Source organism: Astatotilapia calliptera, chromosome 10 (genome assembly GCF_900246225.1).
Source record: "Astatotilapia calliptera chromosome 10, fAstCal1.2, whole genome shotgun sequence".
Classification (NCBI taxonomy): Eukaryota; Metazoa; Chordata; class Actinopteri; order Cichliformes; family Cichlidae; genus Astatotilapia; species Astatotilapia calliptera.
This window is the reverse complement of record NC_039311.1, coordinates 24,388,545-24,530,461: the sequence shown is the minus strand read 5'-3', so window position 1 is coordinate 24,530,461 and position 141,917 is coordinate 24,388,545. Positions and strand designations below refer to the sequence as shown.

Genomic DNA, 141,917 nt, shown 5'->3' with positions numbered 1-141,917 from the left:
TTATGTTGACATCACTTCCTAATTTGACATCACTCTTTTCTTCTCCGTGGTAAATACTGTGATCTCTGCTACTGACAGTAGTTACAGAGCTCAGAAAGCATCTATCAGTCTCTACAGAGTTTGGACACTTGGGATAATTAATAACCTCACACTCTTAAAGAAAATTAGACTTTAACTAAACAGTACAAAAAAAGAAAATTATACTTTGTTTCAAAAGTCAGTGATGATGTTCAAACTTTGCATGATAACATTTGTATGCTTAAAGTCTAGAGAGATAATGTTTTATAAAACAATAATAATAATCAAATACTTTGAATACAATGGTTGTTGTTGTTGACACATTTGGATACCATTTGAAGTACTAAAATTATCTAATTGAGGCTCACCTACTCTTGTGTTTTTACAGTAAAAACTGCAGCTACCAAGACAAGGGGAATAAAAAAGAAAAACTGTGGGCCACTTGAACAATAATATCAGCTTTGTCCAGGACATTAAAACATCAGCTTTAGTCTGTTAAATCCAGACATAAAGCCTCAGTTTGACTAAGTTACTGTGTCTTGAGACATGAAAAAGGCGCGTGTCTCAATAAATGCATTTACAGGACCTACAAACCAAACCGAAGAGGTGACATGAGAAGTATGAAGCTGCTTTGCTTTGTAGAGTTCACTGCTTGCATGTGGCTCAGGTATGAGATGTTAATACGGGTTAGTTTAGGGATAAACATGGGATGACTGCTGCCAACCCTTAAGACAAAAATTTCAAAGCAGACTTTCCCCTGTTAGTGTTTGGTGTTTGTACACTAAGCCCGGATGTTGAACTACACTTCCTTTATCACGCACTGAAGGGTTAAATAACTTTCCACGAGTGAAAAGCTTCTTTTTTTTTCCATTTAAAGAGAAATAAATAAAAACAAACAAACAAAAAGAAAAAAAAAAACCTTTTCGGTGAGAAACTCAAAATGTTGTTCCAGTATCCAAAGCTACATTACTCTGTTCCAGGGAAACACCTACTCAGAAGAGACTGACAGGAGCTGAAGGTTCATAGAGGTTGATTTTTTGTTAATACGTTAAAGGGGCTGGTTGTTGTGTGTCATTCCAAGTCCTGACTGAAACCTCTTTAGTCCATCCCAGTCCAGCCTCAAGTGTACTGGTACTCCTCTGTGTACGCCGTGTCCTCTGGAGCATACTGGTTATTTCCGCCTACGTAGTTGTCGTCTCTGCCAAACTGCTCCTCCTCGGGCGGGTACTGGTCATCGGGGGCAGCATACTGGTTATCGCTGCTGTACGATTGATCTGCCGGGTGTTTGTTCTCTGTGATCTTCAGGCTCGATTTCTTCACTCTTTGAAATAAAAGAAAATTATTTTTAGGACATTTCTCTTTTTCCAGAGGATGTGTTGTCTACATGTTTTAGCTGTGCACCATCAACTTGGGTCTCAAAAATGCACTTCTTCATGTGGGTGTTGGTGCTTTAGCTTAGTCCCTGCCACAGAGAAGACAGGGTCCACAATATGTAAAGAACTTCTTTGTGGTCAAGTAAAGAATGGAGACTGTCCACTGTCTTCCATCTGTGGTTTGATGGTTTTGTATTTATTTTTATTTTTCAGTTTACTTTTAATTTCTGTGCCGGCTTTACTCGTTTCAGTTTTGTTACTATTGTTTCAAAGGGTCAGATGGCCAGCCTCAACAGCTGGATCAGGCTGCTATGGCATCCACCCTCGGCTGCCACCTGACACACACTGCACCCTACCCCTACAGCGCCCCCTGTGGGTGGTGGGGCTTCAAAAGGACGGGCCAGGCCACCAGATGCTGCTCCCTCCCCTGGCTGAAGGGTGGGGTGGGGGGCTGGTAACCCTATCCCAGGGAGGGTTACACTGGTAAATTTGAAAGGAGCCAGCTGAGATGGATTGGGCATCTAACAAGGATGCCTCCTGGGGGAGGCTCTGGGGTAGACCAAGGCCAGCCGAGAGCTGGAGGAGGTGGCTGGGGAGAGGAAGGTCTGGGCTCTTCTGCTTAGGCTTCGGACCCCACAAACCAGATAAGAAGAAGAAAATGAATGGATGCTATTATTAGGCAAGAGGCAGGGTACACCCTGAAAGGGTGTCAGTCTATTTCAGGGTTAACACAGAGACATATCAGATCTGGTAAGTTCGAACCAGAAACATTCTTGCTGTGAGGCTGCAGCGCCAAGTTAGTTTCCTATATTAATATTAGTCTCACCGGTGCCCTGATTCTATATCTGAAATTCCAATGCAAAATACAACGATATATATCATTTTGTATAATATGTTTCTATACGCCTGGTTTCGGGCTCAGTTTCAGTGTCTGTAACTTTAACTCAAACTGGAACAGCTGCTTGCCTTCAGGTCTGTTTGTAACCCTGAGATGCAGCCAACGGGAGCTACTCAGCTCTTTTAGTATATACTGCCACACTTAACTGCTATGGCTCCAGCTCCATGGTGTGTTAACTTTCTCTTTGAGCAATAACTTTAATTTTACATACAGCCCAGTTCTCAGCAGTCTTTGTTTTTAACACATGTGAGTGTAGGGTTTGTCTGATGTCACAGCAGAACAAAGTGGACTAGTCAGTGTTATGGCGCCCTGTAGTTTCTGGGCTGTGCTAAAATATAAATAAATAAAAGAAATCAATCAATCAGCATTTCATTGTCATCTTGTTTTCTGACAACAGGAACAGAAAATGTGTATGTGATAAAAGATTTATTGTGAATTCGACTATATCAAAATGCAGAATGAGTGAGAGTAGAGAGTAGGAGAGAAGCAAACATGTACACAGCCAACAGAAAAGTAGCTATGTTATGTTCTGTTTGCTCATTTGAGGACTCTGTGGACTCTTTGTGGTAACCACATGGTGCCAAAAAGTTCTGTTTTCAAAACAAAACTAACCCCAGTGTTGTACTTACTGATTCTTATGCTTGGCTCCGCTGATATGCGACTGATACTGCTCCACAGAGTTCAGTTCAATGTTGCAGATGGTGCATGGATAGCCATTTATTGTGGAAGCTGTAGATCAATGAAAAGTAGGGAATAATTTCAAACAATGTGCTCTTATTGCATATTGAAAGTTTAGTTGTTGTTTTTTTTAAAAAACAAAACAGAACTGCACAAACTCATGCTTCTGCAATCGGACCTGGTGCTGTGGATGGCCCGTACGTCTCCATCAGTTTAAGCTTTGTCATCTGTTTTCTATGCTTCTTGCCTACATAGTGCTGCTGGGCCATGAGCGGGTTGTTGAATGAGGCCTGACATATGGAGCAGAAACGGTCTGGATTGTTGTTGTTTCCTGTCACTGGAGTGCCGCTTGAATCATCTGCAGGTTTCTTCTTTAGTTGAGGAGTTGGCGCTATTTGGGAGTTTACTGCAGAAGAAGACATAGAATTTAAAAAAAGACTTCATAAAGGGTAACATAAAGGATACACACAGGAAATAAAACCAAAAGCTAAATACCTAGAGCTTGAGGTCCAACTGCTTTCAACCTCAGGTTCTTGGCGTGAACTTTGCCCTGATAGTGAGACTCAGCCACTACTGGAGCAGAGAAGGTCATGTTACATACATGACACACCTTAAACCGGTCTGTGTCTCCATTGTTACAGTCCTGCACAGGAACATAAATCAATCAAATATTACTGCAAAAAAAAAGCCTCAACCTTCAGTAGATTATCAGCAAGTTTAATTTCCACAACTTGTATGACTTAATAATTGATCTCTGAATAAAAGATCCACCTATCTACCCATCAACCCTTATACAGATTCAGGTTGTAGAGGCAGCAATTTAGGCAGAGATACTCAGATCCTGTACCCCAGCAACCTGAGCATTCCCAAACCAGCCGAGAGACATAATCTCTATAGAGTGTCCTGTCCTGGGCCTCCTACCGGTGGGACATGGCTGTAACTATTCCCCCAGTTCATGAGGACATCCTAGTCTAGTCCTAGTTTAGGCATCCTGATGGTGAATGAAGCAATCATGAAATAATTCTCAGTGTGTTCCACGACTGCTGGGGAGCTTTTCAGGATAAACTATTTAGACTGTGTTAAATTCATCTGAATAATTTCATCACAATTTTTGAAAACCTGACAGCCCCAGCTAGCTGATGTGAGCAGGTTTTATATAAACTGAAGAGCAGGCAGATATGACTGGAACATTCACTGATGGTCTTAAAATACACAAACCTCCCGCTGAAAAAGTGCAAGACACACTGGGAGAGCCAACTGCTCAAGATCAAAGATATCTCTAAAAGTACTTTGTTTCAGATTTATCGTTGTCGAGGTAATAGTGACTCATAAAAAGTTTTCTTCGTGCTGGTTTGAGTTCTCTACTTTTTACTCACGCTGTCAGACGTTAAGGGCTTCAGCTTTTTGAGTGCTGGCTCTTTTTCATTTTGGATGGAAAGATAGCGCCGCACTTTGTTGGCATGCTTCTTGCTCTGAAAGGACAAGCACAATGTTTATTCCACAGTGGACACAAACATTCACTGCACATTTCTAACACATTTATGTCTCCAAACTTTAACATATCAATATTTCAACTAAAATATAACTGTATTTAATATAACCATTTCAGTGTTGCATTTATGGATCGACATCAATCTACTACTGCTAATTTACTACACAATAAATGCCAAACACTGCAACTACACGGTTTTAGATGTAAGTATTTCCTTCTTTTCTTCAGTTTGGTTCTTTGCAATGAGAGCCAGCAATCACAAATGAACGTATAAATCAAACAATGTCCAACCATTTTACTTAAACTAAATATTAGTATTTGAAAAGCTGTTTACATCTGCAGGTTTGTCAAAATTTAGAATAACTTAGAATTGTCTCCTCTTCATCATCCACTTTACAGCAGGGAAAAAAAGAGAAGTGCATCACAGTAAACATCTGGTCAACAGTGTGGCCAAAGGTCCACTTACTCTCAGCTGGTTGGACAGCCCTTCTGCCCTCTTTTGCTATATTTGTGATTTACTGGACAGCCTTATGATGATGTGCTATTACAGCTTAAATAAACTTTTAATGTAGTGCCAAGTCTATTCAATAATAACACCTTAAAAAGTGATAAGTGTGCACTTTTTCTCTCGTTCCTGAAAACTGTAGCACCATCTAATGAAAGCTAAGTCCCCTGACACCAACACAGCAGCACGCAGCAGACCGTGGGCTCACTGACCTGATAATGAGTCAACTTCTGAGATTCAGAAATTAGGACAGCACTGCAGACTTTACACTGGGAGTCAGAAAACAGGTCGCCATGCTCCTTTATCATCTTATTTACTGCAAAGGAGAGGAAAGGGAGAGAGAGAAACTTCAAATCAGGTTACATCATCTGGGAAAATGCAATTATAACACAACGTGAAGAGACTATTTGTGGCAGCAGTTCAAACAACATATCTGCTCGAGCTACTCCTTTTACTTACCAAGGATGTAGGAGCTTAAATGCACTATTTTGTGTTGGTTTTATTTAATAGTGTTATGGAAAATACAAACAATTTTCTGGATTAACTATTATCTTGCCTATGGGTTTATGGCAATGCCTGTGCAAACATCTGTGAACAACATTTTTAGTCTTAGTCATTCTTGGCTCATACCAAGCAGATCACTAATTCACATTGATATCTCAAAAGTAAAATATATATGTATAAATAATTTTTTTTAAACAGGTGGTGTATTATCGTGACAGGCAGCCGAATTGGTTGGTTACAGCTCTGTAGGAGGATGGCATGACATGTCACGTCGTCTTTACACATGTAGGAGCACAGTGTATTTTTAAGCATTTACAATCTGAATGTGTCACATTAGAGGATTCGGAATCCTGTTAAAGTCACAGCTTTTTGTTATTCAGACTTGGGCGTCTTGTTATGCAAACACTCCTCACAGCTTTGAACATGACAGGACCTCAACAGAAGACGCTGCAATGCTCATGTGGAATTTGGAACCAAAATGGAAAAAGGATCAGAAGGGGAAAAAATGCAGTTTTTTTTTATTATCATTTCATAACCAAACTGTGGAAAGGTTTTAGGAATTACAAAGCCAGTCTTTTTCGAGGCATCAAAATTAAATGGACAATTGAATCTGTGGTTGGATCGCAGTCACAATTTCCATTTAGGCTGCAAAGAGTGTATAGTGGGAAGATAAGTCGCCCAATCAACGATTTGATGTATTCCGAGACTGAAAGAACATACTGGAGAAAAAAATCTGTATGTCCACCAAAGAAAACACACTGGATGGTCGTGGCATCCTTTCCAAAGTAGAGGGGGGGAAACAAACAAAACAGACTCTCCAAGACTAACATAAAGAGTATGTACACTAAGGTCTACACCCTGGATAACTATCTGGAAATACATCGAATCGGATATTGACACGCATAAATTTAAAACAAATACTTTTACATAATTCATACACTTGCGGTTATGACACTGTCCCGAGCTGAAATCTCACATGTATCTTGCTTGCATTACTAAACACACAAGCAAGACCAGCAGAAGTGCAATCCGCATGGCGTGAAAGACGCATTTCAGTTGATGCCAAGCCAAAGATGCCTCCCTCTGTCCATATTAGTAACCATTCAGGCGAAATGTTTCACAGTCACTGAAAAGCAACATCGGATGCAGACGTGCTCTTGTCGACCTTGGAGCCGAAACGGCTACAGCTAGCATAGCACATTTTAGCAACTCGATGCGCTTATTGCTTAAGTACCGGCTAACGTTAGCTTTGCGAAGGTAACAACAGCGCCGGTATTTTAAGCTATAACAGGGAGGGCTTTTACACAGTGCAACCGCGCCCTTTTCTTCTAAAACACACGTCAAACTGTTAAATAAACAGCACATACTCTCTGCTGGTCCCGAAGGTAAGTAAGGAAAATCGTCGGTCTGCATCGCGACGGCCATAGATTCTACTCACAGCCAGCGGCGTCCTACTACGCATGCGCAACTCGCAGGCAGAGGAAAAGGACTTCCCACTGTGGTCTGTTCTCTATTTTTTTTTCTTTTTTTGCCTGTCCCGTTTGGCTCTTTTACCATCAGAATTATTGTCTAAAGGCGAAGAAAGATGCCCAACGGATTTACTTTACCAAATTGACCATCCCAGCCTTGCCGTAATGGTCCATTTGATTCACCTTTTATTGTTTATGTTATTTTCACTTGCTGAATACGGGACAGACTTGACTGAGGGAAAGAAAAACAGCAAAAGAGGGCAAAAAACAAAAACCAACAGAATAAGCAGAGAAAAAAATGCATATATAGATCACCTGGATCACCTGTTGAGAAAGAAAAAAGAAAACAAGCAGAAGAAAACGAGAGTAATAGAATAAACAACATCACAATGATATATGGCAATATGACAGTAAATACTAAATATTAAACATTATTGTGCAGCACGTAAGATCGACAGCACACAGTGTGCTTTGAGGTAGGAGCCAAAAAGGGTGTAGTTTGTATGTGTGAGCACCCGTGTGTACACCTGTGAGCATGGACGCGCTTGGTTTTTTTAAAAAGGTTCCTTCATGTAATGATCTGCTAGAGGGTGTGGGGGAGCCACTGCCCCGTCCTCCAGGGCCATGAAGCAGGTATGGAGGAGATCAAAACTCCAGACATCCAGAGGCCCCCAGAACACAAGAGACCAAGGAAGAACAACAGAGGGGCAGCCACGCCACTGTCCCAGAAAGAGCTGAGGAGAGCCACAGATGAGGGGTCACTCAGCAGCCACGGAGCAGAAGCCAGGGGGGGGGTTGCAGTGACGTGCCCGTGAGTTCCGCCGGCAGCCAGCTGTGCCTGAGTGACCGAGCCCCAGGCCGAGAGGCCGGGGACACCCCACCTCCGAAGTGGCCCGAGCGAGCCCCAGGCTCCAGGCCCCGACAAGCAGCCACCAGGAGTGAGCCGGTGTGTACCTGGACGCCCATCCCCGGACACAAAGAACAACCAACGCACCGATGTCTGAGGGAGTCCGCCACCAGCAGGGGAAGTGGTGGTAGGGGGAGATAGGCCTCCAAACCTTGGAGGGCCAAAGATGTCCCCAGAGAGGTGGCGTCTGATACCCAACCTGACATATAGACACAGACATACAGGCACACACAGATGCAAACATCCATTCCCACCCTCATGCTCTCATATGCACTTACTCTACACTCAACCAACGTGGAGACAGACATAGAGAGACACTGTACACACAATCACACTCCCCAAGCGTACTCTACGAACCGGGTCTAGGTACCCTTGCCCCTGGAGGGGGGAACTGCACCCAGACCCAGGTGGTGTTACCCTTTTCCCTGCGGTGGGGAGAGAAGCAGACCGACCCGACTCCGCAGCAGCAGGGAGGCCCCACATTCCAGACCCCAGTCGGACGGCCAACTCCTCCTCCTAGCCCCCCACTCCAGCAGGCCGCAGAGAACGGGGGTGAGAGTAGACTCCAAATCTCCCTCCACCCGCTCATTGTAGTGTTGATGCATGTGTGTTCTAAGGTGCATTTAAAACCCAGGAGGGCATGGAGCTACCTGCCAGAGAGCAGCAGGTAAGCGCATAGCCCCTCCTGCTAGCCCTCAATGTCTACGTGTATTTAAAATTGAGAGGTGGGCAACGACGCCAGGGGTGAGGTGTACACCCTGATGGTAATTTGAATTCCGTGTAGCATGTCTACCCCCAAGATCCTATATGTATGTGTAATGAGAGTGGGAGTAATGTGAATGTCTAAGTTGTGGGATAAAATTGAGGCAGAGGCAGCCAGAAGGGGACAGAGGGGGGGGTTGCCTCCTCTTCAACCTGGTGACACACCCCTACTCCAAGGCCCTGCATGTGTGGATGGTTGTGGTGGAGCAGGAAGAGGGAGGCAGCTGGAGATGGGGAGGGAAGGAAGGAAGGGAGGGGCAAGTGACCCCTCCCTGGGGCCAGCTCCCCCGCTGACCCCAGTAGGCATCCCCATACTCCGCGACCCGCCAGGGAAAGGGGGCCCAGGCCCATCCGGACCGGGGCCCAGTGCAGCAGCGCCGCCCGGCCCCACATAGCCCGGGACAGTCCACCCAACACCACCACAGAGAAAACTTCACCCACCCCATCATCCACTCATCTTCCAGACTACATAAGACACATAAGTGGTCTGTTCTCTAACAGGCAGCCAGCACAGACAGTTTTCAGTGCATTTGAGCCTGTTTCTTAGCTGTCACACTCAGTTTAGACTTGCGTATATCCGTACTGGAGTACCACTTGTAGAAATACCTTTTATTCACATCTCATGTGGGAATATTTCCCCGGTAGCATACAGACCAGGCAGTGGTCTCCACAATGGAGAATGATTTGTTACAAATGACAAGGCATTCGATGCTTTTTCGGGCCATTAAAAAACAAATTTTCTGTATGTAGTATTCGTTTTTGTGTGTTTGTTCAATGGCTACGTAGTAGAGGTTTCCGTAGTGTAGTGGTTATCACGTTCGCCTAACACGCGAAAGGTCCCCGGTTCGAAACCGGGCGGAAACATGTCAGGTCTATTTTTTTTTTTGTGTGTGTGTTGTATCGTTTCTACGCAAGAGGATTAGGGTCCCAGGGAAAAGAAGGAGTGGGAATGTCTTTTTTTTCTTACCAGAATTCTGAGATTAAAGTCAGAATTCCGACTTTTTCTCCCAGTATTCTTCTCAGAATTTCTCTCAGTATTCTTCTCAGAATACCAAAAGTCAGAATTTTGACTGTGAACCGACAGTTCTGACTTTAATCTGAGAATTCTGACTTTTTTTCCTCAGAATTCTGCGAAAAAAAAGTCTGAATTCTGAGATTAAAGTTAAAGTTCTAACTTTAGGATTCTGGCTTTTTTCTCAGAATTCTGGAAAAGAAAAAAGAGGTGCCCACCTTTTTTTCCAGTGGACCTAATCCTCTTCTGTAACGACTTGTATGACTTGAATGACTTTCCGGTTCGAAAATGTCTATATAACATGTCTTTTGGACTGTATTTTCGCAACAGCAGGCCTGTAACTTTATAAAAGTGAGTATTTTTGCTTGTCGCCAAATCATGTGTGACAATATTAGATCGTGACATGTATATATATTATTGTAAAATGACAAATTCGTATCATAGCGAGTTTCCGTAGTGTAGTGGTTATCACGTTCGCCTCACACGCGAAAGGTCCCCGGTTCGAAACCGGGCGGAAACAGTACTGCTTTTTCTTTATAATAATTCTTCACATTATCAAGAAAACACAAAAATACTAAACAGCCACCTGACAATTTATTAGGTACATATTGCCTTCAGATCTCCCTTGGTTCTTCATGACATCAACAAGTTGCTGGAAACACACCTCGCAGATATTGGGTCCACACTGGTCCTAAATTGTTGCTAGGACAGATCCATGCTTTCCATCTGTGTCACAGCAAATACTGAGACTACACAGTAAGCACTGTTTATATCATATCTTATTGTCTGATTTTCTCCAACATTCAACCATTTATACGATTTGTTCTTAATGATCGCAGTCACACGTGTTTCTGTTGAATCTGAGTCAGTCACTAGGTGGAGACAAATAACTATTAACAAAAAACTCAGCGGAGACGGAAGGAGAGTTGCTGTAGAAATATACTGGTTAATGGAAACTGCATTTGGAAGTTTCCGTTGCATAATTTCTGCAGCATCGTGCAGCTTTACGGTGATATGAGTTTTAGCAGTATACAGTAGTGTATTAACTCTGCGAGAAATAAAGTCAATTTGAGCAGTCCGTATGTGCCGACGAGATGAAGAATGAATGCTACAGACAGGGTATGACTATGTAATACACAGGTTTAGTAGATAATACTTTAACTGTGAGCTTTTATTTTTATACTGACCTGTTCCCGGTGACCTCTTGTAGCTTTTACGAGTGGTTTCCGTAGTGTAGTGGTTATCACGTTCGCCTAACACGCGAAAGGTCCCCGGTTCGAAACCGGGCGGAAACATATTTATTTGGTTTCCCTGAGTCACACTTTTCATAAACATTACGTTATTAACTGAAGTAACAAGCCATATTTGACCCACGGTCACCCAGTGGGGATTTACTGAATTCAATTCCCTCATGGAAGCCTTTTAAAATATCCTCGATATTAATATAGCACCCAACGCCTGGCTATGAGAAACTAAACATTAATCTTTAAACACATGCAATACAGCACAATCCAGTATACTCCAAGCACACCCCCAATCTTGCATAAATAGGAAGGGTTGTGTCAAAAAATCATATCCAAAAATCTTAGCCAAATCAGACATGCAAATCATAAAGAAAGATGCAATCTTGAACAACAATAGCCACTATTGCTGGCTAACAGGGTGTTGTAGAAACTATACTGCTGGTTAAAAATAGGTAAGAGGAGAGGAGGAAGGTATGCTAGGAGATGGTAAGAAAGAAGGAAAGGCAGGAGTGTGAGGTGCGATTAGGGACTCTAAATTTAGGGATACAGTCCCGAACAAAAGTTCAAGACCATTTGAAACCCATGGTTGGATCATAACGAGGTTCGAAGTAGAGCTTCAACATGCAACAAGAAGAAGTGGAAGTGAGACTAAACATTTTTTGAGCATGCAATTTATTGAAAATGACGCTTAAAATGAAACGGGTTGTTTGACAGCTGATCAAAAGTTTAGGATCGCATGCATTTGAAAGGTCAAATCTGTTCAAAAATGTGGATTCATTGTCATTTTCTTTCAGGTAGTCACACTGTCATGACATTCTGATGGCAAGGCAAATAAACCTTTCCTTTTTGAACGTACGTTGTTGAACACCATATAGTCTGAGTGCTTTTTCCTTCAGTAGAGCCTCAAGAGGTGCAGGGGCGTAAAACGGCCGCTGGCTGTGTCCAGATGTTGCAGAGAGCATCACTCATGACTGAGGGCCCTCGCCTGTGTGGTAACGACTGGGTTTTTAAACAGGACAATTCTACAGTACACAAGGAACTTCTTTGAAGTGAATAACATCACTCTTTTGGACCACCCTACGTGTTCCCCTGATCTAAATCCAATTGAGAACCTTTGGGGGTGGATGGCAAGGGACGTTTACAAAACTGGACAACAGTTCCAGACAGTAGATGCCCCATCTTTAACACGAATTGTATTCCCTCTCACGTCATGGGAACGCAGATACTCAGGCTATCACAGCACATCACAGTTCGCAGTCACACGTGTTTCTGCTGAATCTGAGTAAGCCACTAGGTGGAGACAAATAACTATTAACCAAACACTCAACGGAGACCGAAGGAGAGTTGCTGCGGCAATATACTGGATAATGGAAATGCTTTTGGAAGTTTCTGTTGCATAATATTTTCTGCAGCATAGTGCAACTTTACGAGGCTATACAGAGTTTTTATAGTGAGGTGATTATTATGGCCTCCTACTATGATATGCAGTGTATTAACAGAGCGATAACTAAGGCAAATCTGCGCAGTCCGTGTGTGAGACGAGATGAAAAATGGAAAATGAATACAGCAGACAGGGTATGACTATATAACATACAACTGATCAATTTTCTTTAAACGTTATTCATTTTCTCAAAATATCCCTTCACGAGAGATAAGCTGGTTTCCGTAGTGTAGTGGTTATCACGTTCGCCTAACACGCGAAAGGTCCCCGGTTCGAAACCGGGCGGAAACATATTTATTTGGTTTACTTGAAAGAACTACAGTAAAGTTTCAGTCTTCATAAGTATTCCATGACGTGAAATGGTAAATCTCCTAAGATGTTGTATAGTTATTAGCCCCTAAGATAAGGCTTAGAGTTTTCACAAGATTGTTGGAAACCTAAGGTATCAATCTGGTAACTCTCCTAACAAAAACTTGTCTCAACCCCTCACTGAAGTCAGGCCAGTTTCTTCCACCTCTTATTCTCTTCCTCTTTTCAATTTCCAAAGTCATCCTACAGCTGCCTACATACATTCTCACCCATCTCTTTCACATTGCACCTTCTGCATACGATATCCTCCTGTGTACACCTTCAATCACTCTTCTGTGTCACCTTGTGTTCCTTCTTCTTCATAAAGGGCATGTTCACCACAGTAATTTCCATCCTTTCTGCAAAATACAACTGGCCCAGCTTGACTTCTCCACTGAAGGAAGAGCGTTCACCCCTTCAGAGATCAAGACCTCAAGACCCTCACGGCCCCCCTCCTGGACCCCTGCAGTTTGCATACAGAGCCAACAAGTCTGTAGATGATGCTATCAACATGACTCTACACTTCATCCTGCAGCATCTGGACTCCCCGGGAACCTACGCCAGGAGCCTGTTTGTGCCTATTTGTTTCAAAACCATGCTTCCAGACCATCTCCAAGACAAGCTTTCCCAGATGAATGTGTCTGATCCCATCTGCCGGTGGATCATTGACTTCCTGACAGACAGGAAGCAGCATGTGAGGCTGAGGAAGAATGTCTCGGACTCCTGGACCATCAGCACTGGCTCCCCCCGGGTCTGTGTTCTTTCTCCTCTGATCTTCTCCCTGTACACCAACTGCTGCACCTCCAACCACCAGTCTGTCATTAAGTTTTCAGATGACACCACTGTTATCGGACTCATCTCGGACGGGGATGAGTCTGTCTACAGGAGGGAGGTTAAACGTCTGGTGTCCTGGTGCAGCCACAACAACCTGGTGCTGAATGCCCAGAAGACAGTGGAGATTACTGTGGACTTTAGGAAGCACACAGCCCCACTCTCCCCCATCATCCTGACTGACACCCTCATCACCACTGTGGACTCATTCCGCTTCCTGGGTACCACCATCACCCAGTACCTTAAGTGAGAGCCCACCATCACCTCCGTCATAAAGAAGGTCCAGCAGAGGATGTACTTCCTGAGATAGCTGAAGAAATGCAACAAGCCAACACGGACGATGATGCAATTCTACTCTACAATCATCAAGTCCATCGACATCTTCTCCATTACCATGTGGTCGCTGGAGGGACAAACAGAGACTGCAGCGTGTTGTGTGTTCTGCTGAGAAGGTGATTGGCTGCAGAATCCCATTTCTGCAGGACCTGTACACCTCCAGGACACTGGGGCATGCAGCTCGGATCACAGCTGACCCTTCTCACCCTGGACACAGTCTGTTTTACCTGCTCCCTTCAGGCAGGAGGTTTGGTCCATTCGGACCAGAAACTCTTGCCATAAGAACAGTTTCTTCTCCTCTGCTGTTGGACTAATGAACAATAACCATATGACTCTTCCCACCACAAGCACACAACCCTATACTGTGTTCCCTGCATCTGTTCCATTTTTGCACTGATCATTACCTGCGTACATGTATATATCAATCTGCTTAGCACTTTTAATTTTTATTTTTATGAGTTATTTAAGTGTTTGTCTTACAGTATGTTTTGCACTAAGTACCGCAGCAATTTCCTAATGTTGTAAACCTGCCCAACATTTGGCAATAAAACCTTTTCTGATTCTGATTCTGAGCGATTCAAAAGTAATAAATCAAAAAGCTGAAAATTGCATTTCTGGTTGACAGAAAAAAAATGTTTTTCTTTTTTTCTGTGATGCAAAACTCCATTCTGCTTTTTAAAAATGTATTTTTATTGGGAGATCTGTCTTCCTCTCCCTCTCTAGATCTCTCTATTCAAGAACAGAAGCCACAAGAAGATTAAATGGAGCATAAATAGAGTAGTGGTTTTCATGCTTGCCTGACATGTTAAAGGTCAAAGTTGAAACACACTTTTCCTTTTCTTCATGCTAGGATTAAACGGTGCGGGTTTCCCAGAGCTCAAGCAACATGTTCAAACTTGATCATGCACACAATATACCAACACCCACAGATGTAATGCCTGAGTAGACTTGTAGTCAAGACCGCCTAATCCGAGACCAAGACCAAGACCAAGTTGAGGCGAGACCAAGACCGAGACCAAGACCGGGACAAAAAAGACTAACTTTTGTGTGCTTTTGAGGGCTGACATGATGGTACTGACTGGCCCCAAAGTCATCTGACAAAACAGCGATCACCTCCAACAACTGTCTAAAGAATGGGAAATATGTAACTGGTTTCAGTTATACTTTATATATAGATAAAATTGCAACATCAAACTGAAGATTATAATCCACAATGTGGAGGGATTTGAGCATGGCTGAGCCACTGTGTGTCGCTGCGTGACAGCTGAGCAGCGCAAGGAAATTAAGTGAGGAGCCGGCTCTCGCTCAATGGGAGTCGACTATTCTGATTCACTACAAAGCACTCTCTAAGCACGGCTCTTAGAGCTAAAGCTTTTGCGCATGATGCATTATCGAACGTTACGCTGTGTGTCATGGATACTGTTGACTCCAAATCTCCTGACCACTATGTTGATCTGAGACAGCAAGACCGAGACAGCGAGACCAAGACAAGACCGAGACCAAAGTCCGTCGAGACCAAGACGAGACCAAGACCATGTAAAAGTGGTCTCGAGACCCGTCTTGAGACCAAGGCGGGTCTCGAGACATCCAACTCTATGCCTGAGTAACGTAATACATCAAGATTCTTTATTACAGGATGGTTTCTATTTACACTCCGGACACTTTTTTTTATCTGCACCCTGCTACCTGAACCTCCTCTTGCATTCAGAACTGCATTAATTAACCAGACTTGTAAGGCGAACATGATACCACACTACAGACACTGGTGGAGTGTCACTCTGGGGTCAGTTTCTGCCACAGACATGGGTTATAGTTAGACTGGTTTTGATGTTGTAATGTTTTTGTAGCAGTCCTTTAAGCACAGTTTGAAGATAAAAGACATTTTATGAAAATTTGGCCTTATTTGACCTTGAAAGAGGGGTCAGAGGTAAAATGTGACATGATATTAAAAATCTTTATGGGGTACTTTCTATAAGTGTTTACATACAGAATAATGAGACACAATACCAAAAACATAACCTTTTTGGCAAAGAAGGCAAAACCAAAAGAAAACATGATTTGAGGAATTTTTTGTTTGTTTTATTTGTTTGAGTTTTTTGTTGCTGTTTTTTTTTTCCAAGCATCTGCCAAATACCTAAATAATGATATCAGATATTGACATGAGGCTTAGCTGTCCCACTCCCATCTCCCCATACTCACACTCCAGACACTGAACCAGTCCCACTGATATCTGAAGAAGCAGGTGAGTTTATTTATGTCAAAAAATGTGTCTAATTGCAGGAGGATGCTTGGGAATTTAATATGTTTTTCTACACACTATTTATTTTGTAGTACTAATACCCATTGTCACTAAAACTTAGATAAAGAGAGAATTTTTGGAGAAGTATGTATTGCTGTCTATCACTGTTGTACACTGTATCAGACTTGCAGGTGATGAGAGTAAAATCAGATTAAAACCTAAACAGAATAAAAAAAAAAACAATGGTTTTTGTAAATCTCAACACTGAAACAAAGTTTACAATATTTATACACTGCATTCTCGCTGTACATGTGAAGCCATGTTTGAAGAAGAAGAAAGAAAAAGAAAAAAAGAAAAAAAAACATGTTTCCGCCCGGTTTCGAACCGGGGACCTTTCGCGTGTTAGGCGAACGTGATAACCACTACACTACGGAAACTACGCATGCGCCACTAAAGGGTCAATCGGAATACAAATGCAGCACATGTAAAGAAACAAGCGAATATGATGCATGTTTTAATTGTACAATATTATATTATATTAATGATATGCAAAATTGTCATATGTTCTAAAATAAATATGATTTATGACAGCATCCGAAGAAGAAAATGATTAGATAACATTAAAAATGTCATGTGTTCTAAAATATAAGAATAGAAGTCGCAAAAATGTTCTCCCAACAATGACAGATAATATTTTATTGAAAATGAGTCAAAAGAATCTAGTCTTGGCTGTTTGTTTGTATAACTTACATTATTTTCCCATGATACTTAATAGTGTATTAGTAGAGGATTTTTTTTCTGCCTGTCCCATTTGGTTCTTTAGCCGTCAGAATTGTTGTCTGGAGACCAACAAGGATACCCAATGGATTTATTTTGTGTGTGTGTGTTTTAACTTCAAGTATACTTAAAGAATGATATCAGATACTGACATGATGATTTTATGGTTTGTCACTGCTCTTATCCAGTGTTGGGAAAGTCACATAAAATTTTGAGTCCTTTACGACCACGAGGGCCTCTCCATTTTTGGTCTCATCTGTTACCAGCTCAAGGATGCACTCTGCTACCTCGGTTGCACTGCGTCAAAAAGATACAATATGCATTTTAAGATGATTTTAAATCCAGTTGTAGAGGGGGAAACCCCCCAAAATGTTGATGTTGTAGGGGTTACTACAAACAAAGACTTACGTTAACACCCCAAGATTCTCTCGCATCTGAAGTCTTGCATCTACGTTTGAGATTTCATTTCAGAGATCAGGTTTGTTTGAACAAAACCTGGGCAAATAGCATTGACCCGTATACCATAGTCTGATGCTGCAAAGGCAGCCTATTGGAAAAAACAACAACACATAGTTAGGCTTTTTAAGTTACATTTCATCTACATAGAAAGCGTAGTGTGAGGATAAACAACAAGTGCTCTTTGTTTCAACATTTGCATTTTTGAAGTTCAGTGTCCAAAGATTCCAAATTTAAAGATGAAGTCTGAAAGATTCTGCACATATCGTGCACGTGCACAATGTTTGCACATTTTTCTAATTTTGCCTCTTACACCTCCACACTGGATTACAAATTTAACCATCCAAAGAATTGTAGTAACCGTTTAGGAACATTTTCAGACAAAAGTAATTAAACAAACTACCACAAACTGTTTGCCAGTGTAGACGTAAAACCAGAGTCAAATTTCAGGCTGTCTGTCCAGAACCAGTACAGGTTTGTTTAAAATGTGTTCATGGAACGGGACAATGCTCCCAAGCAGCAAATCTACAACAGAATGGCCCAAACAGAAAGTAATGAAGGACTTGCAGTCAAAGAGATCAGTGCATAGACAAATACCTGCAAACTTCCATAAACCTGAAAAAATGTTGTAAAGAAGAGTGAGTTAAAATTTCTCCCCAACAATGGGAGTCATACGTGGATGGTTACTGGATATTATTGCTGCTACACGGTGGCTCTACAAGCTGTTGAATAATGTGGTGTTTTTCACTGCAGAGTCCTGTGAACGCTTTCTTTTTCACTTGATGTTATGTGCGAGCGCTGCCTCAGACTGAACTGTGAGGTCAATGTGCAGGAAATGCCAAACAATAAAGTTAAAAATGAAAAAGTAAGGCAAACATTTTATTAGTATTAAATTTGCTCTAGTTTCAATTAATTTCTGCAGAAATTTGATAGATTTTTTTTAAATCTTCTTAAACAATCTCATGGGAGAATCGTGGCTCAAGAGTTGGGAGTTCGCCTTGTAATCGGAAGGTTGCTGGTTCGAGCCCCGGCTTGGACAGTCTCGGTCGTTGTGTCCTTGGGCAAGACACCTCACCCGTTGCCTACTGGTGGTGGTCAGAGGGCCCGGTGGCGCCAGTGTCCGGCAGCCTCGCCTCTGTCAGTGCGCCCCAGGGTGGCTGTGGCTACAATGTAGCTGCCATCACCAGTGTGTGAATGTGTGCGTGAATGGGTGGATGACTGGATATGTAAAGCGCTTTGGGGTCCTTAGGGACTAGTAAAGCGCTATATAAATACAGGCCATTTACCATTTACCATCTCTTACTGCAATGGATCGAGTGAATCCGACCAGCCCGTGTTTAGTAGCCGAGTAGACAGGAGCTGTAAGCAAAGGTCCAAGACCTGTAGGATGGGTTATATCAATCATTGTACAGGGTTTAAGTTTAGTGTTATTAATGTAATGACATTTACAATCCTAGTCTGGTATGTCTCCAATTTGTCTCCAATTTGAATTTACAGTATTTACCTGCCAAGGATGAAACATTGATGATGACCCCTCCTTGACCTCCCTTCAATTTGTTCATGTGCTCCAGAGCCAAATAAGTTCCCCTAATAGAGCCCACCTACAGGGGTAAAAAATCCCGTCATTTTGGCATCAGTTCATACAGTGAAAATCTGTTTTCTCTCTGTAAACACTTCAAACAGTCATCTGCATACAAAACATTGTGATGAATAACAGGAAGAATAATGTAACCCAAGCCTACTAAATTTGGACTTTCTCAGGTTGCCAATTGTTTATTTCAGACTAACTAATAAAAGGAACAACATCTTTCTGAATGAATCAGCAATTCACAAATTTGAGGTATTAGAAATATAATTAATTGTTGTGCTTTCTCTTTCTCACAAGGTTTGTGGAGACCATATTCTCCCACTCAGACTCATCGAACATGCCGGCATTGTTGCACAAGATGTCAATTCCTCCAAAGGTTTCTACGGCTTTCTGAAAGGCAGCTGAGAGAGGAGAAAACAGTGCTTTACAATTATGCTAACCTTTGTACCTCCAACATTTATAATCTGATTTCCAATGTCATGTGTTTTACCTTTGAACTCCTCATCTGATTGTATGTTGCATTCCCTGAACAGCATTCGATCTGGTTCGTACTCTTTGCTCAGGGCTTCGACCAAACTCTCCCCTGCGGCTTTATTCTTATCCAGAAGTACAACCTGTTGACAGAAAGGACAGATATGCTGTCAGTTTGTTAGGTACCCATCTAGGCTATTTGAAAACATATGAACTACTTTGACAGACTTGCAGTAATTAAAGGGTGTTGGTAAGTTCCGACACCGCCTTGTGAGGTCGACCATTTTTTATAAATCTTACTTTATTTTTGTGATTTTGCCTGTAGCTTGGTGAGCTGTGATGAAGCCCGGGTTGGGCATGCAGGCCACTGTTACTGTTGCTCGTAGTTTAATTCTGCACGTACACATAGTTAGATTTCACACCTACATCTCTGAATCTTATTGCACACATATATTTGGCCACGCTATGCCTGAGTATATTTAGAAGTTGTTTGTGCAGACCAGTGCGAGGCCGGTACAGAAATGGGGAACTATGGGCTGGGAGGTAAGTTAATATGCCAATTTTCATGACAATTGATCTTTCACTATGCAAATGTACTGTTTGTAGGATTGGGAAAAGATCAGACTGAAGAAGTCACTTGGATGAGTGACGAAACGTGTCTCCCACTGATACGCTACGTCCAGATGAACAGAATCAATTCTTACTTTCACATAAGACTTTAGACTTACGTGAAAGAAGCACAGTTCTATATATAATCCTGTGTAATAATAAGTAGGTTCATCTTTCAGGAAGTTGGCTACAGTGAACTGCTTGCAGACTGACTGGTTTTCTGATTGAAGGAGAATCCATGTATTTGTTTTGTTTGAACTGCTTGAGGCAAATAAAGATTTAAAGACTAGATTGAGGCCATGTCCCTCTTTTATCTCAGAAGTAAAGAATCACATTCAGCCTTTTAGCCTTTCTTTTAGCATGATATCATAAAAAAAACAAACTCTTGTTTGGTTGTTTTCTCTGGGAAAATCATTCAGTTTAATTTAACTGCACCACAACTCCACCACCCCCCACCCGCACCCTCGCAGGTTGACAACCACTAAATCAACTTTTTTACTTTTCACCTGGCTTTTGGCATGATGTCAACAACAACTTTCTTAGTTGTTTTTTCCAACTAAAGGGTGTTGGTAAGTTTTCTGTGGAAACGTACACCACCAATAAAGCTGCAGCATCTTCACGTACAGTTGAGATTAGTTTAATAAGATGATATCTTTATCTATGAAGAAAACTAATATTGATCCCCAATGCCCTTTTCCTGAGCTGATCATATGAGCTGTAACTTAGTGTAAAAATATCTGAATCTAGGCAACTTGCTTAGTTATCTTTAGTTATCTTATATATAATAAATATCTCTTCCTACACTGTTAAATGATGATGTGTCTACCTTTTCAGTCAATGCCTACAATGCCACACGTACCTTGGCACCATTTTTTAGAAGAATCTCCGTTATGGCTTTTCCTATTCCCATCGCAGCTCCAGTCACTACTGCAGTTTTACCGCTCAGAGCCATTTCAGTAGAAGAAGGGACTGAGAAGGTCAGCGTCCGTATGCCTGCAAAGAAATAAGAGAATGTGAAACAAAGAGAAGTTGCTGGCTTTTTATTTGTCACCACCCATCAGGAAGACTAGCAGGTTCTAACGTTTGACATGCAAGAGAGAGCAAGTGAATGTACAAGCAATAACAATGTGTCAATCAATCAATGGACCACAGTCAGCAGACTTGTCTTGTTCTGGAGAACACAGCTTGGCCAACTATAGTCTAACTGAGCCAAATATGGCTTGCACTCATTTTGGGGTGGACTTTCTTGGGCTGTTTAGAGCTGCCAGTGAAGAATGTGCTTTGTATTTTAATCCATTTATTCTAAAGCTGCAAGATTGCTAAATAAATTAGACTTCACAATTTCCACAGAAATTACGGTGGGAATGTTGCTTCTGCCACACTTGATCTGTGGCTTGCTGCTGAAAAGAGGAGGCAAACAGGCTGGCCAAACAAATCTGAATAGAGACAGCAGTTGATACTTTTATTGTCAGAGGTTCAATTAAATTTAAAAAAAAAAGTAGACCTTTAATTTCAAAAATCTGATACATTAAAGCATCTCCACTGGCAGAACACTTTTATCTTTAAAATTAGACGTTTCTGGGAATTGTGTTCATAAATTAACATGAGATTTTGGTTATATCGCACAGCCCTATCTGAAGGGTTGGGTGTTTTGAGAGTCAGTTCTGTTTTCATCCACATTCTTCGTTTGTCAGAGTACTGTAGCTCTGCTGGCTCGGTGCGGGTCATGATTTAGTTGAAACCGGACTGTGTTTAACACATTAAGCTTTAGAAAAAGGCATTACAGTCACGATATAAAGAAAGTGCACTCTCCTGAGTGAGAATGTATAATGTATATGTAACCGAGGACAAGGGATGAGTAAACGGGGCAAAGAAATAAATTGATCATTTATTTATTACATGAGTTAGACATACAAATTCCCAGTCATTTCCAGACAGGACTTACAACACATCCTGCTGATATCCCAGCTGTCCATGAGACTTACCACACAAACTGTGCGAAAATAACAACACTGCAACCCGTCACACCCCGCTTAGCGACACTGCAATCGTGGCACACACTGCAAACATGTGCCGCGCTGGAATGGGCTGCTGTGTTCGCTTCGGATTACTCCTCACCCACCCCTGTGGCTTGTCATGTCTTCACAATGTTGTGCTGTGGACATTTATGTGCTTTTTTGTGCAGAGGAGTTTTTTGTTTCCTGTTCTCGTGCTGTCCTACCATGGAAGCACAGCATGAGTAGGGGTCTCTTTTTTTCCTCTTGTACTTTCCCCACTGTAGTGTACATTTCAATGTTTTTTTCCCTCTGATTCTACCAATCTCCGACCTGTATCCCCATGTAATGTTTGTGCCATATGTGTAAGGGTGGGTAGGGGTCCCATTTCACTGCAGGGCAACCTGCATGTGACGAATAAAGCTTTGATTGATTGAAACAATTCGGGTCTCAGCGCAGCTGGGAATCAGTGCTATGCATGGCCTGCGATTGGGAAATAAAGGGAAGTGGCACAAACAATTAAACAAAAAAACAAAAACAAAAGGGAGGTTAGTCCGCCCTTACACAACTTACTCTCAATCAATAACCGCCTTTACGGCTGGACAGACTAACCAAAACAAAATTACAAATCAATCAAAAGAACGAAAAAAGGACAGCAGAGACAGCACAGCTGAAAAACAAACAACTTTATCAATTAAAATATTACCCAATAAAATATCAATTTTAGGAAACCATTCAAAATCATGAAGCTAAAACAAACACTCAATATACCTACAATATTGATCAGTTTCCCTGCGCGCAGTCGATCTAGGGCTTGATCAATTCTTCTATTAAAATTCGTGATCACACTAAAAAAGTCCAATGACACATTAAAAATAGGCACATGCAATAGCAAACGATCCAAACAAAAATGGCAAAAGTCTCTTACCGACAGTATACCCACTCGCACCTGAGTGAATTAATTGCCTCTGATTTTTTTTCCACACACCCACTACCTTTTCACAGCTCTTTTTTTTTTTTTTTTTTTTTTTTTTTTTTTTTTGCCTGTCCCGTTTGGCTCTTTTGCCATCAGAATTGTTGTCTAAAGGCAAAGAAAGATGCCCAACGGATTTACTTTACCAAATTGACCATCCCAGCCTTGCCGTAATGGTCCATTTGATTCACCTTTTATTGTTTATTTTATTTTCACTTACTGAATACGGGACAGACTTGACTGGGGGAAAGAAGGGGAGAAAGAAAGAGGGAAAGAGAAACAGCTGAGAAGAGGGACAGGGGAGAAGGGCAAAAAACAAAAACCAACAGAACGGGCAGAGAAAAAAAATGCATATATCAATCACCTGGATCACCTGCTGAGAAAGAAAAAAGAAAGCAAGCAGAAGAGAACAAGAGTAATAGAATAAACAACATCACAATGATATATGGGAATATGACAGTAAATACTAAATGTTAAACATTATTGTGCAGCACATAAGATCAACAGAACACAGTGTGCTTTGAGGTAGGAGCCAAAAAGGGTGTAGTTTGTGGGTGTGATCACCCGTGTGTACACCTGTGAGCATGGACGCGCTTGTTTTTTGTTTTTTAAAAGGTTCCTTCATGTAATAATCTGCTAGAGGGTGTGGGGGGGCCACAGCCCCGTCCTTCAGGGCATGAAGCAGGTATGGAGGAGATCAAAACTCCAGACATCCAGAGGCCCCCAGAACACAAGAGACCAAGGAAGACCAACAGAGGGGCAGCTGCGCCACTGTCCCAGAAAGAGCTGAGGAGAGTCCCAGATGAGGGCTCGCCCAGCAGCCGCAGAGCAGAAGCCAGGGGGAGTTGCAGTGACGCGCCCGTGAGCTCCGCCGGCAGCCAGCCGCGCCTGAGTGACCGAGCCCCAGGCCGAGAGGCCGGGGGCACCCCACCTCCGAAGTGGCCCGAGCGAGCCCCAGGCTCCAGGCCCCGATAAGCGGCCGCCAAGGAGTGAGCCGGTGTGTACCTGGACGCCCACCCCCGGACACAAAGAGCCACCAACGCACCGATGTCCGAGGGGGACCGCCACTGGCAGGGGAAGTGGTGGTAGGGGGAGATAGGCCTCCAAACCTTGGAGGGCCTGAGATGTCCCCAGAGAGGTGGCGCCTGACACCCAACCTGACATATAGACACAGACATACAGGCACACACAGACACAAACATCCATTCCCACCCTCATGCTCTCATATGCACTCACTCCACACTCACCCAACGTGGAGACAGACATAAAGAGACGTTGTACACACGATCACACTCCCCAAGCGTACTCTACAAACCGGGTCTAGGTGCCCTTGCCCCTGGAGGGGGGAACTGCACCCAGACCCAGGTGGTGTTACCCTTTTCCCTACGGTGGGGGGAGGCAGACCGCCCCGACTCTGCAGCAGGAGGAAGGCACCTTTTCACAGCTCTTCAGCCAATCACCTGGCAGAGAGCAACAAACTGCCAGGTGACACTTGTTACATATAGAATAACAATAGAAGACAATGCTGAAAACTAGTGATGGCCAAATGAAGCTTTCTGAAGCACTGAAGCTTGTATTGAAAAACGGTTCATTACTCGAAGCTTTTCAACACAGTCCTGTTTGGTGACATCTGGTGGCCAAAAATACAAAGAGCAGCTTGAATCCACAAAATAAAACCAACTGCTTCATTACGATTGCCTACTCTACAGAGTGGAGTTTTGTCTGATATTGGGCCGCTGTTGTGTTGCTTTGAACGTGTATTTTTTGGTGGTTAAAAAAATGTGTTTTATTTGTTTAATAAATAGTTTTGACCAGTAAACTCTCAAGGTTCAAGGTTCAAGGTTCTTTATTTGTCACATGCATAGTTATACAAGTATAACACACAATGAAATGTAGCCTGACACGCTCCTCGACATGTGCTATATATATATATATATATATATATATATTTTTTTTTTTTTTTTTTTTTTTTCACCCAATATACATTGGGTGAATGTGCAGCAGTAGCAGCAAGCAGGTGAATTCTGTACATTAATATGAATAGACATCTGACTATTTTACAGGATAGACAATATAAACATATTTAAAATTAAAGGAATTGAAATGTACATTGTGCCTTGGTTTAGTGTCTGGAAGAGTCCTGACTCAGTCAATTATAGATGATGTGAGAGGGCGGGTGTGTGTGTTTAGGGCACGGATGGCTTGGGGATAGAAGCTCCTCTTGAGTCTCTCTGTCCTTTCCCGGAAGATGCGGAACCTTCTACCAGATTGCAGAAGTTGGAACAGTTTGTTGCCAGGATGGGACGGGTCCTTCAGTATCTGCGCTGCTCTAGTCCGGCATCTCCTGGTGTAGGTGTCCTGAAGCGGGTAGGTGTCCTTGTTTAAACATGCACCATGGTGTGGTCTTCCTTTGCTTGTGACTTCTTGGTGTTAGTAAATACAATAATTGAAAAATACCACGTTACATATTGTGGCATGCAGAGGAAACTTTACAAAGAAGCTCACAGAGAGAGATTGTTATTCAACCCCAAGCTGGTAGGGGGCGCTTTTTATTACAACACACACTGATGCTACACTGTGCTTCGAGGGTCATCAACAGCATAACAGAACTCACCCATGGTTTCATTCATTCTATAAAACAACAACTGTAAGTGCCTTTGAACCACAGTACAAACACAACATTCAGGATAACAGTTAAAAGTAGTGTAACCATAAACAACAAAACAAGAACATCCAAACAGCAGCACACGTCCCAAGGCATGATGGGAGAGAACTAGCCGCTCCCCCAACACGCCACAATATAATATATACATATAATAATGTACAACACATTATGGAGTATGCTTCTGCCCTGAGGTCCTGCCTCCATGCACTTATGCAATTAATCGCTAGACAGGTGTATTTATAAATAATATTATATTAGGGAAATTTTCCCAGACATATTTTTGACCTGTGGGTAGAATTGATTGTGAAATGGAAAGGAAAAATGCTTATGAAATTGCAAATTAAAAACATGATGCATTTAAGGTAACCCTTTTTCATTTTTATTTAAAAAGAGAATTTGTTCTAATGTGCGATGGCCGAACCTGTTCCTTTTGGTGGAGATCATTTATCCTGCCTTAAGGAAAATCCCTTCACATGGCCCAGAGGAGGCTGGAGTGCAGAGAAACTGGTAGAGATGCAGTTTTACAGTCTACCTGGGCCCCACAAACTATCAGCTAAAGAGAATAAATAAATTCAATTGCTGCACATTTGGCAGACTAACATTTTCAGATTAATTAAACAATAAAATATATATTTTTACAACATTACATGTAAAGAGTCAAGTGGAAGTTTTTCTAAAGTTATTTAATGATATTTATATTATGGAGGCAGATTTTTGACATTTTATCTTTTTCCCATTTTCAGATATAATAAACACGCACAAAACAAAAGTAAACGGCCAGAACACAAAGCTGTAAAACCCACCCGATTGACAAAAATCAACTCAAAATTCTCCCACACAACAGAACCTCCTCTATTCCTCGCTGGCTCCAAATCTCTCAGTGGAATGATCAGTGGTTCGCTATCTGTCACCATCAAAACACTCCACAAATCCCGTGAATGATTCGCCTCCTTATAAACCATTGAATCAGATACCGAAGCAGAGGTTCTAAATGAAGCTTCAGACGTCACCGATCACGTGACTCTGGCCAAACGAATCAAGCTTCGATACAGTGCTTCTGAAGCAGTGTGTTGATTTTTTTGACACACGCACCGGAGCTTCAGCTTCAAGCGGGCCATCACTACTGAAAACTACTTTCGCTCATTCGTCCTTGTCGTTGTAGGATGTCTTTGAGTTCAGTGATCTAGCTATAGTTCAGTTTTTGCAGAAAGGACCCTTTGACATCTCTCGAGTAGTTTCCGTAGTGTAGTGGTTATCACGTTCGCCTCACACGCGAAAGGTCCCTGGTTCGAAACCGGGCGGAAACACATTTATATTACATTTCAGTATATTCATTGTTATACCAATACATACAAAAGTCTTATGTGAAAATGTCCCCAAAATTTCATTCTGTTCATCTGGACGTAGCGTATCATTTGTAGACACGTTTCCTCACTCATCCAAGTGACTTCTTCATTCTTATCTTTCCCCGATCTTATAAACAGTACTTTTGCATAATGACTGACCACTGATCAATGGTCATGAGAATTTGCATATTAATGATCAAGGCACTGACCTCCCAGCCCATTGTTCCTTCAGTGGTGCTAGTTTCACTCATTATGCAAATATACTGTTTATAAGATTTTGGAAACCTGCTGAGACTGAAGAAATAACGTTGATGAGTGACGAAACGTATCTCCCACTGAAAACGCTACGTCCAGATGAACAGAATCAACTTTTGGGGATTTACTTACCGGGACCACTGAGCATGCATCAAGATGTGACGTGCAAGTACTATGAGTTACGTAATCACAATCAAAATATGTACTGTATATGTGTTATATACTACATATGTAACAGTCACTCCACAGAAAAAACAGTTTCTGCTGAATTTTCGTCAGCAGAAACTGGACACAATAATAATGAACATCTTAATGAACGTCTTCAAGCAACTTAAAGAAGTCCAGACGCTTTTCTTTGCAAGCTCCTTTGACTACGATGACCTGGATGACTGAGAACCTTCACAGACAAATAATGAACATCAGCTGAACCTGCAAACACATGAATGCAGCGATATTATTTTATTTAAATTATGCCAATTTCAGTGTAATGTGTTTGTGTTCAGAGGGGATTCAGTCAAACTTAACTGCAGCTTACCGTGCCAGTTTATCAGACGGTCTGTGCCACTCAAACTGTGTGCGTTGTTTCTTCAGAGATGCACTTCATAACTGTAAAATATCGCACACAGCGACTCTCGCACTTCTGAGTCTTCTAATGGTCAGGGATGAAAGCCATCACGACATGGTTTCCGTAGTGTAGTGGTTATCACGTTCGCCTCACACGCGAAAGGTCCCCGGTTCGAAACCGGGCGGAAACAGTTTTGGTCCGGGGTGAAAGAAATGTCTTGTCGATGGGCATGTGCAAAGGTCACTCAGGTTAATTACGGTAAAAGGAGCAACTTAACAAGGAAGATTTACTCAGAAGAAAAGCTGACCACAGAAACTGGGATCCACAGTTAAAGCCGGATAGAGATTGATTACACAAAAAAAATGTTCATTTTCATCGCTGACACTATTACCTAATCAAATCACTTAACGCCAACGGCCCCTCCCCTACCTTCGCTCTGCTCTCATGCAGCTTGTTGAAGAAGTTTAGAGCCATGACAGAAAAAAAAACTGAAAATAAATGCAGAATAAATGTGTGAATTTAACCGAAATGTTAGCTGCTAGGGATGCAGTGGCTCCATGGAGAAGTGCAGGAGGATGGACAGCAGTCCCAAGAAGACAGTGAGGACAAGACAGCGCGAGGTCACCTTAACAAGGTAAGAAAATAGATGGATTCAAGTACAATGAGTGAGTCACCATTAACAGCGTTAATTGTAGCTTTTAATTGTCACGTGCTGCACTGCTGCAGTGCATAAGCAGTGTTGGTCAAGTTACTTGAAAAAAGTAATCAGTAACTAATTACTGATTACTTCCCCAAAAAAGTAATCCCGTTACTTTACTGATTACTTATTTTCAAAAGTAATTAATTACTTAGCAGGGCTCTAGAGTGCGACCAATTTGGTCGCAAATGCGACCAAATTTTTCAGTGGTGCGACTAAAAAAAAAAATTTGGTTGCACCTGTGCGACCAAATGTTCGGGTAGCAAAAAAAGAAAAAAAAAAAAAAAAAAATCTGCAACCTTCCCTGTGGTCAACAGACACACATTTTGCCCCTATCGTGGACTAAACCAATCAGAGATAGTAAGGGGCGGGACCTCTCTGATTGGCCGTGGTCCAGTTGAAAGTGCAGGTAGAAGTGGGCGGTGAGTAGCTTGAATAAAGCCATATCAACTCATTAGATCCTGACTCGACTTTTAAATATAACTGTGTTTTGCCAGAAACGCCAGATTCTCAGATTAAAGCTCACAAAACCATTTCAACAACAACCTAACAGCAGATGAGAGCAGGTACACGGACTCCACACAAAGATGTAAACACAGAACGGACCCGACGCATCAGAATCAACTTTGTCTTTCTCGGCTTTCTCACCCGACGGCCCGCAGACGGACACGCTGTCGGAGCTCAGTGATCCTGATGCTTCCGGTCCGCGCTGTGATTACGTCTTTTTGCGCTGATTCTGAGCTGCAGGTTTTGTCTCTCCAGCCAAAATTCACCGAGCCAGCAGCAAAAGAAGCAGCAAACTGCGCTTCACATTTGATCAATGTCGTCATGAATTTTGCTGTTTTGCTTCCACGACTATTAAAATCACACTCCATGCACAGCTAGCTCTCTCTCTCTCTCTCTGTACTTCAAGAACAGTTTCCCGTCTCCAATCTCTGTTTTCTGTATTATTCATTCGCTTATTACCCACCAGTCTACTGTTGTTTACAGCGCTGTGGCTGCTGTCTTTTTCTTTTCTTTTTTTCACTTAAATGACCTCGGACAAGAAAGCCTGTTTTTTCTGTTGTTCAATACTGAAGAAATTTAAACTTTATATGCAGAACATTGTAGAATATTTTTAAGGTTATCTGCTATAAAAAGCCAGACCAGGAAAATCTCCTTCATGTTTTTCTGTGTTTTATTCTCAGTTACTTTCACACAAAGGCATCTGCTGTGATGCTCACAATTCTGATGAAGTCAGTACTGATAAGTGATCAGAATTATAATATTTCTGACTCTTCTGGCTAAGTTGAATCGAATCGGGACTTTGAAAACCAGAATCGAATGGATTATAGAAATCAGTGATGATACCCAGCCCTAGTGAGCCGCCTAGGCACGACAGAAGTGGATGTAGCTGTAATAGGAAAAGAACTATTGCTAACTTTTCTCTTAAGTTAAGGCCTGATCCTTCTGAAATTCATAGCCAGTGCTCTGACACGGTGTCATCAATCTTTGAATGCTGAAAAAGCACAGTGTATCCAGAAAAACACATTATATTACATAAATTATTATAAAATTTGTGTGCGCCTAACTTTTGTACGCCTAACTTTTTAAAGTTAGGCGTACCGGTACGCCCATGGCAAAAAGTTAGTCTAGAGCCCTGCTTAGTTACTTTTTATAAACACAATTTACAACCTGAAGAGGTGATAAAGCGATAGATCTTTCAGCCCAATTCTACTTTTTCTACATAATCCATCATACAAAATGTAATCAAATGGAAAAGTCCCTTTTTAAAACTTATTTTATTAGTTTTAATCTGTTAAAAAAAATTGATCTGTAAACTATAAACAATTCCAAATGTAGCAAGCCACAGGTGTTTATCTCTGCTCGCCTTCACCTGTTCAGGTAACCCTTTTGGATATAAATGAAACTGCAGGGAAGACTTTAGAGGAAGCCCTCAACAAACAGTATGGAGAAAAGAGATCTCTGTTCTTCAAGTGCAATGTTCAGTCTGAGGAGCAGATCAAAGGTAAAGTATACACAAAGAAAACAGTGGTGATTTTTTTTGTGGAAACATCACTGTGTTTAACAACATAACTATTAGAGAAACACATTACAGTCATGATACAAAGAAATTACAGCCCAAAATTATTTAAATGTAATGTCAGGTGTCCAACGGCACACAAAGTATTCTATTTTTTCCATTACCAACTTCGGCACACTGTAAACCCAAAGATGTTAGCACAACTTAAAGAAATTTGGGAAACGGGTTGTCTTAATGTTTTTATTAAAAGTTGAAGCTTATTGGAACTTCAATATATTTTGACGACAATAAAACTAAGATGTTTAGTCATTACATTCAAAAAATATTCAGTAACTGGTACTTAAAGTTTTCAGTCATGTCTCCCATGGAAATAAGTTGACATAACTTAAAAGGAATGAGTATAACAGGGGCACTTTTTCGGTTTAGCAAAACTCTTGTTCACTTTTGTAATCATTTTTAATTAAACAAAAAAAAAGTTAAAAATCTAGTGAAAACTCCAAAACATTTCAGGCAAAACTTAAAAAAAAAATGAAAGGAACTAAAAGCTACAATTGCGCTGAGTACTACTAATTTTAACGCCTTAAGTACATTTCTTTAGTTCAACGTTGTTTTCTTGGCGTCCACCAATAACACACTGCACTATCAATATTTGAGAAATATCAAAAAAGCAATATGTACTTTTGAATATATTACCTCCATGTGACTGAAATAAGTAAAATAAAATGGCATTTTTAGGTAGTAGCTACTTAATATGCAAAAAAGAAAAGTTGAAGTTGATCAAAAGTAATAAGTTAAACTCATATGGAAGAAATGTGGAACTTTTCTGTATGGCTTTCACTTTCCCATGGTGTTGTTGAGTAAATATTCACTTCATTTCCTTATTTGTGGATAGTTCTATATAGACAAGTCTTATAAGGTCCCTCCACAGCATTCCAATGAGGCTGAGGTCTGAACTTTGACTGGGCCATTGCAACCCCTTGATTATTTTCTTCTGGTGTAGATCTGCTGCTGTGCTTCACTCATTAACCTGTTTATCCAGTTTCAGGCCAGCTTTACCTGCCGGCCTCACATTTGACTCTAGAACACTTTGGTATACAGAGGAGTTAATGGTTGACTTAATGACTGCGACGTGTCAACTTTGTGTTGACTTGTTCTTTTTGGAGAGAAACCATTCCAACAACTCTATCAACCCTTCCAAAAAGGAATACTTGTTCAGTCTTTCGTGCTAACTGAGGCTGATCTGAGATCTACAGTCTGACTTTGGGGTGATGTCCACAAAGTCAAATGTCTTCATCTGAATGTTTCCTACTTGTGAATCATTTTGCAGTGAGACAGTAATTCACAAGTAGCAGACACCGGATGAGCTTCGCATACTTAACCTCTTAATTCCTATGGAAGCAGAAAGGACATACTTAGTTTTTTGTAGTAGTTACTTAGCTTTTCATTATAATCCTTCTGTATTTTGACTTTTACACAGGAAGATTTAAAAAAAATAAATAAATAAATAATGGCAAACACACCTTTCATGTGACGTCAAAGAAAACATGATTCATCATAGCAGGCCACATACCAGCCCCCTGACTGGTCTGCGAATATGTAACCCCGCACACAACAATGTTGCATCATGATGCAGAAAATATTTCTTATAAATTTAAGAAAAATGTTAATAAGCACTTCCATACTAACTTGCACTGACGAAAGAAAAGTATCTAACATAACAACAAAAACATGGTTTGCTCTGCTTGCTATAGTGTGCCCTACACGTTTAAGGAAACAAAAAAAATCCTCTATATTAATTAGAAATATGATTGTTACTGAAAAATGTTTAAAATTAGAAAATGAAATGTAAAATCCTCTGTGCTGCTTTATCGTGGGGCTAAACGTCACCTGTGATATGTTAAATGTTAAGAAATTTAGTGCAAAACATAACAGTTCTGTCCCACCTAAACAAATTGGTTACTTCTGTTAAACTATGGCTGACTGATCAGAAATGTGTCTTACCTGGTTTGCAGTTCTGTCCCAGTAAACACTAAATTGTCCAAATTACACAGACAACTTTTACATAAAGTACTTAAACACGTTGGGAACTATCTTGACTTTAAAATTCCTTACTTTTGATTCTAACCACTCTTCTTCTTCTACTGTCCTGTCTTTCTTACATCTTTCTCCATCTCAGAGTGAAGTTATCTCATACGAACCAGATTCATAAATGTGTAATCTAGCAGAGCAGGTGCAGTTTTGGTCTCCTGGATAACCTTTTTCTACTTTTGTCAGATTTCCAGTTGGTTACAGCAGTTTAAATAAAGACACAAGAAATTATGCTTGAAGGTTTTTGGTTTTTCTTTATTATTCACATATCTGTTACATACTTAAGGAATGATATCCGATGTCGACATGATGGTTTCAAGGTTTATTGGTGCTACTTAGTGATGGAAAAGGGACGTAACCTTTCATTTCTGTGCGCACCATGAAGGCCTCTCCATTTTTGGTCTCATCTGTCACCAGCTCAAGGATGCACTCTGCTACCTCAGGTGTACTGAATCAAAAAGGTACAGTGACATCAGTGAATATGCATGTACACATTATTATATCAAGTTATACAGATGGAGCAGAGAAACAAAATGTCGATGTTGTAAGGTTTATGACTGCTTTAACAAGAAACAGAAGAAAATTACTCACTTTAACACCCCAAGCTTTTCCACAAGCTGGTTGGCTACACCCTTCAGGTGAGCAAATTGTCCCAGTTTGTGTTCGATTGTCGTAAAAAGTTCGGTTCCAACAAAACTTGGACAAAGAGCGTTGACCCGTATTCCATAGTTTGATGCTGCAGAGGCAGCCTAGTTAAAAAAAAAAAAATTCACATAATTAGCCTTCTTGGTTTAAGTAAAGCATAGCACGGACATAAACATTAAGTTACTGTTTGTTTCTAATCGGAGGCATTAAAATGCAGGTTATATATATTTCTCAAGTGTTCGGAGATCAATAGATGACTATTTGGGCATTTTAAATTGGAAAAAAAACAGCAGTAGGTTGGAGTTACACATAGAGCGCATGTACATGTTGATTCATAACTCTGCACTGAATGAACATGAGCAGCAGATTTTTGGACAACCCATTGTTTTTGTCTCTAATACACCAACACAGTAGAGTTTAAACACAGCCTCCCACTTTCAGAGGCTCGAAAGTAGTAGGATAGAGTAACATTATTTTAAGTCTGAGGCTTGTTTTTAATACTTGAGTGAGAATCCACTGCAGTTAGTGACTACCGTATTTTCCGCACTATAAGGCGCACTTAAAATCCTCAAAAATGATGAGTATTTTGACCTCGAAATGATTTAACTGGCTTCTGGCAAACCCCAAGACATGTTGAGGGGGTGATTTAGCCATTTAAAGCAGCTGTGTTGGCTCAAGGACACATCTAAAACCTGCAGGAAACCGTCCCCTGAGGCCTGGAGTTTGACACCTGTTGCAGTAGATACATTGGCATCTTCATTAATATCACACTCAACTGACTGCGTTTCGTCTTCCCATTGCACTGATGGGTGGACAGTTCTCAGGTGCCTGTGCATGATATCCTTTTCATGCACACTCTACACTCTGCCTATGTATTGTCAGTAAAATTTAAATGGTTCCAGATTTTGCTTCTTTTCTTGGTGTCACTCATTTTCACTACTATAACTTTCTAATATGACAATGTTGAGCAGGAGGGAGAGAAAGAGAGCCAGGGGCAACAACAAGAGACAACATAATTTACACATAATTGTGTGTATAATTTTATATTGTTGTTGATAATATAGAATTATCAACTAAACAACCCGAAGAGCCGGTTGGGAGCCGAAAGAGCCAGTTCTCTAAAAAGAGCCAGAATTTCCATCGCTGTAATGTTGGCCTCCTTCACTTGTGTCAACATATAATTGGACGTCACATTGAGAGTTTGCAAGAAATGTTAAAATCCACTTTGTTGGTGTATAGAAGAAAAGCTCTTATTGTCCATACAGCTACAGATCAGATACTACACGACCATAGCATCTTTCAAAAACTGACATTTGTGGTCACTTTAATAATAAAAGCATAACTGTGTTCTATCAGATGAATGACTCAACAACATAGCTTTCTGTGGGGGGGGGGGGGGGGGTAGTATCTTGAGGAAGGATTTCAAAATAAAATAATGACACTGCCTTGACAATTCCTGGTACAACTAATTTGCAATGACACTTTTTTTTGTGTGGTTAGTCACTTATATGGTGATGGATGTCTTCATTTAGCTTATGCTTATTCTAATGAAGTACCATCTGGCAGCACACCAACACACCAGTGTACAACTGGTTTTACATATCACTAAATCAGCCAGTCTTCATAATATCACAGGAACACTAACAAAAAGTAGCTGTTATAAATGATTTCATTGCACATATCATAAATCTAATTTAATCTAATGTATTTTATTAAACCTACTGAACCAAGGCACTGCCATTTAATTCAATAGAAGAGGATAGCTTTATTGCCACTGAAAGCAGAACAAATAACAACAAATTAAGAGTGCAGCTTCTAATATCAGTTGTGTGTGTTTTATTCGATATCCTTGTTATCCAACAGAAAAAAACAGTAATCATGGATAACTACTTTTCATTTTTGTTTACTAAGACACATTACACAATATCCTAATATGATAATAGTGCACATTTTCTGAGAGGGCAAGTTGGTACTTGCCCTGCAAAAATGTAGCTTTGCAAGTACTACCAGTAAAGATTAGCTTGTAACTTTATCATCAGACCAGCAGCTTCTTAATGACTAAAGGAGCATTCACACATGCTGTCATGGTCCTGGGTGCTGGACCTTGAGTTTTTGCTAAATTTTAAATTCTTGTTTATTATTTGATGCTGTTTCATTCTTAGTTTGTTTTTTTGTTTATATCTGATTTTCAGCACCGTTTGTAGTTTGCATCCCCGAGTTAGTTGGACTTGACTAGTTCCAGCTGTTTCTTGTTACCCAGCTGTTTCAACTCATCAGTTATGCTCAGTTCTAAACAGTTATGTCCTTTTATTACATTTTTGCTAAGTTGCACTGTGTTTTGCCTGCTTTATGTGTTTCTTAGGTTTTGGTTCTAGTTTTTCTGAACTTTTGTAGGACTTTTTGTTTTGGGGGTTTTGTGTGTGCGTGTACAAGTATACGTCTCACCTCTTCTCAATTAATTCTGCCTGATGATGCATACGAGTTGTGTCCATGTGTAGTTGAAGGCTGTTTAACTATCAACTATGCTGCGACAGAAACAACCACAACACACAAGGCTAGCTACCTTCTCTAACTTAGATCATAAGAAACAGTGATTATTCACCACACCGATCAGATTTTTGATCAATTCCACCATTTTCACACAATGACAGGCCACACCAAAAAACACCCTGCACTTTCAGATGTTTTCATAATGTGATTACTTAATACAAAAAACATAAGGCAAAACTTGCATCACGCATGCATGTTCATAGAGACTGCTAGCTAGCATATTACAAGGCAAACAAATATCGTCTTGATGTTCTTGAACAATATCATGGGGAGTTCTTTCTTACCGCAACGGCTCGAGTAAATCCGATCACTCCGTGCTTGGTAGCCGTATAGACAGGACAGGTAAGAAGAGGGCCCAGACCTGTAGGACGGGTTGTATCAATCATTGTAAAAGATTAAAGTTTAAACCTGAATTTCATGACTTCTAACACTCTTGTCTGTGATCTCTCCAAGTTTCCATTAAACAGTATTTACCTGCCATAGATGCTATGTTGACGATGACCCCTCCTCCACCTCCATTCGTCTTGCGCATGTGCTCCAGCGCCAGGTAAGTCCCCCTAATAACACCCGCCTACAACACAAACTTTATATCTGGCAAAAATCTTTCAACTGTCTATGAACACTTGCCTGCATATAAAATGTTGTGAAATGAATAACAGGAATATTATTGTGACATTATTATGTCAGACCAATAACTGTCCTAGATGTCGCTCTGAAATCTTCAGCAATTAATCCCATTTGAGACAGAGCAAATCTAACACGTCTGTTGTGCTTTCAGCTTCTTACCAGGTTTATGGAGATCATATCCTGCCACTTCTCCTCATTCAAGATGCCGGCATTGTTGCACAAGATGCCGATTGCTCCAAAGGCTTCTGCAGCTTTCTGAAAGGCAGCTGAGAGAGTTTACAGGAGTCACTTAACTTTGCAAGAGTCACTTTACAACTATGCTGACCTTTCCCACCCACCTTTATATGAAACAAACAAGCCCAATTTAGCTGTTGTTGGATCCAAATCTTGCTGTGCTTTTCTCCTCTCCCTTGTACTCAGTTTTTTCAGACCTCACTGACCTTGTTCTACTCTCCCTTTTCATTGAATGTGGATTTTCAGCCGCAATCAAATGCCACTTGCATGACTCAAGACAAAATGTCCCCAAATTTTGGAAACTTCCTTTCATCTGGTGAACATCTGCCGCCTGGAACACATACTACGAAATCACAGCGCGTTTGATCAGTTGCATGTGTTTCGGCAGTTGTTTACTTCAGGATGAGCCAGGGACCCATTTACTTTAGCATTTCCAGCTGTTTCCCCCTTTTCGGTACCTCCACCGTTCACAATGTTTTTCCAGGTTTGTGTGCTTTACCTTTGAACTCCTCATCCGATTCAACATTGCAGCTCAGGAACAGGGCTCGGTCTGCTCCATACTCTTTATTCAGGTCTTTAACTAGATTCTCTCCTTCAACTTTATTCACGTCCAGGACGGCAACCTATTGACAGGAAGGTTCAAGGACCAAGGTTCACATGCATAGTTATACAAGTATAACACACAGTGAAATGTAACCTGACACATTCCTCGATTTATGCAAAAGGGAGGGGGAGAGAGAAAAAGGAAGTAGAAAGCAGAGTAGAAAGAAGTTGTCATCGAGCAGAAACGGGAGCTGGTATCATGTAAATATAATAATAACCACTGCAGCCAAGAAGAGTGCCTGAGAGCCCAGTTGTAAGTAAGCTATTAAGACTCAATTGTACACCGTGTTCCTGTTTTCCTCTGAAACAATAAGTTCCGTTGGAGCAGCCTTTCAACGCCTCTCTCTGTGTCTCATAAGCGAAGTTGACCCAGACAATAAAGTAAAGCTAGTTTTCGGCTACGAGCCCGACAAGGAACCCGATGTATTAGCCAGAGGTCCCTTTACTGTGGTTCGGAGCCTCTGACCTTCAGTAATAGTAATAAATCACACAGCAATAGTACATTCATGCAGTTGTAAAAAGCATGATAATATATTAAGTAATCCAAAGTATTCAGAATACGTTACTCTCATTGAGTAACGTAACGGAATACGTTACAGAATACATTTTGGGGCATGTATTCTGTAGTGGAATACATTTTAAAAGTAACCTTCCCAACACTGCATGTGTGTCACCTCTGAATGTGTGCCGTTTTATTTTCTCCATAAAACTCAATATTTTGCCCACTTTTCATCCACACCCAACCTTTACGAACTAAAAATACATAAACAACAACCACATAACAAATGCAGCGCTGACACAAAAACAGACACGGCAGGTAGATTTCCACATTTAATCTAAGACAAGGATTAAGATTAAACTTGGCAGCTTTGCAAGGTGTTTATTTTTTTTAAGTAAAGGGCACACCTACATGTTCAGACACCCCTAAATATACAGGCTCTTGCTGACTCCATCGCCAGCTGCTCTTTGCCCCACAGGCTGATTAAAAAATTCTTGGCTGTGGGGCATGAACAACTAAAAACACAATATAAAAGAAAACAGCAACAAAAAAATGAAGAAAAAAAAACTTAAATAAAAAGAGAGACGTGTGCAACAAGTGAATTTCCACATTTAGTCATGGATTACATGCTGCTAGTCAAGTGTTACCAGTTAATGTGTCACAATTTGGCATGGTGTCAACAGCTTGGCAACTCTTCGACGGTTGTTTTGTAGTTGCTATTTTTTTCAACTAAAGGGTGCCGGTAAATGTAAATTAATATTTTCTACACCACTGTTTACAACAAGCGCACACATATAATCTCTCACTCACTCTCACACACACACACACACACACACACACACACACACACACACACACACACACACACACACACACACACACAAAAGAAATCCAAGTCCGAGCTTAATCTTTACCTTAGCACCGTTTTTCAGAAGAATCTCCGTTATCGCTTTCCCTATTCCCATCGCCGCTCCTGTCACTATCGCAGTTTTACCGTCCAGAGCCATTTCAGCTGTTTATTAAGAAGAGCCAGGAGGTGGTCAGCTTCCTTACACACGCAAAGAACTGAGAGAATGTTAAATAGAGAGAAATTGGTCGCTATTTAAACTGCCCATCTGTCGCCGCCCACCAGGAAGACGCGCGGGGCTTCAAACGTGTGGCAACCGTGCGGAGGTCGAGTGAGAGACTGGAGGCGGTCAGAGTGAGTAACTGGTAACTGCACAGTTAACGACCAGCCTATTCATCCCAACTGTGCAAAAACTCTTCTCGCGGTCATTTTTCGATGGTGCGTGCAGCAGGGGCGTAACGAGAGGGGGGTCGGGGTTTTACTGGAGAGTACAGTTATTTTACAACCCCCAATGCCACTGGATAAAACCAGTGATTAGTCATGTTACCAGACCACTGTGCGTGGTGTCATTACACTCTCAGGAGACAATTTAATGGAAGTATATTTTAAGTACTGTATGGCTTCATAATGCTTGAAGGGGTATTAGGGCCACATTAAGAAAAACAAATATTACTGACCATTTTGAGACCAATGTTGGTCAAGTTACTTGAAGGTAATCAGTAACTAATTACTTTCAAAAATAAGTAATCAGTAAACAGGATTACTTTTTCAGGAAGTAATCAGTAATTGGTTATTGATTACTTCCTGAAAAAAGTAATTCTGTTACTTTACTTATTTGAAAGTAATTAGTTACTGATTACCTTTTAAAACATAAATTACACCCTAAATAGGTAATAAAGCAATAGAACTTTCAACCCAATTCCACTTTTTCTGCATAATCCATCATATAAAATGTAATCAAATGAAAAAGTCTCTTTTTAAAACTTGTTTTATTAGTTTTAATCTTTTAACTTTATGCATCAAGCAAAGATTAAATTATATGCAACATTCTCTGACTGGAAGAAATTTGTTTAACATTTAAACCTATTTTCTGCATATTGCAGCATATAAAATAAAATATTTTTTTGTGTTTACACTCACTCTTTCAAATAGATGCACGTAAAACACAGCAGAAAATAAATAAAATCAAAGCGGTCCTGTTGCTCTATTTTCACCTGTATAGCAGGAGTGGGGCAGGCGGCGGTTTGCCCTGGTGCAGGTATGTCGCAGCGGTCAGTGTAAGGATATGGCAGTTTCACATTCCAGTGGCAGCATATTTGGTGCTTGCTCGGAAGTTTAGAGGGGTTTTTTGCTGTAAAAAGAAGTTTTCTTCCCACGCAGTGAGCAGCAGACGCTAATGTTTTTGTCACTTTTTATGGAATCAAACTCAAAGTAAGGTCAGTACTTCCACGCTTTAAACGCTACACGCTCATACTCTCTCTCGCACTAGTATCCATTGTTGATCTGCACACAGCTGTTGCCACGAAAGTCGTACTCGTTTACGTCATTGTTATGAGACTCTCTGGCCAAAAAAAAAAAAAAAAAAAAAAAAAAAAAAAAAATCACCGTTTTAGTAACGTAGTAACGTAGCGTGCTTATGGGAAAGCAACAGTAATCTAATTACCTTTTGCAATAGTAATCCCTTACTTTACTCATTACTTGATAAAGTAATCGGATTACAAGTAACGCATTACTGCCCATCTCTGTTTGAGACTAAAGTCAAAATTTCAAGAATAAAGTCGTAATTCTAAGCGGCTGTATCCTCTACAAAACGCCTCGTATAGATGACTGAATTAAACAAACTGATCAGCTGTCCTGTGATACATCCCCGATAACCTCGGCTCTGTTCACTACGCGCCATTTCATTTTGTACAAATCCACGCTTTGGAGTTTGTGTTTTTTTCCATTTGACCAGATGCAGCTTTCCGCACCATCTTTTCAATGTCCTTATACGGCTCACCACACTGTGTTAATGTGCTAAAAGAGAGAGAGAAAAAAAAAAGGTGCTAAGAGAGAAACCATTTACTTGTTACTAAAACCGATTCTGAAGTACAAGTTCACTAAGTCGGAGGATATACCTACCATAGCAGTTTGTCTTGAAACAAAAAACTAATCAGTCGATTTTCTCAAAATAGATTTTCAACTTTATTCTCAAAATGATTAATAATTGTATTTTTTTTATTAATTAATGTATTTATTTTAATGTAGGCCTAAAACTCCATCATAGGGGTGTGCTCAGAGGGGGGTCATGGGTGACACCAATTTCCCTGAAATTACTGCTCTTTGCCCCACAGGCTGTGGGGCATGAACAACTAAAAACACAATATAAAAGAAAACAGCAACAAAAAAATGAAGAAAAAAAAACTTAAATAAAAAGAGAGACGTGTGCAACAAGTGAATTTCCACATTTAGTCATGGATTACATGCTGCTAGTCAAGTGTTACCAGTTAATGTGTCACAATTTGGCATGGTGTCAACAGCTTGGCAACTCTTCGACGGTTGTTTTGTAGTTGCTATTTTTTTCAATTAAAGGGTGCCGGTAAATGTAAATTAATATTTTCTACACCACTGTTTACAACAAGCGCACACATATAATCTCTCACTCACACACACAGACACACACACACACACACACACACACAAAAGAAATCCAAGTCCGAGCTTAATCTTTACCTTAGCACCGTTTTTCAGAAGAATCTCCGTTATCGCTTTCCCTATTCCCATCGCCGCTCCTGTCACTATCGCAGTTTTACCGCCCAGAGCCATTTCAGCTGTTTATTAAGAAGAGCCAGGAGGTGGTCAGCTTCCTTACACACGCAAAGAACTAAGAGAATGTTAAATAGTTGGGTTGCGGTCACGTGGTTCTGATGACGTGCGGAGGCAGCGCGATTTTTGAGTGGAGGGCGGAAGTAAACATGGAGGACACTGTGGAGAGTCAGGAGAGCAGCTATTGTGCAACTTTAGACCCCGTTTCTCGGGAGAGATATAAACAGATAGTTAAAAAATATATATCGGACGTGATCCGTATTCTTTGAAAATGTCCGAATACACCACAGAAGTAAAGGATTTACCTACTATCGAGGCTGTGGATATCACCAACTACTTGGTCCTCCAGACTTCTTACTACACTAGGCAGCAAATGAAAGCTTTCAAGAGTCTGGAGGCGTACAATTTTTTTGTCAGCGGGTGGGTCCACAACCTTTGAACAAAACGTCTCCGTGATGGATACAGTTTGGTGTTTGCAAGGGTGAGTGTTTGTTCTTATATTGCTTTATCTTAAACACGCTAACAGTTAGCGGTAGCGGCTTTAACGTCAACAAACATGCCACATCCTCAGGACTTCGTTAGAGTGACAGTTGTTTGTTTCAAGGTAAACCATTCTCAGCGGTCTAACGAGACACCTCTGAAGACTTGGGTAATTGCAAAGGAGGATGGAGAAGTGATTGCAGCTCATTGCAATTGTATGGCAGGGTTAGTAGCCTAATTAAGTAGGATGTTATTGCAATGAGAACACACACATACACACACACACACACACACATATACGCATAGGGCACTGCTAGCATTTTGCAGGTGTACTTCAGTAGTAGTGGGGAGAGAGTGTTTTCTTTTAGCTAAGAATTCATCAGCTAAGAATTTGTGTGATTGCCTTAGATCCCTCATGACACTCAGATGCATTTTTCAGATAGAGGGTAGAACTATTCAGTCATGTCATCACCTAGATAATGATTTCTCTATAGGCTGTTGAGAAAGAGTTAATGAATAAACATGTTACTTCAAATAAAGTGCCATTGCACATTAGTATTAGTAAGCTATGCATCATCAAAATGTACTGTAAATATTGCATTTCATGTTAAAAAGATTATGTGCTCTATTTCCAGACTATCAGAATCATGCTCGCACGTTGGAGCTGTTCTTTTTGCAGTTGAAGCTGGGGTGAAAATGAGAGCGACATGCACATCAGAGCAGTGCAAGTGGCTGATGTCATCTCATGTTAAAAAGGTAAGCCAAAAAGCAAAATGTAGGATAAAGAATGTTATATTGGGACTTCATGTGACAGTAGGATAAAATATCTTCCCCTATACTGCTACCTTGTCGTGGTGGGGAAGCTTGAGTGCCTCAATGACCCTTTAGGCTATACCGGCGGGGGCTTCAAGCTAGATCTAATCAAGGTAGATCTAATCAAGCCGGGCAGGTTGCAGGTGAGGGGTCAGACAAAAGGCAGTACTTTAATAAATGAAGAGTTCTATTCCAAAACGCTATAACAGCATTTAAAAGCCATTTCCTTTTTCATGACTAACATAACCATGACTGCAGAACCGTATACTGTATATCACACCCTTCTCATGCATGCCTCAACACCCTAGCACTTGTTTTCTGCGCACACACACACCTGACTGCAGCACTTTATATATTCACATTTCTCATGCATTCCTCAATACTCACAACTCCTCACACCACATTTTCATCAACATGGAACTGCTTACTTTCCACTCCTTTTATACCCAGCACATGGCACCTCCATCCCCACCCAACATACACACACACACTTCACTGCCAACCAACCACTATACCCAGCCTAAAACACACATACTCACTCCACTGCCATCACTGTTCAATTTCGAATATTTTTGGAAACGAATATATAGCGTTTTGGAAAAGAGCTTTTTAAATTTTAATGATCTTCTTTGGCTTAATTTTTCCAGATTCCTGCTTGCCCAGTAACTCTGATTGACTTCTCTTCAGCAAAGTCAAAAAAACGAAAGCTTGAGTGTTCCATTGATGGCTGCACAAGTACACAAAAGGTTGGGAAATCACTTTCATGCCCAAGAGTGCAGAGAGATTCAGAGACATACTGTAGGTTTTTTGAGAGTTTAAGCAAAAACTGTCCAAGGAGTGCAGCACTGATGTCTAGGGAACCTTACCACAAAGAATTTGTCCCCCAGTCTAGCATGCTTCCTAAAACTGTGCCTGAGTACAGAACACCAGAGACACTGCAGCTCCCCCCCAAAGACCTTGAAGAGCTATGCCTGGACTTCCAGCTTGAAGAGCTCACCCTGTCCCAAGTCCAGGCTGTAGAGAGGGCGACTCGAAGTCAGAGTGCAAGCAGTATTTGGTTTAGGCAAAGAGCTGGACGCGTAACTGCCTCTAAGCTGAAACAAGTTCTTAAGACCAACCCCCAGCAACCATCAAAGAGCTTGATCAAGGCCATATGCTATCCAGAGGCATATAGGTTCACCACAGCTGCTACAAGGTATTTAGGGTTTGATGTAGGGTAAGGCAGAGTTAAGATTTGGGGTATGAAACTGTCCATAACTGTAACTAAAAAAGTGTTATGAAGATGGAGGTTAGTTATAGGCTTATACGGCTAGGGTTATACAGGGTAAGAACTAAGTATAGTTTAGGGTAATGGCATATTGTATAATACATCACTTTACTGTTTTACACATCCAATACTAAGTAATAATTTCCTTTTCATGTTTGGCATGTGTACTGTTTATAGTTATGGATGCAAACATGAAGCACAAGCCAGAGGAGCATATGAGAAGCTTATGAGCCAGGAGCATGCAGGCATCTCATGTATGGACAGCGGTCTCTGGCTGAACCCCAAGTGGCCATACATGGGGTCCTCCCCTGATGGGATAGTCACTTGTGACTGTCATGGAACTGGCATCTGCGAGATTAAGGTATTGACTCTGTTGTAGTCAAGGCCATAGGTGTGACATCTTTCCATAAGAATCAGTGAACTGAGTAAAAATGCAGGAAATACCTTTTCTAATTTCTAATCTATTGTTCAATTAAGATAAGATGAGGCTTTATTGTCTGTGTCAAATAGACATTTGTTTTGGGCAATGAGAGATTATGATAACACAGACCACACCCATCATCTTTGCTTCTTCACTGTTTCATCAGATAAATCTTGATTGTTGTTCTCATCACTGTGATTTTAGTGCCCACACTCTCAGAAAGATGCGGTCAACCTGCGCATGCGTGCTGGGGAGAAGGGCTTCTGCCTCATCAGTGACGGGGATAATGTCACACTGGACCCAACTCATGACTACTATTACCAAATTCAGGCACAGCTTCACATTGCAAATGCAGAGTACTGTGACTTTGTTGTGTGGAACCGCAATGACATATTTGTTGAAAGGATTTTGCCTGACCTTGAGTTTTGGGATGATGCGATTCCTAAAGTTGAGTGTTTTTTTAGAAACAGTATACTCCCAGAAATACTGGGACAGCAAGTTACAAACATACATGTGTAATGTGATAAAAGGACGACAACATAATGACATTTTGAATATTGTTATGACCTGATGGTAGTCATTATGAGTTCTGGCTATTGTATTTGCTCTGACGTAGCATTAGAGCACAAATTGTCATTTAATTTTATTGTACATTTAATTGTGTCATTTAAGTGTTGTGTAACACTACACAATGATTAAATGCTATTGAGGCAGCATAATAATACATTGGTGGTTTATTTACAAGATTAGACTTTTAAACAAATAAACAAAATAGATTGCAATCCATCTCACAGTATAATACTGTACAAACTGCCAGCACAATATGACAGTTGGAGAAAAATATTTCATTTGAAAACATTTACAGACTAATCAGGAGTCAGGACTTAGGTACTACTATTACTCTACCCTGTTCTACTTATCACCAGAGCCAAGCAGCAGATACTGGACACTACTCTTCCTCTCCACCCCCTTCTGTGAGCCGTGACAGTGACAAGACATTTAATTTTTTTTAACTGATTGATTACCACCCACCCCCCTTACTCCAGTGGGACAACAGACTCGGAGAGATTTGATAAGGCACAACAAATTACCCCAATCTTGTCGATCAATGCATGTGTCTCACCTGGCTTTGTGGACATGTTCTCTATTGGCATAGCCCTGCTCTGCAGAATTTGATATTTCCTCCTGACTAAACCTATGACTCGCTCAACATGGATATGCAAATTGGCTATTTTCCTTGTCTCTGCCACTTCATAGGCTGACAGCTGTTTTCTCCCTTTAGTGAATGCCGGTGTCTGTAGTGAAGCACAGTAAAACCCCACATTATCGCCAATATTGAACCCACGATCTGCAAGGACAATATCTCCAGGTAACAAGTTCTTTAGGAGGCCACTCTCTATTGTGATCTGCTTATCGCTAACTCTCCCTCCCCAGGCAGAAGATATGTAAGTGACGTAGCCTTGGGGGGCAACACCAATCAAAAATTTTACAGTGTGATGGTGCTTGTAGTTGGACCAAGTTTGAGCTTGTGCAAGAAGATTAGATGGTCTCTCAATAAAGACTTCAAAGCAATCAACAATCACAGCCACTTTACATCCAAATGCCTGTCTGAAACTCAGTGGCATCGTAGCTTGAAGAACATGTCGCTCTGGCCACTCAATTAGGAACTCTAACCTTTTATGAAGTATGTCAATTACTTTATGCCAAACTCTAGAAGCAGTGGACAGAGAAATATTGAACCTGAAAGCTAAATCTTTCAGGGGCAGATTTAGTCTCAGCCTCAGCAAAACTAGTATGAATTGTTCAAATTTGGACAACAAAGACATAGGTCCCGAGGTGATATAGGGCTCGCACAGTTCAAAAATCTGAATTAAAACTAAGAAGTTGGGGAGCCCTGTGTAGAACTTTGTCTTGTCTTCATTTTTTTCAAAAGCCTCCTGGCTGAACTGTGTGTCCAGAGCCTTGCTCCGAAGATCAACCAGCTCTGCTGTGTTCTGTCTCAAAACATCCTCCATCTTCTCGATGTCATCCATCGTCAGCTCTGTCTGGCATCCAGCATCCGCACAGCCTGCAATATAACAGTGGGGGAGCATAATCAGCATAATAGAGGCAACCTCAATTTTTACTCATTTTCACTGTAGGAGTTTTTTAGTGGGCTATTAGAATCTGGTGTAATGTGTTTAATTCACTATGTTAATTTAATGTAATTATTTTTTTTAATCAACAAAAAAACATGTTGCGTCTAAACAAAAAATATATTTATATGTTTCTCACCACAGAAACCTTACATTACGGATATCTTTACTTATCTGTGAAAGGAGACTGTCTGGAATCTGGCAATATAAGAACCATAGCAGTGTACAAAAACCTGTGGTGTGTGCCTGACGGTAATAAGTGCCACTTTTTCTTTTTTTCGAAATAAAATGGTATGGATTTACTCTGTGATTAAAAAATCACAAACATGTAATATGTAACTTGGACCATAATCATTACAGATAATGGCATCTTTTTCTCTTTGACATGATTCTTGTTTGTTTTACATCTCAGCACAATATCTTACCTGGATAAGTGAATGTCTCATTCACACTGAAGTCTTCTGGTTGTGGATTCTCAGCTGGAAGCTGCAGTTCGGGGTTCTCCACTGTCACTAGGCTCAAATCCGGGCTCTCAGCCGTCTGTTGCATATCCAAAATCGCCTCTGCACATCGATGCTGTTCTGCCTTAAGCTTCATTCTTTTCTCTCGTTTGAGAACTGATTCTGATCTGGGTTTTCGTTCGTAGCCGAGATTGACCGTCGGAGCCCAGTCCTCCGACTCTTCGTCATCCAAAGCACTTGGGCAGCCTATAGTCCCAATCAAGTCAATATTAGACTACTAACTTAAAAGCACTAAGTAAACGAGAATTTAACGACAACCTAATGCTAATAAGTTCGTTTGCAAACATAACATTACCTCTGACGAAGTGGTCGCTGCAGACACGGGCATTGGCAGACTCTGCTCCTCCCGACTGTAAACGTAAATTTAAAATCCATTTTTTCCTACGTTTTTCGGTTAGAATTTTCCATTTTTCTCCTCTTCGTTGGGCTGTTTTTGGTACCCTAAAATACCGTTTATCAGTTTCTCTGGTCGACCTACTGGAGCATCCGTAAACACAACAGGACATAGGCATTTTGCGTACTGTCTGTCTGTGATTTTGCGCTTATCTTTTTCACTTCCGACCGCCAGTCAAATTTCGCGCTTTACGTCGACGTCACGTCTACGTCAAATGAAACCTAGCCCATCTGTCGCCGCCCACCAGGAAGACGCGCGGGGCTTCAAACGTGTGGCAACCGTGCGGAGGTCGAGTGAGAGACTGGAGGCGGTCAGAGTGAGTAACTGGTAACTGCACAGTTAACGACCAGCCTATTCATCCCAACTGTGCAAAAACTCTTCTCGCGGTCATTTTTCGATGGTGCGTGCAGCAGGGGCGTAACGAGAGGGGGGTCGGGGTTTTACTGGAGAGTACAGTTATTTTACAACCCCCAATGCCACTGGATAAAACCAGTGATTAGTCATGTTACCAGACCACTGTGCGTGGTGTCATTACACTCTCAGGAGACAATTTAATGGAAGTATATTTTAAGTACTGTATGGCTTCATAATGCTTGAAGGGGTATTAGGGCCACATTAAGAAAAACAAATATTACTGACCATTTTGAGACCAATGTTGGTCAAGTTACTTGAAGGTAATCAGTAACTAATTACTTTCAAAAATAAGTAATCAGTAAACAGGATTACTTTTTCAGGAAGTAATCAGTAATTGGTTATTGATTACTTCCTGAAAAAAGTAATTCTGTTACTTTACTTATTTGAAAGTAATTAGTTACTGATTACCTTTTAAAACATAAATTACACCCTAAATAGGTAATAAAGCAATAGAACTTTCAACCCAATTCGACTTTTTCTGCATAATCCATCATATAAAATGTAATCAAATGAAAAAGTCTCTTTTTAAAACTTGTTTTATTAGTTTTAATCTTTTAACTTTATGCATCAAGCAAAGATTAAATTATATGCAACATTCTCTGACTGGAAGAAATTTGTTTAACATTTAAACCTATTTTCTGCATATTGCAGCATATAAAATAAAATATTTTTTTGTGTTTACACTCACTCTTTCAAATAGATGCACGTAAAACACAGCAGAAAATAAATAAAATCAAAGCGGTCCTGTTGCTCTATTTTCACCTGTATAGCAGGAGTGGGGCAGGCGGCGGTTTGCCCTGGTGCAGGTATGTCGCAGCGGTCAGTGTAAGGATATGGCAGTTTCACATTCCAGTGGCAGCATATTTGGTGCTTGCTCGGAAGTTTAGGGGGGTTTTTTGCTGTAAAAAGAAGTTTTCTTCCCACGCAGTGAGCAGCAGACGCTAATGTTTTTGTCACTTTTTATGGAATCAAACTCAAAGTAAGGTCAGTACTTCCACGCTTTAAACGCTACACGCTCATACTCTCTCTCGCACTAGTATCCATTGTTGATCTGCACACAGCTGTTGCCACGAAAGTCGTACTCGTTTACGTCATTGTTATGAGACTCTCTGGCCAAAAAAAAAAAAAAAAAAAAAAAAAAAAAAAATCACCGTTTTAGTAACGTAGTAACGCAGCGTGCTTATGGGAAAGCAACAGTAATCTAATTACCTTTTGCAATAGTAATCCCTTACTTTACTCATTACTTGATAAAGTAATCGGATTACAAGTAACGCATTACTGCCCATCTCTGTTTGAGACTAAAGTCAAAATTTCAAGAATAAAGTCGTAATTCTAAGCGGCTGTATCCTCTACAAAACGCCTCGTATAGATGACTGAATTAAACAAACTGATCAGCTGTCCTGTGATACATCCCCGATAACCTTGGCTCTGTTCACTACGCGCCATTTCATTTTGTACAAATCCACGCTTTGGAGTTTGTGTTTTTTTTCCGTTTGACCAGATGCAGCTTTCCGCACCATCTTTTCAATGTCCTTATACAGCTCACCACACTGTGTTAATGTGCTAAAAGAGAGAGAGAAAAAAAAAAAGGTGCTAAGAGAGAAACCATTTATTTCCTTGTTACTAAAACCGATTCTGAAGTACAAGTTCACTAAGTCGGTGGATATACCTACCATAGCAGTTTGTCTTGAAACAAAAAACTAATCAGTCGATTTTCTCAAAATAGATTTTCAACTTTATTCTCAAAATGATTAATAATTTTATTTTTTTTTATTAATTAATGTATTTATTTTAATGTAGGCCTAAAACTCCATCATAGGGGTGTGCTCAGAGGGGGGTCATGGGTGACACCAATTTCCCTGAAATGACTGCTCCAGCATCACAGTCCCTGGAGAGGAGTACTGTTAATTTTACCACCCCCAATATAACTGGATAATACACATGGATAGGGCCAGTGATTAGTCATGTTACCAGAATACTGTGCCTTGTGTCATTGCACTCCCAGGAGACAATTAAATGTAAGTATATTTTGAGTGTTGCACATCCATCCACTGCAGTAACCACTTACAAACAAGGAGTAAACATGAGCAGATTGATCCAAATATCAATAGTATCGATGCCAACGCTGGTGTCTGATTGGTACTAACCTGATAGTATCGATTTTTTTTTTTTAAATATATATCCGTTAAGTTAATATGTAGCCCATATAATTGTGTTAAATAAACTTTTTGGAATAAAAAAAAAAAAATATATATATATATATATATATATATATATATATATATATATATATATATATATATATATATATATATATATATATACCTCAAACATGCATTGTGATAAATGTTTTCTGGTAAGTGCCACATCTGTTTGATTTTAAGCCTGTAACACATTTAAACAAAAGAAAGTTGATTCCGAGACGGGCACATTTACAAGAAACTGCAGTTTCAAAGTACATGAAAACCTGAAACCTGTTTTGTTGCATTAACTAGAAAATAAAAATATGTGTTCTGAATTTCTAAATTGATAATTTGTCTCAAATCGTGACACACCATTTTAAAATCAGCGATATACTAAGTAATTAAAGCTGTAGTATTAGTGGTACAGAGTACTTCTTAAGCCGACCCCTTAAGGAAGCAGCTGAAAGACAAAGTTCTCAATACCATCAAAAAGCTTTAATTACTTAGTAACTCACTGATTTTTAAACATAAATCTACAAATATGAAGTGTTCTTATGGATAAATCTGCCGAGCAACAATGTGACATGAATGATTAATGTATACTCTTCCTTTGAAACTTTTGTACTATTAGTAATAGCAAGTGTTTAAGTACATCTTTGTTTTAGGCTCTTGCGCATTTAATACCAATTGTATGAAGGCTCGGGGGCTCCACATTGTGCTGGTTTTTGATCAAATACTCTGATTTTGTGACTGCTTCTTTCAGTCCTTTCTCATTTCATTCGTAGCCTTTAATCACATTAGTCCACCTTGCCGTGTAACCTTTTAGATAAAACCATTGTCTAGACATACTTCTTGTGAGTGCAGACTAGCTTCCCCTTTTTTTTTTAAAAACACATCTTTGTTTTGGTGACTTCCCTTTCACAGCTGACTGTGGGTGATAACTAATTCTTAATACAGAGACCCATGTGTATCTATGTGAGATCTGACTGCAGTGCCTTCAAACATATGGTGTGATATTTTGCAGTGACAATGCATTTTCCCTTGTGGTTTGTCATTTCGGGTATTGGCAGAGGAAGTTGATTTCTGTTCAGATATATTAGTTTATTCTACGCCGGTACAGTGACTGACTACGTCCCTGTCAGGCGTGCGTTTGTTTAAATAGGGGAAGAAAAAAGTTACACTAGGGGGAGCTAGATACAGGTGACACTACATCTTTGCGGTGTGTTGTGACACAAGTTCAGCAGCTCCTACAGTCAAATGGTTTAAGTGTCAGTCTTGTGCAATAACAAGACTGAAATTTGCCAGTGGCAGGATGTTGCAGATCAAACACCCACACAGATTTTATATTTTAATCTGTTATTGCAGTACATTTCATACATTGTACAGAAGTTGAAACTCTTGCCTGAAAGACTTGAAATATTGTCATGAGTTAATCAGTGGGTGATGCTGAAAAAGTTGCATATTTCTTCTCTTTTGGGAGAACTAGGAGAGCTTCTCCATTTTTGGTCTCATCTGTCACGAGCTCAAGGAAGCCCTCGACGACTTCTGCAAGCCTGCATCAAGAGATACAGTTACCATGAATATTCATTTCCACTGCAAAATACTTTTAAAAACATAATGCCATGTGCACAGACATTTTAAGGCTTTGTACAATTTTAGACTCACGTTAACACGCCAAGTTTTTCTATCAGTTCCTGGTTGGCACCTGCCAAGTTGGAGAATTGTCCCAGTTTGGACTTGATAGAGGAGAAGAGGTCCGTTTTAACGAATCCTGGGCAGAGGGCATTCATCCGTATACCATAGCCTGATGCAACTGAGGCAGCCTAGTAAGAAAGTTTTACATTTTGTGTAGCTCTCGATTCAATAAGGGGCTGAAAAATGGTCACAGGAGAAAGATGGTGATCGAGTCCACTCGAACACCGAAGAGAAACTGAGCTTTGTGACCTGCATGTTCTCCTGCTAGCAGCAACCATCAGATGATTGCCACACTGGTCAGAGGCATGACATGAATAGCAACAGTAATCATGTGTGTCAGGATATCCTCCACCCTGTTATTCCACCTGCAGGATGAACTGACGTTACAAAGCAGGATGATCCATGCAATTTCTAGTTTCAGTTTTCAGTTCTTCAATACCATGCGCTTCAGTGTATGGTGCAGTCCATTCCCTTGTGCATACCTTTGTTGCAATAAGTGCTTGGTGGAATTACTGTTGCCATCGTGTTAGTCTGGTCATTCTGACCTAGCATTACGCTCACAACTGATGCTCGCTGATTTCTTTCCAGACCATTTTATGTAAACCCTAAAGTGTGCTGGAAAAATCCTAGTAGATCAGTTTCTGAAGTACTCAGACCCACCATGCCTTGTTTAAAATCACTTCAATCATATTTCTTTTGATGTCTCTTTGAGCCTCAAGTCATATTGACCCAATTGACTTTTACTGGCTGATTAGACAATGTGTTAATGAGCAGTTGAACATGCAAGTTATAGCAGTAGCACAGTTGCCCTAGTAGCCACTAAGCCCAACATGCAGCTTACATTGACTCTCCAGACAGTACAAACAAATTGAAACTGATTTTTCCTGAAATTGTGTCAGTTTCCTTACCGCAAATGCTCGAGTAAACCCAACCACTGCATGCTTGGTGGCTGTATACACAGGGCAGCAAGACAGAAGGCCAATACCTGTTGGATGGGTTGCAGTTCAAGTTCAACTCAAGTTTTCCTTTAGCAGTCAAAGTAGTCCTGATAGTTCAGGCTGTTCATCATTTCAAATGAAGTGACTACCATGCATGAAATGGTCTGTTTAGACGCAAATACATAAGTTTACCTGCCATGGATGCCACATTGATGATGACCCCTCCACGACCCCCAGTCAGCTTGTTCATGTGCTCGATAACCAGGTAAGACCCCCTAATACAGCCACCCTACAACAAAAGGCATCCATGACACTTGCAATCTCTTGCATATCTGATTTTGAGTAGCTCAATGTGAGTGTTTCTTACAAGGTTGATGCCAATAGTCTTCTCCCACGTTATCTCATTGAAGATGCCAGCATTGTTGACCAGGATGTCAATTCCACCAAAGGTTTCTACAGTTTTCTGAAAGGCAGCTTGAGACACCACAGGAATAACAGTCCTTTCAAAACCAAGTGACAAAATTCAAGCCAACAATAAAAAGACAAATTCATCTCTAGCTGTTTATTGGGAACTACAAGAACTGTTGCAGCATTCCCAATTCATGAAGCAACTTTAAGCTGACTACAGAAGCATGCCAACTACAACTACCTCCAGAATCTGATCAGCTTTATTAGCAGCATCTACATTAGCAAAACCCCTGTGCTCTGGTAAAGTTCTGATGGCTCATTGACTCCCACATGAAGAGCAAGTAATTTCTCATGGTCTGGAGCTCCAGCTGCTGATAACTGCTCATACTGTGACTCAAGCTGGTGAGTTCGAGAAAAATTCACTGACTGGAACAAACTAAATCTACAAGTATTTGAAGGAAAGCAGAACACACACACGCCTTTGCCGCCACCATTTACATTTTGTTGTGTATGCATGTTACCTTTGATCTCCTCTTCTGACTCTACGTTGCACAGCAGGAACAGGGCTCGGTCTGGTCCGTGCTCTTTGTTCAGGGTTTCAACTAAACTCTGTCCTGCAGTTTCATTCATGTCCAGGATGGCCACCTATATGTGCAGGACAACACATTAAGCATTTTGTTTTTGGTCACATCCTGCAGTGAAATGTTATGATTTACCCCCATGAAGGGTTTTAGCCACAGACACTAAAAGAGGTCAGGAACCTGTTCCTTTTCCATCCCTCCTCAGTGAGGATGAAAATTTCATCAGATAGAGTCTTCCTTGCATTCCATTCTTGCAAATACAACCCAAAAAATAAGTTACATTTCATTGCTTAGAGTTTAAAAAGCATAAGTGTTACCATTTTTAGTGAAAGAGCTATAATAAATGCTATTAAATGGATAGCAAGTTTCCCCTCCAACATCCACCTTCCAACACCACAAATACAGTAATTTGGTGGGCAACCAACTTCAGACCAGGGGGGACAAACTGAAGACAGCTTAATAAAAGGATGCAGTTCAAATCAAACTCATTCATGCTGACTTAACCTGTATCCGCTTTCTAACTCTAAATAGGCCATGCAGTAGTCTACTTAGAGTATTTGATTTTACTCACCTATGACTAGTAAAACTAACAAACTTATCTACTCTCGCAGTTACATGCTCATATTCATCACCACAAATTTACTCATTTATTGCAGGAAAAAAAGAGTATTCAACCTCAGCACTTCAAAATGTGAAGCACAAGAATATCTGATCTCAAACACTACCTTGGCACCATTTTGCAGAAGAAGTTCAGCTATTGATCTTCCTATTCCCATCGCAGCTCCGGTCACTACTGCAGTTTTACCATTGAGAGCCATTTCAGCTCTTTCACAAGAAAAGACCTAGAGTAGATTTGCAAGGAAATGAGAAAATGTTAAGCAGAGAGAAGTTATGTGTTTTTATATGTTGCTGGTCATCAGGAAGCCATACAATTTCCAGCTGGTTCGAATACAGGGAGAGGCAATCAGAGTGAGTGAGTGCACCTGTAGGAGGTGTGGCTCTGCTGACTGAAACTTGGCCCAACTCAATAAAACATCATTTGTGTCTGACCCATACTCCGGAACAGTAGGAGGCGATAATGCTCCTTTACGTTGGTTGCCAACCGCCGTTAAACACAAAGAAGAAGAAAACAAACAAACATCATTTGCCCTCATTTATTTGATTTGTTTGTTTACTGAAGTGGAAACAGTCTAACTTAGTACGATGTCTTTGATACAGGCAACACAAATAAGTTAAATGTTTTGGGCTAAATCCGTCACGATAAGTCACTCTTCAGTTTGACTAATGAAATACTTTGGAAATGTTTGAAATCTATTTTGACCTGACGGTCATAAATCTCTTAATCCCCACAGCCATTAGTGGAGCTGCATGTGGCCAGCAGATGGAGGTATGGAGCTGTGCAACTTTGTGGCCAGTGTCTCTGATCTACTGTCAGAAAAGTGAAAGAGAATGTCAAAAACACCTGATTTTCAGCTTTTTTCTGCTTTTACCTAATGGTTTGTTTGTTTGTTTGTTTGTTTGTTTTTAAATTCAAGGAGAGTAGCCCAATGTAAAGTTGTTGTTGTTTTAAATCACATTGTAAGTGTTTTTTTCTGAGGCCTTCAAGTGGCAAATCCAATTAGCCACATGCATTTATGAGGATTGCATTCAAATAAACAGCCTAAAGTTTCTTTTAGGAAGGAGTTTGAGCAGCAGTGCTATCAGCTGGTCCAGATAGCTGAGCCCACTCGACCGATATGACACTCCACTGGCTGGCTCAAATACTCCATATGCTGACTTTAATATTTAAGCATTAATGAAGCATTTAATAAAAGAAATGCTGATGAGTCAAACAGATCCATTAACAGAGGTTCCAGCACAACTAAAGCCCGGTTATCCCAAAGTTAGCTTCTAGCAGGTCATAGGCTGAAAGCCTGAGACTCTTTGTGGGGCCTGAGAAAGCATGAAGTTAAATTCAATCCCAAATCTGATACTAAGTCAGTGCAGTGAAGCAAGAGCAGCAGCACTCTGAGCTAACACTGATGTTAAAGCTCCTTAATATGAACAAGTGTGGAACAAACTGCACGGGAAAGCATCTGGTATGCAGTCTGTAGGGGTCTGGAAAAACATTCCACTACAAACAGAACTTATTATGAGGAGTCACAATGAGTCACTGATTAGATTTTTAGGCGTAATGGTCAATGAAGCAGGATGCTTTCTTGCTAATTTAGCTGCTTTTTATTGCATTTACTGCTGCTCTGCTGCTCTGCAGGAGACACAGGAGTGGTTATTGTCATCAAAGGTCAAGAAGCTGTCTGATTAGTTTTATTCAGTGCCAGGCAGAGAAAGCAGGTTTAAGCACGCATGATAGTATGCATATACAGTGTATTAGTCATACTTATAAATACTGAGCCAGATACTGAGCTGTGTGCGTGTGTGTGTGTGTGTGTGTGTGCGCGCGTGCTCAGGACACATATTGCTTAAAGGGTTTTGAGCATAAACGTACACGGCAAGACTGTGCAAGTTGATTATAACTGTAGAACTCATTGTGTGGGCTTCTGGCAAAATATTTCTGTCACAACCGCTGCAAATGTACAGAAAGTATTGCAACAGAAGCGGCGCATTGCTCATACTTGATGCAGATAACGATGATGATGCTTAGCCCTTGAAATATTTTCTCTTTTTCGTTCAGTCCATTAAGCAAGAAGGTCAGTAGCCGATACAGTTTTATGAACTGCATCACTTTTGTTTTTGCAGCTCCAGCAACACACATAATTGCTGTTAGGGCAGGGTGGGAACCTCAAGTATTAATGCGATGTGACTCAACAGCCGTCCTGAACTGAACAGCAGCTCAAAGAAAGCAGTTTTTACAGCGCGGATAGTCTGCATCCTTGTGTCAGTGAGGTATGTGCTTTTTTAGGAATTTAAGTGAACTAGTGATGCCATTAATGACCCCATTATATAAGAATACTTTTGTCACGGCTCTGTTTCATATATCTATGATAGATATTCTAAAATGTTCGAATGAAATGCTTCTGGTTTTCAATCATTTTATGCAAAAAGGAGTTTTTAAAAGAAACCATGTAGAAAGATCAAGCCTGGAATTGGAAACAGCTGGAATACCAGCATCACTCTCCACACTGAAGTAGATCTCACATCACTGATGAAGAAGTCCCTGCTCAACTGGCACCATCAAGCTCGACTGGAATTTGCAGCTGCCCACGTAGACGAGCCAAATGTGGAGTAAAGGTGAGGCTTTCAAAACTTGTAAAACTATGCCAACTGTCAAGGGTCATGCTGGTAGCTGAGGCACTCTGTTAAAGGTAAAGCAATTAAAAGAATTTCTCTTTTTTTATTGAATTTCTTCGCCCTACTGAGGAGCATCTGTTGATATGCATCAGAGCCAGCACCTCATTTTTTGTCTTTTTATTAATGGTGGTGGCAGCGTCATGCTCTGGGGCTATTTTGCTGCCAGTTGTTCTGGTACACTATACAAAGTGGGTGGTATTGTGAAGAAGGAGAACTACCTCCAAATTCTTCAACGTCACCTCAGATGAACAGCTAGATGGTTGAAGCTTGAACACATCTGGGTGCTCCAACAGGACGATGGTCCCAAACGCACATCAAAACTGGATTTGAACAGATAAAGAAGGCTAACATCAAGATTCTGGAATGAAAATTCTTTAATATACTTAAAAGTCGAATCTGTGCCAGGAAGCCAAGACTTTTTAAATTAACTCTGATAATCTGCCAATAAAAGTGGTCAAATATCCAGCCAGAGTTATGCCAGCAGCGTGTTGATGGCCACTAAAAGCATCTGGTCAAGAAGCTATTCAGCCAAGGAACATTAGTGGTATTTATCCTCTAAGGGACATTTAACAATATATTAGTGGGAGTGTATGTACAGATTTCTGTATATATACTTTTTAACCTGTGTGGATGAGGAAAACACACAAAATAAATTCAAACTTGTGCACCCAGTTCTTGTTTTTTAAAGTAATTAAAACTGTAAACTAATTCCACGCTGGAAATCATTAAAAGATCAAAATTACCATGACATTCATGCCCATGATAAATATATAAATTTATGACACCGCTGTACATCATAATGCAGCATGTCTCATTTTGGTGTGGAGAGGTTTGCAGAGCTCTGGTCCTGACCTGCCACTAGGTGGAGCAGAGAGTTGATAGCAGCGGTGGCCTCATGGTGATTGATTGCCTGTTTCAGTGAAGTCATTTCGTCAGTTTTTTGTAACCATAAACACATGGAAGATATCAGTTGCTTCGACATTCAGACTCCTAACTTCTACCGTTCACAGAAATTATAAAACATGAGTTTTATACTTTGCTTAGGCTGCTGCCCCCGCGACCCGGCCCCGGACAAAGCGGATGAAGATGGATGGATGGATGGATGGAGTTTTATACTTATCCAGTGCTTTAAAGATTACTTTTTCTCCTTCTATTTCTTTTTTTGATAGGGTCTGCTTTATTGGCTGAACTGTAAGAAACAACAATCATGAGACCAGCACCTGATGTAAAGATCAAACTTTAAGACTGACGGGGCATATTTTGCTAAAATTGCTCCACTTTTGTATTTTCAATATTACATTCCTGCCTTTCGTCAGACCCCAGGCACACACATTGTTTGTGATATTCATTCTTGTAGCAGGAATCATTATGTTTTGGGGGTTGTCTATAGATCTGTCCCATTCATAAACGCCATTGGACTGAATTTAGCACAGATGTTCACTAAGACTGAAAGGAGATCTAACTCAACTTTACAGGTAAACATGAAATAGCATGAAATTAAGTGATGACATTAAATATATCTAAGAGGGTTAAAGTTCATCACCACTGTAGATTCATGATGTTTGAAAGAAAACTGCAATAATTCTGCTTATTATTTAGCACCATACTTAGAGTTTGCGATCATACTTTGGTGGGATGCTGAAATAGTGACACTAATCTTTAATGCCCGCGTATTAAATTCCTCCTAAGCCTCCACCATATTATGAGTCAGGACAGTAATGGATGTAAACTGCAACTTCACTGCTGGAGGCATGCAACCGCAAGACGATAATTACAGTTTTGTCTCTCTGCTGCCGGGAGCCTTGGCGAGAGGTGTAAGTGTCATATCCTTTATTGCCTGAATCTTTTTTATTTTGTTTTTTAAACTAAATAAATTAAATAATTAAATAAAAAAAATTTAAAAATTGATTTGACAGTGAAGGTGTTTCTCTTCAGCATCTTCCAATCACTGTCAGCGTAAAGTTAGCAAATCTGGGCTGTGAGTCATATATGGAAATTGTGCTTTATCTGTACAGAAGGTGCTCAGCTTGTGTCAAGTTTTAATTAAAATAAATACACTCGACTCTGATAAGAATTCTGCTTGTCTGAACACCTTAATCAAACTTTTCAGTACCCTGCTAGCCCTGACATGAAGTCTGCTTAGACAGTCTCAAAACTATTTTCATCAGCTTGATGTGTCAGACGTGTGAAAGGCCGAGTTATAAAATGCCCGTTAACTGTTACGAAAAATATCCTTTCAGCTCTGCGCATTCACAAACTGGGTCCACAAAGGGCCCCCGAGCTCGTCTTGCTTACAGGGCAAATCCACCATTTAACGGCTTTCAGCTGTGATTTGCTGACCAGCTGCTGACTTGTGTTTTCATCCCAGTGGCCCATTGCCATTTCACTGGTGATTACACTGCTAAAGAGCTCCAGCGAGCTGGACAATGCCAGAGAGCTTTACATGTCACCAGTGTCATCGGCCGCAAAGAATAGGCAGCCGCCAATGAACAAAATTTGAGCCTGTTTACAGTGTGAGGCCGTGATGGGGGAGGAGCAGGGCTGCCGGTGTGTGTCTGTGTCTGTATGTCGGTATCTACAGGAGACTGAGTGCAAATGCGCAGAGATTATGTGGTATGAAGGTGTGTGGTGGTTGCTGGAACTTAATAGAGCGGGGTTTTGTTGGTGTGCCAAAAAGATAGTGGATCACACCTCACTCCTCGGTCATTCACACGTATTTACGTGACCCTAAAAATGAGACGCAGCTTCATTCAATTGCACAATGACCTAAAAGCCACTGAGTCAAGAAGCAGCTCCACAACAGACCTTGTGGTGGTTTGTTGACAAACTTCCATTCTGCTGTTTGTCACACACACACTTTTTGCATTGATGCCTTTCAGCACACACAGCAATCGGTCAGTGTTTAATGACAGAATAAAAGCTTTAAGTTTAAGTTATTAGAAGTTTTAGTTTCAGAGTCAGCGTACCCTGACGACAGGGTGATCACATCTGCTGTAAAGGAAGTCGTCACATGTCATCAGTCATCAGTCATTGTGTCAAGGTTTCAAGCGTTTTTGCCCTGTCGGCCTTTTGATAGACTATCAACCTGCCCACAGTGTACCCCGGCTCTTGGCCAAAGTCAGATGGGAGAGCTTCAAGTCCTCCTTTCTCATTATTTGGAGCATTATAGCCACAGCTGCCCTGGGGCGCACTGACAGAGGTGAGGCTGCCGGACACTGGAGCCACCAGGCCCTCTGACTACCACCAGTAGTGCTCCTAACTGAAGGCAACGGGTGAAGTATCTTGCCCAAAGACACAACGACCGAGACTGTCCGAGCCGGGGCTCGAACCTTCCGATTACAAGACGAACTGCCAACTCTTGAGCCACGATCGCCCCATTATTGTGACATGTATGGTTTGATCCCGGGGACGGAAAAACTTGAGAATGAAAGCAACATAATGAAAAGGAACTGGACCTGTGATCAGTTTATATTATGCACAGCATTCTCCAAAGTCAGTGCCTTCCTCAATCTTTTCAGTCAGCTAAGTCACTGCTCCTAACTGCGTTACTCCTAATGTAACTTTTTTAACAATGTGGAAATACATGTTAGAGATTTAACCATGTTGGATGTTTCAGACAGATGCCAGTACCAGTGTCTCAGAGAAAAACACCTCCAGTATTCATATATCTGCTCGATATTTCTCATGATGTTTTAGAACAACATGTTAAGAGTTACATTGCAAAAGGAAAAATATGGCTTCATTGTATGTTATCGTCCGGGATATATTTCACAAACTACTTAGAAACTTGTAAACCGTGCATTCAGATCCACTTCACCACGAAAACAATGCCAAATTTATAAACGATAAACCTAAAAACCTTTTTTGCATTTTTTTCTGCATTTTGTTATGTTAAATTAAAAAAAAAACAATGTTTCTTCACTGATGCTAATCAGAGAACTACTGTATGTGCCAACATCAGTATATCTGTGATAGATCACTGCTAATGCTAATAGCATCCATTATAACGTGAATATAGCCATCAGACTCTAAAAGTTTGTAAAAGCCGAACTTTATATCATCAAACATATAATAAAAGCCAGAATTTAAAATTCTAACGAAACATGGACCAATAATAAATACACTCTCCAGCCACTTTGTCAGGTTTTCAACTACTCATTAGCGCAAATATGTAGTCAGCCAATCACATGGAAGCAACTCAATGCATTTGAAGCATGCAGTCATGATCAAGAGACCCTGCTGAAGCTCACACAGCATCAGAATAAGGAAGAAAGGTGATTAGAGTGACTTGTTGATGCCAGCGGTCACTTAAATAACCATTCGTATTAACAAAGGTATGCAGAAGAGCATCTCTGAATGAACCTTGAAGCAGATGAGCAACAGCAGCAGAAGACCACTGGCCCAGACTGGGTACCAGTCCTGTCAACTAAGAACAGGAACCTGAGGCTATTTGCAGAGGATTTGACAATAGCAACTTGGAAACATATTGCCTGGTCTTATGTATCTTGATTTCTGCTGCAAAATTCAGATGGTAGGATCAGTATTTGACTCAAAAAACATGAAAGAATGGATCCATCCTGCCTTGTATCAGCAGTTCGGGCTCATGGTGGTGTGATGGCATGGGGAATATTTTGTTGGTAAACTTGGGGCCCTTAGAACCAACTAAAAAATGTTTAAATGTCACAGCTTACTAGAGAACTGTTGCTGACCGTATCTGTGTCTTCTGATAATCCACCTCGAGTCATCAAAAGCCTCAGATCATCACAATGGTGTCTTGAACATCCAGAGTTACCAGATCTCAATCCAAAAGAGCACTTTTTAAAACAAGAGTTGCTCTTTTGGAATGGGAGATGAATGTGCAGAAATTTGTAGCAACTGTGTGATCTCTGACAAATTAATCTATACCACAAAGAACTGAAACAGTTTTGGAGGCAAAAAGAGGGACCAATCCAGTACAAGCATGGTGTACCTAAAAAAGTGCCCAATGAGGGTATGTGACATATTTGCCTATAATACCAACAGAAATTCCTGCTTTCAGCTTAATGTACATGAACTGTAGCAGCAAAACACATTCCCAAAATGCAAAAGAGCACACATCGAAATAGGATTTCCAGAGGTTGAGAGTTCGGTCGAGGACAGGTCAGAGTCAAATTTCACCTCCACACATTCGTTGATCACTGGCTCTCAGGATAACATCAGGGTTTCTGTGCAGATGAGAAAACAGGTGAGTTGTAGGTGTGGAGCAAAACAGAGTCACTTTTCACTAACATGGTAATCCAACACTCGGGCAACAACCGAACGACTTCTGTCTTAAGTAGTAGCAGGATGTGCAGGAACAAAGAGCGAGAGAGGACAGGAGGACTGATGGTGCGGTGACTGATGCTGCGGTGACAGCATCAGTCACACACATTTTTACCACATTTTGTGTATTTTGTGTATGTCTACTCAGCTGTGTGTTGTGTTGTTGTCATGAATTGAGTAGCCCTTCAGAGACAAAAGAGAGGAGGAGAGAGAAAGAGATTAGGAAGTATCATCAACATAGGTCTGATGCTGATGTGTCATGTGCTATTTTCAATCAAAACCACAAAAGCATCAGAACTGCACTGTTAAAACCTGACACCAGAAAGTGAGATTAATGATGTCAGTGTAATAATAAAATGACTGCAAAGACAATCATTTACAATTACACAGTGATTAGATATTACAGTTTCAAGTGTCGCATTGTTTACACCAGAGTTGCACAACAAAAGATAAAGAGATGCCTGGGGTGAAATTATTTCTCAGAGGCCAATGATCCTAGGGAGATGGTTCAAAGAATTGAGGATCTTTCCTCATACTCCCTTTCTTTTCAATTATCACTGCCTCCCTCGTTTCATTTATAGATTCATAATATAAACTCTCTATTTTAATGTCTCAGGGGGTCTTAGATGACCTTAGGTAAGCTACTTCCTGTTTGTTTTAGATGCTGATTTCATCCAAGTTTGCTGCACAACATTCATTAGGTCTCGTGCTTTATGGGATAAATTGGGAAAGTGTCCACCAAGTGTTATAATTGTGATGGTAAACAAAGCGCCCCAGTGCCCCACATTAAAACCTTTGGTCATCAATTTTTATTGCTTTTCATTTGTGGAATAAGCAACATTACAGGCTGCATCCAGCTGTGCAGATGCATTTATGTCATTCAGACACTGTTGTGTTGTTTGAATGCTGTGACATGCGATGTGAGAAAGCCACTGGAATTGCACATTATTTGGCTCATATATTAAAAGTGAAATTATGTATAATGCTGTTGGAGTTCACTTTTCATTTTTGCTAAATATTATCACTTTTGTTGATATCTAAATGACCTCTCCTCACCTCATTCCTCGTCTCCTAAACTGAAGTCAGGGCTGTGACACACACAAACTGGCACAAAACATGCTTATTTATATTCAGTATTGTTACAATTACTTATTGACAGCAGATTAGACATGTGGCCATCTCTTCTGCGCAAAGCTGACAACAAACTGGCTAAACATCAACACAGCTGGTTATCAGCTAACATTGTGCTAATGTTAGACCTGAGTGTCCCAAAAATCACATTTTCCCTCTGATGAACAGTTTGATTACATTCTCACATTGTATTAGGGTTTATTCCCTCTCATATAAATCAATTCAATTTATTTACACAGCACCAAATCACAACAACAGTCGTCTCAAGGCGCTTTATATTCTAAGGTAGACCGTACAATAATACATACAGATAAAAACCCAACATTCATGTGACCCCCTATAAGTAAGCACTTTTGAGAAAGTGGGAAGGAAAAACTCCCTTTTAACAGGAAGAAACCTCCAGCAGAACCAGGCTCAGGGCAAACAGTTGGGGTGAGAGGAAGAAGACAAAAGACATGAGAGAGTCCAAAAATGTTAAATCCACTTCAAAGATAGTTTCACAAACGCTGGCTAACAGTAGCAAAAACAGTGATGCTTACTGACAGGAAACTTCAGGATATCCTCGACAACTCATTTCAGTATTGCTGTCATCAGACAGAAGCGAACGTCCCTGGCTCATCAACACAATCGTTTTACAACCTCCTGCAAAGTAAACAGATGTGGACACGTTTTGACGGCTGAGGTAAAGAGTGGCCTGACAGCCCACACTCACTACAGAAGAACGGTGGCCACCTTACCCAGGATTCTGCACTTTAATTGGAAGGGTTAAGAAGACAGAATCCAATCGACTGCAACCTGCAATCTAGTGACATCTAGTGGTGAGATTTTTGCACACTGTACCTTTAATGTTCCTTATTTAAAAAATGTATTGCTGGAAACATTCATATTCAACTCTATGAATAAAGAAAGTATTTTATTAATTAACATACCTGAACACACTTTTTAAACACATTGTGTTCTGGCAGGACTAAAGCAGGACGACTGACTTTTATGACAGTTATATGATTATAATGTGGATAACAGCTAGAGAAAAGCAGCTGGTCCAGTTTTGTCCACCATGCCCTCATTCACGTGGGAGATTTAGGTCTACATAAGCTGGTGTCTGAGTTTTCACAGTTTTGGTATCACAAATTGGTACTGGTGTAACAGCTAGTAATTAATACTCTTCCACTAAGCATTTATTTTTATTTTTAACTTTAAAGCATTCCCTGTGGTGAAGCACTGACTGAAAAAAACACAATAATGTTGGCAGCGTAGATGAAAATTCATCCCTAATAGAGGATTTGGGAGATAGTTTAATGTTAAAAATGAACGTGTAGTTGGTTTCTTTGCAGTGAGGTCACTTTGCTACTGGGTCGGTTTAAAAATAGCATACTATTTATGGCTATATGAATGCTGCAGAAATGGTGGTGCTAGCTTTAAAGAGACCTGTCAGTTTTTATTGATCTCAGTAGTCAGGACCACCCGCTTTAAGGAAGCTGGAGAATGTGCGTGCAGGAATGTGATGGGTGTGAATTCATTCATATGGTTGGTGTAATTTAAATCAAACCAAACTTTTTTTTTCTCATTACTTTCTCTTGTCACAGAACTGTTATCTCTTGCACACACCCGTCATTCAAATATAGCAACTGATGCTACGCCCTTCATAATAATGCAGCCATTAGTAGGCTAAGAGGAAGTTTGTGCATGCCATGATCAGTACTGGCTGACAGCATAGTTCTGGCTTTACTCAGAAAACACTCCAGGAATCCTGTTGGTTGAGTACAACAACTACAGCTCCTGGGCTGATGTGTCAAATTTTTTTTTATAAATGCTTTGTAACACATAACATATGTTTTATTTTTAAACACTTTGTGAAGCTGGTGAAGTTAGTGTTTTAGTAGAGCTGGTGATTGCAATATTTATTTGGAAAGCGTTTTTCCATGAATCAAGAATCAGCTAACTCAGATTTAGTTTTGCTTTTTTAAAAACCCTTCATTTATTTTTTGTTTTGCGATTTGTTGGTTGTTGTTGTTGTTGTTGTTTTTTTTTTTTTTGATAGATTTTGCAATATAACAAATATACTGTTCATCTGCTGTAGATATTTTTTGGGCCTACCATCTTTTCTTTTTTCCTCCACTTTTCCAATTTCCTCAATTTTTTAAGGACACTGTGCACACCATACCCAGATATGTGAACTTTTGAGCTAAGAGCTCTTTGAGAATCAACTTGTTGCTTAAAAAAATAATATTTTATGCCTGCCAAACTGTGTTTTATTTGGTGTTGTTCATTATGTTTTTGTGGCAAGCTGCTGGTAACAAAGTTTCTAAAGATACAATGTAAAAATGTTTCTTTGTTAAGTTGCCTGTTGTGCAGACACAACACTGGTTTTCCTTGAGTTAGGTGCCTTTTTTGTGCTCGAATGATTCATAGGTCAGTCTTTAGTGGCTTAAGACAAAAACATTCATCTGAAAATAGTCAGGTGTAAGGAGTGGGCTGAAAATAAGTGAAAAAACAGCAAATGTCCAAAGAAAAACTGACCTTCAGAAAGCCTGTAGAACTATTGCTCAAAAGATTACAAGAAAGTCTTGCTCCTTAAAAGCAGAATATAACGACATGAGTTGTGGCTCGAGAATTTTTTACAGTATTGTACTTTTATATGTTTATTTTACAGTGTACAGAATTTATAATTTAAATGGTATTTTGCACTGTATCACTTTTATATTATATGTATCATATTAGGTTAGTTTTTTGCTACTTCACCGCACCAGGGAGTACATTTGAAAAGGAAATATTGCATTATTCAGTCCTGTACATTTCACATTTTAGCTGCAAGAGATACGAATAGATACGATATTTACGTCCATTAACTTATGTATTATGCAATGTTCTAGTTCTTTTGGAGTTCTTCCTGTTAAAAAGGAGTTTTCCCTTTCCATTGCTGCTCGTAGGGGGTCGTTGGGGGTTTTCAGTGGTTTAGCAGGGCTTTTACCTTACAATATAAAGTTCTCTGAAGCAACAACTGTTATGATTCAGTACTAAATAAATAAAATTGTATTCACTTGAAATGTTTTAGAGTAAATCAACTTTAATTATGTCCTATTGTGGAAACCGGGGTTGATCCAGGTTTTGTATATTTCTACAGTCCAAAAACACTCTAAAAGTACTTCCAGGCCCTACATGACTGCTTTTTGTACTTATATATTATATTAGTATATTCATATACTGTATACTGCACAGATAATGTTTTACTATAGAGTTTGAATGCAATATTTTTATGTTGCTATTTTATATCTCAGAGCCTCTGACTCTAATCTAATGTTGGAGCATTCAGTAAACTGAATATTTGCCTGAGGGACAGCTTGCTAATGCACAGCCACTTTTCCCCTCTGCGTTCAACACAAGTCATCATTTTCTTTTTCCAAACGCACAGGCGCGTCCCCTCTTTCCCATACTCTCGCTTTTACACACGCCGAGTATCAAGTAGCACATTATATAATCAACCAGACCAGCTAAAAAAGGGTCTGTAATGCTGAGCCACGCGTAATGTCGCTAAAGACACAACACAAACACACGCAGAACAACGGACGCATAGTCAACTGGGACATCTGTGTGTTTCGGTAAAAGTAGAAAACTTCATAGGAAGAGCTTGTTTTTTGGGGGGGGAAATCAGGAGGGAGCACACACGTGCAGCTCCGGTATGCACACGTGTGTGTATAGTGTGTGAACTCTGAGAAGGGGGTTTGCATGCCCACCTTTTTTTCTCCTTTTCTTTCTTTTCCTTTCTTTAAAATTAAAAAAAGAGAGAAAACAATCTATACAAGCATATAAAAGGACAAATTCCACGTGGTACCCACGAACATGTATTTGTAAACTACTTGTTACAATAATAAGCTTGTGTTTTGGTCAGCAAGTCAATGAGGTAAAGGTGATGAAACGGTGACACGTCCAAAGAGCGAGCCAGACGTCATCAAAAGATCCGTGGTGCGTTTACGTCTATCGGAAAAATCTGACATGGATGTAGACGAGGGTATAAGAAATGATAGATGGTGATAATGGTTATAATTGCATAAGTTTCCTCCAGGATCAGGGGGTGGGCACTTCATATTTCCGAGATACCACATGAGAAACTGCGGAAGGCCCCACAAGTTTATTTAATCTCTTTATAAAGTCATTAGTCCAGCCCTGCACAACAGTCCCTGGTTGGCATGTGGCCTCTTGGGAAAATTAATTGCTCACCTTTACAGGTGCTTGGATTTCCTCCTAAAGTTCAAAGACATCTCATCCAACATTGTTGTCTTTTACTAATAAAATTGTATAAAATCAATAACAGTAGCCTAATATAAACAGACTTTTTGGTCATCTCAAAAAGAGCTGACTGCATGTTTGTAACACATTTCACACTGATAGTATTTTCTGTGGGACAGGCACTGCTATTTTAAGTTATTTTATTTTGCCTTCACGCTTCCTTTACTTAGTTAAATACAGCTTAAACATAACAGGTGTTTAACTAGCTTTTTTACGTAGCATGTGATTGAGGGTCATAAGTCATGATGGGAAACCTTTTTGGAGCATTTGATTGGTCATTCCTATATTGTAACTTCATGCATGATGGGCTTACATGCTGAGTCACACCCCAGCAGCAAAATTTGAGACAGCTGGGTTAAATCAATTGTTATGTGAAAGTCATTAATATATATAAATGATGTGTTTCACTTTTATTCCAGTTTCATTGTGGAAAAAAATGCATTAAAATGATGAATTCTTTTTTCATTTATAAAAATGTCTTTGTCTTTGGTGTGAGTCCTTGGTTTCAACAGCTAACTTCGTCCAAAACACACAGCGTGACTCAGTGATACATTTCGTTACTGATCGCACTTGAATGCGCCCGACAAAGAGCCACTTTACGACTTCCCAAATTGGAAATTAAGAGGTTTTATGACGAGGAAGCGCATGAAAGCAGCACGTCGACCTGACCCAAAAGCGCGCTCCCTGCGTTTTACGTGTCTCCTCCCCCTCCACACTGTACGTGCGCGCACCTTTCTATCGCGTGGTGGGGATCATCCATGTTGCTACTAGTGGTGGAGATAAGGTTGTAATCCTGAGAGGCCCCAGAGACGTTTCTTGGGTTTTTGTATATGCTCTAACTCGGCGCTGACTGCTCCGCGTCGTGGACTGAAGCTCTTTTTTGTCTCGGAGCGACACAGAGGCGGTAGACTCTGCGGAAAAACTTCACGTTTCCCTGAAATTGAAGGCGAATTCGGGCCGGGGGGGAGGACTGGTAATCCTGAGGGGGGAAGAAAGACGGTGGTGGGAAATGGCCACTCAGGTGGAGGCTCTCCTACCCGGCAACCCGCTTGCTCAAGCGAAGGAGCACGGTAAAGTGATCCGCAGTGAGCCTAAGGAGGAGGCGAGCGGCCGGGGCGACGGGGACAAGCGGCAGACGGGTGTCGCCGATCAGGGGAGCGGCGGAGGCGGCAGCAGCAGTCCAGGACAGGGAGGGACCACCGGCTCGGAGGAGCAGACCTCCAAGCGGGCGACAGAGGAGAGCAAAGGCGGCTGTGACAGCGAAGACAAGCTAAGCGAGGAGGGAGTTAAAGGCGGCGGTGGCAACAAAAAGGACTTTACTGAAGCTCCCCCGCCCAAGGTGAACCCGTGGACGAGGAAAATGAATGCTGTGACCGTGGTCAGCGTGAATGGACAAGCACACCACGGTCTGTACCCTCCCTACGTGTTGATTTACTGGCTGTCAGTGTTGTGTTTAGTGTCTGCCTGCACAGGTGTGGTCGTCCTGCTTGCACAGGGGGAGTCATGGGGGTGATTTATTGAACCAAAAAGAAAGGAAAAAAGAGAGGCAACAGAATTGATGAACAAGCTCTAACTGTGGTATTTTGCAGGCTGGTTATATTTGGAGTTAAAGCCCTCCCTCCACAACCTCATAGTGAAGGCTATTCTTGGGGGAACATGGGTGGCTGATTGCACAAGTGAGCACACCCTTCCCAAAAAACAGTAAAGGTGCTCCAAAGTGCCTGCAGCTTTTCTGAAATTTAAAGGTGCAGTTCAGGGATCCGGTACCCCAAATAGCCCTTCACTTGCGTGGACGTTTTATGGGCACTGTGTGTTGTGGTGCAAAGGTTGTGAAGTTGCTCACTGGTGTGTCATCAGATCGTGCATTTTCTTTTACTTGAGAGAGTTTTGGTGTCTCTTTCTTGGGGCTTTTTAGGAGAAGGAGCGTATTAATGTTTAGCGATGTCATCGTGCATGCTTGCTTGCATAGACTTTAAACTTTCAAGTTAGGAGGAGAAGACTGGAAGGAGAAGACTTCTGTCTTGATGATCTCTCTCCCCCTTCTTCTGCTGACACCCACCCTTGCATACAGCCACATCTCTGCTCTGCTGACCCACACCAAGCTTGCCAAATATTTAAACCAGTATTTACTACTGTTTGCTTTTGGGACCGGTTTCGACACAGCATCAACCGCATCAGTCGATCGAGACATCCGCCCATGTCTCTCGCATTGCATCAATTAGCTTTAAAGGCACGAGTATGCTCGGTTGTGTAGCAGCTTAGCTGGCTAACAATAGCACACTGACTCCCTTTTTGGCCTAGTCCTTGGCCGGGCCCTTCTCATTCAGATGTTAGCCTAGCTCCCATGTGGCTAATACTCGCTTCCGATCAGCCCGTGTAAAGTACGTCAGCCTCTCAGTCGTTTAGAGAGCCCTCCTCGGTGCTAAAATTCTTGTCAAACCTGAAACATTTGGTGGTTTAAGCTCTAAAAACGAGCATGTTTGTTTTGAGACGTCACGTGTTCACTCCACGTGTTCCCCTAGAGAAAGGCATGAGAGCTGTTAGCTAGCTAGCTGTCTGCTTGGGCGACTTCGCTGCATTAGAGGGCAGATGTCGCATGTGGCGGTCTTGCCTGAGGCGGTCCGGGGGTTTTCGTGGTAAAGAAGCCGGTTGTCACGTCGTGCATGTGTTGTCAGAGTAAAACCCGGTACCTAGTCTGCTCCTCCACCCTGCTAGGTGTCGTTAGCTTGGAAGCTAGCAGGCAGATTTCATCGTGGATTTTATCTTATCGATCAGTGATCTAGAAAACTGATTACTATTATATTTTTGTCTGTAACAATTCACACGAAGTTGCCCCAGAATCCACACCGCTTGTCGATAATCTATCAGGTGGAGTGATAATTGGTGATGCACATGTAGGGGACAGTTCCCTGTCCTGTTAAAGCAACGTGGTTTTCATGTCTCACAGCCATGTGTGATTTCCTGCACGCCGGCTGTGTTGCAGCCGCTCAGTCAGGTCCGAGTCTTTGTTTGCACAAGAGCTGAAAGCGTGTGTAACTCATGCAGACTTCAGCCTGTACTCAGGGTGGATTGGATTGCTTCTTGCTCCTAAATCTGTCACATCAGCACATGAAGAGCCAGTTTGTAGCTTGCCAGGCAGCATTGCCCCCCTCCACCCCTTCTTTATCCTGATTGAAGCCGGTTTGCTGGTTGACTTTTTGAGGCAGTGGCTCTAAACCTTTTTGTTTTCTTGTTTACTTATGATTCAAGGCCACTACCAGTGTTGCTGGGAAGTTCTAGTCACAGGTTTTTGTCTCCATGACTTATGAGCAGTTCCCTGAAAATAGATTTCAGTTTTTGGGTATGTAGGTAAACCATGGTTTTGGGTTGGGCAGTGATATAGAAATATGTCTACCATGAGGAAGTTTTAATTCTTCTGTGTTTTTTGTCATTCCAACACTTTCATTCGCAGGAAGTGAAACTAAGTTTTGCACACAGGTCCCAGGTAAAAGCCAAGAAGAATGAGAACACATAAGGAATATGTACAAAAACAAACTTTTTTTTGTGAGAAAGTTTAGCATAAAATATGTCAACATACAAGTGTTTGCTTTTGCAAAATAGTTTTAATAACACACATATATGATGTTTACGACTCAGATGTTTCACAAGGACTGAATTTGGTCCAAATAAGCTATTTTATATTAATTGAAGAAATGATAAAATAAGTCTTTGTGGTTGTGTGGTTCCAGAACTTTTGGCTCAGTTTGATCCACCACACAGACAAATTCCTGACATAAAACGCTAGAGTTTTGATTTCAAAAACAAAACAATAGGTCAAGATTTTGCTCCTTAGCTAGTCAGAGTCATTGGTGGGAATAATCCTACTCTTAAGTGGAGTTCTGTAAGTGGGATATTTTAAATAGCCAGGGGATGCTTGTGGGTGTTTTTTGGCCATCTCTGATGGCTGTTGAACCGATGTTACTTTGCCAAACCCTGGCAAACCTTTATGTTGGTCTGGCTTTGCATCAGTGTCACCTTAAAAAGCTAATAGAAGTAGGCTTATGATTAGTTTCAAGTGATCATTTAGGGAAACTAAGATCCCCTCCGTCATGGAAATTGGTAAGACAGAAGGTGGAAATGGAGTTTAAAACCCTGTAAGCGATCACACTGTAGTTTCTAATCAGCCGTTTGTACTCTGTGTGTCCTTGAACAAGATCCTGGAATTCTGTTATGGATAAAGCTAGAACCTGCATGACTGGGAATGGTTATCCACATGTCACAGTGGGAGTATGTTGCTATATGTTAAAAGCGGATTTCGACAAGATATATAAAAATTTTTTCCCCATGGTTCAGACTGATTTGGTTTCATATTAATGTCAAGTTTACCTTGAGTTTTCTAACCACACCTAATGTGTGCAAAGTAGCATAACATAAATCCTGTTACATATACAGTCATAATTACCGTTACCATCCACCATTTAAAAGAAAGATCATCAGCTGACTCATTATGAACATTTAACAGGAGTGAGAGATAAAATGTTTGACCCAGTAAGGACCTGGATGGGTAGTTGCTCCATGTCATCGTACAGAGTTCAGAGAGGACATTCTTATCAGACCTTTGAATTTGCTGTCCTAGAGAAAATACGAGACGACACTCTGGTTGAAATTTAAAGGCATGTGTAACCTTTCTGTTCAGAGATGATGGATCAAAATTAGTAAAGCGCAGTTTTTATTTGTTAGCTTCAGTGTAAGACTGTTAATATTTGTAGTAAACATGAGTGCGGCTGTTCTCTAGGGAGTGTGGCTTCATGTTTACTCCCCAAACCACCACTGGCGCTCAAGCACACCACACCAGTTTCCCCCAGACTGGCGTGTAAAGAGTAATGACCACAGGCTTAAAGGTGCACTGTGGAGTTACCATGAGCACACAAATTATGTTTACATCCGGTGTTGTGTACCAAAGCACTTTCTTGGGCTCCTTAAGATATGGCAAATGTTTAAAGCATTTCCTTTCTCATCAATCATTTCCAACAATGGCTTGTTGAGTATATTTAAATTGAGACTTCCCAGAAAGTTGATTCTGTTCATTTGGATGTTGCGTTTTCAGTGGGAGAAATGTTTCGGCACTCATCCAAGTGATTTAGTGTGTCCAGATGAACAGAATCAACTTTTTGGGATTTCCTTAATTGCAACCATGCTTTTCAGTGCCTTTGGCATGTCTTTAGGAGAAGTTTGTATGTTTGTTTGTTTTTTGTCCACATGCATGACACAACTGCTCTGTAGACCTACTGGAAGTCAAAACTCCCACAGGGTACACTATATCTTGATCTCCTTCACTTTCTTTGTGGAGCAGGGGGGGGACTGTGCCAGTGTTGTGTATGTGTGTGGCATCTGATTTTTAGCATCTGTTATCCACTTGATGGGACACCACCATCCTCAGTTGATTTTTTTAATGGTAGCGCAAAAATCAGAGCTTCCTGTCTCTTTTTTCCTACTAGACAAATAAATGACCAGGTACTAATATTGGTCCTTAATAAATTTAAGCTGCTCATCAAACAAGGATCGTATCCTCGTTTGAGTTGGACGTAGGCTGACTCCACTGCCATGGACTTCATGCTGATGGGCTCTTTTCTAGTGACGGGTGACGGGTTGAGCCATTACAAGAAACTCTGTGGCTTAACAAAGACTGCAGTACAAGACGGGGTGGAGTTGTAGTTCATTTGTGGGTGGAGAATCTTCACAGACAGCTGATTATATTTGATTTTTGTCACAAAGTAGTTGGTCGATGCAATATTTTAAACTGTGAAACGATGAAAGCTCCATTTGTAACATGAACACGTTTGCATGTGTACCCCACCACTGCTGCCTGTAGGAAATTTAACAAAACCAGGTGAGGGGTGCGATAACTTTGTGGCTTGCAGTTGTCAACCCTGCCAACCCCATGAGCTGTTTTTGTTTTTACTTCCTGTCCTGTTTACTTTTTTCCACTTCAGCAAAGTACATTTAAAAAAATCCAGTCTACCTTCACTATTACTGAGAGAGGTCTGACCTAGAAGCTGAAGCTGATGACCTTTAGATTTCTTTAACATCTGTAGTATGTTGTTTTGTGTCTTTCTCAGGCAAAGTAGGGCAATTAAAAGTGTTTTCCAGCTAATTTTCAAAGTAGTTTTGGTGATAACAAAAATCAATTAGCTAAAAACAAGGTGATATAGAGAGCTGACCAATGTCCAGTGCATAAAAGACTTGTAATTAGGAGCAAAGTGCAGCCACTTTTGGCTAAACCACTCTCTTTCCTGTCCTCCTACAACACCTCACTGCTCTGTTCTGGCTCTGTGGGTGTTGCTTCTGGTACTAATAAAATTAAACAAGTTTAGTTTGCAGTACCAGGGCTGTTTTCTGGAGAGATTTCACTCCAGTTATTTACCATGACTTTAGTGTTTCAACCATCCATCCATTGTTTTCAACGGTCATAATAGCAGCACTCTAAGCAGAGAAGCCCAGACCTGACTTAGCCACCTTCTCTTTTAGCTTTTGTTCTTCAGCTCCTCTGTAATCTCTCCAGTGTATACTAGGTCTGCCCTGGGCCGCCGCCTAGCAGGACATATATGAAATGCTTCATCTAGGACAGAGGTCCCCAACCTTTTTTGCGCCACGGACCGGTTTATGCCTGACATTATTTTCACGGACCGGCCTTTAAGGTGTCGCGGATAAATACAACAAAATAAAACTAGTACCGGTACCGAAAAAAGATTTATTCATAACACACGTGAAAAGACCCAGGAAAACAGAGTTAACGATAAAAACGATAACAAAATAACGCTGAAAACCGATAAACCCTGAAAACCACACATTCTACACCTGAGCCTCAACTCTCGCGGCCCGGTACCAAACGACTCACGGACCGGTACCGGTCCGAGGCCCGGGGGTTGGGGACCGCTGATCTAGGAGGCATCTTAGCCAGGTACCTGAACCACCGCAACTCACAACTTTCAATATGCAGGAGTTGTTCTATACTGAGCCCTTCCCGAACAGCCAGACACCCTTTAGAGGAAATTAATTTCCAGCACTTGTATCCAGTCTTATTCTTTGGGTCACTACATAATTTTAATGTGATTGGCAATAACAGATTCAAAACGTTCAGTATGGATGTTCCTGGTAGTTAGTCTAGTCTAAAAGTCAGAAAACAATAAACTGAGGGCGGACTAATGGCTAAACTTTGGTAATGCAAATATTTCGTGTGTATTTAAGGTTAATGCTGTCTAATAATCAAAGTGTATTAAATGTTGCTTTAATGTGTTGCACTTTGTGTTGTACCTAACATTGCGTCCACTCCCTGAGCTACAATTTGGATGGGTAGCATGGTTATGTTGGTATACTCCTCTATAATTGAGCTTCAAATTTACAACTTCACAGATGGAAGAGAGACACTGTCATCTGTTGGGAATTCAGTGTTGGCTAATGGTGTCGAAACAGTAACAGGGCTGACTCGTTGTGGAGCTCCCTAACATTGATATGACTCTTTCTCTCATTTAGAGATCAGGAGTTGGTGTTTTTCTTCACTCGGGAGTTTTGTGTGGGTGTAATGTTGCGTTCCATTTACCCATTTCCAGTTAAACGTAGTTGTAGTAGGACTGGAGGTGCAGTGCATCTGCTGTGTTGTGTGATGAAGTCATGCTAACATGAACACACCAGCTAATCATAGTCTTGAATTGTCCTTAATTACTCAAATGTTCTTGTGTTTTTGAGAATTGGCACATTTAAAAGTATAACCTGGAGAGTTGTGGTTTAGTGCAGACATTGGTGTACACAGCCACAATTTTTGAGGTGATTTATACATTTTTCAGCTCAAAGCGCCTAAATGATTTAAAGTGTTATTTTCTTTTTGCTGTTGTGGTAATTGTCAGATGAGGTGTGACCTTAGCTTGGCTGGGGAGTCGGAAACAATCGGCAGATCTACAGAATACATGCAAATATAGATTGAGCTCAGTGCATTAGCATTCCTATAGCACGTACAGAAACCTTTTGAGTAGAGGAAGGCAGTTCAACTGTCTTCTCTTTATAATTTGCATCACATGCCTTTAGTTTATTTACTTTCTATTGTCACCACTTTAGATTGTTTATTTTTAGCACACTATTTGTATAAGATTATGTGCTGCTTTTGTTTCTGTAGCATGGTATGGTTTTCATCTCACCTCTCAGTTGTAAATCTGAAGTACTCTGGTAGTTTGTGGCTATTCAGAGCTGCTCAGCGCTTTGTAGGGGGTTGCTGTTTTAAAATTAGCATGGACAACTCTGTTTTCTCCTGCATTTGTCCCAGCCCGTAGCTCTCGTTGTCATCTTTAATGTCACTAGTGAAGAGCCCCCCTCCGACTCCCCTTCTTGTGTCGTCACACACCACGGATCTGTTTGTTGGCGGGTTTTACGAGGTGTCGGGACCCAGTGAAGGTTGCCATCCCTGAATGAGTGTTAACAGTTGAATGGGTAAAATGGAACTACAGCTGCAGACCAGGCTGCCACCATGCTTCAGCTGCTGAATGGGTCCTTAATGTGCTAATGGCAGCTCAGCTGACTGGTTGGCTTGTGTAAATGAGACTGTGTTGGAGGTTAGGGGGAAATTTGATAGCTTCTGTGAGCTTCTGTTGAACCTACAGAAGCATCTCAATGCTCTGGTGCTGCAGAGTTTTCCTTTTTTTTTTTTTTTTTTTTTTCTCTGAAGATTTCATTACTGTCATATAGGGCTGCCACGATTTGTCGACTAGTCACGATTACGTCGACTATCAAAATCGTCGACGCGTCGTTTGAAGCTTTGTAAGATCACAAAAAACGCAGGAATAAGTGGCAGGATTTAAGAGTGTAATAACGGACTGAAACAGAAGATGGCAGCATTGCATGTACAAGGATGTCAGCTACCGTTAAACCCCGAAGAAGAAGAAGAAGCAGCTGTGTCCCAGAATTCATAGCGCGGCCCAGCGCAGTTTCCAACAATGGCGGCAGCTGGTTAGTTTTAATATTACTCTTATTATTCTTTCTGGGTCACAAAATAAACGTTTAACATATTTTCAGGCGAGAATGTAGCTGTGTAAACCTCAAATATCTGCTCAGTTTATCAGGACACCACATATTTTCAAAAGCGCTCCGACGTTTTCGGAGACATCTGTTACCCACTAGCTCGTTAGCGAGCCGGGGGCTAGGCTCACTAGCGCCGTGAGAACACCGGACTCCCCGCAAATCGTTTTCAAACCCACCGCCGTCTTTCGCTACTCAGGTTAAATATATATGAGTCACTTAGATAACTTAAAATGTTATTGTTTGGCTTTTTTTTTTTTTAGTATTTTATTTGTTCCTGAGTAAATCAGTTTGTCTGAGATTAAAGTTATAGTTTTTACACAGCTGAATAAACGTCAAGCAGACAGCTGATTATCAGAAGTGTGAGATGCTCCAGAATTTACTCCAGTGTCCTGTTATATTTTAGATAGCAAGGAGTTTATTAAACTCCACCGAAACAATCCGCAAATTTCATTAAAATTTAATAAACTATCATCTTGTCTTTATTTTTAGTTAGCACAGACCTTAAACACTTAAAGCTGTAAGCTAATGATAGTTATATAAGAGCAGATGCTGCTGGTGCAATAAGCTGTAGTTTTGCGTCCAATGGATGATGATCTGATTAGTCGACTAATCGCAAAAATAATCGGTGACTAGTCGACTATCAAAATAATCGTTTGTGGCAGCCCTACTGTCATAGTCAAATAATGAGTTGACTGGCAAAAATGTTTATATTTGAAATGCATAACAGTGTCTCTAATTTTAGGAGTTTCTGCTTTTCCCCTCTTTAATGCCACTGCATAATGAGCCATTTTAACATGTGTGCTCTTGGGCTACGAGTAGGATGTAATGCACAGTTTTACATTGTTCTGTAGGAAGAAGGAATTACAACCAAAAGTTGAAAATGGAAGTCTTCAACATAACCAATCCTGTGTTGTTTTTTTTTCTTAATTTTTTTTTTTTTTAAAGTGTCAGATAGCAAAACTGAGAACATCATGGCTTGTTCACAAAGTGTAGCATTGCTAAGCTAGGTAGCAACCTAGTGTCTATTGTACTCACTGTACTGCACTTCTCCCCACACACTACACGCGTGTCACATACAAACTATAGTCCCTCTCTTAGGTTGTCCAGCTCGAGTTACTTTTATCTATCACCGGCTTGTGTCTGGACTCTGTGATAAAGGCACATCCCTCCAAGAAGGTTCGGGTGTGGACAGTTTATATCGAGGACGTGTCCAGTTGGTGGCACGTTGAAATATGACTTGGCTCCTCTGTATTTTTTTTTTATTTTTTTATTGGCTTGAAGGGTGGGTGGGTGCCAGTTATATTTCATCTTATTCCTTTGTTATGAAGTGTGTACATTATGGGGGGAAATAATTGTGGTAATGTTCATGCAAACGTTGAATCACCTTTGGCATTTATAGTTCTGTGAAGCCTTGGACGATTAACCATTTCTTTATATTTTGCTAGGAAAATGGAAAATGACTGTAGCCCTGTATTTTTATTAATTTTGTCCCTGTCAGACTGTTTCGTATTTTTATTTATTTGGTAGATTCAGTGTCTGAAGATACTTTAAATTTCCTTGTAACGTTGGTTCATCGACTGACTTAGGTGCCTTTTTTATGTTGCAATTATTCATATGCAGTTCCAGTTACATTGGAAGTCTTGCATGTCGGAACTCGGTACGTTCCTGTAGGAAAGTCGATAAAGCAATGGTTCTTCCTTGCTAAGAAGCAACATAATTTTGTTTTGCAGCATATTCATGGATCTTGCTGTGCGTATTGCTTTTTTTTTTTAGCGACTCACAAATGCACAACGGTGGCAGTTTGTTTGTTTATTTAAGATTCATTTTGCTGCTGCCAGCTTGGATTGTTAACCCCGGGTTGGTGGGGCTGCTCCTAAATTCTGAGTGGCAAAATCCAGAAGTTGGGGGGGCATTCCAGATGAAATTTGACTGGAAACTCAGAAATTCCAACTTAATCTGGAACATATCAATAGGGCAGTTTTGTGCAAGACGTTAGGCAGAGGAACTGGACTGAAAAGGCTGATATCTAAAGGAAAAGTATCTGAATACCTTTTAGATAGCATGGAGAAATATTGCTGAAGCGCACATTTAAAACAATAAGAAAGTCTCACTCCTTGAAAGGGGGGAAAAAAGTAAAATGTGGGGTGTCTCAAGTACTGTACACAGTGTATTGAGATGTAGAAATCGTTGTCAGGCACCCATAAAGTGGCCACAGCTTTTTAAGCAGTTGAAGTTGGTATAATTGTTCAGCCCTTCATCATAGCTGATCATCACCCTTCGGGATACTGTTACAGTTTCGCAGCTTTGGTTTTAGTTCATTTAAAAATTGTTGAAGCTTTAAGTCATGTGTTCTTCACTCTGCCTACTGTTTATCACCCCCACCACCATCTGTCACCACTGTCCTGCCTGTACGTGACTCTGGCGATTGGACAGTTTTCATCTTATTCTTAACTTGAACTCTTTCCACATCTGAGGTGAAGTTAGAGCCCGGGTCGCTTCATTTGATGTGTGTCTCTGTGCTGGCTGCGAATGCAGCACAGAATACTGAGCGAGACATCTCCTAGTCTTTTTACTCCATGTGAGCTTGTGATGTCATCACCCTACAGATCACGTGACTTCAGAGGGAGTCTTCGACTGTGCATGCGCTGCGATTGTACGCGTTTCCTCCATATTTGGTTCTTGCATGCAGAAAGGCTTCCCCCCCTCAGTGGTTACTCCGCTCTGTTAACAATTCAGACTGCAAGAGTGAGTAGAGGAAACTCAAGAGAAAGTGTCACACTCATAACTTGAGATGTTGGCTGTGACCAGTGTGTGGTGATTTTTTTTTATATTTTTTATATTTTTTTTTATTAGGTGATTATTGCTTTATCCAACCAGTGATGGTTGTTTGCTTTCCTCGGTGCCTTTTGGGGGAAATGTGGTGTGTCTCAAACATTTAAACAAGATCTACCAGGATTTATTTTAATTAAAGAAATCATAATGGGGATTCTATGTTCAACACTTTTTTTTTTCCATATATCAAGAATGTGACAGTTATGGGGGAAATTCCAGAAGCCAAATATGGAGTCAAAATAACAAATCTTTTGAATGTACAACCTCGAAATCATGATACAACACATGTGGGAGTGGAGGAAAAACCTGTGTGATTCAGACCACAAAAAACCCCCAGCGTTTGGCTGAGGAATGGGCCCGTTTCCCAACGCTGCGACTGTGTTTGTATAAGACTGCAGAGCCGACGTGGCATAAAGTTTATTTATAGGATTCACCAAGAGAGCCCCCGTGGGATCTTGGGGCAGGTACTGAAGCTGCTCCGTGCTGTAGGATTCAGGTGGAGGCCAAACACAAATTCCCATGAGGCATGTGTGTTGTGTAGAGTGGTTGTTTGGTTTGCGAGGATGGGGAGGGGGGAGGCACTCTTGGGACTGTTGATCGGGAAGGAGGACGAGATGTGGAGGAAGAGCTTTTCAGAAATGTGTAGAAATCTGTTTTGTCAAGTTAGAGCACTTGACTGCAAAATAAGTTTAAGTGTATATTACAGTAAAGCATTAGAATTACAAAATGAACAGATGTGAAGCTCCCACTGGAGTAACTTTAAGAGACAATGGCTGATTTGAACTGTTGGTTGGTAGTGGCTAATGTTAATGGTAGCCTCTGGCAATCCAGCATGCACAGCAGGCTGCAACAACCTTTAGTGAGCACTGTGGGGAATAAACATAGGAGTGGGTGAAATGAGAGAATTGAAAGAAGTAGTTGATGTAGTGCTTGAGAGAAGAGTCACTACATACTAATGTCTTTAGACAAGAGCACGCTGATCTTGGTGAAGCAGTTAAGCAGTGAATGGGTTTTTTTTTTCCTCTAGCAGCTGGAGCTTCTCAAACATTCACATTGGTATGTAAATAATCATTTTACATTCTGTCTAAAAATAATCTGTTGGTTACAACAGCAATCTTTTAATAGTCCTGAAGAGTTAAACGTCCCTCTGTTTAAACAGATTTGAAGAAATTTACATTTAGCATGTGAGCAAATTACAGTTTGCATGAGAGTGCAAGCATCTCAAACCTTTAGGGGCTATTTCTATATTATTAATGGATGTCATCAGTCTGTGCAGTTGTTATGAGTACTTAGTTGTGAGCTTCTGCTGGAGCAAACGGTTTCGGGGACTACCTGCAGGGAAAATCCAACTACAACTACATGCTGCTGTCAAAGCACTAATAAAAAATTATGTAATGGTGTAAATCCAGTCAGCTGTGACAATTTTATTTTCTCGTGGTGTTTCAGCCTCTTCATTGGTGGATGCTAAGAGCATATTTATCACATTTTGCTCTGTCAAAATCTTTCTTCCCCCCATTTTTGTGTTTAGGCTCTTTACGTGTGTAATGTTAAGGCTTTTGTTTAAGTGGTTGCCCCCAGTGCTTTATTCTTGTGTTGGCCTATTACCAATGCTGAGAAAATGTCTAATCCAGTGCAGGAGCTAAAAGAAACGTCTGTAAACGCTTTCCCAGTAGGGCTGTGCGATATGACCAAAATCTCATATCCCGATATAAGAATTCTATCGTCCGATAACGATATAAATCACAAAAATGTAACATTTTCTGTAAATTCTGTGAATCTCGGGCAGCTCGTCTTGCGGGAAGTGTTTCCAGCTGCGCGTCCTTTACCCGGAGTAGAGTGTTTTAACCGATGCATGAAACGATGCATTTTTAGACATAAGTTGTAACGGCCGCTGTTTTCTTTGTATTTATTACACGGCGTGCTGCGGGGAAAAGCCCGTTCTAACGTTTGAGTCTAAGGTTTATTTTTTAGCACCCGGGCCCTATTTCAGGAAGCCGGTTTAGAAAACTCAGAGTGAAAAACGATACTCAGGGTTGAGTAACCCCGAACTGTCCAACTCGGAATATTCGGTTTCAGAAAGGCTGATAACAATTAGTTCAATCAACGTGGAGTTGCTTTAACCCCAAGTTAAGCGCGCGCACGAGGATACATAAAGCCCTGATTAGTGGAGCACAGATTAAGCGAATTACCATGGAGAAGGAGGGAAAGAAGGCGCGGTCAATGTATTTTACAGCGCTTGAGGCCGAAATTCTGATGGCAGCATATGCTGATAACATGCAAATTTTGCAGAAAAAAAGTAACACAGCCTCAGCTGCAAAAGAAAGAGAGCATGCATGGCAAAACATAGCCGACAGAGTCAATGCGTGAGTGTTAATTTAAACATTGATCTAGGGATTTCCACCCATTTAACACGTTATTTTATTATATTTTATTTTGTATTTTATACCTTTTTATTTTGTGATGTGATTTGAGCGCAGGTGCAACCCAACAGGCCCCCAACGTTCCTGGCAGCAAGTAAAAATGAAATATAAAAATATAGTCCAAACAGGTGAGGTGTAATAGTATTATGAGCCATAGTGCTTGGTCTGTTTGTCCCATGTAAATCAATTGCAGTTAGAGGCTACATTAATTTCCCCTCTGTAAGCACTTATTGAAATTATCTGAACACATTATAAGTACATATTTGCTTACTCTGTATGCTCAAATGTGACCCATTATGGCCACTAGAAAAAAAGCGGAGGCCCGAAAAACAGGTGGAGGTCGTCCACCACCACCACTCACAGAGGCTGAGCAGTTGGCTTCCACATTTGTGATAATGTTGGCAGCATCACATATGATCTTCACAGTGCAGAGAACACAAATTAGCATCCATTACTATAATGAAATTATTTGTTAGTTTGAAATGCTACAGGGAACTATGTACCTGTACATTAATGCTGTGGAAAGACTTCCTGTTCACATAGTCTCCTTCATTTACTGAAGGAGCAATGATTGGAATGTGAGTGCCATCTATACAGCCAATCACGCCTGGGAACCGTGAACATAAATGTAAAATTTAAGTAGTAGTTCAAGTATCACCACATCATGTATTAAGTTTTGTTCATCCTGCTACCTGCAATTTTGTGGCATCCCTCTTTGATAAATCTTGTGGGTCTATGACCGGGGAACACCACAGACGAGTACAGGAGACGTTTCAGTGCAACTGTAACATTCCTGACTGCCCGACAGACGGTAGCCTTGGGAACGTGCTCAGCGTCACCAATATTATACAGAAAGCTCCCGTTTGCAAAAAACCGAAGTGCAATACAAATAATATGTACAGAACTGAGAGAATGTCCGCGATGTGTCACATGCGTAATATATGGCCTGAGGATGTTATCCAAATAACTTATTGATTGTGCTGAGAAACGGTAACGTTCGCACAGGAAATCATCAGGTAATGATAAAATGTCCATACGCGCTCTGATCACTCTCTCCCGGCGGAGAGCTCTGCAGAGTATTTGGGCTTCAAGATCTACTGGCTCTTCAAGGAAGGGACACGCCATGTCTGACACTTCCTACTGTCAGGTTTCCGACAAAGAGGCGGAGAACGTCAGGGTTAGTTGAAGTAAACCTGCTAGGGGGCAGGTTAGCTTCATGGAGTGTGTCGTCATAGTGACTCACTCAGGCTTCAGCTGAACTCGCTTTGTGAAACCGAAAACCCAGAGTTTTCGTTAACTCAGGGTATACTTACTCAGAGTTTGCACTAAACCGGCTTTCTGAAACAGGGCCCTGGGGCCTGTTCTTCGTACGTCGCTTACTACATCCAAGATCAAATGACACATCCAAGACCAAACCATCGCGCTAACCGTGAGCTCGCTAATCCGGTTCCCCGAACACACCTGCTGTTGACGATTACTACAGCTGGACGCAGTAATGTGACATCACTGGGTGTCGTAAAAGGGGCTACGCATCGATAGTAGAAACATTGATCGGCAACCCGCTGATTGGTCGGCGAAAATGTCGAAGGAGCGCGCTCGGTATTTTCCGGCAGCAGAGCAAGAACTCATGAGTGAGGGATTTCAGGAGTTTCAGAGTTTAATGAAAACGCAAGAGAACACTGCAAAGGCTGCAAAAGCAAGGAGAGAGGGGCTGGCAGAAAGTTGCTGACAAATCAAACTCGTAGGTAATTTAATAATAATAATAATAATGGATTGGGTTTATATAGCGCTTTCCAAGGCACCCAAAGCGCTGTACGATACCACTATTCATTCACTCCCACATTCACACACTGGTGGAGGCAGCTACGGTTGTAGCCAGGCTGCCATATCGCGCCATCGGCCCCTCTGGCCAACACCAGTAGGCGGTAGGGTAGATCTATCATATGACACTATATTGTCCAATATCATATGGCATTATATTATATTATAATATGTTATATTATATCCCCTTTCACATTAGAGCCACAACAGGACCCACAAGAACATGGGAACAAGTAAAAGTGGAATACAGGAGTATTCTACAGAATGGTAATATTTATCTCTTAGATTGCTTTGCGTCTCTTGGCAAGGTAATACTGGCCTGTAATACTCTGTTAGTTTGTTCATAACAGCAACCAAGAAAAGGGCAGAGGAAAAAAAGACAGGTGGTGGTCCTGCACCCCCTCGTCAACAAGTTGGTTAAGTAAATAATACCCTCACGGGAATATCGATATCTCTCAATGAGCACACTGTCGCGCTGAGCTAAAGGATCCTGTCTATCCCGCAATATACGCTGAATTCTGAGGACTCTCCTTATCAATCTTGCACCTTCCGCAATGGGTTGGTCGCATATACGGACAGGACATGGCTGCGACAGGCTTCCCAAATCCACCTTCGCTTTTATAGCCGTGGTCTCTCATCTTGATTACACGAAGTAATTTACAATTACTACTCTGAAATATGAATTACATCTGTAATAATCACATACATGTAATAGAATGTTAATAGTACATTTCCCTTTTTTAGGAAATGACCTGTATGTATCTGTGTGACATCAATAAAAGGATCAAGTGCTGCATTATCTTTAGTTACATTGATGTTATTTATTTATGGTGAAACAGTGGTGGAATATCGCTGTTGCTTTCGTATAAATGAAGCGGACATACCTGCGTGGCCGCGATCTAATCCTGTTTACATAAAGTAAACCTGCTCCCGAGCAGGTTTACGCTTACGGCTCTGTTGCTATGACAGCAAGTCCCGGATGAGCTTCGGGGAACCGAACGATCCAGGATCACGCAAAATCGTCAACAATCTAATCCAGCTAACTTACTTAGCGAGGTACGAAGAACAGGCCCCTGGTGGCGCTTTTTTTACTTCTCATCTGTAAATAATCTGCTTTCACGTGATTCAGTTTATTTTGAAAACTCTCAACAGGATCTTGAGCTTTATTGTGAAAGGTTTATGTGGAACATAAACAAGCGGACACACGATGCTGTTACCGTTGTTGTAGCTAACCACAACGCATTAAAAACAGGCGCTTGTCCGTCCGTAGTGTGGTTATATAAAATATAAGAGAAAGAGAGAACTTTAAGAAATTAATACAGTGACCATCAAAACGATGAAAAAATATTGCTGTAAACAGTTTATTTTGTGACACCACGAAACAAACGATAGCGTAAAATGAAACGATAGACGTTTTTATATCGTCATCCGATATATATTGTTATATCGAACAGCCCTATTTCCTAGTATCTGGCACGCAGACACAGGAACACTTATCTGTAACGCTTCCTAGAAGTCTTAAAAAGGTTCCCGGAGGCTGAAAGTACCCCGGTGTTACCCGACTCTGAAGACTCACCTTTCAACTCATTGTCTATCTTATTTTATTTATTTTTTAAGCATTTAAAAATGTAACAGTCGGTGACTCATCTGTAACATGCATGAGAATAGGTCTCGCTAACTTAAGTAGCCATCAGCATGGAGCAGTCTTTTTGTTTGTTTGTTTGTTTTTATTTGTAAATGGAAGTGCTGTGCGGTTTCTAAAACATATACCCCAGATAGGTGCTCCTCAGTGGGGTAAAAACATGTCCTAAAAGCAGAAACTTTTAGGACATAAATTAAAAATATTTAATAAAATGAGTAGAAGTACAGCAAAGAAAAACTTGAGTTTTCATCAGGGTCTAACACTCAAACTGTGAAGCTTAAAAGGGGAATAAAGGTGTGCCACAGGCTGTGCTTTCTTTGATCAGCTGATGCGCAACTTAAGCTACATATAATTTAGTCTTGTGTACACTGTAAACAAAATATGGACACTCCTTCTTATAGTAATATTCAGTTAGTTTTAGTTCATGACTGGCTTTCAGTAGTTTAACACTTGTTTGTGTGCGAGTGCAGCATTGTTTGTTTAATTGTTGTGCATTTAGATTGTATTTAAGTGGCTTTGCCTCAGTTCATATACAGCTGCTGTTGAGGATCGGCAAACAGCAAATGGTGAAGTTGTTTGTATCATTTTGATTTACTTTTAATGAAAAATGAGCTCGCTGATTAATTCTTCTCACTGGGTGTTTTAGTCGGCCAGCGTTTTGTACTTGTTTCTTCTTTATGCGCAGGAAAAATTAATTATTTTCTTTTTAATTCTGAGCTTTTTTTCAGGTTGGCACCACGTGGTCTGATGACGTGATTGTCGTACACTTCCCTCTCCTCCTCCCCCATTTACATCTTCACTCATTTTTTTTTCTCTGTAGGGTTTCTGTTATTTAGCCATTTCTCTTTGTAACACATAGTCATACCTACACCCATCTTTCAGTTTGAGAGTATTCAGTAGCACAGTTGTCAGAGCTTTATTACAGTTGCCCCCATAAAACTTAAAATACAACCAGCCTGTACTCATACCTGCAGAGAGGGTTTTTAAGGTGCCAAAAGTCAAAAACACTTAAAAGTCATGAAGCAAAGCTCAGGAGTGAAGGTTTGGGATCACAGATGGAAACTTTTTGATGTGGTGTAGTAAAGTATTGTGAAATGGGCCACATTAAAGAGATTAAAATCTACAATTTGGCTTATGAGAGCATTTTAAATAGGTGTTACAGTAGTTGTGTAATAATTCTGAAGCATTATGACGCAAACAGGACGGAGACAACTGAAGGGTTGTCATCAGTTTCAGCCAAATGCTCAAACTGATGCTAGAGTCACACTAGTGAAATTAGAAGTGACCAGCTGTGCAGCCACGCCCGTTCAGGTGCCGTCTTCAAGGTGACTTTTGTGCGATAAGACGCTGTCCAGCTGCTATTGTGTCAGAACAATAGTCAACAAAACCACAAACACTGTCCAACATCAACAATAATTCCTGTGGTAAAATATTTTTACAGTTGCGTCCTTAATAGTTCAAAGACCTGAACACAAGGCCACATATCACATTTATTTTTTTTCTGCTTTTGGGCAGAAGCAATGAAATTTGTGATGGATTTCTGTGGTTTAAATTGAGTCCCCTTAATACAGTTAACAATACAATTTTAGCTTCTCAAGTGACATTACAACTATAAAGGTATCATGAAATAATTGTTAATGAGGGAAATGTTGCATTTGTTTGTACTCTTGGGCTGAAGCATTAAATTAGTAGAGAGGTTAAGTTAATGGCTATACCACGGAGTCTTGCTGCAATAATCAGTCACTGCTTGCATTACTTAAATGCCCTGGAAGGTAGTTAGATACACAAAGAGCATCTTATGTGAACCCACTGACGATGTGACTGCCTGAGGAGCATCAGCTTATAGTTTGCCTAACATCTTGGCCCAGGGAGGCTCTCCTCTGACCTTAAACGATCATCTGCAATCATCATGTGACGTGCACTGAACACTGAGCAGCCCTGTAAGTAATGCCTACATGTCTGTCGAGGAGGATTCCTAGCATGCGGCTCAGATGATCATGAGGTGGCAGTTTAGTTCAACAGCTTGCTTTTTAGTACTGAACAACACTTGATTGTCCACTTTTTGCAGAGTTTGGTGGACTATGAAATGTAATTACAGTTTCAGGAACTAGTCTGGTTCATTGCTGCTGTTGGGTTCCCAGAAGTGGTCGAAGTGATATTTAAAAAAAATAAAACTAAATAAATTGCTGTAAGTGTATGAACAATTAGTTACAGAAGTAAAAGAGATCAGTTTGTGAGAAAACATCAGCAAGTCCTTCTAGTGGCAAATCTTTCCACCTGGTGACGTCTCCGGGATGTTAGTTGTGCAGTCCATATTTTAAGAGGGAGACGATGTGCAGGAGGGATGATCTGATATCCTCGTGTTGGTGTTGTTCCCAGTAGAGCAGGGCGATATGGCCAAAAATATTTATCACGATATATATTTGAAAATTTGCGATAACGATATAACTGACAATATAATTGATGCGAGACAAAATACAACTCCACAACATTACTAGCGCAAAAAGACAACCTTCCATTTATTTTCACTCAAACAAGAAGCTGGTTTTTATGTACATTAAAGCTTTATAAAAATGTAACAGTGCAAATGCTAATTCCTTGCTGAAAGTTTAACCAAAAGGCATTTCCAGTAGAAATGGGCTGACATATCCTGAGCATAACCATATATAATATCCACTGAAGTTAAAAAGAGGTGCTTTGCAACATTAAACTGCAGTGTGCAGTACGTATTTTTTGGACCATAAGGTGCACGGGATTATAAGGCACATTAAGCGAAACAAAGCAGTCAGATAAATCAAACTTTATTAAACTCATTCTTCTTGCTTCCTCCACTTCTGTACCATTGATTCATTAATGTTGAATTCTCTAGCAGCTGCTCTATTCCCATGTTGTTGCAGTATATTAATGACTAACCTCGTATTGTGGATGGATTATCTCAGTTGTTCTCCTGACTGAAGTTTGGTCCGTTTACAGCATCCTGCCATGCGATTGCATTTGTCTCTAACCATGAGGAACCTTCACGTTAACTTTTATAAGTGGAAAAGTGTTAGTGTTCGTCCTCCAGCTTCACTGTTTATGTTATGCTAACATAGCTGTGTCGCTAGCGATTACGTAGCACATCATTATATACCAGCTAGCCCAACTTCAGTAACCCTACAAACGTCACTGCTGTTTAGTTTCCTGTCTTCATTTATGTTGGAAGTGATAGCAGAGCTGTACGTTTGAATTTTTTCAGAAATCTCTCAGTCAGAACGTGCTATATCATGCTTAGGTAACTAGCGAAACTAGCGAGCTAACTTCCGCTAGCTTCCTGCTAACTTCTAACTCCGTTAAATGTAATACATTTTGTTTTCATGGATGCCTGGAAGTTAAACTTCATAGTTACCCCTGGTAAGGCAGTAATGCTGATCGTTTTATTAAAGATGAAAGAATTTAGACAGTTTTTAATGCTCAGTGATGCTGCAGTGTTCGTTTGACCTGAAGTATACGGAGTTTAGGACCCAGATTACTCCCAGATTTAAGAGCATCTTAGTCCGACAAATACGACAATAACGACGGCCGCTTGCATGTTCTGCAAAAAAATGTGCTTTGTCGTGTATCTGACGGACAAACACCAAACCAGTTCCACATCACTGAAGTTGCACCATTTTTACAAAGGAATTCCGGTTCATCTGTTTCACTCAACAATCGGCCATGTGCGTATGAAAACAAAGGCACTGCGCATGCGCGTTTTACTCATATTCTATCGCCATATTTCATTTTCCTATCGTTGCCTAACATTATACCGGTATTACCGTGAACGGTATAATATGGCCCAGCCCTAGTTCCCAGACCATCATGAAAACGTTGTTCCAGGTTCAACATTGCAAGTGACCAATCACATTGTTGTGACGTTATTCCTTTGCGCGCTAAGCCATTCGTGCATTTATGAAATTCCAATGTTGCAAGGACAATATAAATTCTGCTTACTGTTTATTAAAGGGTTAGGGTCAGGGTCCATTGATCGGCGGACAGAGGCGGTTTCACGCAGCTTAAGTACAGTTTTTTGTTTTACGCCGGTTTTTCCCGAAGTCGCAAAAGTATGACGTCACAACATTCTGATTGGTCACTTGCAATGTTGATCCTGGAACAACATTTAGTATGATGATCTGGGAACAACAGCAACACAAGGATATCAGATCAACTGTGCAGGAGCACGTGCACAAACAGTTGTATCTGGTAGTTATTAACAAAAGGGGGAGAAAATTGGAAGCATCAACTAAACCATGTGACTCTAAAATAAAACTAAACACAATGCACACTTACAGGAAGATGCCACGTTTTCTCTCTAATCCCATTGCTTTTGCATTACCAGCCTCATTTACCTGGGCACTACCACTTACACAGGTAAGGGAGGGGTAATCAAAACATAAGTAACTTGATAGATGCTGTTAATGGTAAACCTGGCTCCTGATGTCACTTGTCAATTTATTTTTTATTTTTTTAAAGATTAGAACCTATAATAGATACTGTGTCCATACAGTCAAAGAAAATCTCACTTATTGCTTCTGTTCTGCATTTACTCGCTCACTGATGTAATGGTCATGCAAATCTATCTTTAATAATCCTAATACCACCGAACAGCTGATTTCCGAGAAAAGCAGATGAATCACAGAAGCAGTACAGAGTATAGCAAAAATGGGCAAGGCATCACCCCTTTCACAGAGGACTGTAATTTTTTACAGAGAACATAATTTCCTTAGGGATTAATAAAGTATTCTGACTTTTGATTTTAAATGCACTTTAAAAGTTGGTGGTTTTGCCCAACTAAAACAGCTCCTCTAGAGTTCTGATTGTTGGAGGCCACGTCAGAGTGCTCTGTCATGGTGACGAGGTAGAAAGACTCGAGGAAAGTGTTTCCTCCGTTGTCCCACTTCCTGTGATTAGGCACAAAATGAACAATCATGCACAACAAGGAGCAGTGAGAAATTTTTGTAACTACTATTGTTCATACACTAAGCAGATAAGAGAGGGCTAAATGCTTGAGGAATTAACACGGATTCCTTGACTAAATAAGTGCAAAGTTGTTACGCTGGCCAGTGTTTCAACATGGGTCTGCTGACAGGAGAGCAGGAGTTTCAGTTATGCATTAACCTGACCCAAATGTGGCTGGAGTTTAAGTAGGTGGGTGGGTGGAAATCTTAGGTGTTTGCAGATGCATACCTGTGTTCAGGAGGATATGTTCAGTCCTGTTTGGTAGTTGAGACTTGGTCACAGAACAATGTGACACGGGCAAATGATCCATGTGTCTTTGGATCTTTACTTATAAGGCCAGTTAAAGCTATTTTTGGTGCTGAGCATACCATGAACAAACTATCCAGCTGAGGAGTGCCATTTGCTCTTCCTAGCTATTAGGAGAGTACAAATTTTAATTTTAGAGTTGCAGGATTTTTTTTGGAGGAAAATAAGTTTGATGTCAGGCTTTTTGCGCAGTTGCTGGACTCATAACTTTGTGCGGGATCTTCTGTGGAGACGTTTATCTCTTTAACTGAAGAGGCAGGGGTAATAGTTCACACTTTGTCCACTTTTGGCTGCACATTTCTATTTTCCTATGAAGGTCGGGAACAAGGATGTACAAATCTAGGTCAAAGTAAACCAAAGTTTTCTTCCATTAATTGTAAAAGTCTTCTACTTTTAGTGATTTTGCAGGTTTAAATTCTATTATAACAAAACAGATTTCAGGGATTTTTGTTTACTTGATTTCACTTGTGTCTCAAATTGTATCTGTTGGAATTTTCCTAACTTTGGTGGTAAAATGACTACAGGCCAGGATGATTGAAAAGTCCGGTCATGAGGCCGCCTAACACTGGGGGGTTCCAGCTTAAAATAGCAAACCAGGTTAGCGCAGAATCAGGTTCCTATTTGGAGAAATCCTTCGGTTTCCACCTGCCATTAGTGAGTTTTATCAGACTGGCACATTCATGTGACATTATCAGCCGCGATTAGTGTAAGCGGCCAGCTGCTGACGCAACTTTATGCCTGCTAAGTGTGGGATGTTGCGTTCGCCACCTGAAACGTCACCAGGTTATAAGAAGCTTTTGTTTAAGGGTAAAAAGCTGCCAGTTTCACAACGCAAACATTTAGCTGTTTAATTATTTCACACAGCTTCTTTATGAAAGACTGCATTGTAGGGCTGCCATGATTTGTCGACTAGTCACGATTACGTCGACTATCAAAATCGTCGACGACTGATTTAATAGTCGACGTGTCGTTTGAAGCTTTGTAAGATCGCAAAAGACGCAGGAATAAGTAGCAGGATTTAAGAGTGTAATAACGGACTGAAACAGAAGATGGCAGCACAGCATGTACAAGGATGCCAGCTGCCATTAAACCCCGAAGAAGAAGAAGCAGCTGTGTCCCAGAATTCATAGCGCGGCCCAGCGCAGTTTCCAACAATGGCGGTAGCTAGTTAGTTTTAATATTACTCTTATTATTCTTTCTGGGTCACAAAATAAACGTTTAACATATTTTCAGGCGAGAATGTAGCTGTGTAAACCTCAAATATCGGCTCAGTTTATCAGGACACCACATATTTTCAAAAGCGCTCCGACGTTTTCGGAGACGTCTGTTACCCACTAGCTCGATAGCTAGCCGGGGGCTAGGTCACTAGCGCCGTGAGAACACCGGACTCCCCGCAAATTGTTTTCAAACCCACCGCCGTCTTTCGCGACTCAGGTTAAATATATATGAGTCACTTAGATAAATTAAAAATGTTATTGTTTGGCTTTTTTTTAGTATTTTATTTGTTCCTGAGTAAATCGGTTTGGCTGAGATTAAAGTTATAGTTTTTACACAGCTGAATAAACGTCAAGCAGACAGCTGATTATCAGAAGTGTGAGATGCTGGAGAATATACTCCGGTGTCCTGTTATATTTTAGATAGCAAGGAGTTTATTAAACTTTACCGAAACAATCTGCAAATTTCATTAAAATTGAATAAACTATCATCTTGTCTTTATTTTTAGTTAGCACCTTAAAAGCTTAAAGCTGTAAGCTAATGATAGTTATATAAGAGCAGATGCTGCTGGTGCAATAAGCTGTAGTTTTACGTCCAGTGGATGATGATCTGATTAGTCGACTAATCGCATAAATAATCGGTGACTAGTCGACTATCAAAATAATCGTTTGTGGCAGCCCTACTGCATTGATGAAAACAAAGTAGTAGCCTGGGAGATGGACCTGAAGTCCTCTGATTGGAGCTAATGAGGGGCTGACTAAAAATTGCGCTGTCTGTATCTGCAACAAATCCTTTGTTATTAGAGAAGATCTGCAAATTTGTTGCTCATAAAATTGTTCTTTTAAAGGAAGGATGTTTAAAAGATAAATAAAAAAAAATATACACACTTTCCGCCTTAGTTTCTAAATGGGTTATTCAGTTACACTGTGATTCTCCTGGCTGGTTGATGTTGAAAGAAAATGTGGTTTTTGAATGTTCTTCATACCGTTTTATCTAAATAGGCATTGCACAAATGTATTAGCGATCAGAAAGACACCACGCCCTCGCCCTGTTTGTTAGCTCATGTTGCGTGATTGCTGTCGTATGTTGCGTCCCATCTTTGATCTCTCCAAGAAATCATTTTTTATTTACTACGCAACTTCTGTTGAGTAATCCTTGGGGGATACAAGGCTCCTAAACGGCCTAGCATGAAGCAAAAGTTAAAGACTGTGTAGTGTCAGGAAGCTCAAATTAAACCACTGTTGCACAATCTCCTAAATTCATGGCTCAAAGTTAAACAAACAGTCTAAGTTTGAAGTCCAGGAATCATGTAAATGAAGTCCAGGGATACTACGGAACAGTAAAGAGACATGAGGTTCAGCTCGCAGTCCTCTATTTGATTAAAAACAACTGATTTGAAGGTTGACTCTGATTATTAAGCCTGTGTGTAAGGATATTTGTGGCTCCACATGGGCTGAAGAGTGATGTTGAAAAAGAAAACCTCTGCCGCCGCCTCCTCTTCATCTGCTTAATGTGACCATCTTGAGGTCTTTAGCATTGAATTGCTAACCAAACTGGTCAACTTGCATCATGGGTAATGTACACATATTTCTGTATAGAAATTTTAAATTCAGTGGCTAATTTAATATAATTCCATGCGATTAGCTGGCGAAGCATTTGCTGTGGCTTTCAGTGTTTTCCTCATCCTCACTTGTACTTAAAATGCCTCAGAATCGGCTTATGACGGCGTTCCCAGCCTGGGAAAAAGAGAGTGCACAACAGCGAGCATTGCGATGAGAGAATACAATCGGAAAGCCAAACTACAGGAGAACTAGTTAAATTCTGGATCTTCTTTCTTTTGATGTTTAGTTTTGTCTTTAAGATAAGATAACCTTTATTAGTCCCAAATTGCAAACATCAGTATTGAAAACCGATGCTAACTTTGACCATGTCCTAAGCTAACTATTCATTTTATTTTAAAACACTATGGTGTTTAACCTTGAGAGATTATTAGATCATTGAGAGGTAGTTGGAGACGAGGAGTATGGTAAGTCCCTTTGGAGTTGGAGTCAGGAGACGCCACTGAAGGCGCCTGTACACAGCTGCTTTACAGCAGCTAAACATGTTGCACTGGTTAAGGTTTTAATCTCATGTTTCCTGTTGTTTCTACTTTTAAACGTTCATTCATGCACTGTGACTGCAAACTTTTTAGACACCAGAAGCTTTGTCATTACTGGAGGTTGTTGGGAATTTGAAAAATGGCGATGAAATCAGCAATATTGTTTGCCTGGGTCTTTAAGTTTGTGCCATTTTAATACAGATTCCCAAGTATTGTTTGTTTGTTTTTTCCCCTTCCTAAATGGGAGGTTAGATGCTTTTTGTTTTGTTGGAAACAGTTTCTTTTGTTTACGGTTACCTGAATGGTGAAAAGACAAGATTTGAGCGATGGGTGTTATGTGGACGTGCGATTCAGAAGGTAAATGCATTGAAAAGTGAAATATAAGTAGGTTTTCTGGGCCCAGAAATTCCTGTTTGACTGTACTGTCCTCCAAACCTGAAATATCTTGCTGTCATTAACATGTAGAGCATAGACGCCTCTACTGAAACTCTGGCATGCTGCTTCTCTTTGTGCTTTTGGCGATGTATCCGTCAGAGGATTTTTATTCCCCCCCCGCTCTCTTTCTTCCTGGTGATTGTCCTCAAGGCGCTTAGTAAGATTTACTCTTTGGTGTGAACTGCTGCCTGGGAGCTGGTTGCCTCGCTCGTGTCACTGTGGCTGGTGACAGTGCAGGAGGAGATAGAAAGGAGGAAACATCTCTGATTTCAGGGCATGAGCCAGACAATGAGGTGGCGAGCGTGACTATCATTTTCATTGGGGGGGAAACTACAGCAATACCAGACTCACGTCTTTAAAGGCTGATAATAACGTTCACGTTTTCTTCAGAACTGGTTAAAGGTAACAAGTTTGTCTATCTTTCCGAGGTTCTCTTTGTTCTTTTTTTATTTTATGGATAATTGTTGTAATTGTAGCTGGATTGTAGCAATAATTTGTTACTGACGTATTTAACCCTTTGTTTAAATTCTATATCTACTAATTTACATTCACGTAAGAGATGGTGGTGTGTGCTGCTGTTGAGCTGGTCATGTTGTATGGACATCACCTGCTGTTTTATGTATTTATTTTAAGGAATAACTCAGATCCTGCTATGATATGTTTTATTTTATTGCTCTGAGGAAGAGCCAACAAAATACACAACACATTAGCTGTCAGGCCTCAGTTGAGTAATATGTATATTTTAATCCTTTTATTGGTTGGTTTGTGTGTTCGGTATGCTAAGTGCTCCATTTTTTTAAAGGAAAAATATAAAACATTTGTTGTTTTTTATACTTTAACTTAACATAGCCTCAAGCTCTTGAAAATCTTTCGCTTTTATTGCCAAGAATTTTATCACCATCACTAGGGCTGTGCGATATGACGAAAATCTCATATTCCGATATGAGACATTTATTGTCCTGACAACGATATAAATCACAAAAATGTAACATATTCTGTGAATCTCGGGCAGCTCGACTTGTGTGAAGTGTTTTCAGCTGGGCGTCGTGTACCTGGAGTAGAGTGTTTCAACCGATGCATGAAACTATACATTTCTAGACATAAGTTGTAACGGCCACCCCCCCCCCCTTTTTTTTTTGTTTTTGTTTTTTTTTTTTAGCACCTGGCGGCTCTTTTTTGCTTCTCATCCGTAAACTCTCTGCATACTCTTTCATGTGATTCAGTTTATTTTTAAAGGTCTCAACAGGATCTTGAGCTTTATTGTGAAAGGTTTACGTGGAAAACCAACAAGCGGACAGCAGAGCCACGCGATGGTTTTACCATCATAGTAACCATACCATAATAGAATCACCATAGTGTGATTATATTAAATATAAGAGGAAGAGTTTCTGACATGCCTTGACATGTTGTTCAACACACTTTTTGAATTTGTATTCTCCTGTTGTGGCTGCTTATTCGAGTGATTGTGTTGTGTGGGTTTGTTGCAGTGATTGTCGCTGGATGCAACAGAGTCAGAAAAGAAGAATGATGGTGTCGGCTTGTAGTTTAGTTTATGTGAAAACAGACACCACAGCAGTTTATTAAAGGGGAAATAAGACGCATAAAGCCAGATTATTCACCGAGAGCCTGCCTGCTGCTGGTAGATAAGACAAGTAATGAGAATGTAAATCGAACTGTTTGAAAGACAAGCGAGTACCTGTGGGAGAAAGAAGCAAGTTTGTCTTATGCGGGGTTTTTTTCTTCTTCCTAGAAGACTCTACATTTTTAATCAAATGCATATAAATGATTGTGCTTCTATCTTACTCTGTTCATGTATGCAGACCAAGTTGTAATGTCAGTCATCTTTGTGTCCCCACAGAGTCCACTGGCCCTGCCAAGGTAGTGAGAGCAGGCAACCCACCTAAAGCCAGGCGTGGCGGCAAGGTAATACTTTTCATGCGTTTGTCTGTGTTGAATGTTAAGCAGTGGACAGTTAAAGGGTTTATAATAATTACAAGCTCTAAACGTATTAATATGGCTCAATTTGTTTTTAAAAATCTCGAAGGAAAATTCAGTGCTTTTAAAATCCAGATTGTGTTGACGGGAATTTGTCCAAAGGGAAATTAGCTTACTTGATGGGAAAAATTAGACACTTTCCCCCCCATCGAGTAAGCCTATAAGATTTATTTTTGTCTGTCATTGTTTAATAATTCCCAGCCAAGAAATCAATATTTTATATAACTTTCACCAGATAACAGATTTTTGTTGTGCTGCATTTAAAAACAAAAGTGATTTATTAAAATGTAGGTGAAGTGGCTTTTTATTTCTGCTGTAGTATCAGGCTTTCTGCTTTGGTGTCAAAATGTCAACAGTAGCAGGGGACTAGACTGGGTGCCACTCCTGCCTGGCAAGAAGACCAAAACGAGGCTAGAGTTCACACAGGCTCAGCAAAACTGGAAATTAGAAGATTGAATCAACAAAATCTGTGTTCTGAGTCCGTTTCTGCTGTGACATTTGGATGGTAGGATCAGAAACTGGCATTCATGGCATTAAAGTGTGGATCCAATTGTCTCAGGTGCTGCTGCTGGTGTAAAGTGTGTGGAGTAATTTCTTGGCACACTTCGGTCCCCTTTAAAATGATGCCTAGTTGAAACTAAACACTGCAGCCTGCTCGAGTAAAGCTATTCCATCACGATCAGTCTTCATGCCACAAAGCTCAAGTCTTCTCTAAACTGGTTTCTTGAACATGATTATGAGCTCACAGCCTCCACAGTGCCCAGATCTCAACCCAATAGTGCAAATTTGATGTGCAGCTGACAAATCTGCAGCAACCTTATGATGATATTTTGTCAATATGCACTATAATCACCCAAGAAATGTTTCCATAAACTTAATAAATCTATGCTGTGAAGGATTTCACAGTTCTGATGGGAAAAGGGGCGGTCCTACCTGGTATTAGAAAAATGTATCTAATGAAATATTTGCTGAATGTAAAGTGAAATGACAACCTTTATTTTATGACATGAGCTGAAGGAAAGTTGTTGTTCCCCCCCCCCCCCCCCCCCCCCCCACCCCCCCATGTGACAGCTCAAGCGCAGGTATTTCTTTAATGCCTCGAGAAATGTGCAGTCACCTCCTCTCACATGCTGGAATGCAGATGTGCTCGCAGTGAACCAATTGCATGCGAGATGAAGCCTTTCATTCAGAATTTCCCACCCCTTTTGTCTGACACTGTAGTACTCTACAGTTGGTTGTTTGTAGCCACACCTTGGCCATAAACTTTTTATGGCTGGTTTGGAGTTAACTATCCAGTCCCAGGAAAGGAACAAAAGACAGAAACTGGCAATCAGCTGGCAGCACATTGCTGAAGATAAACAGTAAAAAGCTGTAAAAACACTCATGTAAAGTGTTTTTAACCAGATTATACTTGAGCTTAAGGTGTAAGGACTACAGCGGTACTGCCTGTTCAGACATGATCAGCTTTTAGACTGCATTTTAACCTGAGAGGTGTTTATCTTTTTTCCTTTTTCTCTATTTCTTGAAGAAATTGACATTTTTAAACAGAAAAGCAGCAATCGGATGGTTTTTGTTTTTTTCCCCCCCTCTTGAATTTCTTCGTAATTTCTTTGTTTTTTGTCCTCAGGTTGGAGACTTCGGAGATACGAACAGCTGGCCAACTCCAGGGGAGATTGCAACTAAAGACATGCAGGTAGGTGGTTGTTGTTGTTATTGTTATTACTGCGTGTTGTATTTTTGTAGCCTGGTATATGTAGAAGATACACTGGAGAGATTAAGCTCTGTTTCAGCTGACTACATTGTTTGATGTTTGAGTAGAAGCAGCGACATCCATACGTGCGCAACAGGTTTTGTCTGCTATGAGACGTATCTGATTTACATAATTTTTTTTTCTTTTGCTCTCAGCTGGTGCATTAGGTTTCAGCTGTAGACGGATATGATATGTCATTTCATTCTGGTTACAGAACTTTTTCTTTTTAGAATTGGTTCTTTCAACCCATTGCTACAGAGCACATCTGTCTTGTAGAGAAAAGCATTAGCAGAAAGGTTTTTGAAAATTTGTGTTCAGGAGTTGTGTCTTTGAAAAATATGGACCAAAATTGCAGAAAATTTCTGCAGGGTAAAGGGTCACAAAATCTGAGGTAGAGCATGTAGAGACTGCTCTGGGACGAATGTACGAACTGGAGCCTTTATAAGCGAGCTGTGGTGTTACGGGGTCTGGAGGAAATCCTTTTATAGTAATGGGAAGAAGGTGAAGACTTGAGGGAACACAAGCGTTGCAACAGTTTAGAGTTGGAAGCAGATTTCAGTAACTTTTAAGTTAAAAATATTCACCAAGCAAAATGAGGAGCCGAGCCTGCTACACTTTGCTGTAGTGGGTGTTTGCAGCTTTCTTCAATGGGTATTTTAGTGGCTGTAATTACACGCCAGCTAAACAGCACATCCAGACAGAGCAGTCTGCTTCTGCTGGCCCTGACTTTGTGTCCCCAGGATTGATTGTTTCTTTTAAGGTGTGGGTTAGCCAAGATTTGCCACCATGTCTCCATCTGTGGAGACAAAGCAAAGATGGCTGACCACAAAACGAGCAGCTGCCAAATTATTATTATTTTTTTTACTCTTAAGGATTAGTTTCTTTTTTCTTTCAAAAAGAGAAAATTGTGACGGTATCTAAGGCCTGAGTCATTATAAACTCAGTGAGTTTAAAATGACTTTGCATGTTTTATTGTGATTAAAATGTTAGCTATTTCTAGGAGTAAGCTGTTCTGAGTCTTCAAGCTGCCTATTTGGTTACTTAAGTGCCTTAAAAACCATCCAAATGAGTCATTGATCCTGCAGTAGCACCTTACTGTTAAACCTTCAAATTTGAGGGATGTTTACAGGTTTGTTGGGCCTGCGCTGTCTCCTGTCATATAACAAAAGAACTAAGGAGGTGGGAGTCTGTTAAAATTGCATTAATGTACATTAAAAAAAGTCTCTATTCTGCTTGTGCAGTGGTTCTTAACCTGGGTTCGATCGAACCCTAGGGGTTCGGTGAGTTTAAAATGACTGGGGGTTCGGCAGAGCCTCCGCCATGACATGCATGGCTCATTTTGTGCACCAGTAAAAAAACCATATCTATGTCTTGAATTTGAAAAAAAAATCATATTTTATTTTTCACTAAAGAGGGGTTCAGTGAATGCGCATATGAAACTGGTGGGGTTCGGTACCTCCAACAACGTTAAGAACCACTGTGCTAGTGATTATCTCACCCTGAAATGCGCCTGCATATAAGCTTTACCCAGAGGTCCATGACACTCTAAGCCCCTCCCCTCTAAACTGCACTTGTCCCTTAGAGCTGCAGGTCAGCTGTGGGATGTGTCTAATTTGTGTCCACTTACAGTAGCACCAGCAGTCAGTCACCCCCCCCCCCCCCCCCGAACTGTTTTCTATTTTTGGTCTCTGGATGATAGTATGTCACTGGGCAAGCAACCCCCGGTAACCTCCCCTATTTTAGGCAGGCAGGTCTGAGGGAACATGAAGGAGAGAGCGTGTCCTCGAGCACGAAAATGTGGGTCATATCATCAGCACCAGGAATAACCTGCAGGACCGGTGGGAAGGGTGGAGTCTGGAGGTAGGCCAAGGTCTGGGAAAGGATGTCCTTTTAGGGATCCCCCCTCGAAGAAGCCACCCCTGGATCTGTGGTGGTGCTATTCTTAGGGGGGGCTGAAGTTCGCCATCCATCATGCAACATTCAAAGGTGTAAATCAGTCACTCAATTCCACGGATTATTCATGCTGGGGACTCCGATATTTAAGAGAAGGTGGGGAATTTGCATAGTGTACTTTAATTTTCCATAAGCATAAAGCATAAAGTTAATCTGCTTTTTTTAAGTTTTAAAATTGTCTTCCACGATGCAACATGAACTACAGCACAGCAGTGCAAGCAGAAAGTACTTCACACTTGTTTGGGCAGCCCGCAGAGATTCAAAGAAACGTGCGGTGCAATAACACATTTAGACAAAACAATTACAACTTTTTTTAACAAAGTGTAAAGTCCAGACACTGAAAGTAGATTTGAATAAGTAATAAAAGGGTTTGTGCTACTTTTTTGTTGTAAGATTAATTAGATGAATAAATTGGATCCAAGTTTAGCAACTGTTTTGTAATACTAATCAAGCTAGGTTGCACTTTTTTTTTTCTTCTTTTTTTTAAATCAGTGAAAAACTGAAAAGCGTGTACACACCTCTGTTTTGGGACAAATGTTTAGAATAATCATCAAATAAAAAGGTTGTCTTCCTCCCCTCACCCCCAACTGCTTGCTGCAGATGACGGCCTCCTCACTGATGCTGGTTCTGCTGGAGGCTTCTTCCTGTTTAAAAGGCCCTTTTTCCGTCCCAATGCTTGCTCATTGGAAGTCATGTGATTGTTGGGATTTTGCTGGCTCATGCTTACCTTACAGTATAAAATGCTTTGGGGCGACTGTTGTCGTGCGTATACTAGTCACGTTGATTAGGCAGCTGATCCTGTTTGGGTCACTTATGGCGTTGCGACTTATTGGTTGACCTGTGACGCAAACTTGCTGAACTGGCCCCTCAGTTTACATGTGAAGAAAAGCCGTTTCCTCAGTTGTTCCCATCCACCACCAGTTTGTTTAACACAACCAACATATTTTATTCTACTGTATATAGTATTTTATTTTATTCTATTCTTTACAGTTGTGTACTGTATTTATTCTTATTATATTCTAATTTTGCTACATAACTTTTGCACTGTCCACTTCCTGCTGTGACAAAGCAAATTTCCCACGTGTGGGACTGATAAAGGTTATCTTATCTTATTAAGAAGGTGCTAGATTTTTAACCTTTCAGATTTTTTTGCTTCAGGCTGACCGCAGCCACTCCAGCTCTTTGTAGGAGCATGCATGTACTCCACTATCAACAAATTATGCTGTGTTGCTATATTGAAGATATTGGTACATAAAATAATTAAATTGGCTTGTAGTAAAAATTGGATCCACTGGCCCACTTGCCTAGTGGGGAATAATTATGATGATGAACACTGAAGTGCAAAAATCTCTCTAATCCATCTTAATTTATTACAATTTAATGTTTTTATATTTAAAAACTTGGAAAAAATAATGGTATAAAATTCAGTGTGTCATGTTATCAGCCCTTTTGTGCCATTACAGTCAGAACCACTCCACACCTCTTAGAGAGCAGCAGCCTAAGTAGCTACTGCCACATATATAACTGTAGGTTGTCTGAGTCATGCAGGCAGAAGAAAGCCCCTCTTCCCCTGCAGTCTGGGGAGAAAAGCCATATACATGCATGTGACTGTTTAGTCCACAGTGGCTTCTGGTGTCATGTCATCTATACCTGATTGTATTTTCATTTTTCACCCCATTTTTTTATCATCTCATCAGTGTCTTGCCTGTAATTTTCTTTCTTTCATTCACCCACCGTAAATAGCAGGGCGGTGCTGCTTTCTGGGCTGGGTTTTTGGTTAACTGTTCCTATGCTCGGGATTAGAAATGTCTCATTATGAAAGTGGCTGAAACAGACGCGTCATCAGTGCCTTCCTGTAGCGCAGGAAGAATGACTCAGCATCCTTGTGATCTTAGCTTTGTGCGGCTGAAAATGCCGACAGCAGTGTTATTGATTAAGAAAACTCACTGAACCGCTCACACCTGATCCTTTAATGGTTTATCTCACACCATTCTGTCATCGCTGAAAGTATCCTCACTCCTCGTCCAAGCCGCACAGATTTCACAGCAATAAACCTCTTGATGTTATGACACACATTAGCTTTGTCTCCACTGAGATGAGCTTGGCTGTAGTGTGGAAGGCCCAGAGGGAGCTCGGCCGACTAATAGTTGCAGCAGATGCTTCTTATTATCCACAGCTTGTGCAACATTGACTTGGCATTTTCATTGTTTTTGACAACACCAATAAAAAGCATGATGTTGTTGGAGCAGAGGAGCGCAGGCTATAAAAGCCCAGTAGGTCTGATCTGCACTATATCCGAAAACTACCAGATTCTAACTATAGGGCTGCGAAGTACACTGATTAATTGGTCGGGTGCTAGAAAGCTTTGATCCATTTTAACTGCTTAGCATTAGAGCTTTTTGTTTTTTTTAAACATCTTTACATACCGTACGTGTGGGTCTGTGTGTTTGTCTGTCTGTGCATCATGGTCCCACCTCATTGTCTTCTCTAAACTGCTCTTCCCTCCCTCTGTTCAGATCGAGGCAGTGACACGGACCGTGTCCTGCCCGCCGACTGTCAGGCAGGTCAGAGACTCATGGAAATTCACTGTAAGTTCAACCCATGAACCCTGCTGCCTGCCTACCTGTTCACTTTCAATAACTGTATCTGATTTTTAGACCAAAAACAAGTGAAATATGTAAAACTTAGCATTACACTCACAGAAGTATCGCTTTACCCTTTTTAGAGTTAAACAAAAAGATCCAGATAACTCACCATTGACTAAAGGCATTTGTGCTGTGACTTTTATTTGTAATTTTTCTGTATGTGAAAGAAGTTTTTGAACATTTCTTTTAAGACACTGGGTAAGCCTTGTGCCTTTAAGTGGCCGTATCCCATGGTAACCTTAGGAGAGCCTTTGTTATGAGACAAACTGTCAACTTCTGTCCGTTTAAACTCAGAGGAAATCTCAGTATTTTCTTCCCATTAACAACAGTCATTACTCAGTGAGCAGTAAGTTAATGACTTATTTTTATTTTTTTATGATTCTTCCCTGTCAGTGTCATTTTGCATCATCATCATCATCTGCTGAGTCATGTAATGGTCACCGGTGCCATGTTTTTGATTCATTATGCAGTTTTTGAGGGGGGCCTGTTGTGTTGTTCCTTTGTTTCTGTCACATATGATGGTGGAGCTCACATAATGAGGTCAGCATATTTGTAAATGTAATCTGTGAGTCAGATGTTCAAGCTCCAGGCTGCTCTAAGCAGCTGATGTCAAAGGGTTTTCTAATCTATTATGAGCGATGTCAGAGGAGGCGGAGCCTACAAGTTTTGTGCTCTCTTTTCGGAAGCCTGGTGAGGGGCAGTCAATCTGAAGTGGGGTCAGAGGGAGAGGGTGTTAAGGAGATGGGCGCTTAAATAAAAAAAATTGCTGCAGTGGAGCCAAAAAGCAGAAATGAGCATCGTAGATTGCCATCAAGGGCACAGCATAGTAGATGAATGTAGACAAGAATTTGGACTGTTGAATAAAACAGTACTACATGTGCTAGAACAGAAAGTGATTTTCAGACTCAGTATTGCTACAAAACTCTGCACTACTGAATTTGGAAAACCTGTTGTGCTGTTAGGATTTTGTTCTTTTTCTTTCCTTCTCATTTATCCCATTTTATTCCAAATTAGATTTAAAAGATTTGTTCATTCTAAGCTTGGCCTAAAGAAAGAGTTGGCAAAAGAGGATAACAGAGATAACCCAATAAAGCCAGACTTCTTTGCTTTGTGCTATTTGTGTTCTCTATATTGTATAATATAGGGATGGATGCCATCTAAGATAAAACGTTAACATTCGTTTGGAGTTGGTTTAACTTTTTTTTGTCTTTATAGCTCAGTGATTTCTTTGGAAGAATTTCACATTGGTTAAAAGGGTTAATAATATATTAGCTGACTGAATCATTGTAGGGCAAGTCTCAAAAATAAACTTCACAGTATGTAATGTTTAGGCCCAGCACGTGTCAGCTTTGCATAATACACAGTTATATATTTGAAAGGAATTACTTTAGCTGGTGTGTAAGGTCAGATGTGCAGTCACTGTCTGAAATCGTATCAAGAATTATGAGTAATCTGGTTTATGTTCACCTGAAGTAATTATTTTCAGCAAAGTGGAACGTTCGAGCCTTGCAAGATTCTTAATTTTCTGTTGGAGGTACAAAGTTAAAAAGACAGATTACAAATTGTCTCTCTTAAAGCTACAAACAAATAAAATTATGTGTAATACAAATGCTTTCAGTAGCAAGATTTGAAATGGGTTCCTTCAGCTTTTGGTGTAATTTAATTTAAAAATGCTTTTATTTTGTAGTATAATTTCATACTTTGCACTTTTTTAATGTTGACTTTTTTACAGACTGCTTTGTTTCTTACTGTTGTTCAGAAATACCAAGTCTGTTTGGGTTGGTCTGGTCTTTGAATTGAGTTTGTATGATCATATTAAACTTAATAAAGGGTGTGCATGGCTGTGCGTGTTCATGGAAATGAACTTGCTTTTATTTACCCAACTTCACACAAATTTACGTGACTCTTGTGCAAAGACCTCAGGAGTGCCATAGTTTGCAGATATGCATGTTGCTGATTGCTGAGCTGTCATAACACAGAGGAGTGGCCGATTTGAATAAACTACTATATCAGCTCTGGGAGCAAAGATAACCAGCAGAGCCACTTTATATATGGTGAACTACCCAGTGTCCGTTACTGTGCCAGGTTATGCTGGGGTGTAGGGCAGTAGGAGCAGTGTGTTACTCTGCTGCAGTCCCAAAAAAAGGTCATGTAAACCCCAAACCACATGCAAAGTTACCTTTGTCCCAATCACCTTTATGACCTGGTGGGTATTTGCAGTTTTAGCTTTCATTAAACATCAGTCCACCATATTTATTAATCCAAAGCCTCTTGATTTTACACACTAGACTGCTGGTTTAGGAGCTTCTTTTTCCTGTTTGCATTCGATTTATTGCAAACTTTATTTTTAAAAACTAAAAAAAAAAATTGATTTAAAATACTAAAAAAGACTGCTGGCTGTGTGTGTGCGTATGTAAACATACTGAGTTGCTCAACTCTAGGTCAAGATTATAAAAGTGATGTTGGTTCAGTGAAAATGAGCCCTTGGTTACTGAAAGCTAACCTGTCCCGTCAAAGTGCCAACTGTTAAAGGGTTTTTAAATAATGCTTTAATTTTACTGAAATCAAATGGTAAAAATGTCTAACATTATACAGAATCTTTGCCAGTGTAATTTGTTAAGCAAGTGTATTAAGAATTCATTGTGGCAAGTTCCATATAATTCAAGTCTTACATGAAATTGTCTCAGTCTCCTTTCATGGACTTTTCTTCGCCTCCTCTAAATAGCGGTTTGAATGTGTTTCCCGTCTACTTAGGGCACCAAAAAGACGATGGTTAAAAAGGAGTCAAAGGAGAAAAGGGAGAGCAATGAAGAGAGCAAGGAGAACGTGAAGGCCAAGTCAGACGACTCGGGAGAGGAAAAGAACGGTGACGACGACTCCCAGAAGAACGGACCGAAGAAAAAAGGTGACCAATGATCAAACTGATTTAATCATTTGTTTGTAATTATAGTGCTTGCTAAAGAATCTGGTTTTGACATTAAAACGTTTGAAGGAAAAAGTCCACTCTGAGCTTTTGGGGTTCTCGCTTTTAAATAATTGGCTTCATTAGTATCTGGTGCTAAAGTTGGTGGTAAGGTTGATGAAATACAAATGAAAGGATTTCAGTTAAGCAGCTCTAAAAATGGCAGTAATGACTCCAGAACTGTGAACTAAGATGTTAGGATTGTGCTGCTGTTTTTTGTTGTTGTTTTTGCTCTTAAATGGCCAGTCAAAGGATCAGTAACCGGTACAGGGGTACACATTATGTGGTAGATGATTTTGTGCTCTCCACTTGTGCCTTTGCAAATACGCCGTACTCCCCGTGTAATATCAGAGAACAAAAGGCCACTTTTGCCTACGTTTATCAGTGTTTCAGATGCGTTCACTCCACGTGTAAAGGGTAAAGTGAGTGCAAGATAAGTTGGGTCTTTCATGGCTGCTTAAACAAAGCGTGTTTTAATTGTAATAACCACGTTAGTAGTGTGGGAGCAAATCTAAATAAGCAGAGTCAGTTACAGTACAAGGTTGTATCACTCGAAGTCAAATACAGGTTGCCTTTTAAATTCGTGCCCATAACTGATCATTTAGGAGAAGTTTGTGGTGGCTGGTTATAGTTTAGCAGTTTTGGCAGCAGTTAAAGGTTTAAACCGTGCCAGCCAGGCAGCCAGCGAGTGCTTTCTGACCTTCACAGCATAGCTGGCCCTCAGTGTGCATGGCTGAATTTGCTCTGTGTGTGTGGAGGAGGGGGGCGTTTCCTGGCTCTCATGTTTTCATCACCCCTCAAAAAACATACCGGCATACAAATGGTCTGGCACGAATTTTAGCACCGACCTGCCCGTTCGTTTTCTTTTCCTAACAATTCAGGCCAGTTGTTGTATTGATGAAGAGACTTAAACAATGAAGTTATTTATACACTGAATTGCAGTATTTAAGATCAGTGCATACAGTGCACATTTTTATGTACTCGTATCAATTTTAAAGCAGTTGGGTTTATAATAGTAAAACTTCTTGTTCCTGGAGATGCATTTGTCGGTTTTTGTATATGTGCTGTGGAGGTGATGAGTTTCATGTCTCTTCTCTGACTAAAATGTTAAAATGAAGAGAACTTGAACAACTCTGATCACAGTATTGAAGCAAATGAATCATGTTTTTCGTGCCCATCAAAAAGGTTTTGGCTTTCAGCCACAGGTAAATCACCAGGACTCTGAGTAAAACAGGCTCTGTTTTAAGTAGAGTTTAATTGGCTCTAGTTGTCCAGCAGGCTGCCTTGCAGAGCTGCAGTTTAAAAGGACAGCTGATTGTCACGGTGTGACGTGGACACATGGGTAAGGTTTTCAGATACCACAAGCAGGAGGGAGGGAGAAGGGAAATGACGGGTCTGGGCTTGCACGGAAGGCTGCAATTGCCACAAAATGTGGAATATAAGTAAATTTACAAGCTACCTTTTAAGCGAGATGCATAAGTAAACAAAGAACTGCTGTCAAGTACAAGCAACCAAGTATTTTAAGAACAAGAGGGTTGATGACCACATCTCTTACATTTGCAGGGACAGTCACTTCTTTATTGCACATGCTGTCTATCACAAACTTAACCACATGTCCACACAGCACCCTGACAACCAGCAGTCCTTTCAGATGGCAGCTCTGTGAGGCACCCTGCTGGACAGCCAGCGTACTGCAGGATACATTTACATCTATGAAAGTCCTGGAAGCGATTATCAGTTTTTCAGAATAAAAGTTGTATGTTTATCACATGCACATATCTAAAGGCTATTAGAATCAGCCAATCATCTAGCTTACAGATATACTGTTTCTAAACACAAAAAGCATGGTGGTGATTAAGATATTCATTTGGTAGATGTAAGAATGACTAAATAAAATAACATCATCTGAAACAGTCCGTGGTTTTGTTCTTCCTTTTAACGGTGTTTCCTCTACATGTCATTTGAAAACAGGAAACAAGCAGAAGTGGGTTCCTCTGATGATCGAGGTGAAGTCAGAGGGGCCCAGGGAGCGCTCGGCCTCTAGGAACAACAGCAGACAGAATGAAAACCCGCGCCTGCCTCCCAACGCCAGGAACGACCTCAGAGGTTAGTCTGTGACGTCTTCACGTGGTAACAGGTTTATTTTGGGTGAGAGGTAGTAGGAAGTTGGCTCCACATGGCGGTCATCTCTGGTGCTTGCACATGATAGCACATCTGAATATGCGACTACTGGAAGTGGCTTTGATGCCGTGTCTTTAGATGTTGATAATACAGAGCTTATTATTACATTTAGCTGGTTAAGAAAGTGCACATGACTCAGCAGCAGGATGTGGAGAGGTAGGTGTGTGTGTGTGTGTGTGTGTGTGTGTGTGTGTGTGTGTGTGTGTGTGTGTGTGTGTGTGTGCGCGCGCGCGTGTGTGTGCGTGTGCATGCTCGACTGCTAATTTTATACTTCTGCTTTGATAGCTTCACTATTCAGCTGTGCACTTCACGTATTACTCCACTTGTGTTCAGGAAATGAAATCTACTCGCTGTTAGGAAGACGCTGTATCGTATTCAAATGTGTTTTATCACAATTTAGAAAACTAGTAAGAAAGAATTAGTTAGCCTCATTGGATATTTGTTCAGACCTACTTATCCAGTCTGGTTTAGTGTTTGCTGACAGGAATATGGTTGGCTTCCCTGCAGATTGGCATAGCCAAAAGTATGAGCGCGAGTGGCGTGACGACCACGATGAGGTTTCCAGCGTGAAGAGTGAGGGGGCGCCATTCCGCGGAGGATTCAGAGGTCGAGGACGTGGAAGAGGAAGAGGTCGGGGACGAGGCAGAGGTGCCGGGAGAGGTACATCTTACTCCTTTTAGACGACTCAAAAATATCAAAAGAACACTTTTTTTTCACCGCTAGGCAGGTGTCCTCAAAATGTTTATAAGTAATATAATATGAACATCGCTTTTGTTTTGTTTTTTTTAACCACAGTAAGTTTTTTTTTTTTTTTTTCCTTTTAAGTTAAAAGGCTGACCAGACTGCACTGACAAATCAGCATCATGCAGGATACTTACACACGTTTCCTAATTTGAGGTCTGAATGCACTGAAGCAAGGTGGTAGCCAGATAATAGTGCAATAGCAGTGACACAGCAGAAGTCACATCTCAGCACAAAAGTAGCCTTGTAGTGTTTTCTCTGGAAATTCTAAGAAAAAGTATAACATGATTTCTTAATGCTGGAGAAAACGAGCTGCACAGTATTGTCACATAATAAAGCGTTTCTTCCTTGGATGGCATATCCTGGTTGGAGCTTTTTAACCAGCAGCAGCAGAAACTTCCATCCACCATTTGTTCTTCCTGTCATATGGACCGCAGCTAGCAACGCTTGTTTGAATGTGTTTACATTTGAGCTGCACTGGCTGTACTCTGCTGTGTATTTTTTAGCCCCAAGTGGTGAAACAGGTTTATTTTTCACTGTTGGCAGGAACTGTTTTCATGCATATTTATGCAGAGTATTGTGTGTGGAGATTGTTGAAGTAGGCCTCTTTTTAGATACTGAATCATCATTGGAGGCACACGAGTGTTCCTCGGTCTTGGACGTGCCATTGTGCACACCAGGGGACGTAAACGTGGGGTATCGCTATATAACATTTTTATATCACTTAAGAATTTACAGCTATTATTGCAGACGCTGTGATATGGCAGAGCGCTTGGTATCACTATAAGAGATGTGCTGCAGAAGTGATGAGCTCTTCATGTCTCTTCTCTGACTAAACATCTGTGGAGAGAACTTTCACAACTCTGATCTCAGCACTGAAAGTAAAGCTGCCTGGGCTAAATCCTTTCAAAATTACTTTCACAGGAGACATCGCAGTTTTTAATTTTGTACCGTTTGGTTGGTGATGTCAGTGTTTTGAGTGCTTTGACAAACCCATTACCCACACAGCTTTTGTGGAAAGACTCCCCATCAACTTAAGTGAATTTGTCTTAATAGTATAGTTTGAGGGTTTTACTTCCAGTCCAGTCTTCTGTTCATCTGCAATCATGGAGTACAGCAACTTTCTCTTTATCAATGTTTCAAGGATTTAAGCTGGTGAATTGGATGAATTAAGTTGGTACAGGTAGACAGTGTCTTATCTAGTTTTGGTTGCTTTGGCTGCCACGGCTCTGAATCAGAGTGTTTGATGACCCTGATCTGGCCCCCACCAAGGCTAGAGTAAAAACAAAAAAGTGCAATAACAACCAGAGAGTGTTGGAATGAGGACTGGCCTTGGCTCCAGCAGGAGAAACTGGTTTCCCTGAAGGCTTGTTGGTTTTGGCCAGAGTCTCCCTCCCACTTCCCTGTTGTTTTCACTCTCTTCATACATACATTTTTCCTCATTCCAACCCCCCCACCTCTCTCTTCATGTACTCATTTTCCTCCTTTTATCCTAAACCCTCCTTCCCAGAAGCACCGGCTACTCATAAACTTTATAACGGTGCCCAAAAATGTGAGTGAAGCAATTTTATTTCCACTTTTCTCCCTTTTTTCCAACTTTTTTTGAGGTTGTTGACTTTGAGCAGCGCTGAAGAGACTTTCAGTTAATGCTCAGCACATGAACTTTGTCTTTGTGTATTTACTCAGCCCTCAAGTGGGTGCTCTCCTACATATGCCAATACACATACACACAGTGTAATTGTATTTTAAGAGGCTCACTGCTCCTTCACTTCTGCGTTCTTTATAATTTACATCTTAACACATTTTTTTTTCTTGGCTGTGCCTTGAATAGCTTTTGAGTTAAACAGCAGTTAAACTTGAGACTTATTCTCATTAATCTGCTCCTACTTACTGATTGTCAGTCTTCTGTTTTCATTCTTGTGTAACCTTCGATAATTCTCACTCCTAACTATAACTAGCAGCGTAAGTGACAATATGGTACGAAAGAGATGCAATAAATGGAACATTTAAAAACTATTCTTAGGGGATTTTTAATAGAAATGGTGAAACACAACAATTAATGCTTTGGGGGTGAGTGTCAGTATAAGAGTCTTCTCTCATGTCTTCAATGTGAGAGCCATCAGATAGCATCGATCTGAGAACAAAGATGCACCTCCCAATCAATTTTGCTGCCTACTAATAGCAAGTGGAAGAATTTTAATCTTTTGATTGGCTGGTTTTGCAAGAAATGAATAGTAAAGGGTAAAAACGATGTGAGCACTGATAGCTGAGAAGGTTCACAACGCAGAGAGCATCTGCTGTTCCCGTGCACAGTCTTTCACACGAGTAATGTATGCACGCCGTGCTGCACGCTTTCTGTCTAACCGACTGCTCCTCTCCCTTCAAGGCCACTACGACTATCACTACAGCTACAAGTCCTACGACGTAAAAGACGGACCCTACGGACAGAAGTTCAGCAACTCTGTGACCTACTATTACGACAACATGAGCAGCAATGACCTTTACTCTGTCGATCAGGATCTGCTGAAGGACTACATCAAGCGGCAAATGTGAGTTTAGCTTTTCTGTCACAGGAATAGGTCGATGTCGGGGGGGGGTAAACTCGTATTTATTGGGTTGCGTTCAGACATTATGTGCAGATGTGCTGCAGAAGTGATGAGCTCTTCATGTCTCTTCTCTGACTAAATGACGGTGGAGAGAACTTTTCACAACTCTGATCTCAGCATTGAAGCATAATGAGATGAAGTGATTGGCTTTTGCAAAGATGGCAGACCTTAAGGTTGCATGATGTCACATCTTGACGTCATGGCTTGGCTTTTCTTCCTCCTAAGATTAGAGCTGCTTAATTTGGGGAATTGCTGCAAATAATGTCAGTTAAATGGGTTCTACTGGTACAAACTGTTATTAGACATTTGTGGTGTGGCGCTGGAGATGGAGCTAAACATCATCGGTGCTTGACACTAGCAGCTTGAGCCTCTACACTTGAATCTGGTTGGTGGCCGAGTTGCACTGTGATTTGCTTGATAAGGAAACATGGAGAAACCCCCCCCCCCCCCCCCCCCCGGTTTCTGGTTCTGCAACATCAGCTTTGATCATTTGCGTTCATCTTTCAGCACTTTGCAGTTGCATCTCACTCTCCAGATTCTGAGTAGTGTGACCTCATTTGTCTGGCACCAGATTTAAACGGCTATTGTTCCACCTCATCGTGTCATATTCTGGATTTTGTTTTAGGCAAATTATCTGTGTGACACGGACACACACAATGAATCAAACTATGATGGATCAAAAAGAAACTGGTTTCATCACATCTTTGTTCCCATTACAGTCAACTGCTTTAAACCAGAGCTGTTAAACTGATTGAAGTTGATCAGCACCTTAGGGCCCAGTTTGATCTTACGAGGTTCAGATCTCAACTGATGTCTAGAAATCCTTCAAAGTTTTCATACGTTTACACTCCTGTGTTGTAAGACTGTTATCCCCACAGCAGGACTAGCAGTGCATTTCACTGATGATATTGGAGTCATTTTCACTCTTTGGAAAGTCACACATTTAGTTGATTTTGGACTCTTTCGGAAAGCCACATTTGGCCCCCGGTCTGCATGCTTAACAGTCTTGTTGTCGATAAGTGGTTAAGTTTACTTCACTTATAAGAATAAAGTATCTCTTTTCAACATTACTGAAGCTGTTCAGATTATACCTGACATAGTCCAGTAAAGCACCTGCTGCTGGAGATGCTGTGTGTGTCGAAACAATACATTTTTGGCCAACTTACTCAGGCTCTGAAACCTTGTTAAATCCTCTGTTTTTAGTTTGGAAGATATGTGATGACTGTTGACATCTAGACAATGTTACATAACCAGTCGTAACAAAAATAAGTTTTCATTCAGTCTTTCCCTGTGATTTTTTTTTTTTTCTTTTCTCACTTTACTTCCCTCTGATGTCAAAGACTAGGCATGAAATACCAGCATCTGCTGACCACTTTTCTCCCTGTGTTTTTTTTTTTTTCCCTTCCAGTGAGTACTACTTCAGCCTAGACAACCTGGAGAGAGACTTTTTCTTGCGGAGGAAGATGGATCAGGAGGGTTTCCTGCCCATCGGACTCATCGCCAGTTTTCACAGAGTTCAGGCCCTCACTACCGACGTCAACATCATTCTGGATGTAAGCGCGTTTCTTTGACTGGTTGAATGATGTCAGTCAGTGAAGACATTTAAAAATTCATGTTAAACGCAGTCAGAACTGGTCTGAAAGCGGCTGTAGGACAGAAAAACAAGCAATTAAATTGCATAAAAAATAATGTGAAGCAGCGTTCAAGTTAAAATGCACTAAAGGAAAAAAACCTTTGGGGACTGTGTTTTCTAGAAGCTTCTGTAGTTCATTATGTGAAACAATTTTCTGTCCAGAAGTAGCTCGAGGGTACCAAACAACAAATATTTGGCAGGTCATTTTTGGGTTTTTGTACAACTTCAAAAAATGAATAAATACATTAAAAAATGATGCAGCTCTAATTAGTGACCTTTAGATTTGCTACTGGGATATTTTCACCTTTGGACAGAGTCAGTCTGGGTAGTTTTCCCGTTTCTTGTCAATACATGAATGGTCGCAAATTTCTACTAATCACCTGGGCTAACCGGTCCCTCATCTGTCCCGTCAGGCGTTAAAGGACAGTAAGGAAGTGGAAATTATCGACATGAAGATCCGTCGGAAGGTGGACCCGGAGAAGTGGCCGCTGCCGGGCCTGAACATGCCAAACATGCCGCACACGCATACGGACTTCTCCCAGCTCATCAACTGCCCCGAGTTTGTTCCAAGACAAATGGCTGAGGAGCCCAGAGGTGAGCACTCTGACCTGAAGCTGCACATTTTGTAATGTTTAGCATTTAACTGACGCTCAATTCTGCATCACGTGAAATGAGCATTTCCCTCATTTACATGAAGAAAGTGAGAATTTTAAGATAAGTAATCCTTGCCTGGTGATCAAAGTTAATGTTGACTGTAATCTTCTCTCTGCTGCAGGTCTGCCCAGGGCCTCCACACCAATGCAACAACAGACCAAGGCTGAACCAGATGTCTCCAACCTCAAGACCATGCCCAAGGGCCTCTCAGCTAGTCTCCCTGACCTGGACTCAGAGTCCTGGATCGAGGTTAAGAAGAGACCCAGACCTTCCCCGGCCAGACCCAAGGTCAGCTCAGAAAAGGTGAAATTCAGAGCAAAACACAAACGAGATGTTGAATTAAAAACGTTTTAAGAAGGAAGTGATCATGTGTGGTTGTTAGACAAAATGAACCTCTAATATAATGACTATCATATCACTTTTGCTTCACAGCAGCAGGCACTGCAGTTTATTTTATTCTTTTAACTGCAGCATATATTTTTGCATGACCCCATTGCATCACTTTCCTTTTGTTTTAGTCTTTTCACATCATTCTTTAATCAAACCTCGCTTTCCGTACCCTCCTCCACCACCTCCTTCCTTTATTTCCCCTTGTTTGATCGGTTGACTGATGAAGTCCTCCTCATTACACCATCAGCAGCAGAAGGAAAAGGATGAGTCGATTCGCTCCCCGGTGCCCCAGCCCGGCTCCTCACCCTCCGCTGCTACCTCAGGAAATAAGGTGAGGAAGGAAATGTGTGTTATATAATGTGTTTGTGCTATTTTATTTAGAGTCTTGTTGAGATTGAGACTGTAGCTTCATCTTTCTGCAACTCTGTGATTTTTAAATCTGCACCTTTTTTAATCTTTATCAGTTTTTCAGTTAACTTACATAATCAGCTAACGTTTGAATATTTTTGTGCTTTGTTTTGTCACTCAGGACGGAGCCGAGCAGGACGAACCCGAGGAGCTCGACTTCATGTTCGACGAGGAGATGGAGCAGATGGACGGACGCCGCAACACCTTCACCGACTGGTCCGACGAGGAAACGGACGGTGAGATCGACGACCACGACGTCAACAAGATCCTGATCGTGACGCAGACGCCGCCCTACCTGAGGAAGCACCCGGGAGGCGACCGCACGGGCCACCACACATCGCGCGCCAAGTTGACCAGCGAGCTGGCCAAGGTGATCAACGACGGGCTCTTCTACTACGAGCAGGACCTGTGGGACGATACGTACGAGCCCGAATACGCCACCATCAAGGTGAGGATGTTCTGCTTGATTCTGCACTTAATCTGGTGGGTTATGAGACGACGACGTCCTGATGTAGAAGTCGGACAGCGTCCAGGTTGTGTCGCTGCCATGTCAGACACGTTTCCACCTGAAGCCTGGTGATGAGTAGATCCTTCAGCTGTTTCTGGATATGGAAACAAAACACCCAACAGAGTTTTTTGTTGTTTTTGTGTTTTTTGTTGTTGTGGCCGCCCATTGTTGCATTGTTGAACTCTTTGTGGCGACCTTCACGTACTCGCCGGCACAAATCCTGTGTCGTGTGGAACAGAGTGTTGCTGTTTATAAATAAACCCCACACACAAGGCCTCGGCCTGAGGGCTCGAGCTGATGGGCTGCAGGGGAGCTAAAGATGGAAGGTCAGAGATCTGAGGATGCTCGGAGGGATAGAGCCAGTGTGAGTCGCGCTTGATGATCTTGGCAGGGAGGATGATTCGTCGCTGTTTGGTTTTGGTGGCGTTTTTAAACTAGCTTTGTTGTAGAAGGAACAAGAAAACATGCTTTACGGATGTATTCATGTGCAGAAACTTCAGGGTACTTGTGTTGATGTGAACCTGCTGGCTGCTGCGCTCGTGTCAGAGCAGTCAGATGTCAGATATGAGGGCGAAGAGAGTGTTTCTAGCAGCTATTTTTTGCAGTTGTATCTCGCTCTCCAGACTGCTGAAGATAAGGTCTGTTAATAATCGGTTTTGTCCAGAATGTAAGAGACATTTCCTGTGGTGTTTTGGAGTTTACAGGGAAATAATATGAAAATGACTTTATGTGCTTTTTTTCTGGACGATTGAAGTTGGCTTTAAACTTTTATATTTTAATTAATTTGTGACGTTTTCGTATCACGGTTCCCAGAAAGAGACATTTTGTTACGCCTCGTGCATTAACATGTGATTTTTCTCATTTTTACAGCAAGAGGTGGAGAACTTCAAGAAGGTCCACCTGATCAGCCGTGAACAGTTTGACTGCTTGACCCCTGAGCCGCCTGTCGACCCCAACCAGGAAGTCCCACCAGGCCCCCCACGACCCCAGCAGAGTAAGGACTCAAAAACACAGCCAAATATACAACGCTTTTGTGTTTTTAAATAATTATCACACCCAAATCTGAGGATTCTGAGGGAAATCTATGCTGTATACATGTCACAAACTCTAGAGACCTCTCTAGAAGGAAAACACCATGACAGGCCTGTTCACTGCTGTTGAATTCTTCTTAGCGTTTCTGGCTACCTTTTCAATGCAGTTTTTGAATTTATCATTGAAAATAATAATCATTGTCTTAGTACAATCATAGCATCAATATAAGGACTCACAAATGTTAGTAAATTCCCAGATGGAGATTGCCAAAACTATTGAAATGAACACGAAGGGGTGTACAAAGAAGTGGAAATAATAATAAATGCCTTTTTTGGGGTGAAAACCCCCCCAAAACAAATTGTCCACAACAAAGAGTCAAGTGGCTGGCACCACATGACCACACACTCCCACACTCGTGACCACAAGATCATTAACACAAAATGTACCAGAGACGGTAGGGCTGTTCGATATAACGATATATATCGGATGACGATATAAAAACGTCTATCGTTTCATTTTACGCTATCGCTCGTTTCGTGGTGTCGCAAAATAAACTTTTTACGGCAATATTTTTTCATCGTTTTGATGGTCACTGTAGTGGCTATATTAATTTCTTAAAGTTCTCTCTTTCTCTTATATTTAATATAACCACACTATGGACGGACAAGCGCCTGTTTTTATGCGTTGTCGTTAGCAACAATGACTGTAACATCATTGCGTGTCCGCTTGTTTATGTTCCACATAAACCTTTCACAATAAAGCTCAGGATCCTGTTGAGACTTTTCAAAATAAACTGAATCACGTGAAAGAGCAGATTATTTACGGATGAGAACCAAAAAAAGAGCCGCCAGGTGCTAAAAAATAAACCTTAGACTCAAACGTTAGAACAGGCTTTTCCCCGCAGCACGCCGTGTGATAAATACTCACAAAGAAAACAGCGGCCGTTACAGCTTATGTCTAAAAATGTGTAGTTTCATGCATCGGTTAAAACACTCGACTCCAGGTACATGACACGCAGCTGGAAACACTTCACGCAAGTAGAGCTGCCCGAGATTCACAGAATTTACAGACAATGTTACATTTTTGTGATTTATATCGTTATCGGACGATAAAATTCTTATATCGGGATATGAGATTTTGGTCATATCGCACAGCCCTAAGAGACGGTCATAAATGCTGGAGGTGATGCTACGACCCACGGCTCTACAAAAGTTCACCACGAACGTCTAAATCACCCATAAGAGATACAGAGAGAGCTGCAAACTGGGCTCTGTTTCACTGAAAGAACAGTCGGGCAGTTCTCGGCTTGTCCAGACCTTTTTTGTTTTCTTTTTCTTCCCCCCCCTCGTGTAGGACCCCCATCTTGGAAAAATTCCTAGATGGGAGTCAAGTCTAAGAAGATGAACCCATTTTTAAAAACCAGGCAACCTAGCAGAACCCAGATGAAGAATGGCAACACAACTAGAAGAGCTTAAAAATATAAAATAAATCTCATAGTTGTTGGGGGGATTTTTGTATTGCTGCTTGTGTAAAGAAAGATTTGACGCGAGACCGAAACAGACTGGAAATGAATCAAGAGGATGGGCGTCAGCAAAAACAGAGCAGTGATTCATAGAAATCGCATTTTTATTTTACAGCAGATACATTCAACAGTGCTAATAAATATGCCAACATGTCGACATAGTCCTATGTGAACAATGGTCTGAAGGAATCTTTGAACTCCCTTTGGAACAATTTCCTGAGAGGAAAATTTTGATGGAATGACAAAGGATTGGGTAGAAGAGAGGCAGCATGCTGCTCTAAATAATGTCATATTCTTCTGATCTTTCTCTAATTTTAAAATTAGTTTTATTGTGATCGACTCGCCATTAAACATGCTCTGTTAAAGCACTAGCGCTCCACACGTTACTGTGGAAAACCATTGAGTGTTTTGTCCAGAGGTCGGTCTAAAATGACAGAAATGCGGTCTCGCTTTATGACTTGCAAGACAGAGACGACCCAATTTCCAGCAACTTGGTGGTACTCTGTAGGAACTGTTACTGGTCTCCAGTTAAAATCTGCAGTCTTTAAATGTGCTGTAAACGGCTTTAATAACACTCACTATTTTCATTGAGTCATTTTTGTTCAACATCACTCGCATTAAAGAGACATTAAGAAGTTCTGAATCCATGTTGGTTCTGTGGTAACAGCTGTGGCTTTACTGTAGTCCATTATCATCACACTGTGAAATAAATGAAGCTATAAGATCAAAGATGTTGTGACATTAGATGTCTCTTAAAGTGTTTAAGTGTGTGTCGGGACTTTGCGTGTGAAGTTTTTCGGTTCTTTTCTACAACAAATCTATCTTCGTCCACAGTCCCCACAGACGCTTTGGCAAACAAACTCTTCGGTGCCCCCGAGCCCTCCTCAATAGCTCGCTCGCTGCCAACTACCGTGCCTGACTCGCCCAACTACCGCAGTGCCCGGACGCCCCGCACGCCTCGCACGCCTCACCGGAAGGACCCGACCATGACGCCTCGCTTCTACCCAGTTGTGAAGGAAAGTCGGCCCGTCGATGCCAAGGTGAGACGTTGGAATTGTGTTTTAGTGGCAAAACCTGTTGGGTTCAGCATGAAAAGCTCAGCGACTAAACGTGTTGATTTTTCCCCGCGCCCTTTTAGACGCCTAGGAAGAGGAAGACCCGGCACAGCTCCAACCCGCCCCTGGAGTTCCACGTCGGTTGGGTGATGGACTCCAGAGAGCATCGGTCCCGTACCGCCTCCGTCAGGTGAGACCCTCTGCTCTCTGTTACACGCTCTGCAGTCAGCTTTGATAATACCAGAACATAAAAGGAAAAGCATAGAAGATATTCATATTGTGTACTGTCCTTTAAGTAAAATGATCACAAGACTAAAGGTTTACTGAAGGTGGACTTACTTTAGTAGATCTCCACCTAATCCTCCACCTTTCTCTCTATCAGCTCTAATGCAAGCCCATCGGAGGGCACCCCCGCCCTGGGTAACATCGGCTGCACTCCCCAGTCCCTCCCCAAGTTCCAGCACCCATCGCACGAGCTGCTCAAGGAGAACGGCTTCACGCAACACGTTTACCACAAGTACCGCCGGCGTTGCCTAAACGGTGCATTTCCTCGTTTTTAAACATCCCTTAAGTTCTGATCAGAGACTGTTTAGCATTAATTATTACAAGTTAATTGAAACTGTGTCCTTTATCTTCATGTATTTGACCACTTTTTCTCCATCACAGAGCGGAAACGGCTGGGAATCGGCCAGTCGCAGGAGATGAACACGCTCTTCCGATTCTGGTCATTTTTCCTGCGGGACCACTTCAACAGGAAAATGTACGAGGAATTCAGACAGCTGGTAGTCGAGGATGGAAAAGAAGGATATAGGTAAGATCTGCAACCTGTGTATGTAGCAGTGACATTACTATTGGACAGTTGGATTTACGTGATGAGGAGAAGAGCAGATGTAAAGCTTTGGCAGCACAGTGGAAACGGGCTCTGTGCAGCTGTCTGAATCTAGCTTTTGTTATTTCCAAAGCTCGGTGTGATCTAATTTCTCTTGTTTCCTCTCTCGACGCTTATGTGTTGCAGGTACGGTTTAGAGTGCTTGTTCAGGTACTACAGCTACGGTCTAGAGAAGAAGTTCAGACCAGACATCTTTAAGGACTTCCAGGAGGAGACCATGAAAGACTACGAAGCTGGTGAGGAAACCTTAAAACACTCTCAGAGGCACCTCAGCAGAGATTTTTATATGAACAAGCTCTTGTCTTCTGTACAGTCACGTTTAACAACATTTGTTTTCTGACCACAGGGCAGCTATATGGACTTGAGAAGTTCTGGGCCTTCCTTAAATACTCCAAAGCCAAGAACTTGGAGATTGAACCCAAGCTGCAGGAGTGCCTGAGCAAGTTTAAACGCCTCGAAGATTTCAGAATCGACGTAAGTTAAATATTCTTTGAAGTTTGTAGGTATAAGCAGGCTGTAAGGTGTATAATAGGGCTGAAGAGACATGATCTTACTTCCAGTATCGATGATCAGTTCTTAGGTAAGAAGGATTAACTGAGATACAAAAGTTCATAAGAAATTATCCTGAAAAGATTTGAGGTCACACATGAAGTGTCATATCGGATTTAAGCTCTCTGCGATAATAAAGGATATAATCTGATATTTAAATGCTAAGATGAGCCTAAAATTGGTTCACGAACTAACTTCAGGAAGATGATGTGACTTCTGACAGGTGAAAGAAGATGAGCATGAAAGATGTGTGGTCCTATGTCACACTGTGGACAGTTTCAAAGTTGGGTGTCTTCCAAACAAACAACATTTCGATTTAGGATGATGGTCTCACAATGCGTCTACTGACAGGGAGGAAAACAGAAAGTCGGACCAAATGGATGCAAGTGAAATGTGTAAATGGAGTTGAGCCTGAGCAGCAGAAGCTGTTTGCATGTTTCCTTATACTGTTATCATGATCTCACTGACTGAGGCGTCCCACGGAAACAGATACTGTCCTTGGTGCTGATTCACTAGGTTTTATCTGTTTTATCAGGAGTTTACGTGCTTCAAGTTTTCTCCTGTTTGTATCAATAAGAGCTTAAAGGGTTTTTTGAAGCGCAGCATGTTGTTGCCTTAGGCGTGTTATCTAACACGATTATTTCTGCTTCTAGCCGCCTATGGAGGAAGGAAGTCGCCGAAGACACTCGTCCAGTGGGGATGGTCGCCGCCGGCACCCCTCTCAGCCCTCCAGCCGTCCCCACAGTCAGGCCAGCTCAGGCCCCACCCACGCCACCACCACCCAGGTTCCCACAGCCAAGGATGATGCCAAACCTACCAGCCACAAAGCCCCGGCTCCCACTGCTGATCCCGCATCAAATGCCAAAACACTGAAGTAACTCCACAAACACACTGGCCCACACAGACTAAATTAACCAAGTCTGCAAGTCGCCGGTTCTCTCTGCGCCACAGGAGGGGGAGGGGCATCCAGCTCTTCATTTCAAGCATGTGATATCTTTTTTCTTTTTTTTCCCCTTGTTTTTGCGCCTGTGAAAGGTTTGATAAATAAGAGAGACAATAAATAATATGCCTCGGTTTATTGATCACTGCTAAGGTTTCTGAACTTTTTGTCTTAATGAGGCAAGCAATGGATGGGTCGACAAACCCATCCATTGCAAAACACTTGTGCAGACCTTCGCCGGATGGTTTAGGTTTAACATTCTGGAAAAAAAAAATTTTTTTTCTTCCCTCCTTGTTTTTGGCCCCTCCCTCCCTGTCTCTGGGACCCTCTTTGATCGTCACTGTCCTGCTGGTTGAAAGATCTTTGATCCCTCATCCAAATCTCAGATTAATGATGACTATTTCTTCAGCACGAAGTGGAATTTGAGATGTGGAAATAGTTTGAACAAGACTGAGCATCTAAAAGAAACGCAAAAACAAGCCCCAGTAACGGCCCGCTGGAGGCCGTACTGCTCTTTGACATCCAGTCGGACCAAAGTGGTTAGAACCGAGCAACTAACTTTTTCATCCGCAGCGCCCTGAGAGTTTTCAAAGGGCTAATATATGAAAAAAATAATTTACCTTATGGCTGCACATTGGAGGGGGAAAATATTTAAGGAAGCAAATGATTAAAAAAAAAAAAAAAAAAAAGAGAGAGAGAGAGACTTGCATCAACCCCTTGCTATGGACAAGATCATTGAAAGTTGCCTTATTTTAATGGTTTTACTGCTTCTAAGTTGTGCCCGCCACCTTATTGTCGATTGTACAGCATCAGTCACCCATATATCTCACCACCATTTCCAGCTGAGGCCACTAGTTGGTGCTCTCTGCCAAATTTATTTTCCATCCCCCTCAGTCCCCTTTCATCTGTCTTCCAAGTGTCATTTGGTCTGTTACAAGTCCTGTAATTCATCGCTGTGATTGCAAGTTGTGGCTTTTTGTGCTGAAACACGTCAACCTGGTGAAAGTTTGTCAGCGCCCCACCCCTTGCGAAAAAAATAAAATAAAACACTTAAACGTGATGGAGAGTTGGGGGGGTTCTCCCTTTGGGTGCTACCTGACTTTCTGTCGTCCTCCACCTTCCCGTCAGATGAGCTGCATCCATCCGTTTGTCCATCCATCCATCCATCCATCAGTTGATCATCAGTGACGCTACAGGACTGGAAATCATTACAATCTGGATTACTTGAAGAGGCGATGGTTACAAAGAGGACCGTCGTCCTGTGACGCAGGTGCTTTGGGTGGAGACACTAACGATGCTAAGACGTTCAGCGAGCTGCCCGCCACCGCTTCCTGGTTCTCACACGGATCCAAACGTAAGGTGCAGGCAAAAACACGGACAGGCAGGTACTGATGTAGCAGCGTGGGCACGCTCAGTAGAAAACGCACCGCTCGACGTCTTGCCTCACTGTGGACTGGATTGTTTGTTCACAACCTGTTGAGTCGTCACTCTTCGTACAGGACTATTAAATCTGATGATATCAAGCAGAAGAGCGACTCTTCCTCCACGAGTGTAAATGTGAAATTTGAGAGATGAACAGAAAAGATAACAGCTCCCCACCTCTTGTTTTATTGTCTATAGTACAGATATATATTTGCCTTACATGTGTACGTACTCTAACTTTTTTTTTTTTTAATGGTCTCATGATTTATCTTTAATGCATTTTAATTTCAATTTGCAGTGTTTGTAGTGTTGTAATGCTGGAGGAGCGCTCTGTGTCGGGCTGATATAAAAACAGAAATGGGAACGTAGCTCACATCGCAAAAGGGAAAGTTGACATCAGGGCGTCAACGGGTCTTCAATGTTTAAAACGAAAAATAATGTGTAAGCTTCTAGTGTTTCATGTTGAAATCAGTTGATTTGATATTTTCTTTTTAGTGAAGATGAGAGAAACATCTCTAATATTACTCTTTTATGCAGCCTTCAGTTTTTCTACAATTAGAATGTATGCAAAGTCTAAAAAAACTGAAGAAAATTCTTTGATTTTTGGGTTTGAACTCAACCAGAAGTTCATCAAATTCTAGTTAAAAGAAATTATAAAAAAAAAATGCACATGTGCAAATAGACATGTGGGAAGAAGTGTTTCCTGCTGACCTACTGAGTGCTTGTAGCTAATGTTTGCTCCAGTCATAACTTCAGTTTGAAACTGCATCAGACACCTGTGCCTGTCTTTCTTTTTTTTTGGGGGGGGCCCAGAGGTGGATGTCACATTGTCCTGTCAGTGTTATGTTGTTCAGTTTCTTCCTCTTAAATTTAGAGTTGTATTTAAATGCAAAGTGAAGCTGTACTTGCTTTTTATTTTATTTTTTGCCCACCCTCCCCTTTAATCTTTTATCTTCAGGGAGATTTGGATCAGTTTCAGTTGAAACATCAAAGTGTTTACTGGAGAGGAGGAAAAAAATGAGCTATGAAATAATTCAGAAATGAAAACTCATTTCCCAAAGCCGGCAAAGCCTTTGATGTGATCATCACTCGTCTCGGGACATTTGAGGGGATTCAGGTGCTTTGGGAGTTTTCATCCATCTCTATCGGCATTGAACTGCTGCTGTCCATATAAACTCTAGGGGGCGCTGCCTGTTCAGCTGGTCAGAGTTCCCAGCTGTGCGGGATAAAAGATGGACGTATGGAAGGAAGAGAGGAAACTGAGCAAGATGTGATGTCGCTCAGAGGAATATGGCTGGTTATGATGGCTGGAGACTGGGAGGACAAAATTCCATAAAGCCATATGAATAAGAAATAACTGTATATGAACATCAATAGTTCATTACATTACAGTATCCTAGGCTTGTCATGAGGAAAAAAAAGATGAAAACGAGGAAAAAAGGAACAAAAAAATATATAAAATGGAAAAATGTAAAATACTTGAATGAGATCTTGTATTATAACATTTAATATTCATAATATCTGCTTTGTAGGCTGACGTGATTCGCTATTAGTGTTATTTGTAATTTGTAGTAATTATGCTTTTCCTTTAATAAAGAAAAAAACCCACAAAACGCACAAAAAAACCTCAAACACCAGGTGTCATGTGATCATTCCTATTGTCTATGAAACCCACAGAAAGACCACATGCTTTTTTTTTAATACTTTAATATTAAACAGTTCTATCAGAACATTTGTTACATTTGTATTAATCACTTTTTTGGTAATCCAAAAAGACATTGATATTCTGAAAGTATAAGTGCCACAGATATGCAAAGTGCAAAGGAATTGCTTGTCATTTGCCAAAGAATACAGATTCTCGTCTGTCCCAGTGGTCAGTGAACGCAACAGAAGAGTCTGAATGGGTGAAAGTGCTTTTACTAAACTTACAAAAAGTTAAAGAATTCATTAGAAATTAACGATTACATTTAAAACTGCAATAAGATACATCAAACAGGAACATTCACATTTGTCTTGCATGCTCTTGCGGTGATAATATCGCCTCTTTTACATCCATCGAGGGAGCATTTGTTGTCCAAACCAAGTAATTGTAGTGGTTTCCTCAAACGGTTTAACAGTTGGGTACAAGTAAAAATGCATTCAGAACGAGTGCCAGCAAATAGTGAGACTGCAGAGTGCGGTCCACTCCTGTTTTCACCCCGTTAATCACAGAAAGACTTCAAATGTGCTGTAGCTTAAGTCACCGATGACTGTAATTCAGACTAAACTCAAAGATGTGAAATGAAGCAAATGTCAAGACAACGGACAAGAAAAAGGAAAAGCTTGTTTCCATCCTGACTTCTCTCTTTTTTTTTTTTATTGTTAAAAATTAACAGGTAACAGAGCTTAAAAGTAAAATCACATCTGTATGTTATAGTGCAATGACCACACACTAGCACATAAAAGTCAGGTGGGTGACTGCAGAGGCTCGGCGAACTTTGACAGTCAAACTTGACTGAAGATTCAAAATATAAAAAAAAAAAAAAAATCAACGTTTTTAAGATCGATTGGGAATTACATATCCCCGCATAAGATTCGACCGTTGCAGTCCTCACTGGCCCTTCTTTTGTGTGTCAGGGATGCTCTCGTTCAGCGGGGTGAAGCTGGTGAGCAGAGTGTGGCGCTCGTACTGTTTGGTCTGACGGAACTTGCTGTCTGTGCTGTGGAGCCTGTCCAGGATGCCGAAAACGCCAAAACACTGATTGAACCTGAAAACCGAGACAAGTGAGGGCAACTGTTAGTTATCCACCAAGCAGAATTAGAAACAATTGCCCCAATAATAATAATTTTCAAATTCAGATTTAAGTTTTAAACAACTCAACTACAGGAAACTTATAAAAAGCTGAATAATAGTGGACTTCAGTTTGTCATCCTCACTGCACTGCACAATGAGTGCTGTTGTGTATCAAAGTGAAAACTCAGATACTAATTTGAAGCTTTTACATTCTGCTTTGTGAAGCAAACTCACATTTGCATAGAATTTATAAATGTGGGGAAACGCAGTAACATTTCTTCCTCCGGTCATCGCCTGGTCCTGCAGGACGTTTCTTCCTGTTAAAACGGAGTTTCTAGCTCCCACTGTCGCCAGGTGCTTGCTCTTAGGGTTTCAGCTGATTGTTGGGGAATTCTCTGTATTATTATATTATCTCTGCTTACAATATTACAGCTATAGAGTGCATGCCACAACAAATACTCTTGTGCATTTTCCTGTAATTTGGCATCTTCCCCAACTCAGTGTTACTCGTCTTCCTCTTGATGGGACATTTTCATTGATTTAATTGTCCAATGATAGTGGATTATTCCTACAGTGCTGTCCCACTAACTATTAAAAATCATTTCAGAGTCACACAGTCATACAAGCATAAACACCAAGATACTATATTTTTTACTTAATCTGGTGTCTTGCTTATGCCATATTAAGCCACATGGAAAGACTTCCCAGACTGTACATAATTACTTTCTCCTGTATGAGTAACACTGTGTACAAAGTGCAGTACATAACATTGCCTTTTCAAAGTTATACATTTATCAGCTTCATCTCGTCGAGGTAAAAGTTTTTGGAGTAGCTTCACCCGAGTCTTTGCACACGTGAAGGTTCTGTGTGCCTTCACGGGTCTTATCTAAACAAGATAACTGTACCAGCATCACCGCCTTCCCATCCGGTCGAGTTACTGTGAACTTTGACCTTTCGGATTTGCAAAGTCATCATTATTTCTCTCCAGCAGACTTTTGTGTGACATCCTGTTTGAGTCCAACTGAACATTTGCACCAGTTAAAGAAACTTTTAAGCAGCATTTCTAAGATATCACCTTCAAAACAACAGAACAGGACCTCTGTAAGACAGGACAGGTAAACTCACCTGAGGTGGTGGAAGTCATGGAACTCAGGAGAAGGCAGGAAAGGAAGGTGGTATCCGCAGTGGGAGATGGTGGTGCTGACCAGAGCTACGCAGTACCACATGGAGGTGGTGGATACGTGGGAGCCCAGAAGAACCGGCCCGCTTACCACCGGCAATAAGTTGGAGATCTAACAGCAGAGAACAATCCAGTACGTTTAACAGAAACACACTTACCCTTAGCAGAAGTAAAGTGCTGCGAGAGTTTGAGGTGTGAATTATCAATTCTTCTTTCTTTCTTTTATTCTTCTCTTGCATATTTAAAGATGAAATAGTCTCTGTGATTTACAGCAAATGTACACGTGTGATCTGTATCTGCACGTTTGATCCATTTTTGCTGTTTAACACAAATATCAACTACAGTGGCAATCACTGAGCCAGCAGGGATACTTCAGGGCAGAGGTGGGACCAAGTCATTGTTTTGCAAGTCTCAAGTAATGTCAGGCAAGTCAGAGTCGAGTCTCAAGTCACTGGTGTAAAAGTCCGAGTCAAGTCACAAGTCTGAAACTTTGAATTTCAAGTCCTTTCGAGTCTTTAAAAAAAAAAAAAAAAAGAATGTTGCAGTTATATGCTAAATGTAAATATTAGACCATGTAATTTTTAAATCTGTGTTTTTCTCAACACATGACAAAATAGTGAACTTAGAAAATATACACAAATTGTGAAATTGCACCTCTTTAAAATGCAGCTCAATTAAACCTAGCTCCAAGAATAATTTTCACCGACAGTTCTGAGATAAGCTGCATGTTATTCTTGGATGCGGTTGTAGGACCGGCTTTAAAATCGCATGACAAAAATATCATACACATTAAAAAAAACTGTATCACCAACGTAGCCTGGACAACATTTGCTAGTTAGATGAAGTCAGCTATCTCATCTTAGCATATTTATATGCATATTTATAATTATACGCTTCTTGGAGTGAGTGCATACACTCATGAAGTTTAGTAACTTCCGGTCACTGCAACAAGCCCAGGTACAGTTTACTGACGGATGGGTGCAGGACCTTGAAATGCACCGTGTAGAACGAAAGACCATCGTACGAACAAAGGTAAGTTTACCAGTCTCACAAATCGTCTTCATAAATACACATTCCTTAACCGTTTATTAATAGGACCTTTGAGCTCAACGGTAATTAATTAGTAGTGGAAATAATTTCTGGTACCCATCACAGAAATGTAGCAGTGACAACAATATTGTATGCTGTAATCGTACTGGGCAATTAGTGATACAAAAAACCAGTTTTATCCTGTGAATAAAAGTATATGTTTTTGTCAATGTACCATAATAACAGAAGCGAAACACAATATTGTGTCAGGACAATTCACTATTTATGCACAATAAATAAAGGAGCATAGCGCGACAATTTCTGTTCAGCGCCAGACTTGCTTGTAACCTATATCACTAATTATGTTATGAAAATGACGTATTAACTACTAAAAAACACTGACCTTCGTGTAAATGCTTGGAGCAGACTAACCTGTGAGCTGGAGTGTTCTGGGACGTTATATTTGATCTTTGAATGGCTGCAATCCAGGCCATCCGTCGCGTCTTTGTTACTTCGGAAACATGGCTCGAACAATTTCTCTTCAACGACGTAATCCGATAACAACCGATCTCTTTACCCGTCGGCTTCCCGTGGCTGTCATGCGACCGGCTATTGCAGTTAATAATACAACAGCTTCTTGACATTTTTTGTGTTTCTTTTTATCGCTGTATAACTGATTTCAATTGAAAACCTGCGTGCTCTAGTACCTCTTGCCACGAGTTCCCAGAATTCTTTGCGGTTTACCCCTGAATGACGTCACATTTTCAATCTCTATATAATATGCATGTTAAATTTTATATTTGGGGTGAAATATCAAGTCTTTTCAAGTAAACCGGTTCAAGTCCAATTCAAGTCCCAAGTCTTAGAACATTTTTTCAAGTCAAGTCTAAAGTCATAAAATTAATGACTCGAGTCTGACTCGAGTCCAAGTCATGTGACTCGAGTCCACACCTCTGCTTCAGGGACTAATCCGCTCAGCTCTAACTGTGCTAAGAGTGCAGAGAGTTCTTTCAGGATCAGGTCTGACCAGATTCCTAAAGGTATAAATAAGAATCTGTTTTGTTTACGTGAGATAGTTCCAGCTGCTTTGACACTCACAGGGGAAACGGTTCATTTCTTTTTGTTGAGTAGGAGAAAGAGGAAGGCTCACCACGTGCTCCAGAGGATGAGCGTAGATGGAAACAATACCGATGGGAGCGGTCCAATCGTGGTGCTGTTTGTGGTAATGCTTGTAGAGGCTGGGGTGGTGGAACAGCCTGAGGAAAATCAAACAAACAAAATGAACGCATAAAACGACTGCACCCTATCCTGCGTCAAGGTTTGTACTGTGCGCTGGCAAAGGCTCTGAGCTCACATAAGAAAAATCGGATTAACGCTGATAGACGATGTTGCAGGCTGCATTGCTTTATGTAGGGTGAGTCTACAAACAATGTTTATACGGATCGCACCTAATGTCCATGTCCTGTCGCTAAAAATCTAACATGGTGAATTAAAACAGTATATAACTATAAAACAGAGTGACTGCACGCACATGAAAGAAACACAGATCAGCGTAGTGTTAACATCACAATCGCCTCCATCTCTGAAATGAGGAAGAAATGTCATCTACTGCCAACGATCCACTGATTGCATGTTTCATTTTGATGTGTCATGGGTGTTTAAAGTAAAAAATAAATGTTCTTTACCTGTGTGAATAGTAGAAGAAAATCTCCTCCAAGATGGCGAAGGCGGCCAGCTCCATCAGGGCCCAGTGAAAGGTGGGCAGCTCGGGGCCACAGGGGTTTCCTCTCCAGCTCATCAGGTAGTAAACAACCACAGTCATGGCCCCGGAGATTACCACGTGGTTGAAGAGGACACACTTCAAGGCTTGGCGCAGCTTAGCTGGATCCACCTGGAAGACAAATGAAGAGGTCAAAAGAGGTATCAAAACTATTCAAACTACCAAGCTTCCCTTTCCACTGACAAATGTAATTTACATGGCATGACACTGCGTTCATTTGAAAGACACTTTTTATTTCATAAAGAGAGGAAAACATTAAAAACTGAAAGCTTCTCTCTTTAAAAGGACGACCAATAACAAGGTCAGACCAGTTCTTTCTATTTGTATCTTTATCATGCATATTTAATCATCTTCACTTAATACTTGATATATATTCTTATTTCATGTCTTATCCTTTTCCATACTGTTGTTTCTGTTTATGCTGCAGAGTGTGTTATAAATAAGTCTTTATACTCATCTGACATCCCCTGTTAGGTACACCCGTCCAACCACATTAATGCACTTATCTAATCAGCCAATCACATGAAAGCGCCTCAGTGCATTTACACATTTATCCATGGTTCAGATGATCTGCAGAAGTTCATTCTCAGAAAGAGGAAGAAAGGCGACTGAAGAGACTTTGAATAAGGCATAAAGTGTTTTGAAACCTGCCAATCTACTGGTTTCCAGAGAATGTGTGAAAAAGAGAAAATATCCATTAAGCAGCATTTCCTGGTATGAATTTCTACAGAAATGTGCAGATGGAAGGGTCACAATTCAGTGTAAACAGCATGAAAGCATGGATTCATCCCGCCTTGTATCAACGGTTCAGGCTGGTGGTGGTGGTGTAAAGCCCTAGACGACATTTTCTCAGCATGTTTAGAGTGCCTCGGTACCAAATCAGCAAGATGAGTAGTGTTGCCAACCATGCCCATCCCTTTATGGCCACACTGTACCAATCTTCCAATGGCTGCGTTCGGCAAGATAACACACATCACAAATGGCCTCCACACCAGATCTTAATAATAATCTTAAAAATCCAATAAAGCAGCTTTGGATATGTGATTGAACATGAGATTTTCATCATGGATGTGCATGAGTGATGCAATCATGTCAGCATGGACCAAAATCTCTGCAGACTGCTTCTAGCACCTTGTTGAATTGTTGTCATGATGAATTAAGGCCTTTCTGTTGGGGTCCAACCCAGTACTAGCAAGATGTACCTAATAAAGTGGTCTTTGAGTGGATATCTGTATCAGCTAATTTACCCTTTTACCTCCAACCTTTGGAACCCAGTTATAAACTCATGCCATGTCATAATGAACTTTCCAGAGTGTGAGAACAGTGTGTCTCTGAAGCTTACACTGACCTTTTGTACATCTGTGTGTTTTCCATAACATGCACGCACACACGCTCTCTGAACAGCAGACTTTGTTTCTGTGCAGACTCTTTATCGAATGCTCTTTGTTTTCTCTCTCAATGTTCTTTTATTTGACATCTTTTTCCCTTTACTTGAACCAGCTGCAGCAGATAGCTCCACGAGTGTGGCTCTCTTCCATTTAGAAAGGCCTTTTTTTCTCCCCACTGTTGCCAAGGGAAACATTGGTTCCCTATAATCTACAGGGTGTTTGCGTTATAGTATAAAGTCCCTTAAGATAACTATCATGCTGAATTAGCTGTTTACCTATAGTAGATTACATTGATTTTTTTATCATCTAGTGTAAATAGCTCCACAAAATGCTAATTTTAACATAAATAAATGTTCCTACACTTAGAGATAGTGTGACTATACATTCAAATTTACAGCTCTACTCATTCACCAGTGACATGCACTTGTTATTTAGCAGTTTCTAAAGCAAATGTGTGATCACTACACATGGGCTCTGACACATTGATCAGATAATTTAGATAAACAGTTACATTACTTGATAAAGTCATATAATTTTATCATTCTTAACCAGTTATATTGCTTTTTAAAGTACACAAGCACTTTTACCCAATTTTATAATCTTGTTCCATTATAGCACATCCTGGTTTGTTTATGACCAGTAGATCCCAAGTTCAGACAGCTATTCTCGATCATTGACCTGCAGTATTTCTGCTCGGAGTCACAGAGAAACACTGTGACAGCAGCTTTTCGCAGATTACCTCATCATTAAAGATATAAAATTTAAGGGCCGCAGAAATATATGTCAAGCTGTAACAGCGGCAAATTCCACTGAGTACATGCAAATCAGAGGAGGAGGGATTTTTGAAGCGATAACACACTCTCTGATGGGAAAACGAGAGAAAATAGGGGGAAAACAATAAACTGGAAGTCTTTTTCATTTGGGTAAAGTGAGTCTCCAGTTTGTGCACTGGAAAAACAATCACTAACAAGGACACTTTTCACAGTAACCCCTGGTTATCAGTAATGCCCCTCTTTATCTCTGCGGTGTCTGACAACATCTGTTAATCAAACACAGTTAGAGGACTTTGGTCAGACGGGCATGTGGAGAGCCCCATCGTTTGCAGATGTTATCAACCACATCTGCACACACGCGCATGGTGTGGATCTTTAAGTAGAGCAGCGGCCTACAGCAGCATGCCCAATAGCAGGACTCAAAATTAAAATGTAATTGTTTTCATTTTTAAATCTCATATTCACTTAAAAAAAAAAGATATCATGTGATCATATCATAAGCTTGTACATTTTATGTAGATGGCATGAAAAAATAAAACAAGTAACAGTGCAGATAAAACAAAATAAAAAATAAAAAAGCTTACTGGGTTGTTCTTGTCCAACTGGATACGGTAGCGGGTGATGAAGGACGGTGTGCCAGTGATGTCCACCCACAGCAGGAGAGCATTTGACCCCCAAAAGGCCAGAGTGGGAACAAGCATGGTCCCTATGGAGATAAATAAGATAACTATTAGAGAACCTTTAACTCAACCGGGGCCTTCATTATGCGTTCATTTACGCACAACTCCAAACACATCAGGAGGAGATTTCAAGTTAAATCCATGGCAAAATCTTCCACAATGACATCATCACTGTGCACCCTGCTGTTTTTGTTTGTTTGCATTAAATTATATCACCAAAGGTGTTGCTCCAGCCGGTGAGGAGTGATTCAGTTTTGGAGTCGATCCAAAACTTAATCACTCGATCTGGAGATTTTTGGAATGATTCACTGAGATTATTATTTTCATTAATTAAAATTAATGGAAACATTCCCTTGATGATATCATTACACCCTAATCCAGGTCCAGATAGCTTTCTTAACAAGGGAATCAATTCATGCGTGGTGTGTGTTGAGTTTTTAGCTTTGATAGTATTTAGTTAATATCAAATCCAGTTCTTTGATATTCTGGATAACTGGTCTTTTTATTATTAATAATGGATTGCATTTATATGGCGCTTTTCGAGACCCTCAAAGCGCTTTACAATTCAACTATTCACTCTCACATTCACAAGCTACAGTTGTAGCCACAGCTGCCCTGGGGCAGACTGACAGAAGTGAGGCCGCCATATCACTTTTTTTTCGCATTATTAGCATCACCTCTGAGCAACACCAGTAGGTGAAGTGTCTTGCCCAAGGACACAACGAGCAGGGGATCGAACCGGCAACCTTCCAGTTACAAGATGAGCTTCCCAACCCCCTGAACCACGGTCGCCCAATTCTTATATTATAGTTGATAATGTTATTATAGTGATGTTATTATTATAGTGTGATGTTATGTGGACTGAAAACACTGAACTGAAAATACATACCCTACCTAGCACACATCCTATGTCCTACATACTCTAGATAACATCTGAATGAGGTAAACCACCTATTGTGCAAAAGCTGCTCGCTGTGAGACAGCAAGTGAGAAATCTGAACTAATGTGTTCTTAGTGCTCCACAAACATGATTTTTCCTCTGTGCTGGCTAATGTGACCTTATGTGTCCAAAATATAGGGGAAAAAATCTATGCATTGATGAAACCACCTAAATGATATGATACAAAAGGAGGTCATTTAAGTTATTTGCATGTTTAAAGCAGTCTGCAGTGCTTGCAAATCCACAGTCATTTGCAATGTTGCACTCTGGTTTTATTTCTTACCCAGGAAGAACAAAGAAGCGTCGTGGCCCTCGTATGCCACGTACAACTTGGTCCACAAGTTCTGCCAAAAATCTCCCGAAGCTCCCCAGAATCTCTGAAGGTGCCTGAAGGAGGAATTACAGCTCAGTTTTAAATTCACAAAACTGACTACGTGTTAAACAAACCTCTGTGGAAACTATTCGTTACACACTTGTCTACACATCTTGTGCTTGCATGCTCTCTCCTTTCCAGCAGCCCCTCCAAACAAAAATCTAACCACCAATAAAAACACCCAGGGATGGACAGTGTGTCAAACAACTGCAGCTACAACTAGTCCAGCAAAGACTCCAATCTGAATACTTGTACACATTACATAATTTCAGGTGATGAAATTTGTAATTTCATGTAATGCTGTGTTCTCGTTACACCCTTTACCAGCCTAACATGTACTGTCCTGTCCTCGTCTATCCAGTCCTGGCTCTGCACCATCCTGCTCTCACTCCTCCCATCCAGTTCTCATCTGTTGGGTCCAACTCCTTGTCATGTAGCGCCTGCCTCTTTCTACTATGCATAACGTAACAACCTGGCAATGCCACTCCTCCAGTTTATGTCAGGGCAAACTGTTGTTTTGCAAATGTGACATACCATGTCAGTGAGTTCCCGAACGCAGCCAAGAATAAGATCCCAGATCCAATGACAAACCCGGCTTTCTTCACAGAGTCCCACAGTCCTCCGGGGCCCTCCTGGGAGACAGAAAAAGAAACAGCGTTGTGTGAAGCCCTCTGTTGCTTCGGCGATGAGAATGCAATCTCATGATGTTTCGCTATATTAGCATTTCCCCACAGAAACCTCTCCTGATACAGAAATGTCTCAAAAACAACAGCGAGACTGTTACTGAAACCTCTATCTCGCCAGGAGGACGAGAACACTGTGGATCTGAGTGGTTCCTGTTGAGTGTGGGGTTTTCAGGAACTGCCTGAAGTTAATAACCCAGAATGCAAAGCAGCAGGAGGGGAAACAGTCAGACTCTGAAAACTCTCTCTGTGTATTTTACTTAGGCAATTACAGTACATTTATAGTGCATTTTCAATCATCATAAAGAGCATCTCAGTTAAAGGATAACACTATTTTACACCTGTTTAGAAAGGTCTAAATATAGCTATTTACACAGAAAATGTGCACGATGACTCTGACAAAATGCATCTGCACTGAGAAATGCGGATCAGTTCACTCAGCAGGAAGTAAGCCCAAGGATTGATGTCACATTCACTAGACTCTCTAAAATGCCAGCTTTTCACCTCAGCTGCCCTCATCCAAGCCACGACAACAGAGAGAACAATGTCACACAAATGCCGTGCTGGTCTCACGCCTCAGCTGGTCGTTTTCAGAGATGCAATCATGATCATGAAGATGCAAATACACCCATGCTTCCTTGTGCACTTATTGTGACATTTTTGCTTACTACATTTATTACCCATATATTTTTTCTGAAAACTGAGTAACTAAGCTATCGTTTCCCTGTGAGCTACACTCATTTTGCTTTTCTGCTCCACGTGACAACAAAACCCGTCTCTACCGCTTCACTGATCAAAACACTCCTTTTCTCACGATCATACACACAATCCAGTATTTGCTTTTGTCTGTTTGCTGCCTCTATAGATTCAAAAATTAAAAAAAAAAAAAAAAAAAGGAACGTGCCTATCAGGTCAAGCCTGTTGTCAACAACATACAGCAAAGAGGGCAAGTCTCGGTGGAGTCACGGTTTAAAAACAGCAGTCAGATGGAAAGATTCTTAATTAGACACATCAGGCTGCAGCTATAAAAATAAAAATTAAACCTTTAAAGATGTGATTTAGAAAAATATGCACGAACAAGTAGTGTATGCAGAAAACTAATAGAATAAGCTAAAATTTGACTTGTATTTAGCCCACAGGGAAGGTGAGAAATCCAGATTTGATTTTTTTTTAAAAGGATTTGCCAAACATCAGCTTCTGTGTGTGCTTCAGCCCCGGGGGGGAATATAGAGATATGTAGGGCAACATGAGACAGGTTTCATTTGAAGCTTTGCACGCATCAAAGTATCTGCAGTTGTTTGGCAAAATTACATTACATAACATACACATAACAACGACCTCCCCAAAAACAGATGAGCAGTAATCCAGCAATTCACATCGGACAGCTAAGAGGGAAAAAAAAGTCATGTAATGTATAACGGATCGAGGGTTGTGCCTGTGTTGTCGATGACTCGCTGTATTGTGTTGCCGCCTTGTCCGTTTGTGAATCTTTTCAGTTGAATGGTGATAACAGCAAGGTGTTTGGCTGCAAGGACGATCTGTTCTTACCTGTCGGCCGCTGCTTCCTCTGCTCTCCTCAGCTTCCCTCGCACCTGCAAACACAAAATTACATACAAGAGTTAAAACATGTAGATGCTACAGCAAATATTTAATTCAATTTCAATTCAGTTTTATTTACATAGTGCCAAATCACAACAACAGATACCTCAAGGCGCTTATTGTAAGGAACTATGATCTATCAGTAATTGCCAGGGAAGCACATTTTAAAGTGAAGAAAAAATCAAACTATGATTCTGGAAGCAAAAACTCCTAAGGAAGTGTACCATCTCAAAATAACTAATTACAGAGCGAAAAGGTTTATTGGAAAAGTAAAGTGGTCTAACTCCAGCTGTCCTTCAAAATAAGACTCTTTGATAACAGGAGATTTTTTTTATTACATTTTTGTGATTACATTTGAGAGATTAAGTTTCTCTTTGAAATGTTGTCATTTCTCAAAAACATTTACATTTTTGTCTCAAACTTCTTTGTATCTTTCCATTGTAGAGTAATCATCCGAGTGCATGTGCAAATTTGTACCACAGGAGGATTAAATATAATCCTATTATTAGAGTGTGGACGTTTTTAGTGAAATTCTTGGGGATCAGGCTGCCCTACATCCACTCGGCCCATCTCTTTTTGCAGTAACGGTGTAAAAGCACAAACATCCATCCAACTAATAATTACTTTCACAGCAATCATTCACAGACTTTTTTTTTTTAATCACAGTTTAAATCACGAGCAAATTATGGTGACCTATATTATTATTATAACGCCATTATTCAACTAAAACTAACAGGCATGTAATCCTAAAAAGAAATATTTAAAAAAAATCGTTAATACAACTGAGATGATGCTCAGCTGTGCACCTTACAGGAGTGTAATACAGAGTTTATATATTGCGAGCTGAACTGCGTGTACCTGAACGCACCAGGTGCCTTTGCTTATGCATCACTGGGCCTACAGGTGAGGAAAAAGACGGCTGTGCCCAGTTTTAGTAATGGCTTTTTCACGCTGATCAAACCTGACCTGACGTTAGCGCTTCAAGTCTGCGGTGACTTACCGCTGGCTGCTGTCTCCACCGACATGTCTGCCCGCTGCTCACAGTCCCGCACTGGCCGCTGCTGTTCAGCAGCTCTGGAAAGAAGCAGTTTATTTACAACAGCCAGCGACTTCTCACTGGCTGACTCCCGGTCAGCTGACCCAAGCCCGGAAAACGAGACTTCTTCCTGCTCGGTGTGTTTTTTTCCTGCGGTCCACGTGAGATCCAGGTGAAGGTTGAAACCACAGCGGAGTCCGGTCAGTGCTGTGATCCAATGCATTAGATAGCTGTCTCATTAAGTGAATACCGCTGTCAGAGTCCTTGGATATTTTATTTTCGTACTTTGTTCAACACGATAAAATTGTCGTCTTTAGGAAATCGTTTTTCATTTGGATTCGCCGAGAAAAACAGAAACCAACCACCAGATTAATCATTAATGATAATAACTGTTCACTGCAGGATCATTTATCTTTATTGCACTTTATTATTAGCAGCTTGTCATAAACCACATCATTTATTCTCATTTCCTCAGTTAAATGTGCAAAAAATGCCAAAGAACACAGTTTAACCGAGCTAAAAATATATTTCTGCACAAGGTTGTTCCCAAACAATTATTAGCTGAAACGCTAATATGCATTTTTCAGCATGGTGTGCGATGTGTCCTCAAAACAAGGAAACTCAAAGAATAGAGGACAAAAAAAGAAATGGCAAGCCTCCAAAAACTATTTACAGCAAACGAACAGCATCTGAAAGTCATGTCCTTAAGAAACAGGAAAAGCTCAAAGCCCACAGGACCTGAGAGATGCATCTGGAATTTCATTTGATCTATCTACTGTTCACTGAAGCCCAGATTTGAAAACAACATGCAATACCATCTGGAAGGCATCTGACTGTCAGCAGCTTCAATTTTCACCATAGTCTGCAGTGATCCCAAACACACGTCCAGTAGAGTAAAAGCATACCCAGATAGAAAAACACACACTGGGACACCAACAGTCATGGATTGGCCTCCCCAGAGCCCGGACCTGAACCTTAACCTGAACAGTGAGATCATCTTAACAGAGAACAGAACAAAAGGCAGCCAAGATCCAAAAAAAGAGCTTTTAATGAATAGGCTGGCAATTAGCTTTCAACAAAAAAATAAAATGAAATAAAATAACTAAATGTGTAAGATCCCCCCCAAAATGGAAAAAACTGAACTTGACCTAAACCCTTAAAAAATTAATATTAACAAGAACAAAAACAATAATAATTTGCAAATTAAGAGCACATATTTTTCTTCCATTTGTCTTCTTAGTTCGAACTCTGTAGACGACCATGACCAAGATGACTGAGAAACTGCAGGGGCATGGGAGCACATGATTAAAAAAAAAAAGCATAAAAAACAAACAAACATTTCATTAATGCAAGAAAACTCCAACCATTTAAAACCAGTGCAGCCACGTTCACGCTCACACAGCTCAGTGAACGCAGACCTGGGACTCTTTCAGCTGTGCTTTCAAACTGAATTAAAATCTTCAACTCTTCATTCAGAGCCATGCTCTTTCCTAACAGCGCCAGCAGGCAGTTCCAGTTGACATTCTAGTGGAGATGCTTAAATTTCCAAAGGAGATTTTAGGAAAATGTGTCTGAAGTTCTATACATCAAAAGCGTATTTGATAGAATGGTGCATAAATATTAAATATATTCACATATGGTATGGCTGTGTTTTACTGTAGAAAGCATCTCCTAATAGGTTAGTGGTATGTCTGAAAATGCTGTACTACACTATGGGTCTGTATGCTGTACACATTGTGCTTTCCCTACTGTAAACTGTGAGTTGCTGATCCTAATGTGCTTCACCATTGGTTGTGTAAAATGGTCAGAGGGCCGGTGAGACGTTAGTCTGTGGTGGCTGTGGTCGTACCTTTGCTCCACCCCTCGCCTGAACAACAATAAAGCTATAATGCACAGATAACAGGTAAGGCTTTGCACCGACGGCACCTGTAACTATCCCTTTTGTTTCTTCCAATTATAGTTAAAATATCCTAAAGGCAAAGTATATTGTTATCTAATCACTCAAAGTATTGCTTTAACTCTGAAAGTCCAACCTTCAGTTTGGAAGGACAGTTCTGTGCAACAGTCTTTCTGGCATTTGTGTGATGGTGTGATGAATCTTTCTTGCATTTTGAAGGTCTTTCAAAGGTTTCAAAGGTCCAGTAGAGTAAAAGCATACCTGGTTTCTGTGGACTGTGGCTGCTTTTTCAATCCAATTTTTATATCAGTGTTTTTTAAGACTTATCGCTTAAAACAAAACAAACAAAAAAACTCAAGGGATGAACCAGTGTTATAGCTGGACATAATAACAAATTAGTCAAGAACCCATCTTAAATTTTATCTTTAGACATTTTGTTACTATATGATTTGGTTGTACTTTCTTTAGTTGAACCTATGAAAAATACCAACGGTAACACAGTTTGACAGGAATAAAATAGTGGTTTTGTACCAATAGGGTGATTTCCAAACAACTATTAGCTGAAACTGGACAAGTGGAGTGCAAAAAAGGGGAAAAGACAGACCTAAAAAAACTATCTGGAATAGATAAACAGTATCTGAAAAATGGAGAAAAAAATCCTGCAAAGGCCCTAAATATGACCTGAGAGATGCAGCTGACCCTCCAGTAGATCCATCTAAATCTACAATGAAGCCTTAGTAGACCAGAAATGATCTAAGTGTGAGGGTGGTTTTCAAGAAGCCATTTTTAAGAAAGGGAAACAGTGAGAAAAGGCTGAGGTATGGCAAATCACAAAAGAGCCAGACTAAAAATCAGTGGTAGCAGGTCTGACGGTGTGATGAATCAAAATGTAACATTTTTGGATCAACACATCAACATGTACGGAGGAGGTCGGGAGAAAGTTACAAGAGTAATTGTCTCCAATCTGTCCCACAGGACGGCTTTGGAAAATGTGATGAAAGGCATAAACTTTAGACCTTTAACTGTATTTTCACAAGTTTTACAGCTTTTGCTACTAATAAAGATCTCCCACGTGATCATTCACATGGCACCAAAGTAATTATGAATGAGATAAACAATTACTTATATATTTCAGGTTTTTACAATGATTCCACAGTAACATAAATAAATAAATGCATAAATAAATAGATAATACATTTTCTGTGAATGACTGTGACTGGGTAGGCTGGTGATGAGCTACCAGAGCTTTTTCTGCAGTTTTAAACATTTATTCATCACAATTTAGGTCCAAAGAGCCATGTTGTTAGATTTCTTTCATTGCTTTATCATTTAGAAAAAAATGAGGCCTCCTGTTAATATTGACATTACAAAATTGGCATGACAGTGATCCCAAACACACTGCCAGTGTAGAAAAACCAAAAACACACAATGGAACGCTATCAGTCATGGATTGGCCTCCCCAGAGCCCGAACCTCAACATTATTGAAGCAGCTGATAGAGAATAGAACACGAGGCAGCCAAGAACCAAAGAAGAGCTTTGGATGTCCTTTAAGAAGCCCGGAGAACTGTTCCTAAACACTACATAAAGAAATTACAAGAAAGCGGCCTAACAAATGTCAGATGGTGACGAAGAATAAAGGTACTAAATATTTACTTTCAAGCTCGTTGCAAAGCTCTCTGTATATGCATTTCCATGTATATGTGCACTCTTTTCAATAAATCTCTAAATCTTTTAAAATTTTCTAGCAAAATATGAACAAATGAGGGGTGGTCAAACTTCACAATGCTGTACTTCCATGTACAACACTGCAGCTTTACAGAGATGACATGAATGTCTACAGGATGCACGTGCATGCACTTTCCCCTATTTTCCGTGCTGTAACTGCTCGTGCAGTTATCATTTAATACTCCCTTATCAAGAAGATATTCAGATCTGTCAGCAACATGTGGCTCCTTTTATTATCACCAATCATTGTGAAACAGGCAATCGGCACACTGTAAAAAATATATGCTTTAAACACTTCTGCGGATCAAATGTAGAAAATGTGGAAAGAGAGGTGACGCTCTTCTTACATCCCGGAGGAGCTTCTCTCATCTGTAGTCTGAAGATTTATTGCTGTTTTATTCTTCTATTGGCTATGATTCTAAATTGTTTAATTAATGCATTTATGACACATTTTATGATATCCTGTACTGATGAAATTGGCAACTGCATTAATTCCTTTGGATGACTCCGTTCCTGTATTACATGACACATTGTGCTATATCAGCAGTGTAGTCTTTTAGTATTTTACTGTTGATATCAGTTAGCCAGAACTAAATGAAAGTCTCGGCAGATTTAATTTTTTAATTAATTTATTATTTATTTGTATTATCAGCCTACACTTTCAGATCCAGACTCAGACCCTCCAGGAGGGGGCGACACATTTCCACTCACTCTACTCCAACCTTCATGGTGTAACCAAATTTTATTCAAGCCATAGGATCTGATTTAATAAATATAAATTTACAGTGCATTTTTAAAAAATTATAGTATTAGTTATTATATTATGTTTTCTGTTATTTCTGTCTTTCTTTTGGTTGGGAATCACAGGAAAGAGGAGACATGATCCTCAGTACTTTTCTATTATATTACACACAAATAACTTAACTGGTTTATCAGAAAACTGAAGTATGCATCACAAGTTTAGGTCAAATAGTTTCACTGTAAATGCTGCATAGCAGACTTTGACGGATCAATAGATTTGTTGTAAAACTCATCTTAAGTCTGATTTAGATTTTTATGCACTAAATGAGATCTAGTCAGTCCGATTTCATCCGGTCCCTGCAGCGTATTTTCACGCTGATACAAATTTACTACACAGCTCAGGTCTGACCTCTGGTGAGAAACTGTGCGCACTGCATCAGTATGGTGCACACATCCATCGGATGTGAGTCCTGCACAGCCTTGACTGTCTTTGAATGTCCTTCAGCTTTTTTTGTTTGTTTATTTTTGTGTTAAATCTCCCTTTTTCAGGTTTGATTTGCACATATACAGTTTTTAACAGTCATGAAGTATTAGATGATTTCTGGTACCTGCCTAACTACTTACATAAACAGCTGATAAACCTTTGGAAGAAGGGTGGTCAGCAGCATTATCTGTTTGTTTTTATGGTTTTTTCTATGCTTTTCCTGCAGCTTAAATATTTTATTCAGATCACGTGGATGGTGGTGGGATTCCACCGTTGGAGTATTAATGCTTTAATAAATGCCGTATTTTATTTGGGACTTCTGCCGACGGATTAGCTGCATAACTTTCTCAGCACCAGGAGATGCAAGGAAGATTTAGCTCATACTTGTTGATGACATGTGTTTTATCTTTGGTCTTTGACTTTGATCAGTGTAACTTTGTGCTGAACATTGGGGGGGGGGGGGGGGGGGGGGGGTGTCAAAATCTGTGTCTAAAAAAATAAATAAATCTGGGTAAATTCCAGGTGATTAAACATGCAACTGTTTTGCTGGTAATAACTGAAATGAGTAAAGAAAATCA

At 40.8% G+C, this 141,917-nt stretch overlaps 7 protein-coding genes, 7 non-coding genes and 1 pseudogene across 26 annotated transcripts; 8 read left to right on the top strand and 7 right to left on the bottom strand.

Annotated features, from left to right (window-relative positions):
* Positions 1–917: 917 nt before the first annotated feature.
* znf346 (zinc finger protein 346) lies at positions 918–6,947 on the bottom strand. The gene is made up of 7 exons (XM_026182816.1): positions 6,836–6,947; positions 5,177–5,280; positions 4,344–4,439; positions 3,463–3,610; positions 3,146–3,373; positions 2,919–3,018; positions 918–1,339 (listed from the first exon to the last, which is right to left on the bottom strand). The coding sequence occupies exons 1-7, from the start codon at positions 6,891–6,893 to the stop codon at positions 1,138–1,140; spliced, it is 936 nt and encodes a 311-aa protein (XP_026038601.1). The 5' UTR covers positions 6,894–6,947; the 3' UTR covers positions 918–1,137.
* A 2,450-nt stretch (positions 6,948–9,397) lies between these two features.
* On the top strand, positions 9,398–9,470 carry trnav-aac (transfer RNA valine (anticodon AAC)). Its single transcript has one exon. It is a non-coding gene; the product is annotated as a tRNA-Val (tRNA).
* A 595-nt stretch (positions 9,471–10,065) lies between these two features.
* Positions 10,066–10,138, top strand: trnav-cac (transfer RNA valine (anticodon CAC)). Its single transcript has one exon. It is a non-coding gene; the product is annotated as a tRNA-Val (tRNA).
* Positions 10,139–10,840: 702 nt separating this feature from the next.
* Positions 10,841–10,913, top strand: trnav-aac (transfer RNA valine (anticodon AAC)). Its single transcript has one exon. It is a non-coding gene; the product is annotated as a tRNA-Val (tRNA).
* Positions 10,914–12,521: 1,608 nt separating this feature from the next.
* Positions 12,522–12,594, top strand: trnav-aac (transfer RNA valine (anticodon AAC)). Its single transcript has one exon. It is a non-coding gene; the product is annotated as a tRNA-Val (tRNA).
* Positions 12,595–16,421: 3,827 nt separating this feature from the next.
* trnav-aac (transfer RNA valine (anticodon AAC)) lies at positions 16,422–16,494 on the bottom strand. Its single transcript has one exon. It is a non-coding gene; the product is annotated as a tRNA-Val (tRNA).
* Positions 16,495–16,900: 406 nt separating this feature from the next.
* LOC113031236 (15-hydroxyprostaglandin dehydrogenase [NAD(+)]-like) lies at positions 16,901–21,040 on the bottom strand (annotated as a pseudogene).
* Positions 21,041–26,824: 5,784 nt separating this feature from the next.
* Positions 26,825–26,897, top strand: trnav-cac (transfer RNA valine (anticodon CAC)). The gene has a single exon. It is a non-coding gene; the product is annotated as a tRNA-Val (tRNA).
* A 976-nt stretch (positions 26,898–27,873) lies between these two features.
* Positions 27,874–27,946, top strand: trnav-cac (transfer RNA valine (anticodon CAC)). Its single transcript has one exon. It is a non-coding gene; the product is annotated as a tRNA-Val (tRNA).
* Positions 27,947–32,798: 4,852 nt separating this feature from the next.
* Positions 32,799–41,453, bottom strand: LOC113030448 (15-hydroxyprostaglandin dehydrogenase [NAD(+)]-like). 2 transcript variants are annotated; one of them, XM_026181916.1, is made up of 7 exons: positions 41,282–41,453; positions 37,120–37,243; positions 36,546–36,652; positions 36,234–36,330; positions 36,044–36,120; positions 33,156–33,313; positions 32,799–33,012 (listed from the first exon to the last, which is right to left on the bottom strand). In XM_026181916.1, the coding sequence occupies exons 1-7, from the start codon at positions 41,372–41,374 to the stop codon at positions 32,880–32,882; spliced, it is 789 nt and encodes a 262-aa protein (XP_026037701.1). In that variant the 5' UTR covers positions 41,375–41,453; the 3' UTR covers positions 32,799–32,879. The 2 variants fall into 2 exon arrangements, with proteins under 2 accessions (XP_026037701.1, XP_026037700.1); XM_026181915.1 differs by lacking the exon at positions 41,282–41,453 and adding an exon at positions 38,637–38,969.
* A 246-nt stretch (positions 41,454–41,699) lies between these two features.
* On the top strand, positions 41,700–45,009 carry LOC113030447 (uncharacterized). 4 transcript variants are annotated; one of them, XR_003273584.1, is made up of 5 exons: positions 41,700–41,855; positions 42,490–42,610; positions 43,315–43,413; positions 44,112–44,295; positions 44,560–45,009. XR_003273584.1 is itself a non-coding variant. In XM_026181912.1 (3 exons), exons 1-3 carry the CDS (start codon positions 43,516–43,518, stop codon positions 44,872–44,874), a joined length of 846 nt encoding a protein of 281 aa, XP_026037697.1. In that variant the 5' UTR covers positions 43,427–43,515; the 3' UTR covers positions 44,875–45,009. The 4 variants fall into 4 exon arrangements, 1 of the variants encoding a protein (XP_026037697.1); XR_003273583.1 differs by having other exon boundaries at positions 41,700–42,079; XR_003273582.1 differs by having other exon boundaries at positions 41,700–42,610.
* Positions 45,010–45,071: 62 nt separating this feature from the next.
* LOC113030446 (uncharacterized) lies at positions 45,072–47,625 on the bottom strand. Its single transcript, XM_026181911.1, has 3 exons — positions 47,307–47,625; positions 46,916–47,197; positions 45,072–46,423 (listed from the first exon to the last, which is right to left on the bottom strand). Exons 1-3 carry the CDS (start codon positions 47,521–47,523, stop codon positions 45,393–45,395), a joined length of 1,530 nt encoding a protein of 509 aa, XP_026037696.1. The 5' UTR covers positions 47,524–47,625; the 3' UTR covers positions 45,072–45,392.
* Positions 47,626–51,070: 3,445 nt separating this feature from the next.
* Positions 51,071–54,540, bottom strand: LOC113030449 (15-hydroxyprostaglandin dehydrogenase [NAD(+)]-like). The gene is made up of 7 exons (XM_026181917.1): positions 54,350–54,540; positions 53,565–53,688; positions 53,003–53,109; positions 52,828–52,924; positions 52,606–52,682; positions 51,668–51,825; positions 51,071–51,555 (listed from the first exon to the last, which is right to left on the bottom strand). Exons 1-7 carry the CDS (start codon positions 54,440–54,442, stop codon positions 51,432–51,434), a joined length of 780 nt encoding a protein of 259 aa, XP_026037702.1. The 5' UTR covers positions 54,443–54,540; the 3' UTR covers positions 51,071–51,431.
* A 13,758-nt stretch (positions 54,541–68,298) lies between these two features.
* On the top strand, positions 68,299–123,889 carry larp1 (La ribonucleoprotein 1, translational regulator). Of its 9 annotated transcripts, none has more exons than XM_026182753.1 (21): positions 68,299–69,037; positions 96,281–96,345; positions 98,045–98,110; positions 102,637–102,708; positions 105,520–105,670; positions 107,699–107,833; positions 108,416–108,568; positions 111,036–111,198; positions 112,664–112,808; positions 113,302–113,482; positions 113,664–113,845; positions 114,183–114,263; positions 114,462–114,788; positions 115,719–115,842; positions 118,237–118,442; positions 118,541–118,647; positions 118,840–118,997; positions 119,124–119,268; positions 119,473–119,582; positions 119,693–119,820; positions 120,549–123,889. In XM_026182753.1, the coding sequence occupies exons 1-21, from the start codon at positions 68,641–68,643 to the stop codon at positions 120,771–120,773; spliced, it is 3,321 nt and encodes a 1,106-aa protein (XP_026038538.1). In that variant the 5' UTR covers positions 68,299–68,640; the 3' UTR covers positions 120,774–123,889. The 9 variants fall into 9 exon arrangements, with proteins under 9 accessions (XP_026038538.1, XP_026038537.1, XP_026038534.1 ...); XM_026182752.1 differs by having other exon boundaries at positions 114,180–114,263; XM_026182749.1 differs by having other exon boundaries at positions 114,159–114,263.
* A 265-nt stretch (positions 123,890–124,154) lies between these two features.
* faxdc2 (fatty acid hydroxylase domain containing 2) lies at positions 124,155–136,584 on the bottom strand. Its single transcript, XM_026182759.1, has 9 exons — positions 136,456–136,584; positions 135,405–135,448; positions 133,708–133,805; positions 133,084–133,187; positions 131,765–131,886; positions 128,925–129,130; positions 128,390–128,495; positions 126,156–126,322; positions 124,155–125,004 (listed from the first exon to the last, which is right to left on the bottom strand). Exons 1-9 carry the CDS (start codon positions 136,478–136,480, stop codon positions 124,848–124,850), a joined length of 1,029 nt encoding a protein of 342 aa, XP_026038544.1. The 5' UTR covers positions 136,481–136,584; the 3' UTR covers positions 124,155–124,847.
* Between the last annotated feature and the right edge of the window lie 5,333 nt (positions 136,585–141,917).

What these genes read in the sequence shown, in the direction of transcription:
- znf346 (XM_026182816.1), bottom strand. Translation starts at nt 6,893, where the DNA reads ATGGCCGTCGCGATGCAGACCGACGATTTTCCTTACTTACCTTCGGGA. An exon ending in ACCTTCGGGACCAGCAGAGA is followed by an intron (nt 5,281 to 6,835) that starts GTATGTGCTGTT and finishes TCTCCTTTGCAG; the next exon opens with TAAATAAGATGATAAAGGAG. An exon ending in GGAGCCAAGCATAAGAATCA is followed by an intron (nt 1,340 to 2,918) that starts GTAAGTACAACA and finishes TTTATTTCAAAG; the next exon opens with AGTGAAGAAATCGAGCCTGA.
- LOC113030448 (XM_026181916.1), bottom strand. Translation starts at nt 41,374, where the DNA reads ATGGCTCTGGGCGGTAAAACTGCGATAGTGACAGGAGCGGCGATGGGA. An exon ending in GATTTACTCGAGCCGTTGCG is followed by an intron (nt 33,314 to 36,043) that starts GTAAGAAAGAAC and finishes TTTTTTAACTAG; the next exon opens with GCTGCCTCTGCAGCATCAAA. An exon ending in GAAAAGCTTGGGGTGTTAAA is followed by an intron (nt 33,013 to 33,155) that starts GTGAGTAATTTT and finishes TTTTTGATTCAG; the next exon opens with TACACCTGAGGTAGCAGAGT.
- LOC113030447 (XM_026181912.1), top strand. Translation starts at nt 43,516, where the DNA reads ATGTCTAGGGAACCTTACCACAAAGAATTTGTCCCCCAGTCTAGCATG. An exon ending in TTCACCACAGCTGCTACAAG is followed by an intron (nt 43,863 to 44,111) that starts GTATTTAGGGTT and finishes TACTGTTTATAG; the next exon opens with TTATGGATGCAAACATGAAG. An exon ending in CTGGCATCTGCGAGATTAAG is followed by an intron (nt 44,296 to 44,559) that starts GTATTGACTCTG and finishes CTGTGATTTTAG; the next exon opens with TGCCCACACTCTCAGAAAGA.
- LOC113030446 (XM_026181911.1), bottom strand. Translation starts at nt 47,523, where the DNA reads ATGCCTATGTCCTGTTGTGTTTACGGATGCTCCAGTAGGTCGACCAGA. An exon ending in CAGCGACCACTTCGTCAGAG is followed by an intron (nt 47,198 to 47,306) that starts GTAATGTTATGT and finishes TTGGGACTATAG; the next exon opens with GCTGCCCAAGTGCTTTGGAT. An exon ending in TGAGACATTCACTTATCCAG is followed by an intron (nt 46,424 to 46,915) that starts GTAAGATATTGT and finishes GTTATATTGCAG; the next exon opens with GCTGTGCGGATGCTGGATGC.
- LOC113030449 (XM_026181917.1), bottom strand. Translation starts at nt 54,442, where the DNA reads ATGGCTCTCAATGGTAAAACTGCAGTAGTGACCGGAGCTGCGATGGGA. An exon ending in TTCTGCAAAATGGTGCCAAG is followed by an intron (nt 53,689 to 54,349) that starts GTAGTGTTTGAG and finishes CTGCACATATAG; the next exon opens with GTGGCCATCCTGGACATGAA. An exon ending in AGACTATTGGCATCAACCTT is followed by an intron (nt 52,925 to 53,002) that starts GTAAGAAACACT and finishes CTTTTGTTGTAG; the next exon opens with GGTGGCTGTATTAGGGGGTC.
- larp1 (XM_026182749.1), top strand. Translation starts at nt 68,641, where the DNA reads ATGGCCACTCAGGTGGAGGCTCTCCTACCCGGCAACCCGCTTGCTCAA. An exon ending in CGCCAGGAACGACCTCAGAG is followed by an intron (nt 107,834 to 108,415) that starts GTTAGTCTGTGA and finishes GCTTCCCTGCAG; the next exon opens with ATTGGCATAGCCAAAAGTAT. An exon ending in TCGAAGATTTCAGAATCGAC is followed by an intron (nt 119,821 to 120,548) that starts GTAAGTTAAATA and finishes TTCTGCTTCTAG; the next exon opens with CCGCCTATGGAGGAAGGAAG.
- faxdc2 (XM_026182759.1), bottom strand. Translation starts at nt 136,480, where the DNA reads ATGTCGGTGGAGACAGCAGCCAGCG. An exon ending in TTCGGGAACTCACTGACATG is followed by an intron (nt 133,188 to 133,707) that starts GTATGTCACATT and finishes TTCCTCCTTCAG; the next exon opens with GCACCTTCAGAGATTCTGGG. An exon ending in CGCTTCTTTGTTCTTCCTGG is followed by an intron (nt 131,887 to 133,083) that starts GTAAGAAATAAA and finishes TTATCTCCATAG; the next exon opens with GGACCATGCTTGTTCCCACT.